Here is a 144,179-nt window from a genome sequence, read left to right on the forward strand (position 1 = left end):
ATTGGAGGCTCATAGTCATCCTGTAATCAACCAATACACCCTGGTCTTTCTCCTCCTCTCTCACTTCCAACTGATACGTCTCCAGCTTATAGCAAAAATTCTTGTTGTTAGTCCCTAAGTGCATGACCTTGCACTACTAAATTTCATCCCATTTCTACTACTTCAGTTTACAAGGTCACCCAGATCTTCTTGTGTGGTTTTCTGGGACTCCTCCGTATTGGTAATACCTCTCAACATTGGGTAATCGATTTTGAGGATTTAAAACATTACTGTCTGTGACAAGTATGCCAAGAGTGGCAAGTCACAGCCACAAAGCTTTATATATCTGCTGCTGGTTTTGACCCCCACCCCACCAAGTTATGTTTTTCATATAGCTAATTTATACTGATCTTATAGAATACTTGAAATACAGGTAGACTTGTGCAGCATGCTCAGCACTCCCTGACTGTACATTACTGTTTCCTAGCCACGTTCCCACATGGCTAAGTCTTCTCCCAGCTGAGGCCTGTTATTTCAGTTAGTTCCGCTGAATTCTTACATTGCAGGCCAGGCAGGAAGGGCCTAAACCCAATGCATTTTTCCATCCTTGCCTGCCATTGCTAACCCTGTGTGGTGTCATTACATCTCCCCATAGTCCATTAGCCAGGGAGAGCGGACACATTTGAGCTTATGATTGAAGGCTTGAAACCTGCTGCTGCTAAAAAGCAGAAGCTCACCAATGATTTACTTCTGTAACCCTCTTCAGAACCTCATGCAATACTCTGAATACAGTTGCACTGAAATGCTCTAGGTGGAGCTTCAGCACTGACTGAGGCATTGAATAAAGTATGTCCAGGAGCAAGCTGCAGCAAAACCTAGCATACTCCTGCATTTCTACCTAATTCTCTCCAGCTATGTGCAACCAAACAAAAGAACCATTTACAGAGAAGTAGGAATTGAACTAGTTTTTCCTTTCTTATGAGCCCCTTTCTTTCACTTTTGATCCAATGAACATATTTCTGTGTAGTTTATTTGTTGGAATTTCCTTTTCATTTTATTTAATAAGACTAACTCTTTATTTGAGGCTACTTACTCATCTCTTAAACTGTTTATTGCCACCAAACAGTAGGGAACACTTTATAAAATAAAATTATAGGTGGAAGTTTTCAAAGCAGTGCAGAGATTTAGCCATTTAATAGAAGAAGTGTGTCTAAATCCCCTAACCCAGTGTTTCCCAAACTTGGGATGCTGCCTGTGTAGGTAAAGCCCCTGGCGGGTCAGGCTGGTTTGTTTACCTGCCCCGTCCACAGGTCTGGCCTATTGCGGCTCTCACTGGCTGTCGTTCGCTGCTCCAGGCCTATGGGAGCTGCTGGAAGTGGTGCAGGCCGAGGGACGTACTGGCCACCTCTTCCCACAGCCCCCATTGGCCTGGAGCAGCGAACCACGGCCAGTGGGAGCTGCGATCGGCCAGACCTGCGGATGCGGCAGATAAATAAACTGCCAAGGGCTTTCTCTACACAAGCAGTGTCCGAAGTTTGGGAAACACTGCCCTAAACTGTTTTGAAAATCTCAACCTTATATTTTAAAAATATGTCCTAATCTGTAGTGAATTCTGTGCCAGTAGGCTGTCTGCACAGAGTTCAGTCCAAGACCAGGGCCTCAAAGTAGACCATAAGTTCTATAGGGCAGGAACTCTGTTTATTCTATGTTTGCAGGGCCTAGCAGAATACATAAGAAAGGCCATACTGTGTCAGACCAAAGGTCCATCTAGCCCAGTATCCTGTCTTCCGACAGTGGCCAATGCCCAGAGGGAATGAACATAACAGGTAATCATCAAATGATCCATCCCCTGTTGCCCATTCCCAGCTTCTGGCAAACAGAGGCTAGGGACACCATCCTTGCCAATCACCATTGATGGACCTATCCGCCATGAATTTGTCTAGTTCTTTTTTCCACCCTGTTATAGACTTGGCCTTCACAACAGCCTATGGCAAGGAGTTCCACAGGCTGACTGTGCATTGTGTGAAAAAATACTTCCTCTTGTTTGTTTTAAACCTGCTGCCTATTAACTGAATGGATGTTTTCAGAAACCATCCACAATGACTCCAAGATCTTTCTTGAGTGATGACAACTATTTTAGATCCCATCCATTTATATGTATAGTTGGGATTATGTTTTCCAATGTGCATTACTTTGCATTTATCAACACTGAATTTTATCTGCCATTTTGTTGCCCAATCACCTAGTTTTGTGAGATCCTTTTGTAGCTCTTTGCAGTGTGCTTGGAACTTAACTATCTTGAGTAGTTTTGTATCATCTGCAAAATTTGCCACCTCACTGTTTACCCCTTTTTCCAGATAATTTATAAATATGTTGAATAGTACTGGTCCCAGTACAGACCCCTGGGGGACACCACTATTTACCTCTCTTCATTCTGAAAACTGACTGTAGACGAGCTGGTGGTCGTTGCTCGTGGTACAAATTCGCTGGAGACCACTTTTTCACACACCAATGCCCTTTTATTTCTCAGTATTTTCCCACCACCACGTATATACAATGCAATACCAGTCAGGTAGCCCCTTAGGGAAACAGCTTGTCCTTACAGCAGCTGGGAGTAACAGGCCCTCACTCCTCACTTTCCTGTTCCTCCTGCCTACTTCCTTCCTGCTAGCTTTATAGGCCTTCCTCTCAGCAGGCTCACAGTTGATTGCTCACAGTTGATTGCTCTCTAATGAGCCACACCCTGCCAGCTGCAGCCAGTTCCCCTTGATGGGAGCTATGCTAGCAGGTTCTGAGCTAACAGGGGCTGGTTCAGTGCCTCTTAAGCCAGCACCCTGGTACACTGACCATTTACACTTACCTATTGTTTCCTATCTTTTAACCAGTTACCAATTCATGAGAGAACCTTCCTCTCATCCCATGACAGCTTACTTTGCTTAAGAGCCTTTGGGGAGGGACCTTGTCAACGGCTTTCTGAAAAGCACTATATCCACTGGATCCCTCTTCTCCACATGCTTGTTGACCCCCTCAAAGAATTCTAGTAGATTGATAAGGCATGATTTCCCTTTACAAAAACAATGTTGACTCTTCCCCAACAAATTATGTTCATCTATGTGTCTGACAGTTTTGTTCTTTACTATACTTTTAACCAGTTTGCACAGTACTGAAATCAGGCTTACTGGCCTGTAATTGCTGGGATCTCCTCTGGAGCCCTTTTTAAAAATTGGAGTGACCAATCATTTGCTACAGAAGCTGATTTAAATGATAGGTTACAAACTACAAGTTCTGCAATTTCACATTTGTGTTTCTTCAGAACTCTTGGGTGAATACCATCTGGTCCCGATGACTTCTAACTGTTTAGTTTATCAATTTGTTCCCATACCTCCTTTAATGACACTTCAATCCGGGACAGTTCCTTATTTGTCACCTAAAAAGAATGGCTCAGGTTTGGGAATATCCCTCACATCCTCAGCCCTGAAGACCAATGCAGAGAATTCATTTAGTTTATCCACAATGGCCTTATCATCCTTGAGTGCTCCTTTAGCATCTCAACCGTCCAGTGGCCCCACTGGTTGTTTAGCAGGCTTCCTGCTTCTGCTATACTTAAAAAAAAATTGCTATTACTTTTTGCTCTTATTTCTTTAAACTCTTTCTCCCTTTTTGTCAGAAAGAAGAACATCCCATTTTTCAAAATATAGGAAATGCTAAGAGTTGGTGTCATCTGTGCGTAACTTGGCCAATCTGAAAGATATGTGTAACAAATATTAATGTAAATGATCATAACAAGTTTCTGTACAACCTAGCAGAATATATTATATAATATACAAATAATTATAGCCAATCAGTAAAATGTTAAAAGGACCTTTAGGTCAAAATTTAGGTTTTTTTATTAAAAAATGTTTTACAAAACCTAATATAAGAAACATTTCCATTTAAAACAAATGGGAATGAAAATATTTTTAATTAAAACATTTCCATGCAGTGTCACTGGTCAGCCTGCATAAAAGCCTGGAACCAGAATTGTCTGTATAGGCATCCATCTAGCTTCACGCTGTCCAATCTGCAAATAATTATTTAATATTTGTAACTAATGCCATAGATGTACAGGAGTAAAATGCAAAAAAACCTAGAAGCACAAAGGGTGAAAACAAAGTAGACTTTACATTTTTCATTATTATTATTACTTTATATTGCAGTAGTGCCTAGGATTCCTACTCATGAGCCCCATTAAAAACAACAAAAGGAAGTATGATAGACACAGACTTGGTGGGAAGGCTGTACCCAACCTTGACACAGCACAAGGGCCAGGCATGCTCCAGAAACATAGCAGGGCCTTGTCCCTCCACATCAGGTGTGGGCAGGCAGGCTCAGCCCAGCAGGATACATGTGTGAAGGGACTTAGTTTGGGGGAGACCCAGGTGTGGGGTGAGAGGGTTCTGTGTGAGGCAGTCTGGGTGTGGGGGGATCTGGATACAGAGGGGTTTCTTGTTGAGAGTTCTGGCTGAGGGCCAATAGAGCTTTTCAGGGGATGTCAAGGTGAAGATGGCTGTGGCTCAGCAGGGGAGGAGGGAAGTCTGAGTGTGGGGGGGATGGGGCATGACAGGGGGATCTGGGTGTGGGAGGCTTAGCAGGGGAGTCTGGATTCCGGGGGAATTGGGCTTGGTGGATTAGGGGTCTGAGTGCAGATGGTTGGGGCTCAGTGTGGTGGGTGTCCAGGTGCAGGGAACTCGTTGGGGTGGTCCAGGTACATAGGGGTGGGATTGTCAGGATGAGGGTTCGAGTACAAAGGGCTCAGCAGGGGGTGGTCTGGGTGCAGGGGTCCAGATGCAGAGGTATGGAATTTGGCAGAGGAAGTCCCATGGGGTAGGGCTCAATGGGATGGGGAGCTCAGTGGGTGGGTCCAGGTTTTGTGGGTGAGAATCGGCAGAGGGTCTGGGTATGGGGAGGTCTGGATGCACATAAGTTGGGCGGATGGGGGAACAGCTCCTCATACAGCGACTCCTCCCCCTGCAGCTGAGGAGTGATGGGGGCAGGAAGCGGAGGGTGGGGGGGATGGAGCTGAAGGAGGTTTCTGGGGATTGGTCTGACCCAGTCCCAGCCCTGGCCACTCCATACAGGGGAAGTGCGCTACTCCCCCATTCCCAGCCCAGCTGGGACTAGCAGCTAAGCCCAGCGCAAGTAAAGGAGCCACCAGCCAAGGTGTCCCCAGCCCTGAGGAGGATGGAGAGGGCCAGATGCAGGGGATGAAGCTTGGCGGAGGGGCATGGGGCTTGGAAGAGTTTGGATACATGGGCAGACCAAGGGGTGTGTGACCTGGCACCAGTTGGGGAGTCCCTAGCCCCATCACCACTGGTTTACCTCTCCACCAGCTGGCCCAAGTGCCTGAAACAATGTGCTTGTGCTGCTGGGGAAGTGTACGTGACCGCTCTTGCAGCTTCCCTTTGCTTCCCCATCAGAAAGTCATTTTTTCTGCGGGGAAGCAAAGAAATCTGCGGAGGCCATGAATTCTGCATGTGTGTAGTGATGCGGAATTCTCCCAGGAGTAATATATTGATTAGCAACTTAGTTGTCCATTATCATGCTAAATATATTTGGTTTTAACCATTAAAGCTCCAAATGATGCACTAAGGCAGATCCTTATACCCACCTCAAGTCCTACTAAAGTCATTGTAGTTCTGCACAGGTATAGGGCCTGTGATAATTAGAGCCTTCCAGAAAAAGAATCAGATTCTGACTTGCCTGATTCATCCTGTTTTTCTAAATCTTTTTTTTCAGCTCCAATTCATCCACTTAGGAAATAAAACATTCAAGTCAATCCATGTCCTAGAAAATAAAAATATCCCTTTGGTGAATCATGTGGAAGTTAGCAGGCTATAATGGAGCAGCCTTAATGCCCTTTTCCATGAGTACTAGTTAAAAGAACATTTTAGAAAGAATTCTTGCCAAGGTATTTTTTACGTTTAAAAAAATATATATTTTACTATGTTTAAAATAGCTTACTGGAAGCTACCAATGAAATCTATTTTCTTTATTAATGTTGCCTCCTGTATTATGGCTAAAATTTATATTACCTGCATAAAGCCTGAATAATTGGATGTGCAGGAATAATATTGACTCCCCAGCCCAGAGCCAGGGTGTAAGGATGGATTGTAACCTCCTCCCTGTGACTCTACCTGCAGATCCTACTCTAATTTTTTAGGGTTAAATAAAGTCTCAGCCCTTCTTTGACACCTCTGTGAGGTATCAAGGCCACTGAATCTGTGTAATCATGGAGCCTGTAAACCCCGACCCCTTCCTAATTTCAGCCTCTGGTGGGCTAGCATGTAGACCTCCTTTACAGACAGGAGTCACACAGCCCATTTGTGTGGGTGCTCTACCTACAACTCCGCATAGGTGCAGATGAACTGGTGCTGGTCAAATTTTACTCTGTGCCTATATATGGGTTTGGTGCTTGGATTCTAGGGAGATGAATGTGGTATCTAGACAGATAGTGATGGGAAAATGGCACTGATATTTTAAAAAATAAAAAAGGTTTTAAACATATTTAGCTTTTTTTCTGGAGATGGATACGGTGGGGAGGGGAGTTGGAGAGGCTCAATATGGATATTAAATAGATATTTAAAAATATTATATTGGCCAAAGAGTGCTAGAGGAGGAGAAAAGGGAAAGAACACAATATTATTGTTGTAATTCTTAACTTTTCTATCCCTTCTGTTTATAAAACAATCACAGCCATCAGATCAGCAACTTCTAATAAAACTGCTCAAGCTTCTAATCCATTAAGATTTAAAAATTTTGTAACATTCTTTTTTTTTTTAAAGGGGATGTTCATTTTCTATTTGAGAAAAGTTAGATCTGCTATGACAGTTGAAGATCATGTGACCCCAAACAAAATGGCTGACAATATACAGTAAACTGAACAGAAGTGTACAATTTCTACAGTGCTTAAGATTAACCTCATTACATAACTGGCTTACATTTCTAATCCAATATATCAGACTCTAAATATACCATTTCAAGCCATTTGCTTTCCACACAAATAATCACTGGAGGTTAAGAATGAGTAAAAATATGCATTAAAATATGTTTAATTAAATTACTGAAGGACTGCCATCTTGCTGGGACACCTTGCATCATTCTTAAATTATATAAATAGAAGCTTCCTGCATCCATGGTGAACTCAAAAAGGAAAAAATAAACTCTGGAAAATAAAATATAGGAATATATATTTACAAATAGAGATTTTCTGAAACCTGTCACTGATCGCCTACCAAAGATCTAACTTCAGAGGCATCACTGTAGGTTTACAGACATCTCATTTTTTTAGCATTATATTTCATTAATTAAGCATAAATGGAGTCACTGAATGATTGGCAGGGTTTCTGAATAATTCCCAACAACTAAAACACACTCTGGTTTGTCTCTCACTTTTGCATTAAAATAAACAAAAGCAGGATAGAGTTTCCAAACATTCAGTACACTATAACCCTCCTTTGGATATAACTAACATTTAAGGAAATGTTGAAAATATAACAGAAAAAATCTCAACAGGGCTGGAAGAAGAGGAATAGTTGAGGAGAGATGGGGTGACGATCTTACAATGCAATGCACATACTTTTCATATTTTCTTTGATAAAGAATTATTTTACCGAAGGTTTAAAAATCATAATATAGGTATGTAAGCGTATCAAATCCTCATTGTATACATTTGAGTATATATTGGTATTCTGAACATAAGAAAAATGCTTATGCATGTGTGCTGAATCTCTGGCATTGCAAACATTTGGGAACAAAGTCAGTAACTCTCATTTCCCTTATTAAATGAAGGATGCTAATTCCAATGTTACAGAGTGTGGCGGGTTATGTACCTCGTGAACCCCTTTGATTCAAGGGGTGGGGGGAGGTTAACCCCACCTCCCTGCCTCTATGTCAATTCTACTGCCTCCCAGGTAGTCAGGGCTGTATGGCCCAATGGACAGAGTCCCTCTAAATCCTCTTCTCCTGGTGGGATAGCGTGGCCTGGAGGATGGAGTCCCTAGAGTGCACTCCTAAAGCAGCATGGCCTAAGTCTTTCTAAATTCTCTTCTCTCTGGGGGATAGCACGGCCTTGTGGCCGGAGTCCATATAGTGCGCTCCTAAAGCCACATGTCCCAATGGCCAGAGTCTGTCTAAACTCTCTTCCCCTCGTAGGATAGTGCGGCCCAGTGGCTGCAGTTCATCTATCTCCTTGAGGTAAAAGAGGGGCTGGTGAACTATGTCGTCATCATGGGGACATGGCAAGGTCAGGGGAGGAGGTGGAGAAGAAGCGGGGAAGGGACTTGAGGGAAGGGGGTGGAATGGGGGTGGGAAGGAGGTGGGGACTTTGGGGAAGGGGTGGAGGCGAGGATGGTGCAGGGGTGGCGCAAGGGGCAGGAGGGCTTGAGCACCAACCGGGAAGAGGGGAAGTCGGCACCTATGAATGGAAGCAGCTGCCTGGAGTCAGTTTGCTTAGGTGCATAAGATGTTTCTTGTGGGAACGAATTAGGCACCCGCTTCTCTCCATACAAAACAGCTAGAAGAGGCAGCAACCACCTTATAACCCAATAGTTAGCACACTTGCCTGGGATGTGGGAGAACCAGGTTCAATTCCTATCCTTTCAGCTTGAGAGGAGACAGGATTTGAATAGTGATTTCCTACCTCTCAGGACCATGCTCTAGCCATTGAGCTGCAGCATATCTTGATATAGGACTCTCTCAGTCTCTGCTGTTGAAGTTGTGCTGCTGTGGACAATTAATGAAAAAGTGATTAGAGCAGTGGGCCTGGACCTGGGATCTCCCAGATGGGTGTCCTAAGCACTGGATTACAGAATGTGCCTCTCTCTCTGGCCCATTGATTGTTCTACTGTGGATAAATCCATAATAGTCATTGGGCCTGAGAAAGAGTGTCTCTGTGTTATTTGCTCTAAGTGTCATGTAAGTAACAACTACTTGGGGAAACATTGGCAACTAGAACCAGTGTAGTGGGTTAACACCCCAGAAGATGGGGCAGGGGAAAGTATTTCTGTTCACATGATGAGTTTGGGGTTTTTTTTGTTTTGTTTTACTTCAGAGAACTTCTTGGGCCTACCCTGAGGCCCACCATGTAAATAAAGGAAAATAAAACTTGAGTGAACAGAAAAACCCTCTGGAGTTGGATTTGTTTACTCCAGGCACCCTACTGCCCAAGGGAGAAATGCTGAGACCGATAAGGCAGTGCCCTGCCACAGTGTGTTCAGACCACAAGTGAGACTGGGGTTCTACTGTATTCATGTAGCAAGTGACAATGCCTGCTTTGCAGAGTACACAGACAGACAAAAAGGGTTAGAGGGGAAAAGGATAGCTTAATGGTTTGAGCATTAGCCTGCTAAATCCAGGGTTGTGAGTTCAGTCCTTGAAGGAGCCATTTAGGGGTCTGGAGCAAAAATCTGTCCAGGGATTGGTCCTGCTTTGAGCAGGGGATGGGACTAGATGATCTCTTGAGGTCCCTTCCAGCCCGGAGATTCTATGAAACAGAGGTGAAATTACTTGTCCAAGATGAGGCTACACAGTAGGTCAGTTGCAAAGCTGGGAATAGAACTCATATGTCTTGAAGCTCAGTCTAGTGCCCTAGCCACTGGATCACAGAGCTTGTTTATGAAGGACAAAAATTCAGAGGTGACCTGTCTACATATCCTCACTATAATTTTACTATCTTACACTTTACTATAGCTGTCTTGAGCCTGATTCTGGAACCCTTAACACTGAATAGCACGTACTTGTGTGACTAGTTCTATTTACTTCACAGGTTGCTACTTGCATGACTAAGCACTATTCAGCATGCATGAGAGCTGCAGACTTGGACTGTAAATAACTGGACTGGAAAGGAAGCAAGGCAACTATTCTGTGAAGGGGAATCTCAATACTTATTGGGTCTTTATTTTTATCTCTAATACTGTTATTCTACTTGTGAATCTCCTGACAAATAGGTTCAGCTTATTTTGGTGATGTAGAAGGGTTCGGCCAGGGTTGTCCTTCTCTGGGGCTGCGGGGAACCAGACCGCCTTGCTACGTCCATTGGATTATTTCGCAAAACTAGCCTGGCCATGGGGTTTCATGCCACGGCAATGGTAGAGACCAAAAAGCAGCTCTATTCCGCTGACCCAGGCACTCATTCAGGGTAGGGCAGTCAAGAGTCTCTGGCTCAGGTCCTTATGCAGGGGCTGAGTAAGCAGTTTCAACACAGGCCCTAGCCCTGGGTCAGGGTGGGGCAGTAGAGTGTCTATGGCTCAGGCCCTTATGCAGGGGATGAGCAAACAAATGGGTTCAGGAGGCTTAGGGCCTGGGGAGAGGGGGAGACTGCCACTCGGACGTTGGGTGGCAGGGGGGACACAGGCTCACCCACTCCACTGCGTCCCAGCCCGGCTTCTCAGGGTACTCGACGAGCGGTAGGCTTGGCAGCTCCTCTGGGTAGCTTGCCACAGGCAGGCTTAACAGCTTCTCTGGGGTTTGGTCGGCATCAGACCTCAGCTGGTCTGGACAGTCCTCAGGTCGATCGCAGACAGCAGAAGTCTCCCCACTGGGAGCTAAGCCACAGGCATCTGGCTTCTCCGGCGGCCAGGCCTCTAGTGAGCTCTGGGGTTGGGCTTTTGTACTTCCTGTCCTGTGCCCTGACTTCTGAGGGGTGGGCGCAAGCTCCACTGACCCCGACCACTTTGGTGTCCGGAGGGGCTCGTCCCTCTCTGGGGCAGCGGAGAACCAGACCACCTCCCTACAGGTGATGATGGGGAACATACAATTACTTGATAGTGTCCCCTTACATTTGATCTTCTTTCATGAAGTTAGCTGGCTATTGCCTTTCCAAAAGACTGTATTTCCTGTCTTCCATCTTGTGCCTCTAACCAAAAGAAAAGTAATTCATTGATCTGGTTCTCACAAAAAAGTTCATTCATGGGCAGTTACTCTAAGCCAAATCATATTGCGCTCCTGGAAAAACAGATGGAGGTTTTTGAGAGTTGGAATTCTGCTTAGAAGTACAACTTCCATATTACAGTTTTTTGGATAGGTCACTTAAGAACCAGTTTAGGAAATAATTTTGTATATCAATGAATGTTACCAATATTATTTAGAACACATACATCTCTCTCTTCCAAAATACCACTAAATGGAATGTACTTTTATATATATTTATCGTTTTTGTAGTATTTATTTCTGTCAGCGGCTCAGGTAAGTTTGCCCTCAAACTCTGCAAGCTTTTAAATCCTTCTCAGCTAGGCCTGATCCAAAGCCCATCAAAGTTAACGGAAGGCATTCCAGGGACTTCAGTGGGCTGTGATTGAAAGACTTACCCAGAATGTAAACTCCTTGCTTAATCAATCAAATTCCACCTTAAATGTATCAGTACAAATATATTAGTATCTGGTGAGGCATTTTGGAAAGGTTCCAGATCCTATAGTTGATAACTGATTGGGTATTTTATCTACATTCTGTGTAAAAATTATTGTTCTCTATTGTTTTGTTGATATAAATGCATCCACTGGGCCAATAAATTTGAGACCAACACAACCAAAACATGTCACCTGCAGTGGTCACCATTAAAAAGTTAATATTTACCCACGGCTATCACAGATTCTTGAGGCACAGGCTGTATTTGTTGTGCAGCCTGGGTTCCCCTCCCCCATTCCAAGTCCTTTGTCTTCCAGACAAGGGAAAGTGTTGAGTTGTGGGAGAGTGAAGACAAATCATGACATCGCTCCCCACTTTATATAGTTTTTCCATATGGCGGGAACCCTTTGTTCCAGGCTAAGTTCCCAGCCCAGTTTGTGGAAAAATATAGGTACCAAAATGAAATTCAGTGTCATGTTGTCTGGTTACATGCCCTTGCATGCCTTCCTGAGTCAGAGCAGCCATTATTCATAGGCTGGCTGAAGTGTTCCCAGGTGAGGACAAACCTTTTCCATCGTCCATTGTCTTTGCTGATGGGCGATTAGCACTGTTTAGCTTCTTCATTGTTGTTCCTGAAAGACTAGTTGTGTGTTACACATCTTGCAGTAACACATACATAGAAAAACTTCATAACTTCACATACAATGATAAAAAATACAATCCAACAAGATATTAATGTTTAGCAGATCAAGACTTTTAAAAAAATACCTCACAAGGGATACTTTGTACAAAACATATCTTAATTATATGACAGGGGTGAATATACAGGTGCCAGAGTGTTGCTTTGGGACACAGAGTGTCACAGAGTATTACAAGTTCTAGTTACATTTTATAGTTTTAGTTGGACACATAGGTTGGGGGTTTTTTTTGGGAGGAGGAGTTGTTTGTTTGTATATCTAATCCAATCTGTCTCTATCTATCACTGTATAAGCCTAACTTTTCAAATTAGGTATGTGATAGTACTGTTTGTGTTTACAAGTTAAAAAATTGCTCTCTAGGAATATTCTCTAATATTAAAAAACACCCCCAAACCGATGCATCACAGTTGTTACTGTGTGCCCAGTTACTTCACTGGAACATTCTGGGAAAACAAACACTGTGAAAGCATGAACATAGCAAAAACATAGTACTTTTTCTTATTGGAATGTATATGCATGTAACCCTTCTGCCCCTCTGAGTTGGCTGCAACAAGGGCCGAGTTCAGTATCCAGGGGTTTCGTTTCAATAACACAATGCATAACCGGCTTGAGCCCCCACCCAGTGACCTGGGACAATTACATACCACCCCCCCGGGCGCCTCTAGGAGGCTATATGTCCCCACTCACAAACACGGAGTCTGAGTGTAGCAAAATCCTTTTAATAAAAGAGGGAAACAATGCGGCATCATGTTGGAGAAACTCCACAAACAGGATTATAACACAAACCATAAGCAAAGACCCACCTCCAAGTATGTTTGGCAATGTCCTTTCCCCCTTAGGGTCTTCAGTCTAATCACTTCAAAGTCCAACAATCCAAAAGTCTCTGGTCAGTACCACCCCAGAGTTCAAAAGATTTATCTGCAGAGTTTTATTCCCCCAGCCTGGGTGGAAATGCGGGGGGGGCACACACACACACAGGGTGTTAAGGGGCACCTTACGTGGGCCAGGGCCAACTGCTCTCCATGGAGTTCTGCTGCAGCCTTCACCATGACCAGCTCCACTATACCCGCTGTGCTGCTCCTCCAGCCGACCCATGAGCCACTCCAGCCGTCCCTGCAAACCGCTCCACTCCGCTCACTGTTCCATGGGATGCTCCAACATGCTGCAAACTGCTTCGCTCTGCCAGCCACTTAGCAATAGATCTTCAGGCTCCCCCACTAATTAACACAGCACTCAGTGATCTCAGCTCAGTAAGCTTAGCTCTTTTAGTGATTTCAGCTTGTAGTAGGGGAGCCCTGGTGCTGGTGCACCATTAGCCCAACGTGAATTCAGCTCAGCAGCCTCTAGATGGACTCCTAGTGGAATGAAAATTAGCTCTACTCTTCAACAGTGGAGAGAGGAGGATGTACAATTGATGTTCCAGGCCCTCAAAAGGGGCCTATATCATCAGGTACACACACCAAACCCCAACATCTCTCATTTCAGTGGGTTTTGGCATCCATGTCCCTTGTCTAGCAAGTGCTATTTAATTGATATTGAGACATCTCTGTGATAAAGCAGTCTCATAGTTCCTCATTCACATAATCAGGGTGACAACACTTTATTCCTCCTACCCCAATAACGAAGAAATTGGGGATCCCAGAGCTGTCAAAATAACCATCCCAGGCTGCCGTGGGCTATGCTAGATGGGGTGGGTATACCAATGCAAATACCTAAAATTCCTTTCCACACTCCCCATAATTCACCACCAGATGTCAGGGTAGAGCGCATCCTGACTCTGCTTACATGCATAAGAAGAGTGACATTTACCTCTGTACAGATGATCCTTAGAGACCTCTGTATCACTTAAGATCCACTTACATCTTTTTTTAACTTAGATGGTGCCTAGACCTTGTGTGAGCCTTCTGCACAGAGGTGAATTTCCTAAAAAAGCATCTATTTTTTTGCATGTTCAGTTCCACGCTGTTGCAGATTTAATGACAAATTCAGATATGGTCATTAAGTGAGTGGAGCTCTATGCATATCTATGGAACTGCACTCACCTACATCAGGTCTAAATTTGGCCCATAAATGTATGTGGTGTTGTTTAATCTCTTTTGTGCATATGATGTGTTTATGAGAATAAACTTGTCCATTCCCCATTGGAGCGTGGAAGCTAGGAGATGTATAGAAAATGGAAAAAATCATTTTACACTTCCTCATATACTGGTGCTGGTCTGCATCCCAAAAAATGTCAGGTACTGGGAATTCAACAGGAAAAAAGCTTTTCAGCTTGGGTCAAAGACTAATTTTCAATTTAGTATTTCATGCTTTTTAAGTTGTCAAGTAACCAACACAGAAAATCACTTCCGCCACGTCTCACATAGTATCTGAAACAAAAACCATACGGCCAGATATTACCCTGGATTGAAGTCAATGAGAGCCACATATCTGTCACCAAGGGTGGAATTTGGCCTTTGGTAACTGAAATGGTTCCTATTTCCACCTCTCCAACTTTTGTCCTTTCAAGTTTCCTTTAGCTCGTTATGCACAAGCCATGATGGGAGAGAGTCCAGAGAAGAGAGACAAAAATTATTAAAGATCTAGAAAACATGACCTATGAGGGAAGTTTGAAAAAATTGGGGTTTGTTTAGTCTGGAAAAGAGAAGACTGAGAGGGGACATAACAGTTTTCAAGTATGTAAAAGGTTGTTACAAGGAGGAGGAAGAAAAATTGTTTTTCTTAACCTCTGAGGATAAGACAAGAAGCAATAGGCTTAAATTGCAAGGGAAGTTTAGGTTGGACATTAGGAAAAACTTGCTAACTGTCAGGTTGGTAAGCACTAGAATACATTGCATAGGGAGGTTGTGGAATCTCCATCATTGGAGATTTTTAAGAGCAGGTTACACAAACACATGCCAGGAATGGTCTAGATAATATGTAGACCTGACACAAATGCAAGGGACTGGACTAGATGACCTCTCAAGGTTCCTTCCAGTTCTATGATTCTATGATTATTGCTATTTTCTAAGACAAAATACTCCATAACATATTTTTTCATGGCTTATCCTTCTCTTGATCAATTAATGACTGAATAAAGTAAGTTATGATTCAGTGGAGCTACATATTAGGTGTATTGCTCTTATAATTTTAATCTGTCTGGCTTTGCATTTATTTCTACTTTCTACACAACCACTCATATCTATATTGAGTAACCATGTGATTTTTTTTTTGCTTAACAAAAGTCCATCTTCACTCATTTCTCCCCCTCAAAAACACACATACCGTCTTGTTGCCCCCATTTGTCACATCATGTGCACATTTGTCTGGCAAACTCTTCTTTGGGAGGGAGATAATTTTCTTCTGTCTGCCCTATATATAAAGCACCTAAGAAACTTCTGAACTCTGTAATAATAATAAATAATGTAGACTTCTCAGATTCCTTGGCATGAGCATTTTACAAAAGTTGCCAATATTTATTCAGCTAAGTTTCTTGTTCTGTATAAGATGACTCACTTGTCCACATTATACATATATTACTGCTGACTCACTTCTTATGTGACTCATGGAAGAAATTAGTCTTCTGTAGTGGCTTGACAGCAGAATTGGGAAGGCATTCCATGTGCAGAGGGAGGCATGGAAAAAAGATGGCTGGGAGAGAAGCAGACAAATGGAGTATCAAAACGTACATCATTTGCAGAGTGGAAAGGAACTGGGGAGATATGATTTAGTGAGAATAGATTTTAGCATGACTTCTAGCTGGATGACTGTGGTATCTTGAAACAAGATGTTAGTTCATAATTTAGAGTTCATTTGGGCCTGTAAATGGGGGGATGATATTGTTGTGACTCTCCGCTGTTAACTTAATTCGTCATTCCCTCTCCAGTGACATTGGTTAGTAAGGGCTTCAGAAGTGAGGAGTTTCCATCAAACAGTCTTTATTATTAAAAGAACTTGATTTTGCAGTTTTGCAGTAATCATCACAAATAACTTCAATGCTAGAGAAGTGTCAGTGCACAGGGAGTAGTGGCACTGCATGAGGGTAGAATCTGAAGACTGAATTGCATGGACTAAACTGGGAGATGGGCATTTTGTATAGTGTGCAGCTGAAAATATAGAACCGGTTGAATATCTTTAAAAAACCACAAAAATAAGAGAGTAGGCTTTGAGGAGCAGGTATCTGTGTAAGTGCTGCAGTGGATTTTTAAACAGAAGAGTGCAAATTGAACTCTTAAGCTTCAGCAGTATGTACATTTAAGGAAGTATGAATAATTAAAAGCACGTAATGTCTGAATAATGCTTTCCTCTCCAGTTTCATTTATTACAAATCAAATGCCGGGGATTTGTCAGACTGTGAACATATTTGGAAAATGTTTTCATTGTTGTCTTTTTTAGTCCTTAGTATAAAGAGTTTACAGATTGGGAAAAGGCAACCATGGCTACCCACTGCTAACCATAGCTTCAGCTAAAGGGCAGCAGCTGGAAAGGGCAAAATTTTTATATTAAGTGGTGGGTCCAGATAGCCCAGTTCTCTTCCAGATTCTTTTAATTTAATTTAATTTAAATTAATTTAGTTTAATTTAAATGCTAAATTTTATAATTACAGGAGGACACTGAGTGGTGGTCATTAATGGCCATAAATAAGATTGTTCACCGCAGTTGGTCTATGGCTTTGTGCACATTAGTAGCCAGTAACGCATATTGTGGGGGTGTTATTACTTAAGTATACTTTTAAAAAATGCATAAGCTCTTGTATTGGTGTAAGTACAACAACATTCTTCTCTAAGCCAATCAGAAAACATTTATTCTGTAATAGCAGAGTAAACAATTACCACTGAATTTCATTGACATCCCTCATGTTAAATGGACACCCATCAGTTGTGTGGCACAATAGAAATAAAATTAATGGAATGAAACATTGTCATGGGATCTGGGACACCTGCTTTAAAAACAAATGCTGAAATTACTTTTGATAAGTGTTTTGGCATTATCGAGAGATGTACTGTACTTATTTAGATTTGAATACAGTAGCTTAAAAGAAGGCCTATCCCAGGCTCCATGTGCTTTTGCCACCAGTTAAAAACATAACACAAATCATAGCAAAACCAAAACAGCAGCACCTTTCTCCCTTTCCCCACATGCTGCCAGTCTCCCTCAAAATTATTCCACCTACAACTGCCTCAGCCCTTCACAAGTGCTTCCTCAAATGTCTTGTCTTTTGCAGTGGGCCCAGGTGATAGACAGGTTCAGGGTATTTCTGACCAAAGCAGGGGAAACTTTATCTTGAGACAATGGACATTATCGCTAACGCTGGACTGTGGGAAAGGTTATGAAGTGTTTGGAACGTAACTGAGCTGCCCTGAAGAAGTCTGAGCTGCCCTGAAGAACAGAATCCTCTCTAAAGCTGAGTTTGCTATTGGAGGATTCCAGTGTATTATATAAAAACTTCAGTGCTTTCTTGCAAATTGTAGGATGATCTTGAATGATGAGTTGTTTGACCTGTTGTGTGTGCAACAATGAAGTTGGGATATTGTGCACAATACATGGCCGCACCATTAAATAAGTGAACCCTGAGTCTCCTGAAGAGATTAAACTTAAATCTTAAAATATACTGTGGCTTCTGGGAAGTGCATTCACCATCAGCTCCAAAATCTGCATCTTATTCACTTCTAATAATGTGCACTCTCTCTTTCTAGCTAATATTATCTAGGTGCTATATTAGATAATTGAATGAATGTAATAATTTACCATACATCATCCCCAACCCTCTTAATATGGTTTAGTGCCTTTAGTTTATCCCTCCATTTTCTTGGATTGAGAGGTGGAGTGTAGTCCTCCATATCCCTGCTGGAGCCATACAGGTCCTTTTTCTTTGTTTCTTATCTATTTCACTCTGTGAGGTCCAGCATTGTAGCCGTAATTCCACCCAAAGAAGACTGGTCAGGATGCTCACAGCCCATTAATGCCTCTCTTAAATGTACAAATACTATTTCTGCGGGTTAATGGAAGCCAGTCCTTTCCAACCAAGGTGGAGCGCACAGCCTCCTTTTTATTGTCATCCATCTTACTCCGCCCTAGGATAGAGGTTTGATTTCTGCAGGTTTTTGGTTTATTATTTCTTCACAAAGATCAGACAAACATAAGATTTGGAAAGAAGAGGTGTGACAATTAGAGGTGTAAAGAAAACAAAATATGAAAGCAATATACAAAAAAAGGTTACATTGTATGGAAACAGATTAGGCCAACAAAACCAGTGGTAAAAAAGGATGTCAATGAATTGAAAACAAATGCCAAAGAGGTGCTGGTATGATAGATGGGGCATTTTGACAAAGTGCTGAATCCTGTCTTTCATCCAGATGCGAGCATTCTAGACATTCTAGATGAACAGGGAAGCTTGCAAGGCAGAATGGATATTAGCACTGAACCACTGTCTGAAGAAGAAATAGAAAGAGCAGGGAAGCGGTAAAAAATTGGGAAAGCTGAAGTATTAGACAATATAACAGCTGAGCTGCTAAAAGCCTCCAGGACAAGTGCTATCAAAGTAACAGGAAAAAATATACAAGAAGGTGTGGCAAGAGGAGGTATCAAATGACTGGCTAAAGGCAATAGTTGTACCAATCTTGAAGAAAGGAAACCATGCTGAACCAAATAATTATAGAGGTATAAGCTTATTGCCAGTATGATGAAAGTAATTTTCAACAGATTAAGGTCAGTTTTGGAGGAAGAGTGCAACTTCTGACCAGGCCAATGTCGCATTTATCAGATATGCACATTCTGACAGTTGATGGGGAAAAAAAGCAAAAATGGGGATTAAAGATGTTTGCTGTTTTCATTGACTTTATGAAGGCATTTGATTCCGTTTGCAGGGAAGCATTATGGAAAGAAGCAAAAATCATATGGCTTTCCAGATAAGATAATTGTAATTACAAAAGTTATGTACAAAGATTCCTGCAACTGCCATAAAATCTGGTGGAAAATAAAGCAACTTTTTCAAGTCAAAGTTTTGTGAAAGACCAGGGGACATAGAATAGCCATCACTTTTAATCATGTTCTGAAACTGGACCTTAAGAATGTTAGACAAGTTGGAAGGTGTGACATTGGATGACCTAGAATTAGGTTTATGCGGATGACATTGTACAGCTAGGACGCACATTGGATTAATGATGATAGTATTCACTAGCTTGGGAAATTGTTGTTGTCTATTTGGATTTCAATAAATGCCAAGAAGATGAAGTAGTTGCATCTTGGAAAAGAGACAATAGGTAAAGTATTGAAATGCAGCAGCAAGGAAGTTGTGGGGGAGGGATAGTTCAGTGGTTTGAGCATAGGCCTATTAAACTCAGGCTTGTGAGTTTAATCCTTTAGGAGGCCATTTAGGGATCAAGGGCAAAAATCTGCCTGGGGATTAATCCTACCTTGAGTAGGGGGTTGAACTAGATGACCTCTTGAGGTCCCTTCCAACCCTGATATTCTGTGATTCTAAGTTGTAAAACAAGCAGACTCTTACATGTACCTAGGAAGTTTCAACAGTTTCTTCAAGAAAAAGGAGATACACCTTAACCACCAGTGCTGTACAGAAACTAATGAAATTATAGACTGATAAAAACATTACATTTGGCACCAAAATGAAAAGTTATCAAAACAGTGTACTAACAGTATTGCTGTATGGTCTGGACGCAGTTGCATTACATGAAATAGACATCAAAATGCTGGAGTCAGTAGAGATGAGAGTTCCTCAAAAATGGCAGGCATAAGGTGGAATGATTTTAAGACAAATGAAGAAGTTAGAAGGAGAGTGGGATGTGATATCAAGATATAGGATTGGCTACAACAAAAAAGATTAAGATGGTGAAGACACTGCAGACAAACAGATAATAGGATGCCAAAGAAAATAATGCAAACACAGCTAAGGTCAATCAGACCTAGCGACTGACCACTGATTAGATGGCAGGACACCATATGCAGGGACATGACCAGGCTGGGTTTAAGGGAAGAACAAGCTATGGACAGGAATGAAAGGTGATGCTGTTCTGCTCCAGGTTTCTGCAAAGATGTTTTGGGATGAAGAGAGAGAGATTTCTTCATTTCCCCTTCTCTACAGCATTGGCCTGTACAAACAATCTTCGATTTCAACTGGAATTGGCTCATCAGCTACACATCTGCACACACATTTCTACCATCCTGTTTCCCAGCTATTTATTTTTGTGCCCTCTATTACATTTGTAGCAGCATAGTTTTGATTAATCTTCCATAAAGTACTGGTGTAACAATGAATTATTTTTACCATGAAACCTTTTTTAAAAAAAATCATAGTTTACATTTTCCACTTGTCTCAGAATGCAAATGTTTCAGCCTCCCCTGTAAACATGAAAAACTGCTCATAAATCATTTGAACAATATTTTCTTTTATGGCAAGTTTCTTACATTCAACCAAATGTTTCTGCCATTTGGTTTCCAAGTATCTAAAGCTGTACAATGGAAATGGAATGAGATTCTGGCTACAGGATATGGACAGGAGTGGCTGCAGAACCTGACTTTAAGGGCTAGTCCTGTAAAAGTTCTGCATTTATATGATTTCTTGGCAGGGCCAGTGCAAGCACTATGCAAACTAGGTGGCCGCCTAGGGTGCTGAGATTTGGGGGGGTGCGAATAGCGGTGCCTAAAAATAGGACCAGACAGCAATCAAGACGCAGGCAGAAGATCGCAGACTATAGGAAGGATGTAGATAAGAAACACACTCCCAATGAATTGCTCTTCTGCCATTTAGACAGCCAGTGATTAGGGAAGGCTTTTGATTAGCTGGCAGACTATAGGGAGGTGATAAGATTCACGCTCCCAATTAATTGCTCTCCGACTCCTGCCATTTAGAAAGCCAGTGAAGTCCTTTGATTGTGAATCGATAATTGTACAGATTGCTGTGTTGATAGGTACATTATTACAGTACTAGCTCCTCTGTCTTGTAGATTGCACAGCAGCAGCCAGAAGGACAGTGAAGCAGCTTGCGGCAGGAAGTGTAAGACTGCTGCTGGGGCTGAGGTGTGCTGTCAGTGTGGTGCAAGGCTCAAGATGTGCCGGCTTGCACATGGCATGCTCCTTGGAGAGCTGGCTGTAGGTTTTCCAGGGCAGAGGCTCTGCTCCCTGGGGAGAGAAGAAAGAGAAGCCAAGGCTGGCAGCTCTGCGGGCTCTGTTGCATGAATGGGGTGGCTAAGCTGCTTTAACCCACCTCCCTGCTCCCCAGCCTTCTACCCTCCCGACCCTGCTTTGGCGTGAGGGCCGCGCACTCTCTGCCTTCACAGTCTGGCCTGCCCCACGCCCCCCTGGTGGAGCGAGAGCCCAGCATTCAACTCCCCAGCCCGGGCGCAGGACGGATTTGTGAAGGCCAGGGCCGGCTCTAGGCTTTTTGCTGCCCCAAGCAAAAAACTTTTTGGCTGCCCTCCGCCCCCCCAGCTTTTTTTTTGGCTTTTACATATGTTTGCACTTTGCAGTTTTGTTTTGACTGTTTAAAATTTAAAAAAAATGAAAACATTTGTAGTTAGTGAAATAAAACAATTTCCAACTAGTGTAATTTTAACATTTAATTTTAACAAAATCCTCCCACCTGGCCCAGCCTTTACCTTGTTGTGGATCTGGCCCAAGGTGGATTCATTTCCCGTCATCACCGCTCCCGAGGCTAGGGGTTGGGGTGCTACTGGATCCCAGCCCCGCTCATCCTTGGTCTTCTCCTTGGCCCTGGCGTGAGCTAGTCTCAGCCCGGGCTGCCGCTCTACTCCCGTTTCCCTTCCCCTGGCAGGAGGTGATGCAGAGGAGAGGAGGAGGCAGTAGAGGCGGGGACAAGCCGAGGAGGAGCGGCCCGCCCGGGCGCCATGTTCCCCCCCATCCTCTACAGCCGGAGCAGGGCTGCGCTACCGGCTCCCGCCTGGGGGGTGGCGGTGGCCGCTGGCTGCGGGAGAGCAGCAGAGACAAGCCGAGGAGGAGCAGCCCGTCCTCTGCAGCAGGGGAAGGGCCGTGCTACCGGCTTCTGCCACTCTTCCACGGTCAGCGCCCCCCCCAGCCCCAGCAGGAGCCAGTAGTGCGGCCCTGCCCCAGCTGCAAAGGACGGGCCACTCCTCGGCTTGCAGCGGCAGGGACAAGCAGAGGAGGAGCGGCCCATCCTCTGCAGCTGGGGCAGGGCCGTGCTACCGGCTCCCGCCTGGGATGGTGGGGGGGTGGCCACTGCCCGCGGGAGAGTGACGGGGACACATTCCTCACTTAGCCGGTTCCCTGCCCTGCTGCACTGGGTGGCAGAACAATGGGCTGGTTACCACCTCCTGGGGTGGTCAGGATCCAGCCCAGGATGCTGCTTCAGGTATGAGCTGAGGCACCAGCACTATGCCTCCTCATATATTTTGCCGACCTAGGCACCTGCTTGTTTAGCTGGTGTCTAGAGCCGCCCCTGGTGAAGGCAAAGCAGGCAACATGCTCCCATTGCCCTGTTGCAAGTGCACTTGGCCCGCTGCTGCTACATGCCAGGGACTGGAGAGGATAGTGCCCATTTCACCTTAAGTCTCTTTGAATCCTACCTCACCCACCTCCCCCCTCCACTCCCAAACCTGGTCTGCTTCCCTTTCCCTCCCCAGCCAAACCCGAACCCTCACTGGCTGAACCCGGTCTGCTTCCCTTCCCCGTGGAAAAATAAATTCTCAATTATAACATGTTGCTCTGTGACAGGGTTTTGTGTATAATGTATGTGATTTATTTTAAGATCCATGCTATGTTGTGCAAAGTGAGTACAATAACAATGTCAGCACTGTCAGGTTATTCATTTATTTTCGTTAAATATGTAGACTAAATAATTAAATTAATAAATTTTCAAGCCGAACATGTATTAATTATAATGAACAATGCCACATTATGTGGTATTCATTTCTGAAAGTTTTTAATAAGTGATGCTGGAGAAGAGGGCGCGCAAGGTGGAAGTTTCGCCTAGGGCGCAAAATATCCTTGCACTGGCCCTGTTTCTTGGTATAAAATTTCACGTTTGCTAGCTTTTTCTCTCTAGAGAGTTCATAGTATCTCTGTATAGTGTACACACAGGCTAAAATGCAGATCTACAAGATTATGTGTCTGTAATTTCTCAGTATAAAATTTCTTATACTTAACCATTGGGAGTTGAATGTTCTTGGTCCCTTGCAGGATTGGATGTTTCATATGCATGGACTTTAACGAGAAATAAAAAGCAATCTGGATTTGCAATAGTTTTCAACCTATGGCTTGTAAAATTTTATACTGAGAAATTACAGACACAAGCCCTGTGAGTGGGCCCAAGCTAATAGAAACTGATTGCAAAAATTGAGAATGTGACAATAGAAACACATTGAAATGAGGCATGCTCTTGATCAGAAGAGAGCAAAACATGGGAGAGATATTCCAGTGTGTATATTACAAAACTTCCAGGGCTAGTGATGCAGATGGATAATAAGAGAGAGAATAAAGGGGGGATGAACTGGCAGGAATCGTTTGATCTCTTGTCAAAAGTATTTGTGGCAGAGCAGACACACGATCACTGTTCCCGTTCATTGCCTGCCTGCAGTCAATTCTGATCACATCCCTCACTTCTTTTCTATAGCTGCTTCCAAGTCCTAAGAACAATGTTATTTTTATCTGAAGTTGTACATGAAACACAGATTTCTTTTTAGCCTTCTCTCATTGCTGTAGGCACACATAAAAGTATTCATTTTAAATGGAAGATAAAGGCAGCATTTGTTTAACATCAGAAGATGGGCCCAGACAAAATCTCCATGTCTATCTCCTGCTCAGATCTTGGGGTTATCCAGACTTACTTGAGCCCAACTCTATTTACAGTAAGACGTTAAAAAAAATCTATGCAATTTAAACCAGCTCACAATACTATACCATGATTTATAATTAATATCCCCCAAAATAGAAAGAAAATGCTGACTATAAAAACCAAAATAATGTCAGCAATAATCCAGATGCACTTTCAGAATATTTTAATACAGCATTTAAAAGGTTTTAAGAGCCTTAAAGTACTCAAGAATATTTTATGTGGAAAGTCCTCTAATTTCTTAGTAATTTTGCCTGAGGCTACCTAAACAAATAGAACAAGCTTTTCTCTTCCCATAGCTTTTCTTCCCATGTGAGTTTATTGCATCTCTGTAATGCAATGAAGCAACATGAACTCTTTGATATATTTTAAAAGACAGACATGAAACTGGAGGAAAAAAATAATGGATATGAGATATGTGGCTTTGGAACTTAGCAAATAATAGAAGAAACCTTAGTATAAAAGAAAACTCTTAAAGTATTTGTGCTGCCAGACTTTAGTAGCATGTTAGCATTTTAAAATTTTCTATTTCCTTACTGCATTCTTTCCAAATTTAATATAATTTAATTGGATTCAATTCCTGGCTCTGTTATACAATCTGACTGAGCACATATTAGGACTGTTTGTGAGAGGCGCTGAGTGACCTCAGCTTCAGTTTACTCAAATCAGCGTTAAGAGCGCTCATCACCCCACAGAATTGGACTCTTAATCTCTTTGTACCTCAGTTTCCCTATCTGTAAAATGAGATTAATAATACTTCTCTCCCTCACAGCAGCATTGAAAGGCTAGAGTCACTAATATTTGTAAAACATTATGAGATCTTCAGATGGAAGATGCTGCACTCAGTAGGCCTGATTTGGCTTGTTGTACTTTACCAATAAATATTTAGTATGGCCAGACTAGGAATATCAGGATAAAATACTGACTAGAGAACATTTAGGTGAGATATTCAGCTAAATAATTTCCCAAAGTGAAATCTATTAGATTGCAGAATCAGGTGAGAAGTCATAGAAGTTCCACCCTTAAAACCAGTCTGGAACACCTCTGGAAGACAGAATGTAGGAAACAATCCTGCATTGAAAGGAGAGTGGACTAAGGTATGTAAAGGAGAATGTCCATCAAATTCTTATGACCACCACCCTGTCATCAAGAAATTTTAACACATTATTCCTGGTTATACAACAACTAACCATAATTAAAGTTTTGGCTCCTTTGGGCCCTCTGCTGGCTCTTCAACAGTAACTGTTGTGTGATGGCTTTCAGAGTAGCAGCCATGTTAGTCTGTATCCGCAAAAAGAACAGGAGCACTTGTGGCACCTTAGAGACTAACAAATTTATTTCAGCATAAGTTTTTGTGGGCTACAGCCCACTTAATCAGATACATAGAATGGAACATATAGTAAGAAGATATATATACATACAAAGAATATGAAAAGGTAGAAGTTGCCATACCAACTCTAAGAGGCTAATTAAGAAGAGCTATTATCAGCAGGAAAAAAAACTTTTGTAGTGATAATCAAGACAGCCCATTCCAGACAGTTGACAAGAAGGTGTGAGGTTACTTAACATGGGGAAATAGATTTAATTTCTGTAATGACCCAGCCACTCCCAGTCTCTATTCAAGCCCAAGTTAATGGTATCAAGTTTGCAAATTAATTCTAGTTCAGCAGTTTCTTGTTGGAGTCTGTTTTTGAAATTTTCTGTTTCAAAATTGCCACCTTTAAGTCTGTTACTGAGTGACCAGGGAGGCTGAAGTGTTCTCCTACTGGTTTTTGAATGTTATGATTCCTGATGTCAGATTTGTGTCCATTTATTCTTTTGTGTAGAGTCTGTCCAGTGTGGCCAATGCACATGGCAGAGGGACATTGCTAGCACATGATGGCATATATTACATTGGTAGATGTGCAGGTAAACGAGCCCCTGACGGTATGGCCGATGTGATTAGGTCCTATGATAATGTCACTTGAATAGATAGGTGGACAGAGTTGGCATCGGGCTTTGCTGCAAGGATAGGTTTCTGGGTTAGTGTTTTTGTTCTGTGGTGTGTGGTTGCTGGTGAGTATTTGCTTCAGGATGCGGGGCTGTCTGTAAGCAAGGACTAGCCTGTCTTCCAAGATCTGTGAGAGTGAGGGATCATCTTTCAGGATAGCTTGTAGATCTTTGATGATGCGCTGGAGAGATTTTAGTTAGGAGCTGAAGGTGATGGCTAGTGGCATTCTGTTATTTTCTTTGTTGGGCCTGTCCTGTTTTAACATGGTATTAGAATGAATGCAATAGTGTTAGGTCCACTCCTGCAAAGTGTTAAAGTCATACCTTAGTTTACCCACATGAGCAGTCCCACTGATTTCAATAAAGTGAGGCATAATTCTTAAATCTTTGCAGAAGATGGGTGTATTATTAGTTTATAAGATTGTGCTTTAATCTGCAGGATATTGATGGTCTGTTCCAGAGCTTATTTTGAAGTCAATGAAAATAGTGTCATGATTTTTTAAGTAATTTTTATTTTAAATCTTGCAGCCAAACAATGTCTCAGGATCTCAGTGTATATAATAAATAATAAAATATGAAAATAGCTTTTAAAATGTGCTTGACGTTCAAAGTCCTTTTGCTGACAGCAAAGGAAAGTCCAAAGGTCACATTCTACTTTTCCTATGCCAGTGCAATGTTACTGAAATCAGTGGCATTACATGACCGTAATGGAGAACAACACTAGCCAGCTCAGCAGCCGGGATAGAACATGTGGTAGGGAGAGGTTAATTAGAAACGTGATTGGCCAGCTGGCAGGGTCTGGGGACCTAAGAGGATGAGGGTAACAATGACAATAACATGTGATTAGCTAGCGGCACAATCTGTAGGTTTCAAGGGTTATTTTTTTTAAAATGTAAAGAACGTTATTGAGGATGGATCAATCCCTATTAGCCACCTACAGTAAACTGACTGGTAAACTGAGACATCTGTTTACCCTAATCAGCTCACAGAGAAAATCTGCCACATACCTACCAGCATTTGAAAGCTATAAATATGTACAGCTGGGTGAAGACTGGGACCCGCTTTAACTCAACTGAAATATCTTGGGTAAGGATGGCTTTCTGAAAGGGCCGGGAGGTCTGATTTTCTTCTGCCTCAGACCTTGTGTTGTCATTTTCATCGGTGTGAAGCAAGTGCAAAAAATGCCATCAGATCACAATAGTGGCCTTTGACATGCACTTTGTGCAGATGGGTACACACTGGGCCAGGCAGTAGAAAATAAAGCTGAGAGTGAGGGGAATAGTCAATACTCTGCTGAAAAATAGAGGTTGTCACTTCTAAATAGCATCATTTGGCATTTAGGCAAAGCTCAATGTGAAAGAAGCCCTTATTACGGAAATACTTTAATAATGCTGCAGATTAAAACAAGCAGTTAGGCACTGTGGCCTGTATCTTCAAAAATGGTCCTTACTTGTCTCTGTTCCACTGTTGATTTGCTAGGGTATCTAGATCCTTGGCCATAAATAACCAAGGTGACCAGCATGCCAAGCACACTGTGGTACTGAGCCCCCCAACTCAGACCCAAGTCAACGGGAGCTGCGGGTGTGCTACATAATCTCTGGGAATCAGGCCTCCTATAAGTGTCCCCGGCTCTGGGGGTCACTGGAATTTGAAGAAAACCAGAATTAGACGCTACTAGTAAGTAGGTTGTTCCCCACTAATCTGCTTGACCTGTCCTGCCCTGCGCATACAGCTGAAAGGTGCAAGTTGCCCCCTGGAAGTGGAAACACATCAACCAGCTGGCAGAGCCGCAGCACTACAATTCCCAGCAATCATTGCGCACTCTCCCTTTCCCCCCTTCTGCTTTCATCCCCTGCCGCCCGCTAAGCTCTGGGTGTCTGAGTTGCGCTGCCGCTGCCCAGGCGAAGCGGGAGTTCCCAGGCGGACGCAGTGCTGCAGCTGCTGGAGCGTCTGGGCTCCAGCGGGGCGAGCAAGGCGGGCTAGGTCCTGCAAGCAGCCCCCCAGCTCGCAGCAGCTGCTTTCAGCTGCAGGAGTGGAAGCGCCCTTAACCCTTGCACGCCTCCCCTTGGCTGGAGAGAAGCGGCGAATGAAGTGAGGATGGTTATCCGGGTGTTCATCGCATCCTCCTCTGGCTCGGTGGCGGTGAGTGATGGAGGGCGTGGGAGGCGCACCTGGAGATGCAGAGGGACAGGCGGTAGCTGCGGCCAGCTGGCTGCTTGGGGTCCCCAGCCACCCACGCTGCTATCGCTAAAGCTGGCTCGGGGATGGCTTTTCCCCGCTGCAAACATTCAGCGCAGGAGAGAAACACACAACTCTGCCGCTCATCAAGTGTTTGGAAATTCCAAGGAATCACTTGGATTTGGATGCTGCTGATTGCTTAGGGTTAGGGTACCTACATTTCAGATAGTAGTTCGTGGTGAACAGAGTGCCTTTGTTGATGAGATTTGGTGGGGTGGAGTAAGAAAAGAGGTCTCAAATTTAAACTATAAATTCCTTGTTTATTTGCGAAACTACAGTATCTGAGGAACTGCCTCATATAAGAATTATTGTTCTTTTTAACCTCTGAGGATAGGACAAGAAGCAGTGGGCTTAAATTGCAACAAAGGGTGATTTAGGTTGGTTATTAGGGAAAACCTTCCTGTCAGGGTGTTTAAGCACTGAAATAAATTGGAATAGAAGACTTCTCGAGGTCCCTTGCAGTCCTACTATTCTATGATTCCCGTAATTTAGTTTAAAAGCAAGCAGAGCAGGGTATCTGCTTGGTGGGTTTTTTTTTAAATAAAGTGCATTTCCCTAAATTTATTATAAGAGTATTGCTGTGATTGTTTCCTCTTTCCTAGCACAAGTTCTTATCATGATAGAGCCCTGCCTGTTGTTGTTCCACCATTTCCATGCCAAATTTGACGTAGACTAGAATGCGTTAGCATTAACTGTAGCATTGCTTCCAACATTATTATACTTGATTGTAGTTAGTCTTCATCTAGCACTGGCATACAAAAACTTTACTGTGAGAGAAAATTTATTTATGCTGTCCCACTTGTTTTTTGTTTTGTTTTTTAAAATCAGCCTGCCTGCTTTAAAATAAAAGGTATTTAAAATGTCCAGGGGGGTCTGGGGCCCTGTGTGTGTGCTTGGAAAAAATTAAAATAACTAAAGAAAGTATAACAAAATTGGTGAGCTGACACTTGAAAAAAAAATCTTAACTCTTCCTTAAGTTACTGATGAGATGTCTTGAGTAAAGTAGCCTAGTCATGTCCTATGGATAGAAAAGGGGAGTCTTGCAACAGCATTGCTTTAGTTTGAAATATGTATTTTTCCTCAGGGCACCGTAACAAACAAAATAAATTCTACTGATCATTACAAATTACTGGAGGCTTTTAAAAAAAAACCCACAGACCAACCTCAGGACAAAGGCATATCTGCAAGGTAACAAGTATTTTGAAGTGGGCACAACTCTTTCCTGGAATTAAATTTTGAAGGGCATTAATTATTATGTCCTTTGATAGTGGCTGAAGTCCTTAGCTTTCTCTTGGTTAATTAATTATGCATATGACCTATAAATATCCATATTCCTATTTAAAGTGACAGCTTATATTTCCATGAAGACAATCTGAATGCAAATGCTCATCTGAATGTGTTCTTTAATGAGAAACATCAGAGGGCTTCAGATATAATTGGTATACTTTATGCTTGAGCTGTGCTATTACTGGCATTCTTATTTTTTTTGTTTGTAGAGAGACAGTGGACTTTGTTCCCGACTGAAGGTTTGTGTATTCTCTTCCTTTGGTTTTTTATTGTGCACTGTTTGTGTTCAGGTCAGTGGCATGGTGACAGGTTTGTCATCTGATACAGTTTGGCATGAAGTGCTTGGAATGCTTAGTAGTTGCATACTTACAGCTAATAAAAACTAATTATCTATTTCAGTGGCGTATTTAGCAAATACAGAATCTCTTGAGAACATTAACAGTATATGTTCACTGAGCGTTCATAATAGAAACACTCCCTCCTGTTAACTGGCAGTCAGTTCATATTGTAGTTTGTCTCATATTTATTTCAAACAATAATGACCTATTTGAGTTTTTTTGGGGGGGGCTAGAGGAGGAGAAGTTTGATCCAGTAATCACCAGCAAGAATAGTTAAGAATAAGAACGGCTAAAGGTCCATCTAGTCCAGTATCCTGTCTTCTGGCATTGGCCACTGTTAGGTGCTTCAGAGGCAATGAACAGAACAGGTAATCATCAAGTGATCCATCCTTTGTCACCTATTCCCAGCTACCTGACTGACAAACAAGTCAACTTTTACACCAAGATCAGCACCAATTAGATATTCCCTACCATTACCCTGCCATCCCAGTTCTGGGGTTGAAGTGTAGTTTAATTTTCATGTCAATTCATCCACTGGCTTTTCTGCTTTGGCTGCCATCAGTAGGGCCAATTGTGATGGTGATGTAGATGACATGGACCATTAGTACTGGACTGAGACTGCCAATTCACTTCATATAGGCTATTGTACAGCCATCTGATAGGAAAGACTTTCATTTGTTACTATCCTTGGCCAGAATAGAACAGGTGACCTAGAGGGGAAAGGCAGTGCAACTCATTACCAATTCCCTGCATTAGTAATGCTCTAAAACAGTGAAGTTTTAAAACCTATTTCTTAATGTTTGAGAAGACCATTGTAGAATCAGGTATCAGAGAAGGGAAAGACCAGCTAGGTCATGTCCATCATCTTCCTAGTGCATGGAAGGCTGAGTCTGCATCTTCTCCTGTGCATTTCAGGACACAGCATTATCTCCCTGTTTGCCAGGGACATTAGAAAATAATGAAACAGCACATCTCCAGAACCGCACACCAACGGATCTGGAAGGAACTGACAGTTTGGTTTCCACTCCTTATGTCAGCTTGGGTGAAGTTGTGGGACATCCATACGTGTAGGACTGTTCTCTCAAGTGCATTTGCTAGTGCTTTGTTCAATCAAGTTTTAAATGTCTTAGGCAATGTTTCTTCCACCATTTTCCCTAGGAAATTATTACTGCCCTTCTGTTCTGCTGTGGGTGTACTACCTTCTCTTTCTGTTCCATTGTTTGTAGATGAACTATTTCTATTTAGTATTAAATCACGCTAGTGTGTCATTCATTGGAATGTTGATATGTCCAAGCCATCTGAGTCTTTTCTTGCTAATCAAGTGAATGCTGGATTACAGCATCCCAAAGCGTGTGCTATACTCTGAAGCTTGAGAAGTATTTAAAAGAGATGCAGACCACTGTGCAGATTTCAGGATGCTTGCAAAGATGATTTAGTATCCTTTGGAATCCTTTGGATGATTGGGAAAGTAGTGAAGAATGTCACTCTGGCGAGCAGCATCAGCTTATATGTAAATAGATGGAGCAAGGCATTGTGAAGCAAACTGGATTGGAGTTTGTGATGACCGGCATCAGAGGAGGAAAGAATCTGCTGCTCGGATTGAGAGCATTGTTAGTGTGTGGGTGTGCCCTATCTGTGGATGGGACTGTCACTCATGCAGCGGACTCAGCAGCCATCAAAGAACTCATTGGCGCATACACCATGCTCTGTAAAGAGCTATGGTGGCATTCATAGAATCATAGAATATCAGGGTTGGAAGGAACCTCAGGAGGTCATCTAGTCCAACCCCCTGCTCAAAGCAGGACCAATTCCCAACTAAATCATCCCAGTCAGGGCTTTGTCAAGCCTGACCTTAAAAACCTCTAAAGAAGGAGATTCCATCACCTCCCTAGGTAACCCATTCCAGTGCTTCACCACCCTCCTAGTGAAAAAGTTTTTCTTAATATCCAACCTAAATCTCCCCCACTGCAACTTGAGACCATTACTCCTTGTTTTGTCATCAGGTACCACTGAGAACAGTCTAAATCAGAGGTCAGCAACCTTTCAGAAGTGATGTGCCGAGTCTTCATTTATTCACTCTAATTTAAGGTTTCGCGTGCCAGTAATACATTTTAATATCTTAGAAGGTCTGTTTCTATAAGTCTATAATATATAACTAAACTATTGTTGTATGTAAAGTAAATAAGGTTTTTAAAATGTTTAAGAAGCTTCATTTACAATTAAATTAAAATGCAGAGCCCCCCCCGGAGTGGTGGCCAGGACTCAGGCAGTGTGAGTGCCACTGAAAATCAGCTCGGGTGCCGCTTTAGGCACACATGCAATAGGTTGCCTATCCCTGGTCTAGATCCATCCTCTTTGGAACCCCCTTTCAGGTAGTTGAAAGCAGCTATCAAATCTCTCTTCATTCTTCTCTTCTGCAGACTAAACAATCCCAGTTCCCTCAGCCTCTCCCCATAGGTCATGTGCTCCAGCCCCCTAATCATTTTTGCTGCCCTCCGCTGGACTCTTTCCAATTTTTCCACATCCTTGTAATACTCCAGATGAGGCCTCACCAATGTCGAATAGAGAGGAATGATCACGTCTCTCGATCTGCTGGCAATGCTCCTACTTATACAGCCCAAAATGCTGTTAGCCTTCTTAGCAACAAGGGCACACTGTTGATTCATATCCAGCTTCTTGTCCACTGTAACCCCTAGGTCCTTTTCTGCAGAACTGCTTCCTAGCCATTCGATCACTAGTTTGTAACAGTGAATGGGATTCTTCCGTCCTAACTGCAGGACTGTGCACTTGTCCTTGTTGAACCTCCAAAATTCCTCTAATTTGTCTAGGTCCCTCTGTATCCTATCCCTACCCTCCAGCGTATCTACCACTCCTCCCAGTTTAGCGTCATCTGCAAACTTGCTGAGAGTGCAATCCATGCCATCCTCCAGATCATTAATGAAGATATTGAACAAAACCAGCCCCAGGACCGATGCTTGGGGCACTCCACTTGAAACCGGCTGCCAGCTGGACATGGAGCCATTGATCACTACCCGTTGAGCCCGACGATCTAGCCAGCTTTCTATCCACCTTTATAGTCCAATCATCCAGCCCATACTTCTTTAACTTGCTGGCAAGAATACTGTGGGAGACCCTATCAAAAGCTTTGCTCAAATCAAGGAATAACACATCCACTGCTTTCCCCTCATCCACAGACCCAGTTATCTCCTCATAGAAGGCAATTAGGTTACTCAGGCATGACTTGCCCTTGGTTAACCCATTCTGACTGTTCCTGATCACTTTCCTCTCCTCTAAGTGCTTCAGAACTGATTCCTTGAGGACCTGCTCCATGATTGTTCCGGGGACAGAGGTGAGGCTGACTGACCTGTAATTCCTCGGATCCTCCTTCCCTTTTTTAAAGATGAGCATTACATTAGCCTTTTTCCAGTCATCCGGGAACTCCCCCGATCACCATGAGTTTTCAAAGATAATGGCCAATGGCTCTGCAATCATTAATTGAGTTCTATTTACAATGTGAGCAAATTAAGATTAGTTTTGTTATATCTGAAATTTTTATAATGCATATCTGAAACAGGAGTGTCAATGAAAGGAAATATGCAAGCATAAGAAGTTACAAAGAAATATTATTAGACATTGAGACTTAAATCAGTGACTGATTTCATTCTAAGGTACTTCTGAGAATGTACTCTTTCTTTCTTGACTGGCACTTAATTTGGAGCAAAGATGCTACATACAAATAAAATGTAATGTGGATGTCTCCATGCCTGTAGTACTGACTAGGGGATGGGTAGTTTTTGAAAATGCAAAACATTATGACTAGCTGGTATTTGCAGATATACAAATAAAATAGTTTTTTCACAGTTATGCAAAATCCAAGGGCTAAGTGTCTGAATTCTGATATACTATCATTTTTAAATGTATGTGATTTGTTTAAGAAATGTATACCTTTACTACCTGTTCCTTAACAGTGCACTGCTTCATACTAGAGGCAAAAATCTGAGCTCTGTAAATTGGGAATGACGCCACTGATGTCAAATAGATTTACAGGCTATCAGAATCTGGCCCATTGTAGCTATATTTATAACATTTAGGTCAATGTTCTGTAACAAGGTGTGTGGTATGACTCTTTTTGTTTTTTATTTCTTAACCTCACTACTGGTATTTTGGTAAAATTACTAGTTTGTTTAAAAAAAAAAAGATTTCAGTGAGCCTCCAATACTGGGCTTGGTTTTTTATCTACCCAGCAATGTGTTGCTAATACTCTAAAAGGGAGATTTAACAAACCTTCTTCCTCTTTAGCATGTGATAAGTCTGGTGTGAATGTGCTTGCATGGAAGGCAGGGTGAAGGACAGGGGAATCAATCAATTTTTTTTCATTTAAACGAACCCCCTGTATGCTAACCATGAGTGGTGACATGCTAGGCAAATATAATGGTCTAAATTTACTCTGGTATAATTCCTTTGAAATCTCCAGAATAATTCAACCTTGGTATAAAGTGCAATGAGCTGGAAATGTCCCTGAAAAATATACTAACCATTGCTAGCACAGTGTTCCCTTTGTTTAGGTGTATCTTCACTGTTTTGTTTTGTTTTTTTTTCTTGTTTTTAAATCCCTGACATTTAATGCAATCTGACCTATGCCAAAGAAAAGAAAGATGGTCTGTCTATAAATATATGTAGGAGTTGGGTAGGGATGGTAAAATGGTATCCAGCAAGAAGTTGAGCAACAGAGAATCCAAAGACTTCTCGAGCACATCACCGTTTCTAGCCCTGCGTATGGTTGATGAACTGTAATAGCTCTGATGGCTTTATTTTATTATAAAACCTGTAGATGCAAATACTTCATGAATTTAAAAATATCTAGTAAAAAATCTTTACTTGGAATGTAAATATTCCTTTCAATGTTTGCACCACACAGTCCAGTATCAGTGCTTGTGAGCATTATAGGAAACCCTAAGGCCTTGTCCAGACTAAAGTAAAAGTTTTAAAAAATACCCTACTGTAGACAGGGCAAGTTGTAGTTTAACACGTTTTAGCTGGTGCAGTTGAAACCCAGTGGGAAACGTCATAAAGACAGCCTAGCAGGTTTTTGCTGGCCCTGACACCTCTTGCTGCTTCACCCTATACTTCTGTCCCTTCAGGGGAAGATGTCCTGAACTTGGTGGGCTAATTTACAGGCCTGAGGCAGCAAGTTTTACCTTTGTGTGTATTTTTATCAATAGAAGAAAAGGTGATGATTGCTATTGTAAAAAAGTGTTTTATTTTTCCCTAGCAGTGGTTTAGTGTCTGTGTGCCAGAAAACACCTGTTCTGACTTTTCACCAAATAATTCCAGGGGACTAGAATTTGATCTTTCTTTTGCTTTACTTTTACGGAAAACCTATATTTTTGTTCGCGTGTTGCTTGTAGTACAATGGAAATTAGTTGAAGATTTGAAGATGTAAACAGTCTAACGTTCTTCACAGCTTTAGTTACCTTGGACTAATCAGGAACCTGGTTCCATGTAACCTCTGTGTCTGGGATGCCCACTGACAACATGCACAGAGGAATTGCAAGATTGGGCCTCAAGCTGGTCGGGTTTCATTAAACAGATTCCAAAATATTGGAGAAAGTTTTAATAATTATTTAAACCAATGTAATTCTCCTCTGTGGTAACAATTTATTGCTATGGAGCCATTTTCTCTCTCTCTACTTCTTTTTAAATTAAGCAGAATGATATTAAAGTGAAATGATTAAAATAATAGAATTCAGAGATTTATTCCACATAGTGTGTAATCCAACATTTAAAAATAACTTCTCACTTTGGAATTTTGTATGCTTTCATGTGTTGTGAAAACCACTGTGTTGAAAATGAATTGTATCTGCTAAATTACAAGCTCCATTCAGCCACATGGTCTATCAACGCTGCAGGGGAAATGGAATGACACCAACATGAGAAAAGAATAGGCTTTGATAACAGTGATTAGAAGCTGGGCTTTGATTTTTTTTTTTTTTTACCAATGTGTAATTAAGATAAATTTTTTTTACCTAGGAAACCTGATAGCACTGTAGTAATTACAGTATTATCATTGTGTTTTTTTTCTTATGCAAAGGCTGGTCTGGAGAGAGTGCTATTTTAGCTGTTAAGTTTCAGCTTGTTGCAGTTTTACATACAAGTTTTAAGTGCAGATTAACTGGAATTTTTTTCCGTTTCCTGAGTTGGATTTTTAACAAAGTGGATATTCTAGTATTTTACAATGAAATTTGACCCAATGTGCTCCAAATGATTTAGACAATATTGTGTATTATGAAGAATCACATCATCTCTCTATATTAAGGCTGAAGTTAGTTTCTCATGATAAACCTGTAAAAGCAGCAAAGAGTCCAGTGGTACCTTATAGACTAACAGATGTATAGGAGCATGAGCTTTCGTGGGTGAATACCCACTTCGTTGGCCACTATACGTCTACGAGTCTATAAGGTGCCACAGGATTCTTTGCTGCTTTTACGGATCCAGACTAACATGGCTACCCCTCTGATACATGATAAACCTGGATTTTCACCTCCTCCCTAATTTCTCCAAAACATTGTACCCACATTTTTTTTAACACAGAATAGTTTTTCTTGAAAAATCATGCAAATAGTCTGAGAGGTTTTACTATTTACTTTCCAGAGATATTAATTCTTTTGTGCATCTTTATATATGCTGGAAACAGAATAGTCAAAATAACACATGATTTATTCTTTAGTGCTTGATAAGATTTCATTGGTTACCCTAATAATTTGGAGACATCTGCAACTTATTACACAAATACAATTGATCCTAAAAAACAATTGTGATATATGTTAAGTGTATAGAGAGACAAGGTGGGTGAGGTAATACCTTTTATTGGACTAATTTCTGTTGATGGGGGAGACAAGCTTCTCACCAACAGAAGTTGGTCCAACAAAAGATATTATCTCACCCATCTAGCAAATAAAAGTTCTGCACTATTAAAATCAGGAAGGAACAATTTACACAAATCACTCTGCTGACTTACGATTAAGCTTCCAGAATATTGGGAGCATTCTGAGCTTATAGTTGAACCAGTAAAGTTCATATACGTTAAACATTTTAATTTAAGGGCATCTTTCTATTAATGTTAGCAGGCTTTGGGTCAGCCAGTAAAGGTATGTCAGCATTGCAGCTGGCCCATGCCTTTGGACTCGGGCTATGGGGCTGTTCCATTGCTGTGTAGCTTCCGGGCTGTAGAACCCAGGCTTCAGCCCGAGCCCGGAAGCCTGTATAGCAATGAAACAGCCCCACAATCTGAATTTACGAGCCAGTCAGTGGGCACAGGCTAGCTCTGACTTTTTCTTTGCTGTGTAGACGTACCCTAAGTTACGTACCCTAAGTTTAACTATTGCCACATTTTGATAATTTAATATTAAATGGTACCTCTCCGATGTTTGTTCAGTTTCAGTATTACTTCCTGTCAGAATCTTTTATTTAAAAAAACAAAAAAGTGGATAGACTCCTGTGGGTAACTAAAGAACACAGCCAAATCTACATGAGAATATATAATCTATGATCTTTGCTTATCCTTGTAAGCGAAGGTCAGTAAAAGTAACAGTAGTAGCTGTAATCATGCTTCCAGGAGGCACTGTTTTGTTCTAATCATGTTCCCAAAAGTCCTTTTGAACATCTGTTTTGCTGTGACTTCTAGTGTGCTAAACTGCTTTATATTCAGATATGACTCCAATCTCTAGCAATTGTACAACAATATGTGCTTTCAAGGTTAGTCCTTTTCTCTGAATTCACTCACTCTGGCATGATTGTGAAATGATAAAGAATAATGTATACATTTTTAAAGATTCTGTTTCTTTAGCCGGTAGAACTAACAGTTCCCTGAGACAATGGCCTAGCCCATGAATAGACCTTTTTTCACTAGTGGTCACCTTGGCCCCTTTATCGGCCAGCAGTGTCATACAAGTCTAGACACTTGCTTCATGCTTTATTGTCACTGCTGGCACTGTTTGTAGAATATCCTTAATCTCTTAAATCACCATGTCTGCTAACTGAATTTGATTTCAATCAGTAACACAAAATAGGATTAAAACAGTTAAGGTTACTGACATATAGCATCCACAGTGCAAATGTGAAAAATTTAAGGAAAAGCAAAATTAAGATATTCAAATCACATTTGTTTTGGAAATTGAAATATAATCCATAACACATTTCATTTGTTAGAAAGCAGCTGCGTAATCCAACTAAAACCCAAAAAGGTAAGAGAACCTGGAGCTATGTTTGTATTCAGCATCAAGTTTACTTACTTTAGTGACAGAAACTTAGGCCTTGATCCTGAAAGACTTTAGTGCTGCTTTGTGTGGGTACAAGAGTCTATCCACATGCAGCTTACTGCAGACTTTGGGTACGTCTACACTACGGGATAATTCCGATTTTACATAAACCGGTTTTATAAAACAGATTGTATAAAGTCGAGTGCACGCGGCCACACTAAGCATATTAATTCGGCAGTGTGCGTCCATGGTCTGAGGCTATCGTCGATTTCCGGAGCGTTGCACTGTGGGTAGCTATTCTGTAGCTATCGCATAGTTCCCGCAGTCTCCCCCGCCCCTTAGAATTCTGGGTTGAGAGCCCAGTGGCTGATGGGGCAAAAATCATTGTCGCGGGAGGTTCTGGGTAAATGTCGTCAGTCATTCCTTCCTCCGGGAAAGCAACGGCAGACGATCATTTTGCGCTGTTTTTCCCTGGATTGCCCTGGCAGACGCCATAGCACGGCAACCATGGAGCCCGTTCAGCTTTTATTTTTACAGTCACCATATGTGTACTGGATGCTGCGGACAGAGGGGATACTCCAGCGCTACACAGCAGCATTCATTTGCTTTTGCATGATAGCAGAGACGGTTACCAGTTGTTCTGTACCATCTGCTGCTAGTGTAATTTGGCAATGAGATGATGGTTATCTGTCCTTGTGTGCTGTCTGCTGCTATCATGAGTGCCCCTGGCTGAGATCGGCCGGGGGCGCAAAAGCAAAACTGGGAATGACTCCCCAAGTCAATCCCTCCTTTATGGTTTCTAAAAATAGGGTCAGTCCTGCCTAGAATATGGGGCAAATGTACTAGAGAAGCAGTGTATCAGAGAGCACAGCTGCTCCATGTCAGATCCCGCAGAAACGATCAGCTACATGCCGTTTACGGGGGGTGCCCCTGCAACAATCCCACCTGTTGCTTCCCTCCTCCCCCAACCTTCCTGGGCTACCGTGGCAGTGTTGCCCCCCATTTGTGTCATGAAGTTATAAAGAAAGCAGGAATAAGAAACAGTGACTTGTTAGTGAGATAAAATGAGGGGGAGGCAGCATCCCCATGCTATGACAGTCCAGGCAGGACATTAAGCAGTGCGGGGGAGAGGAGCCCAGCATTCCGCTGCTATGATAGTTCAGGCAGGACAGAATCTTCTCTTTACACAGGAAAGGCAGGGGGCTGATGGAGCTCAGCCCCCAGTGGCTATGATGAAGACAGTTACCAGCCGTTCTGTCCCATCTACTGGGAATGACCAGGAATCATTCCTATTTTTACCCAAGCGCCCCTGAGGCCAGCCAGGGGTATTCAGCAGTTATCAAGCATGTTGTACCGTCTGCCACTGGGGAGGGAAGAGGAGCGGATACTGCTCTTTACTGCCGCAGCATCGCGTCTACCAGCAGCATTCAGTAGACATAGGGTGACATAAAAAAAAGTCAAGAAACGATTTTTTTCCCTTTTCTTTCACGTGGTGGGGGGGAGGGGGTACGTTGACGAGCTATTCCCTGAACCACGCCGGACAATGTGTTTGAACCTACAGGCATTGGGAGCTCAGCCAAGAATGCAAATACTTTTCGGAGACTGCTGAGGACTGTGGGATAGCTGGAGTCCTCAGTACCCCCTCCCTCCCTCCCTCCATGAGCGTCCATTTGAGTCTCTGGCTTCCCATTACGCTTGTCACACAGCACTGTGTAGTCTGTAGATTTTTTTTTCAAACGCTTTGGCATTTCGTCTTCTGTAACGGAGCTCTGATAGAACGGATTTGTCTCCCCCGTACAGCGATCAGATCCAGTATCTCCCGTACGGTCCATGCTGGAGCTCTTTTTGGATTTGGGACTGCATGGCCACCGTGCTGATCAGAGCTTCACACTGGGCAAACAGGAAATGAAAATCAAAATTTCACGGGGCTTTTCCTGATTACCTGACCACTGCATCCGAGTTGAGATTGCTGTCCAGAGCGGTCACAGTGGTGCACTGTGGGATACTGCCCGGAGGCCAATACCGTCGATTTGCGGCCACACTAACCCTAATCTGATTTGGTAATACCGATTTTAACGCTGCTACCCTCGTTGGGGAGGAGTACAGAAACCGATTTAAAGAGCCCTTTATATTGATATAAAGGGCCTTGTAGTGTGGACAGGTACAGCGTTAAATCGGTTTAACGCTGCTAAAATCGGTTTAAACGCATAGTGTAGACCAGGCCTTTGTTTTTATTCCTATTACCCCTGCAAAGCCAACACAACCAAGAAAGTGAGTTGAATTCCATTCTATTTCATGGATCAATAAGATTGTGTGAAAGTTCTTATCAGCTACACCTAGGCAATCCTGTTTAAAGGCATTTAGTGGCTCAGAGGATCCATTAGCCAAAGTGCCTGTTTGGGTAAAGCATTCTAAACTGCACAAAACGTCAGCATTTTTCCTTTACCTAGTTTCAGTATTTTAATCATTGAAACAAATTATTCTAAAACAAATTGTAGGCATGAATTACATTGAATGCAGAATGCAGATATTTTGTTAAAGGAAAATATCAGGTTAATGTCAGACCTTTTGGGCTGCAATGTTTTACTTTGTTAAGTATCCACATCAGATTTTATCTTGATTTCCTCCTTACTGCAGCAAGGTCTTGACTGTCGTGTTAGCAAAAGATAGTGTAATAGCTGCTAAACCAGATACAGTAAAGCTCCAATCCAAAGATCCTTGATGAATTCAGTGGGCTTTGGAATCAGGCCCCAATTGACTGAATACAATGTTCACAGTATTGCATTGCAGCTTTCTGTGCCTAGTAATTAGACCTTAAGGGTATCTTATTTGTGTGTGTGTGTGTTTGGCAGTGAGGGTGGTGGTGGGGAGTTGAAAACTTGAGTGTTCTTCAAAAAACAAAATATCTTCAGTTTGTATTTTTGGCTAATGTTTTATATTGCTATTCCTAAATGTAAAACTTGTGCCATGTTCTAGGCTCCAGCCTGAAAGCACCCTGTTGATGTAATGTAATGCCTCTGAGGTCAGTAGTGGGGATTGAACCCGACAGAAAAGTTGAACCCTGTCCTGTCTGAGCTAAAACACTCCGCTCTGTTAGGTGAAAAGGATGTAGGAGACTCATAAGCCTTGGTGGTCCAGCAAACCACACCGGGTAAATGTGGGTTACAAAATCGGAGGATCAGGTCCAGCAGAGAGAATCAAATTTACTGCAAGACAATTATTAAGAGGGCAAGTGAAGTCTTAGAATGGAATTAGGAACCAACAACTCAATTTCCAGTTCTGGATTTTTCACTAATTTTTCACATGGCTTTGGGCAAATCAGGTAGCTTTTCTACATCTGTGTTCCCCTTGTAAAATCCTGATAAGTAATGTTACAGGCTATGAACTAGCTTTTTGGTCATTTGAAATTTAAAAGGGATGTGTGTGTGTGTGTGTGTGTGTGTGTGTGTGTGAAAGAGAGAGAGAGAGAGAGAGAATGGCTCATGAAAAGCTGAAAGATGAATGGCTCTGGCTATTTGGAATCTGAGTCATCTAGACAGCATCTCTTTGATTCCCCGTCCATGCACATCAAAAATACCAGAAACATCATTAGTCTTGCAAAATAATGCAAAGGGAATCTGTTGTACTACAGGAGCCATAATAACTAGTTATTACATTGGATTATTATCTCTGTTTCTCATACTGATGATGATTAAACCACATTCCCAGTTGCACCTTGCTGTGAAAATATTAAGCCATAACAGGAGATGTGATGAAGCCCAAGCAGAATCTGATGAACATATCTCTAGTTTAATACAGATTAACTGCAGACCTCTTCACTCTTCTTTATTCAGATTTATAAAATGACAGGAGGTTACAGTTTCGGCATTCCAGGTGGCATTTGCATTCATTCGTCTGCTATTTTATTGCATTGCTATTTTGATATAAGCACAGAAAAGAAACGATTGCAGAGTCCATCGTAAAGCCATGCAAATTCCTGATGCTCTTACTACGTTTGAGCCTGCAGTGACAGAGGCACTCTACCTATTTTTGCTTCTACTGCATTTCTTAGATAAGGAAAGCATGTCTGATTCAAGGCAATGTCTATACCCACACTGGTGCTTTTATGTGACAGAAGTGTAATTTTACCAAAGCCAGTTGCATTGACTCCCAGTCCCCTGTTGTAAGTGCAAGACAACATCACTCACTTATGTGCATTTTAGGAAAAAAGAGATATGAGAAGCTAGAAAACACCCCCCACCCCAGCAGTATTACATAACCATTCACTACCTAGCTAAACCAATGGTTACTTGCCATAGCAACTGCTGCACTATGTATGCCACAGGAGAGATGCACTCTTCTCAAAACAGACATCCAAATAGCTTGAAACACCTTGGACGTTTCAGAGTTTAAGGAAAAATATGGTGGTCCACTTTCCACTATCTAATCTTTAATACAGAGGTATGACCCAAGGAGACCCCCATATGGGGGCAGCAGTCTTTCCAGTTTTATATTAAATAGGCGTTTGACTCCCAGAAAGCTGCTGCGGTGTCACTTAGCCAGGCAGTTTGCTGTAGCATAGTGCGTACAGTTAGCTCTCTTCCTTAGCGATTTCTAGTGGGCTTAGTACTCCAGGATTTAAGATTTTTTCTTTTTCTTTTTTTAACAGCTTAGGTTATTGGAGGAGGGACAGCTCAGTGGTTTGAGCGTTGGCCTGTTAAACCCAAGGTTATGAGTTCAATCCCTGAGGTGGCCATTTAGAGATCTGGGACAAAAATCTGTCTGGGGATTGGTCTTGCTTTGAGCAGGGAGTTGGACTAGATGATCTCCTGAGGTCCCTTCTAGCCCTGATATTCTCTGGGTTTGAATTGCTTTCAATAGAAAGTACAGTAACTCTTCACTTAACATTGTAGTTATGTTTCTGAAAAATGCAACTTTAAGCAAATCCAATTTCCCCATAAGATTTAATGTAAATGAGAGGGTTAGGTTCCAGGGAAATTGTTTTCACCAGGCAAAAGACATATATACTGTGTGTATATATATGTATATATACACACGCAGCAAAAGTTTTAAACAAACAATTTAATATTGGTATGCAGCGATGATGATTGTGGAGCTGGGCTGAGGTGGAGTCAGAAGGTGAGATATTTCCCAGGAACTGCCTTACTGCTAAATGATGAACTAACATTTGGCTGAGCCCTCAAGGGTTAACACATTGTTAATGTAGCCTCACTCTACAAGACAGCAGGCATGGAGGGAGGGGAGAGAGCATCGCAGACAGAGACACACACCGTGTGTGTGAGAGCGAGAGATGCACATTTCTCTATTAAATAGCTGACCCCAGTTTTAAGTACACTGTCTTATGAATCAGATCAGCTTGCTGAGACCACAGCTACTGCCTGGAAGCTCCCTCCATCCTGAATCCTGTCTCTATGGAACCCCTGCTCTATGGAAATGGGGTAAGTGGAGTGCAGGAGCGGGAGAAGGGGGACACCCTGACATTAGCCCCCCATTTCCCTCTTCCTCCTGTACAGCAAGCAGGAGGCTCTCAGGAGCACCTCCAACAGAGGGCAGGAGCAGCACATGAAAGTGGGGGGAGGGACAGCTGAATGCTGGCAATTGCTAGCCTGCTTGGAAGCTGCAGCACAAGGAACTTAAAAGAGTGGGGAGCTGATAGAGGGGCTGCCAGTCCACCGTGGTTCCAAGCCCCCACCAGCCAGCTTCAATGGGCTGCTCTTCCTGCAAGCAGTGGACAAAGCAGGTGGCTGCCAAACGATGTTAGAAGGGAGCATTGTACAGCTTTAAACGAGCATGTTCCCTAATTGGTCAGCAATGAAACAACATTAACCGGGACAACTTTAAGTGAGGAGTACTCTAAGGAAGAGGCATGTGTGATGGTTTGGAGAACTTGTCTATGTACAACTTATGAATTCTGGTTGATTTTATGAAATTGCTGTATCAGTGAGTGCCTCAATGTATGTGGGAATCCGCTGTCTGCTCTCAGACCTGGTATCATGCCTCTCTCAGACAATGGACATTCATTAACCTGCATGCTCCCATTCAGATGAAAGCACTTTAGGACACTGGGATGGCTGAAGGCTAGGAGAACCAATTCTCGCTGCAGATAAGGGCAGAGAGGGAGAGGAAGAGGAGCAGTGGAATTTCCCCAGAAAGGGAGCAAAGAGAATGAGGTGTTGGTTAAAAACAGAGAGGGAGTCAGAGAGAGGAACAGAAGGGTCAGGCTTTAGGAGCCAAGGAGGACCTGCTGACTGAAGACCAGCCAGCACTGAAGGAAAGCTGATTGCGAAGAGAGACTCCATGATTTGGAGGATAAGCCATGAGCTGGAGGAGCATGGTCCTGAAGGGGGGATGCAGGCTCCAAGAGGGAGTTTGGGTGCAGGAGGGGATTCAGGGCTGGGACAGGCTGTTAAGGTGTGCGGGAGGGAGGGGGGATTAGGACTGTGGTTGAGGGTGTGGGCTCTGGGTTGGGGCCAGGGATGAGGGGTGTGGGAGGTGGATCCAGACTAGGGCAGGGAGTTGGGGTGCAGGAGAGCGTGCGGGCTCTGGGCAGCGCTTACCTCTGTGGGCTCCCAGGAAGTGGCGAGATGCCCCTCCTGGCCAATGGGCACTGCAGAGCTGACGCTCAGGGTGAGGGCAGCGCACGGAGCTCCCATGGCCATCCCTACACCTAGGAGAGGAGGAACGTGCTGGCAACTTTCTGGGAGCTGTGCAGAGCTGAGTAGGGAACCTGCCAGTCCCATGCCAACTGGACTTGTAATTGCCTGGTTGTCGTCAGGGCCCCTTTTTGACCAGGGGTTCTGGGAGAAAATTGGACACCTGGCAACCCTAGTTCTGGGAAGGGATGAGCTTGAGCTATTGAGGTGGGGGGGGGGAGATTCAGCACTAGTCCTTGGGACCTAGGTCAGCTGGCTGTGAGGTCCCAATTCCAGAAGGGGTATCAGACAGAGAGGCCATGCCCAGGAAGTGTGCCAGAGATGTCATAGCCATAGTCCTTGCTGGAGCCTGCTCAGATGAAGAAAAGCTTGAAAGCACACAGGTTCAGCGGCTGGGTCCAAACACAGCAGTCTGGTGAGCATCCAGCAGGAGGAGCTTAACTGGAGCTGTAACAGTGCATTTGAAGCCAAATCTGTGCATACAGGTTGCTGAGAAGATAAAAGTATGGAGGCAAGGCTACAGTTTGTTCAAGAAATCAAAGCAGCTGAGAAGACTGAATGCATCTTTGTGCCCAGCACCTGTCATTTGTGTAGCTATGCTAGTATTGGGAAAATGTGCATACTATTTTGCAACTCCAGGGATTAATAAAAGTGTATGTTTCCAAACCCTGATGACAGCTAAATTATTTCCATTATTTCCAGTGTTGGAAACTAATGTTTCATTTATAATCTAGCAGATGGTTAAGTAATTTTCAAGAAAATGGCTGAAAAGCAGATATTATTTTCTTGTATTGGAGACATACAAGATTTCTCAAGCTTGTCAGAGGATAATCTGAATCCTTTATTTAGTACTCTACATTTAACTCCCTCTGATACCACTCTCCTTTGTTAAAATGTCATATTTTTAACAAGCATTTTGCATGTTGACAAAAAAATTTCATCTAGCAAAGTCTACTTTCCCCATCAAAATGTATTTTGTACATGTACTGTACAGCCACAACCCTTAATTCAGTTACTCCTAACTGGCAGGAAGGTTTTTCTCCTAATTAATGTAATTTGTTCTCTAATCTACATGCAGCATAATATTTACGAATGAGTATTATCCTTCTATTTTGTTGTTTTACATTTCAGTGAATACGGTTCTTCTGAAGTAAAGTCTCCATTCAATAAGGTAACTGAATGTTTCGTAAGTTGGGGAACTGAAAACTAAATCCCTGATCCTGCAATGATAGGACCGATCCCTGAATATTCCTGGCAAACTTTACAGGATTAGGTGGGCGCAACCTGTCCGCCTTGTGAGGGCTCGATCCTGCTCTAGTTTAAGTCACTGGGTGTGTTGCCATTACATTAATAGCAGGATTATGCTCAGACTGATAGCTCTGCTAACGTAAGGGCTGCAAGATAAAACCACCGTTACATGATTTAGATGGTATTAAAGAGTAGAATCTTTTACAAGCTTGTGGTTTTTTTGTTTGTTTGTTTCCCCCTTAAATGTGAGGTTATGAAATAAACTAAGCACGATACCATCCTGGTTATTAAGGGACCAATGCTAAAATCCTCACTCAGAGCTCCTACTATTGGTCAGTGGGAGCTTTGCCTTAGTCAAGGTCTTAGCATAGGGCCTGAAGAGCTTTTCACGAAGCAGAAGGAGGGATGCCATTTATTTTTTATCATCTGTTAAAATTCTTTATTGTGTGGGGGTAGTAACTTTAAAAAATGTTTCCTTTTAGTACAGGACAGTCCCTCTTTTTTTATAGCAAAATATTTAACTCTTTCCACTCCTTTACGTTCAAAAAGCTCTCCTAATCTCCCCTTTTTCTTCCCATGCAGCCCCACCTACACCTATTCAGTGTTGGCAGGCATGTTTGAAGCCACCAAAGAATTCTACCCTGAAAAAATAAACTGTGTGAAGACAGTGAGCCTGACTATTACACTGGCATATGTGGTACTGAATACAGATCCAATATGTTTAAATTTGCAATTAGTCTTGACAGTTATGTTTCTGTTTTGTAATTTTCTCAGGATGTGGGCACAAGTATCAGTTACTCAGCATTTGCTAACCTGTAGCTAGTTGAAGCAGATTTGGTAGCAGCTTTTAAAAAGCCAGGAGCTGCTACTTCCTAGTGTCTTCACAACTTTTTAAAAATTAAAACAATTGCTGGTGCTCTCAAAACAAACAGTGAATGTGCTGCAAGCCCTGGAATTTATTCATCAGTTACACTGTAACAACTGCAAGCACAGACCACACTTAACAAAATTCATGGCCAGAGTATGTGTCAGCAAAACATTGCTACAGAATAATTTGACTGATAAAGCACATAGCATTAGCTCAGAATGCTTGCTCTGAATAAAGCACCTCCCCTCACCCCTGAGTATTTACTGCAAATGAGACATGGGAATAGGTTTCTCTGCATGGTTTCTTCCCCCTTCGTGTAATTTAAGGCAGCAAAATCAAGTGGTGTAGGAGCATACTAAGTGCTATCATAGAAGGAAGATATTGATAAGTAACAGTCCCTCTGAAATGTTAAGTAAACATGATGATTTGGTCCTGCCTGTTACATATTTACTCCAACTCAGAATCCAGGTGGTACAACATGGCATAAAACCACCTTTGCCCCACCCCTTCCCGTAGTGCTGCCCCTTCTGTGCTTTGTTTCTCAGGTGGTGCGGCCCAGGATCTAGCCAAATCTCACTGGAGCTCTATACATTTTCAAAGCAATGGCTGGTTGAGGAGAGTACTGGAGCCTGAACGGTGCTCCAGACAGCTTTGTTCCCTAGCAGAGTGGCAGATTTTCAGAGCAGCATTAATACCTGCCTCAAGGCTCTGAGCCCTTCCTCCCATGATCTATAGCCTGATTTATAGTTTCTTTGTGAGGTTACTACTAAATTATCTGTGATTATGAATAACAAGCATTTAATAGCATACTCAGTAGCCAGTATCGTACAGTGCCACACGTTGAAGTCTCAGGGAAACAAAGGGAAACCAATTGCGAGGGTTGTGGTGGATGCTCCATCACTAGAAATTTTTAAATCAAAACTGGCTGTTTTTCTGAAAATGATGCTCTAGCTCTAGCAGGAATAAACTCCGGGCTTTCCTATGGCCAGCATTATGCAGGTCAGACTAAATTATCACAATGGCTTTTTTAATCTATGAATTCATATAATCTACATATAAAAAGGAAGTAAGAAAATTGTCTTCTGTAAAAGTAAACAACCAAAGTCCAAAAGGAATATTTATCAGCATGAGCAATGAGCATATAAACAATAAGCACAGTAGAACAATGGTTCTCAAACTGGGGTCTGGTGAGTGTTTGCTGCTCATACAATGCAGTTTCTCTTTCCTCTCTTCAGATGCTACCTGTAATTTCACTGGAAGACAGCACTGTGTATGTTTGTGCATCATAGATCATTAAAAAACCCACAGAACCAACATGATGGTGGCTCCCATTTGCTCTAACCCCTTTAGTTTATATTGCATCTCCCTCCTCTCTCCCACTCTTCATATGTCTTACCTCTTAGTTTGCTCTATAAAGTCCATGGCAAAATTTGTTGATTTCAGTGGTACAAGACTGGGCCCTTAAGTTGTAAATTCATTGCATTTGTAACAGTTTATTTTGTTTGTGGGGTTTTGTGTGTGTGTGTGTGTGTGTGTGTGCAGGGAGCAGGTAACAGTGCTTGGCACAATGCACTTCCAATTGTAACTGGGTCTTTTGTGCTGGATTAGAGATAGTAATTATTCTTTGCAGTGCTATTGTAGCTGTGTTGGTTCCAGGATATTAGAGAGACAACGTGAGTGAGTTAATATATTTTTATTGGACCCACTTCTGTTGGCGAAGGAGATGAGCTTTCAAGCTACACAAAGAAGAACCGTGGGTAGTTCAAAAGCATGTCTCCTTCACCAACAGAAGTTGGCCCAAAAAGAGAGAGTACCTCACCCACCTTGTCTCACAGATTCAGTGGAACCGTAGAGATACGAACACCTCAGGAATGGAGGTTGTTTGTAACTCTAAAAAGTTCATAACTCTGAACAAAATGGTATGGTTGTTCTTTCAAAAGTTTATAACTGAACGTTGACTTAATACAGTTTTGAAACTTTACTATGCAGAAGAAAAATGCTGCTTTGAACCATCTTAAGTGAAACAAGCACAGAAACAGTTTCCTTACTTTGTCAAATCCTTGTTTTAAAATGTTCGTTTGTTTTAGTAGTTTACATTTAACACAGTGCTGTACTGTATTTGCTTTTTTTATTTTTGGCTCTGCTGCTAGTTGTTTGTGCACTTCCAGTTCCAAATGAGGTGTGTGATTGACTAGTCAGTTTGTAACTCTGGTGTTCATAACTCTGCGGTTCTACTGTAATAATAATCCTTTCCTAACAGTACTTTTTCATGTGACTGATTTATTGTGCTTGGCTAGGAATGCTATTCATTTGTCTATGGGTGGGGAGGCAGTGTTTGCACTTGTTAATGAGGGTGGTGCATGTCTGCAAGGTAATTTATTAATAAGAATTAATTAACTCTGTGGAACAATGACCATAAATAACTGTATTAACTGCATATTTAAATGTATATCCAAAATTTGATTTAAATGCTTGACTTCTACAGACAAATTGTACCACTTTAACTCTACAAGTATAGTTTAAAGCAATACAATTCCTTTGGTGAGAGCTCAGTACTATTGGTATAAATGTGCTTACACTTGTATGGGAAATAACTATTGGGGCTGGCTGGAAAACAATATTTCTGTTTTGATACTTGTTTTCATTCCAAAGTGGAACACTTGACAGAAGAGAATGAGAAGATGAGTGGTTAGGGCACTCACCTGGGAGGGGGGAGACCCAGGTTCAAATCCCTCCTCTGCCTTTTTTAGCAAAGGGAACTGAACCTGGATCTCCCACATCGTAGTTGAGTGCTCTAATCACTGTGTCGTACAGTCTCTCTCCCCCTCTCATTGGAGCTGTTCCATTTTGTGTAATAAAATATTCATTGGACCAGAGAGGGACCAACCCTATAGCCCAGTAGCTAGGACAATTCGTATATGCGATGTGAGAGACTCAGGATCAAGCCCCTGGAGTTAGGGAAAGCAAGGTTCAAATGGCTGCTCTGCCTAATTTAGGGGACTTGATCCTAGATCTCCCGCATCCTAAGTAAGTGCCCTAACTATCAGGCTACTGGCTAATCTGGGGTCTCTCTTGCAAGTGCCTGAAACCCAGTCAAGCCTGCAGTGTGTATACAAACCACTTACCGCAAGGTTGTGTATCTGGGTCCTTGTCTAAGAATGGGAGAACTGGGAGATTCCACCCTGAGACCAGTAAGGCAAAATATCTGAGGAGGGAGGGTTGCACTTAGAGAGACCAGATGGAGAACAGAGGCGCAGCTAGCCCTGTAACCACTTCTCCCTATCAAAGAACAAATGCTATATGAAATGACGTGTCCACACTATCTGTGCTCCTTCAGACACCCCAGTTCAGAAATGGCTAGAGTTCACCAGATCACTTTGATTCCTTTTTAAGTAACAGGCCAAATCCTGCTCATCTTAGTCATGAGTCCCACTGAAGTTAATCTAGTGTCTGTTTTTAGAGATGGAAGTAAACAGTTATTTAAGTTCATGAACTAGTCTGTCTGCCCACCTCATGGGTGTTGATGAAATAATACAGAAATCCTAGGAGAGACAGTTCAGAAAATAATCTAGTTGCTCCAGAGGGACTGAATGGCTCTTGGGTACAATTTACTGCAGGTGGTTATCATTTTAATAGCATTTCGATCAACAGTCACACCTTATAATGCACACTACAAAATCTGTTTTTCCCTTCAAAGGTAAATTGCTCACATTTAAGAGATTTACAAAACATTTACCTATCTTTTGTAAAAACACTGTCTGAACACTAACATGGTAACGGAAGATGCTGATTTAATAATTTTATAGCCACATGTTGCTGACATTTTTACTTTGGAAGAGGGGGGAAAAAAAGCTTATGTAAAGAAGGTGATCAGTTACCTATCCTACCTTCTGGAGACAAACATACAATATCTGTGTCAAGACAGATAAACTTAGTCCATTTGAACACAAAAACGGTAGTCCTCACGTATCCATTATTTCCATGAAGACTTTCATTGTGCATGCAAAATAAAAGGGTGTAGTATTTCATTATGGAGTCTGGTCCCCTGAAGATGGTAGTTCCCTTGGGTCAAGCTGATGAAACAGTTGTTATATCTGCCTGACAAACATTACAGCATAGGTTTCTAGTCATAGTGCCAATTTTTTATGTTTCACTTGCACTCAGATTTCTAAAGACATTGATCCTATGTTTATAGGACAAAAAGATATGTTATCTAGCTAATTTCTTCATAAATCCCACACTCTTCTACATTTCCTTCTGTCGATAATACAAATTGTCTAAAATTGTATGTAAAGATTACATATTACAATATTTCTCTCTTCGATCAATATAAAAGAGGTCCCTAGAATCCTGTGGCACTCTAGGGCTAATTTTTATATTGTCCTTAATTAGAGCCCATAGCATTGCTGCAGCAAGTGCTATGAAATTGGGCAAATTAATTTCTTTGATAAGAGTCTTAGAATCAGAATGAATACACTATACAAGTGATCTATAACATGGTTTAAAACAGGAGTAGGCAACCTATGGCACGGGTGCCGAAGGCGGCACACGAGCTGATTTTCAGTGACACTCACTCTGCCCAGGTCCTGTCCATCAGTCCAGGGAGCTCTGCATTTTAATTTAATTTTAAATGAAGCTTCTTAAACATTGTAAAAGCCTTATTTACTTTACATACAACAATAGTTTAGTTATATATTATAGACTTATAGAAAGAGACCTTCTAAAAACGTTAAAATGTATGATTGGCACATGAAACCTTAAATTAGAGTGAATAAATGAAGATTCGGCACAGCACTTCTGAAAGGTTGCCGACTCCTGGTTTAAAAGGTACTAATAGTAGTATGCAATGGCCATTAATTCTGCTTGACAATGTATGTTGTTCCATCATATGGCCTAGGGAATATCAGATAACTTTTGATGGTACACTTTTTCATTTCAGTAGGTGTATCTTTGTCTGTTTATATCAGAAATGTAAATTAATACATCACATTTGTCAAATTCTAAATATTCTAAGTTTGTTACACATGTTAACTGTATCAATCCTTGCAACATCTCTGCAGAACATGCAAGTATTAATGTTGTCAGGACATCTCAAAAGCAGAATGTCTTGTTTGATGCATCTGCATGGTCTCAATGTTTTCTGTGTTATAAAGAAAACTGGTTTGTTCTTGGAACTTTGGCTGAACAAGTGGACAGTGCAGAGTAGAGTTGAGTATATTTTAAGAAACTTTTAAGTTCAAGAGTGAGTAAATTTTAGTGTCTTGCAGTTCTTCCTGAGGGAAAAATTGCATTAATATTTCTCTCTGAATCTAGTCACCTATATAGCATGGGGATAGTAATTCCGATCTACACAGGGAGGTGTCATGACATTAAATTAACTAACTTTGTGTGCAGCATATTGAGGTCCTTAGATAAAAGATGGTGCAGAAGTGCGAAGCTTTATCATCCTGATGTTGTATGATCACAAGCTAGGCTCATCAAGTCTGACAGTTGTCAATACTACTCTAGCAAGCTGCACTGAGAGATGTCTCAGGATGCACCAGGCTGTTGGGGAAACCTCTACATGTATTCCCTGCTAACCCAGTTAACTCTCCTTTATCCTACAAAATCAGGATAAGGAAAGTCAGTAAGTTTTCTGCCTCCTGGACAAGCCATCCATTCCACTGAAGACAGTAGGAGTCAAGTCACTAGGCCATCTTTCTCCATTCTCACTTCAGTAAACATAGGGGAGGGCAAAGTAGAGGTAGAATAGACTTGTTGGAAATGACAAGTTCCTGTGAGGACGGGGGTGACCTAGCTTGATTCTTGTTGGGTTTTGCTGAATCATTGGGTGAATCTGATCATGTTTTGGGTTAACAAAACTTTCACACGGCTCTAAATAGCTTGTACGTATTCATTTTGTTAGACCCTCTTTGAAGTATCTTTTAGAAATAGTACATGTGATTTAGCAGTGGATGCCTTCTCATTTGCTATAATAAATCAATAAAAAACGTGAACAAGAAATAAGAATCTTGACATTTCAGTTCCCCGTTGCAAAAGCCCCATCTATCAGATGAGCAATTTTACCAACAGATGAGTGACAAACTACATAATTACAACAGTTCTGTGCATATTTACATAACACACTGTTTGTTGCTGCTTTGTAACCCTGATAGGGAGACCAGCTCCAAAGATTAAGTCTAGATCTGGTGTAGATGGGGATTTCTGTTTTTCAGTTTTATTTTTGTGACTTGCAGTGTGGATTAACAATAGAACCAAAGACAAAGTGCATATGTTCTAAATGATCAGCATGTAGATAATGTAGGAGTCAAGCACTGAGCTCTAAAGATTAATACCGTATTAGATTGTGATGACTTTGATTAGGATCATGCTATATAAAAGGTAAAGGAAATCCAAGAATTTTCACTTCATGTGATCAATACAGCAGTTGAGGATCTGATTTAATCTAAGCTGCAATTGTCAGTAGTCTGAGAGTGAGTGTCCAAGACTAGTGGAAATTGTCAGGCAGAATGAACATTGTGGAATGGGAAGGAATTTTATTTTTAAAAATCTTTCATTGCACATGCTGAACTTCTAAGGAAAACTCTCCTGCAATAATCATCCTAGTCTGCACATCTTTACTTGAACAAATATTTAATAAAATGGCCAGTATTAAGAAAATCTCCATCTCCATTTCAGACTGAAGTTATCTCTCATCTTCTATTGTAAGTTACTGAGGATAAGAACTGTTTCTCTCACTTCTACAGTCACAATATGATTCCTTTATTAGTTTAACGTCATAGTACAAGAAGTCATTTTACTTTCAGCATTGGGCTTTGATTAACAGAAAAATCGTGGTAATTATGATAATTGAGCTACTACTGGTAATCCTTGTATTTTCTGCATACAGTTTTAGAAGATAAGTTTGGTATAGAGTGATTGATCTTTCATAATGTGCATTGTATCAAGAATCAGTATGGCATACGTAAAAGAAGGAACCAACCACTGAAAGAAACACAAATTTATTGAATAACTGGTTAAGTTACAAGGAATACACATTTAGGAGCCAATCAGTTTCCTTCTGCAGCAGAGCACATAAATGTTCAGACATTTTAGAACTACATTGTTTTGCAGAAATTGGACCAAACCCTCTTGGAGTTATCCATGGTCTTTGTTTCAAAAAGGACATAATTATTTTGCCACTGGAAGTCATCTGAATATGAATTTTTACTGTAATCTGTAATAAATTTCACAGGAAATTATTTTTGTGATCTGATGTATCAAATGGATCCAATATGAAGAGTGGTGTGACTAATATAGCTAGTACATGCACTTGAAAAACTAATGGTTTTTAAATACTGTCTGGGTCCTATGATACCCAAAGGTAACATCCATCCACCTGTAATTTAAACCAACCGGCAAGTGGATAGATCTTGCTCTACAGTATTTTTATACTGTAAAATTCTTAAATATAAGTTTATCTCTAAACAGTATGGCTGGGAAACATGTTTGAGTAGTCATAGAGAAAACAGTGTGTAGCCCCTTTTGACTGGAATGTGCCTTAGTAGAAGGATCTGGGACGTGCTGGAAATAGTGTGAAACTGGTTGTAATGCAGAACTGATTCTGGCCGAATTAGTAAGCCCGAGGCTTTCCCTCAGTCTCAAAGACTCATGGCTATGTCTTAACTGCAAAAAGGTGTATTTTTATAGTTATCCCTTTTATACAAAATGCCTATGAAGACAGGGCACAGGCAGTTTTTTAACCCCAATGTAACTAGTCAAGGGGAACACTGGGAGCGGGGTACGGTAGTATAGAGTTGACATTGATAGCTACATCAGGGTAAAAACTACCTGTGTGCTGTTTCTGCTAGGAATTTATGTCAAGATAACAATCTCTATTAACCCCCCACTCAAAACAAGCCCCCCACAATGCACCTCCCCCCTTTTTTCAGTGAAGACAAAGCTGGTGTGAGACAAGACCATCCCCATCTCAAAGTATGTGCACATGTTCTGTATGAACCTGAGAAATGAATAAACTGTGTTCAGGAAACCCACAGCCACATTTTAAAAGGCATGTAGACACTTTGGAAAATCTTACTAGGTGCCTATCTGCATCTTCAGGTGCCTAAATACCTTTAAAATGTAGCCAGTAATGCATGGCGAATCTGCAAACCAGCTATCCTTTTATCTTTGACTTATTTGGAGTACCAGCCAGGTGTTCCTCTATCACAGGCATCTTTAAAAAAAATAAAAACAACCCAAAACTACCCCTTCCCCCCAAAAAAACCAAACAAACAGCCAACCACCTGGAAATGAGGCAGAAGTTTGTAGACTTTTGTAACTTGTACATAAAGGAACTGCAGTGTTAAGTCACATAATTTTAATTTAGAAATATTTGACTTTCTTAACGAACTTTTTGATCTTTGAGTAAAAAATAGACAAGCATATTCAGGCTGTGTATTTTCTCTCTCTCTTTCTCTCAGATAAAGAAGAGGCAGCAAGATGTGGTACGATTTCTGGAAGCCAACAGAATAGGTTTTGAAGAGGTGGATATCACAATGTCAGAGGAAAAAAGACAATGGATGTATAAAAATATTCCTGAGGAAAGACAGCCTGCACAGGGCAATCCGCTGCCACCCCAGATATTTAATGATGATCAGTACTGTGGAGTAAGTAGCTTTGAGGTCCAGACTGGTTACATTAAGTTAGTGTTGACCATTGAAATACAAAGACATTAGTATCAAACTAGTGCAAAAAGTGGAGAGTTAGGGCTTGTGTGTGTGTGTGTATGTGTATATATATAATATATATGGCAGCTCTTCATTTCTTGCTTTTTCAGTTCCTTGACCAGTGCATCCTTTGGGTGGTGGGGTGTGCATATTGACTGACTGGGAGATCAGTAGGTTTGACTGTTGGATGACATGTCCCCAGAGACATAACTGGAGGCACACAGGGGTAGTGTTTGTGGGTTGATGCAGCAGGCGGGTGGATGACTGAAACATTTGGGAGTTAGGTTGGAGTGGATACCTGGTTTATAGGGTGCAGTGGGTTAACGCAGGTGGCTATCTGGTGAAGGTGGGTAACAAGCTTGTCTGTACAGTATCTGGGAGATGATTCAACCCTTAATCTAACAGATGGGGTGGTGGAAAGGTTTGTTGCAGTTAATAGATGAGTGATCTTCATTATATGGGGAAGAAGGGTAACAGTAGTTGCTTTTCAGCCATACCACGTGTGGTTCATTGTCTGTTCCTAGTTATTTGCAATGGGGTAGCTCTAATCCCAGCTGTGTGAATTGTGTCCAAGTAGTGCGGTGTGCAGCAGGTCCATTGGAAGGGATAAGCATGTATTTTTCACATGTTCCTAGGACATGAGGGGATACTTGTGGCCCTCTCACTTGTGTACACTAGAACTTCCACAAGTGTACAAAATTTGGTTAATTTGGGGAAGGGATCTGAAATTTTTGGGGATGCCAATTTGTGCATCTTTTTTTGAGTTGCTTTTGTTAGTGCATTTAAGCGTGTTTGGAATTAGCTAGTTATTATAAAACATAAGTTGTGTTTAACTAGATGGAAAGAGTCTCCCATGTATCACGAAAATCATCTTGTTACTATATCTGTGCAGTTGATATCTGTTTTTGTTGAGCAGACCTAATTCTGTTACTGTTGCTAGACTGCACAATTTGTGTGAACAGCTTTAAAGAGTGGCTTTACTTTGAAAAGAGACTTGGACTATGTCTTTGTTGATAAAAAGATGTTTGCACCATAAGATAACTAACACACATTAGCAATGCTGCTGTAAAAACATAATGGAGACAAGCCACTTTAGTTTTATGGGGAGGTAAAGTAGGCAAGATCAAGGGGTGGGAGGGAAGGGAGGTGTATAGTGCTGATCTTGCCTAGCAACCTCCCAGTAAACACTGTAAGGCCATGGCTACACTGGAGAGTTGCAGCGCTGGTGATGGGGTTACAGCGCAGCAACTCATTCTGTGTCCACACTTGCAAAGCACAGCCAGCGCTGCAACTCGCTGGTTTCAGCGCTGGCTGTACACCTGGTCTGCCTCGGGTGTAGCGATTCCAGCGCTGGTGATGCAGCGCTGGTCATCAAGTGTGGACACCAACAGCGCTTTTATTGGCCTCCAGGGTATTAGGAGGTATCCCAGCATACCTTTTCAGCCACTCTGCTCATCGTTTCACACTCCACTGCCCTGGGCTTAGGTGACCCGCCCTTTAAATGCCCCGGGAATTTTAAAAATCTCCTTCCTGTTTGCTCAGCCAGGTGTGGAGTGCAATCAATCAATCAGTGACCATGCCTCCACGCCCCAAACGAGCCCCAGCATGGAACACTTCTGAGCTGCAGGACCTCATCAGTGTTTGGGGTGAGGAAGCTGTGCAATCACAGCTGTGCTCCAGCCGTAGAAATTATACCTATGGGTAGATATCAAAGTCCTTGCTGCTAAGGGGCCATGAACGGGATGCGTTGCAGTGTAGGGTAAAAGTAAAGGAGCTACGCAGTGCCTATTGCAAAGCCCGTGAGGGAAACCACCGCTCAGGAGCTGCCCCCACGACCTGCCGTTTTTACAAGGAGCTGGATGCCATACTTGGGTGTGACCCCACTGCCAATCCGAGGAGCACGATGGAGAGTTCAGAGCAGGGAGAAGTGGGGGAGGGTGTAGAGGAAGCGGAGAGTGAGGCTACTGGGGTGGAGGGAGACACCCCGGAGTCCCAGGAGGCATGCAGCCAGGAGCTCTTCTCAAGCCAGGAGGAGGCTAGCCAGTTGCAGCAACTGGAAGTTGTTGGTGAAGAGGAAGCAGAGGAGCGTGTTCCCGGTAAGCAGATTTTATTTTTAGGATGGCAATGTTTTGTGAGAGGAGGGTGGGGGTTATGGCTGCATGCATGCATGCCTAGATGTGGAATAGCCCATTGATTTGCTCTATCACATCTCTGTAATCGGCCTTGGTAATCTCTTCAAAAGTTGCAGCCAGAGCATGGGCAATGTGCTTGCACAAGTTTATAGGGAGAGCCGCCGTGGTCCTTGTCCCGGTCAAGCTAACTCATCCGCGCCACTGTGCCGCAAGGGGTGGGGGAACCATTGCTGCACACAGGCAAGCCGCATAGGGTCCAGGGCGGAATCCAGATTGCTGTAGAAGACCCTCCCTCTCTTGCCAGGTAACACGCAGCAGTGATATATCTGGCAGTAGAAAATCCTGTTGAAAATGTAGTGATGATTGTTCAGTGCAGGTCCCCAACTATCTGCAATCTGCTTTTCCCACTGCTGCTCCACAACTGCCTGCCCTCTGCTCTGCTTTCCCCACTGCTGCTCCCCAACTGCCTGCCCTCTGCTTTCCCCAATGCACAGAAACCCCAGCTCTCTGGCAGTTCCCCTTCCCAGGTGAAGTCGCGGCAGAAACACTCACCCCATTGCTAGACATGCCTATGCCTTCGCTGCCGTGGCCTCTCTGTGCTATGCTAGGTATGTGGGAATGATGCTACAAAAAGTCTACAAACTCCTTCACTGTGATAATAAACAACGTAGCCTCTGTATTAAATGTTTCTATTTATGTTTTTTTTAAGTGACCTTGAATAATCCAGCACTATCACCGCCTGCCCGACGGTTACAGAACTTGAGGAAAAATCCTAGAAAATCAAAAGAAGATTTGATCAAAGCAGTTATGAATCAGTATGCCAGAGACAGTAAAAGGCTGCAGGCCTGGAGAGAGAAAATGCACGAGTGGAGACAAACACAGAGCAGGAGAAAGAAATTGGCTACCAAGAAAAGCACAAAGCAGCTGATAAGCCTCCTGGCTCGCCAAACTGACTGTATGCAGTCTCTCGTAGCCATGCAGGCAGATCAGTACCGTGGTAACCCCCACCCCTCCCAAAGCTCTCTCTCTTGTTCCCCAGTATTTGCACAAAACACCTTTCTCCAGCAGCCTGGTTCTTACCACCCCCAGCTTCCCCCAACAGCTGTGCGATCACCTACCAGCCCTGATAACTACAACCCTTACCGTATGCACTCAACCCCCATCACGATGCAGCATATTAATGCTGAAGTGCAGCAGGCATTGAACAGCAATCCAAAAAGGACATATCCAAACCTCTGAATGTACAGTCCACCTCCCTACCCCCCTGCCCTTTTATGTACTGTATTTTGAATAAATGATTTCATGGCTTTTAAAACATTTTTTATTATTGAAGAAAGTGTTAAATACTGTACCCCAACCAGCCCTGATAACTGCAACCCTTACCTTATGCACTCAGCCCCCATCACGATGCAGCATAGTAATCCTAAAGTGCAGCAGGCATTGAACAGCAATCCAAGCAGGACATATTCATACCTCTGAATGTACAGTTTACCACCCTACCCCCTTGCCCTTTTATGTACTGTATTTTGAATAAAGGATTTCTTGGCTTATAAAACATTTTTTATTATTGAAGAAAGTGATAAATACTGTACCCCAAGGGAAAAACGGGCACAGCAAAGGCACCAAACATTACTGTTGGCGTTCAGCCTCAAATTGCTCCCTTAAGGCATCCCTAATCCTTGAAGCCCTTTGCTGGGCCTCTCTAGTAGCCCTGCTGTCTGGCTGTGCAAATTCAGCCTCTAGGCGTCGAACCTCGGAGGCCCATTCCTCACTGAAACTTTCACCCTTCCCTTCACAAATATTATGGAGGGTACAGCACGCGGATATAACAGCAGAGATGCTGCTTTCCCCCAAATCTAGCTTCCCGTAGAGACACCTCCAGCGCGCCTTTAAATGGCCAAAAGCACACTCCACAGTCATTCTGCACCGGCTCAGCCTGTAGTTGAACCGGTCCTTGCTCCTGTTAAGCTTCCCTGTATAAGGTTTCATGAGCCATGGCATTAAGGGGTAAGCGGGGTCTCCAAGGATCACATCCCCTACTGTGATCTTGCAGTCTGGGAAAAAAGTTCCTGCCTGCAGCTTCCTGAACAGGGCACTGTTTCGAAAGATGCGTGCATCATGCACCTTTCCAGGCCATCCTGAGTAAATGTCAGTGAAACGCCCACAGTGATCCACAAGCGCTTGGAGAACCACAGAGAAATACCCCTTGCGATTAATGTATTCTGATGCCAGGTGGGGTGGTGCCAGAATAGGAATATGCGTCCCATCTATTGCCCCTCCACAGTTAGGGAAACCCATTTGTGCAAAGCCATCCACAATGTCCTGCACGTTCCCCAGAGTCACAGTTCTTCTTAGCAGGGTGCAATTAATGGCCATGCAAACTTGCATCAACACTATTCCAACAGTGGACATTCCCACTCCAAACTGGTTCGCCACCGATCGGTAGCTGTCTGGAGTTGCCAGCTTCCTGATTGCAATAGCCACCCGCTTCTCCACTGACAGGGCAGCTCTCAATCTCGTGTCCCTGCGCCGCAGGGTAGGGGCGAGCTCAGCACACAGTCCCATGAAAGTGGCTTTTCTCATCCAAAAGTTCTGCAGCCACTGCTCGTCATCCCAGGCTTGCAGGACGATGTGATCCCACCACTCAGTGCTCATTTCCCGAGCCCAAAGGCGGCATTCCACGGTGCTGAGCACGTCCATTACTGCCACAAGCAATTTAGTGTCTTGAGTGTCAGGCGAATCAATATCATCGTCTGACTCCTCACTGTCACTTTGGAGCTGAAGGAATAGCTCCACTGCCATGCGTGATGTGCTGGCCACATTCATCAGCAAGGTCCTCAGCAGCTCAGGCTCCATTTGTAACAGAAATCGCGCTGCAGACCAATGCCGCCAAACTGCTTGGAATGTGTAGCAAAGCACCATGGGGCGTTGGAACAGGAAGCGGAAAGACCAGCACCCTTCCGTCCCCTTCCCACAAGCCACAGTACCAAAATGGGACGAGGTGCTCTGTGGGATAGCTGCCCACAATACACCACTCCCAACAGCTCTGCAAATGCTGCAAATGTGGCCACACTGCAGCGCTGGTAGCTGTCAGTGTGGCCACACTGCAGCGCTGGCCCTACACAGCTGTACGAACACAGCTGTAACTCCCAGCGCTGCACAAATGTAAGTGTAGCCATACCCTAAGTGTCTTGTCTCCACTTGGGATTTTATAGTGAGCTAGCTGTTGTGTGTTTAGTTTTCTTGCTGTCAAAACGCACATACTTTAATGTAAGTGAAGACAAAACCTTAGTGAAAAGGGCAGTATAGGGTTCAATGTTTTTTTGTGTCACAGTGATTTCTAAATCCAGTGTGCTCAACTTACAAAGGTTTGCTTGTTTTTCCAACTGCCAGGTCTGCACACTCAACATGGCATCAAGAAGCTAACCTGGGTATTTTTTCCTCTAGCTTAGGTATTATCACCAGCAATAAAAACTATATAGGCCAGATCTGCTTGTGGCTAGCTGTGCAACCCTCTTATCTGATTCCTTAGATTGTCTTTTCTTTATGCATTTGGGTGAGACTGAAAAAGCTAACCAGATGCAGGTTTTTTAGATTGATTCACTAGGGTTGCACATGTGGGCACGGTCCTACAATTGGACCCAGCTGATCATGTATAAGCCACTATAGACACAAGGTCACTTGCACAGAAGTGTAGGTTCTATAGTGATAATTGGTAAAAAGTAATGCGGGCTTTCCCCCCCGCCCCTTGGTAAAAATCAGCAGATACGACTATGAATACACACTGGAACTAGACCTGCTAAGTAGGAAGGTGGCTTTTGAAGTAGTCACTTTTCAGAGTATAATTGCTCTGTAAAGGAAATATTTATTCAGTGTTTACATTAGATAGCTTGGAGATTAAAGTGGCTGAAGCAAACCAATGAATGATCTCTTCTGGTATGCATCCAACGAAGTGGGTATTCACCCATGAAAGCTCATGCTCCAATACGTTTGTTAGTCTATAAGGTGCCACAGAATTCTTTGCCACTCTACTGGTATGCTGTTTCTAACCATACCTAATGCTGAGTGGTTCACAAAATGCAAAACAAATGTAACACACCTAATTGCACAGTATAATACCGTACCACCACCTGCTGATTAGCTCCTGCCCTCAAGCATGAAGACTCCAAGCCCTTGTAATTGTGTCTGAGTTAGTTTAACTGCAGATGTCCTCATAGATCTGCCTAGTGCTATTTCAGTCTTTCTGCAATCTCTGCCTCACAACTGCTCAGTAGTGAGCTCCATTAGTGGGATGTTGCAATAACAGTGCCTATAGTCTGAAAGTAAAATTCTCAGACTGACGGCAGCCATAAACCCACATCAACATGAATCATTTAATTAACAGTCCAGTTTTGGTGCCAGTGTTTCTTAATACTTTATCAGAGGGGTAGCCGTGTTAGTCTGGATCTGTAAAAGCAGCAAAGAATCCTGTGGCACCTTATAGACTAACAGACGTTTTGGAGCATGAGCTTTCGTGGGTGAATACCCACTTCGTCAGACGCATCTGATGAAGTGGGTATTCACCCACGAAAGCTCATGCTCCAAAACGTCTGTTAGTCTATAAGGTGCCACAGGATTCTTTGCTGCTTAATACTTTAGTCATTTGTATGCCATTGGAATGTGTTGCCTCATTCCAGGGACATTATTATAGCATCATAAATGTGTGTGGCACTTGAGTCAAAAAAGAGACACGAGGACCAGCTCCTTTCATTTACACTGGTTTAAATGTGTAACTACTTCAGTGTAGTTACTCTACTTTACACCATGTAAATGAGAGAAGTTGGCACATGGTCCCTGCCCAAAGGAGTTTACAATCTGTTTGATATTGCATAAAGAAAGGTAAAAACAGAGACATTTGAGAGAAGAAAAAGGTGAGTAGAGCACCACAGTTGCAATAATATACAGCTGTTTTCCCCAGATGGGGTGCTTGGTATCAATGGGAGAACTTCAGAGCTAGAAGGATCATCTTTAATTTCAGCTCAGTGCTTAGGTAGGTGAGTGAACAGGATTCAGTTGACTGGAAATGACCTACCCAGTCTGAAGCCTTTTGTGTTCGGGATTACACATTTGTCCGATGCAGCACTAGCGCTCATGCTTTAAATGAATCTTTCATTGATCTGATTAGGTGTTTTGATTAAAAAAACAAAACAAAAACATTTTAAAATAGGGAATTCCACTGTGTTTGGTTACCTAAAGGAGAGCAGACTTTGAACTCTTTTCGCTCTGCCTGTCTCCCCCTCCCAACCATTCTAGGGGGAAAGTTTAAGTAAGTAAAAACACTTTTTTAAAGCAATTCTAAAAACTTTTTTGCATTTAACAAAAATCAGTTGCAGAGACAAGTCTCTCAATTGGTCAATATAGAAGTTTTAGAACAAGGATTATAATACTTAAAATTTCATGGTGCTTCATATTTTAATCCCTGATTAAAACAGACCACCGTTGCTTTTATTTGAGCAATAAAATGCTCCTGCTAAGTAGGCCAGGCCTTAGTTGCCAGTGTTTTGGCTCCTGAAATCCTGATCTGTATAATTACATTATTCTTACCATTGGCTGTCAGCATGCTACTTGGCTGTTCTTGATTTATCAGCACTCACCTGTGCAACAGATGTCACAATTTTTTCTGGGCTGTCTGTTTCTGCCTGCTCAAGGGACACATGTTCTGATGAGCCAAGTAAAGGCAAGAGGATTCTGTAAATCACATTTTAAGGTTATGCCTGTAATGTTTCCAAACATTGCTGAGCTCCAGTGGAGTAAGAAGACAGTGCAGGAAGATAATAAATCTCCTGAAGAAAATGTTGTTTTAAAAGCAAGATAAAAATTCAGAAAGTTGAATTTAGTGTTCATGAGCACCAAAACAAAATTAATTGATTACAGAAAACTTTCATGATTCTATCATTTCTAGTGCGTATCACTGTCATGCACACACGGAATGCTGTGGTGTGGTACTATAAAAGTGAAACCACTTTGTAGTTATGATTGCTGGTAAGCCTTTATTGTATACCACACTATCAGGTATTCTGGTATGGTAGAAATTTAAATAATAACTGTTCAGGGCTGGTAGCCATAAAAACCTCCAGAAATGACCTAAAATTACTCTTCTATATCTAAAAATGTCCTGGCTTTAAAATCAGACACCAGGCCCTCTTAGGGTTAGAATTTTGGATTGTACTGGGAAGCTGGACATCTTCCCTTTCCCAGTGAAATAAAACTCCATTTTCTAACTGCAGGGCTGCAGATCAAAACTCTGAAGTAATGACATTTTAACGTACAGTGCAGAAAACCTGTTACTGGTGCAGGAATGAATTTTGCTTGTCTTATGTCTCAAGTGGAAGCACCTTTTCCTTTTTCCTGGTGGGTCTGGGAGCTGAGGAGGAAACGTTTCTATGGCAGGTTTTTCCTTTTAAAAAAACAAACAAACAAAACCCAGAGTTGTTTCTTGGAAGCTGCTGAGGAAGGTTAGTATGGAGTAAGTCCTGAGGAAATGATTGCCAGGCAGGGAGCGATGGAGGCACTCATAAGTGCATGATAAAGATTTATAGAAATGTAGGGCTGGATGGGACCTTGATAGGTCATCAGATCCAGCCTCCTGTCCTGAGGCCAAGCAAACCAAGGTCATTCCCGACTGGTGTGTGTTCAACTTGTTCTTAAAAACTGCCAATAATGCAGATTCCACTGTCTCCCTTGGAAGCCTATTCCAGAGCTTAACTACCCTTAGGGCTTGGCTACACTGGAGAGTTGCAGCGCTGGTGAGGGGGTTACAGCGCTGCAACTCAGGATGTGGCCACACTTGCAAAGCACAGCCAGCGCTGCAACCAGGGAGTTGCAGCGCTGACTGTACACCTGGTCTGCCTCGGGTGTAGCGATTCCAGCGCTGGTGATGCAGCGCTGGTCATCAAGTGTGGACCCCACCAACGCTTTTATTGGCCTCCGGGGTATAAGGAGGTATCCCAGCATACCTTTTCAGCCACTCTGGTAATCGTTTCACACTCCACTGCCCTGGGCTCAGCGGACCCCCCCTTTAAATGCCCTGGGAATTTTAAAAATCCCCTTCCTGTTTGCTCAGCCAGGTGTGGAGTGCAATCAATCAATCAATCAATCAGTGACCATGCCTCCACGCCCCAAACGAGCCCCAGCATGGAACACTTCTGAGCTGCAGGACCTCATCAGTGTTTGGGGTGAGGAAGCTGTGCCATCACAGCTGCGCTCCAGCCGTAGAAATTATGATACCTATGGGCAGATATCAAAGTCCTTGCTGCTAAGGGTCCATGAACGGGACGCGTTGCAGTGCAGGGTAAAAATAAAGGAGCTGCGCAGTGCCTATTGCAAAGCCCGTGAGGGAAATCGCCTCTCAGGAGCTGCTCTCACAACCTGCCGTTTTTACAAGGAGCTGGATGCCATACTTGGGTGTGACCCCACTGCCAATCCGAGGAGCACGATGGAGAGTTCAGAGCAGGGAGAAGTGGGGGAGGGTGTAGAGGAAGCGGAGAGTGAAGCTACTGGGGTGGAGGGAGACACCCCGGAGTCCCAGGAGGCATGCAGCCAGGAGCTCTTCTCAAGCCAGGAGGAGGCTAGCCAGTTGCAGCAGCTGGAAGTTGTTGGTGAAGAAGAAGCAGAGGAGCGTGTTCCGGGTAAGCAGATTTTATGTTTTGTGAGAGGAGGGTTGGGGTTATGGCTGCCTGCATGCATACCTAAATGTGGACTAGCCCATTGATTTGCTCTATCAAGTCTCTGTAATCGGCCTCGGTAATCTCTTGAAAACTTGCAGCCAGAGCGTGGGCAATGTGCTTGCGCAAGTTTATAGGGAGAGCCACCGTGGTCCTTGTCCCGGTCAGGCTAACTCGTCCGAGCCACTGTGCCGCAAGGGGTGGGGGGACCATTGCTGCACACAGACAAGCTGCATAGGGACCAGGGCGGAATCCACATTGCTGTAGAAGACCCTCCCTCTCTTCCCAGGTAACACGCAGCAGTGATATATCTGGCAACAGGAAACCCTGTTGAGAATGTAGGGATACTGCTCAGTGCAGGGCGCCAGGTTCGCGGTCCCCCCCCCATGCAGGTTGGCAGCTTCGCGGTCCCCCCCCTTGCAGGTCGGCAGCTTCCCGCCCCCCCCCTTGCAGGTCAGCAGCTTCGCGGTCCACCCCCCCAGGTCAGCAGCTTCCCGCCCCCCCCCCCCCCCCGCAGGTCGGCAGCTTCCCGGTCCGCCTCCCCCTTGCAGGTCGGCAGCTTCCTGGCCTCCCCCCTTGCAGGTCGGCAGCTTCCCAGCCCCCTCCCTTGCAGGTCGGCAGCTTGCGGTCCGCCCCCCCCCCGCAGGTCGGCAGCTTCCCGGTCCGCCCCCCCCTTGCAGGTCGCCAGCTTCGCGGTCCCTCCCCTTGCAGGTCGCCAGCTTCCTATTCCCTCCTGTCCCCTGTGCAGGCCCCCAGCTCCCTCCTCTACCCAGTGCAGAGAAACCCCAGTGAGCCATCAGGCAGTTCCCCTTCCTAGGTGAAGTCGGGGCAGAAACACTCACCCCATTGCTCACCATGCCTTTGCTTCCGTGGCCTCTCTGTGCTATGTTAGGTATGTGGGAATGATGCTACAAAAAGTCTACAAACTCCTTCACTGTGTGATAATAAACAATGTAGCCTCTGTATATTACATGTTTCTATCTATGTTTTTTTAAGTGACCTTGAATAATGCAGCCGGATCACCGCCTGCCCGTCGCTTGCAGAACTTGAGGAAAAATCCACAAAAATAAAAAGAAGAATTGATCAAAGCAGTTATGAATCAGTACGCCAGAGAAAGTAGGAAGACGCAGGAATGGAGAGAGAAAATGCATGAGTGGAGGCAAACAGAAAGCAGGAGAAAGGAATTGGCTACCAGAAAAACCTCGAAGCAGTTGATAAGCCTCCTGGCTCACCAAACTGACTCTTTCCAGTCTCTCGTAGCCATGCAGGCAGATCTGTACCGTGGTAACTCACACCCCTTCCAAAGCTCTCTTTCTTGTTCCCCAGTATTTGCACAAAACACCCTTCTCCAGCAGCCTGGTTCTTACTACCCCCAGCTGCCTCCAACACCTGTACGATCACCTACCAGCCCTGATAACTACAATCCTTATCCTGTGCACTCCACCCCCATGACGCTGCAGCATATTAATCCTGAAGTGCAGCAGACATTGAACAGCAATCCAAACAGGACATATTCAAACCTCTGAATGTACAGTCCACCACCCTACCCACCTGCCCTTTTATGTACTGTATTTTGAATAAAGGATTTCATGGCTTTTACAATAGTTTTTATTATTGCAGAAAGTGGTAAATACTGTACCCCAAGGGAAAAATGAGCACAGCAAAGGCACTAAACATTACTGTTGGCTCTCAGCATCAAATTGCTCCCTTAAGGCATCCCTAATCCTTGAAGCCCTTTGCTGGGCCTCTCTAGTAGCCCTGCTGTCTGGCTGTGCAAATTCAGCCTCTAGGCGTCGAACCTCAGAGGTCCATTCCTCACGAATCTTTCACCCTTCCCTTCACAAATATTATGGAGGGTACAGCACGCGGATATAACAGTGGAGATGCTGCTTTCCCCCAAATCTAGCTTCCCATAAAGACAACGCCAGCGGGCTTTCAAACGGCCAAAAGCACACTCCACAGTCATTCTGCACCGGCTCAGCCTGTAGTTGAACCAGTCCTTGCTCCTGTCAAGCTTCCCTGTATATGGATTCATGAGCCATGGCATTAAGGGGTAAGCGGGGTCTCCAAGGATCACAGTGGGCATTTCGACGTCCCCTACTGTGATCTTGCGGTCTGGGAAAAAAGTCCCTGCCTGCAGCTTCCTGAACAGGGCACTGTTCCGAAAGATGCGTGCATCATGCACCTTTCCAGGCCTTCCTGAGTAAATGTCAGTGAAACGCCCATGGTGATCCACAAGCGCTTGGAGAACCACGGAGAAATACCCCTTGCGATTAATGTACTCTGATGCCAGGTGGGGTGGTGCCAGAATAGGAATATGCGTCCCATCTATTGCCCCTCCACAGTTAGGGAAACCCATTTGTGCAAAGCCATCCACAATGTCCTGCACGTTCCCCAGAGTCACAGTTCTTCTTAGCAGGGTGCGATTAAGGGCTGTGCAAACTTGCATCAACACTATTCCAACAGTGGACTTTCCCACTCCAAACTGGTTCGCCACCAATCGGTAGCTGTCTGGAGTTGCCAGCTTCCAGATTGCAATAGCCACCCGCTTCTCCACTGGCAGGGCAGCTCTCAATCTCGTGTCCCTGCCCCGCAGGGTAGGGGCGAGCTCAGCACACAGTCCCATGAAAGTGGCTTTTCTCATCCAAAAGTTCTGTAGCCACTGCTCGTCATCCCAGGCTTGCAGGACGATGTGATCCCACCACTCAGTGCTCGTTTCCCGAGCCCAAAGGCGCCATTCCATGGTGCTGAGCACGTCTGTTACTGCCACAAGCAATTTACTGTCTTGAGCGTAAGGCGAATCAATATCATCGTCTGACTCCTCACTGTCACTTTGCAGCTGAAGGAATAGCTCCACTGCCATGCATGATGTGCTGGCAACATTCATCAGCAAGGTCCTCAGCAGCTCGGGCTCCATTTGTAACAGAAATCACACTGCAGACTCACAATGCTGCCAAACTGCTCGGAATGTGTAGCAAAGCACCACGGGGCGTTGGAACAGGAAGTGGAAAGACCAGCACCCTTCCGTCCCCTTCCCACAAGCCACAGCGCCAAAATGGGACGAGGTGCTCTGTGGGATAGCTGCCCACAATGCACCACTTCCAACAGTGCTGCAAGTGCTGCAAATGTGGCCACACTGCAGCGCTGGTAGCTGGTAGCTGTCAGCGCTGGTAGCTGTCAGTGTGGCCACACTGCAGCGCTGGCCCTACACAGCTGTACGAACACAGCTGTAACTACCAGCGCTGCAGAACTGTAAGTGTAGCCATGGCCTCAGAGTTAGAAAGTTTTTGCCTAATATCTAACCTAAATCTTCCTTGCTGCAAATCAAGCCCATTATTTCTTGTCCTATTATCAATGGATGTATTTTTTTTATCACCTGGCTCTTCAGTTTGTCACATAAGTTTCAGCTAGACCTGGCCAGAAATTTTTCATCAAAATGTTTTTTTTTCAACAAAATGCCACTTTTGTTGAAATTAGAAACATTTTGAAAAGTGTCAATTTTGACTAACATCTGCTGAAATTTCATCTTGGAAAGACTTCATTTTGTGGATTTCCAATATTTTGTTTTGAAATTTAAAAAAATATTTTTATGCTACTGCTGAAACTGACATTGTAGTTGAAATATTCAGTTTTTATTTTAAATATCATTAGGACCAAAAACAAATTTCAAAATGTCATAATTTTACCGCAAACCAGAAATACAGAGTTTTAATCAGCTCTAGAATCAGCTTCATCAGGCTGCGTACATTTATACTAAAGAGAGAAATAAAATAGCGTATTTGCCAAAGGAGAAACCAGTCAGGACACAGACAGTCACTGTGGCACTAATCTTCCTAGCTCATTATTAACTTGAAAATCTCATGTTGGTATGTTTGAAAGGTTCATACGTTTAAGACAGATTTATAGATAAATTCTATCTGTCAGAATTGTGTTTTTCTTCCTTATTTAGAAGTATTTCAATAACCAAATCAATAAACCTGCATTAGTGTTACATGTCAGAGGTGGAAAGAGGACTTGGGAAAACTTCAAGGATCCCCCTCAGAGTTTTTGCCCTTTTCTCTCCATAGGGACTGAGATTAGTGGATTTGCATAGGAGACAGGATATGAGATCGTCAAACCCTACAGAGCTAGAAGATCTGCAAGGGAAGCAAGCTCCATCCCTTTAGAGTTTGAGGCATCCAAGGAGAAGGATTGTCTTTGCATATACATCCGTGCACCACCTCCTCACTTCCGCTGAGCCACTCTGCCTCAGGAGCTGGTATGGGAGGATGTTCTAGTAGTGGTTAGCACACTAGCCTGGGACTTGGGAGTTCCAGGTTACCCACTCCACCACAGACTTCCTATGTGACTTTGGGCTAAATTCACAAAGGAACTTAGGTGTGGTGATGCTGAGTGTCGCCACGCCTAATTTTTAGACACCTAGAAAAATCGCTGGGTTTCACAAAGCCTCTGCATCATCTTGGGATTGATGTCAGGCTGACAAGTCTATAATTATCTAGCTCATCCCATTTATTTCTTTCAGTATCGGCACAACATTTGCTTTCTGTGTGGGATCAAAACCTGCAATGCTTTTCCTATTGTTGGCTAAGGCTTTTTTTTTTTTAATAAAGTACTTAATTTGTAAATGTCTCATTGAACAATCTCTCTTATGCAAGCTGTGCCAGCAGCAGGCTGCCCCGTTCAGGCCAGACAAGGAGAGTTTGTAACTATCCCTGCAGTCTTTACAATGTTATAGAGAAGGAAAGGTTTCACTGGATAGTGCTAAAGCTATGGCAGATGCCCACTGACCATCCTAGAAAATGGCTTATTTTAATAGCTTTATACAGTTATTTCAGGTTTTAATCTTTCATGCTTAACTAACTCATTTTGTCTGAGAGGCTAACCAGCTGCATTCGCTGAAGTTCTTTTGTTCTGCCACTTTTGAATTAAGGGCTGAAATGGTCTCCCATAATTCAAAAATAAATTTAGCAATTAGCTTTCAGTAAAACAGACATAAACTGCTGGCATGAGACTAAGCATGGGACTCTTCAGATTAAAAGGATAAAAAACAGGTAATTATAATGGAGATCTGAATGTTTAACTAGTTTTTTCTAGCGTGAGAGGCACAGAGTACCCAATATCCTTGGACTGCAATCTAAATTTGCATTATTATAAAAATTAGAAAATCTCCATCTTGTCTGTTAATGTGGGGAATCATAATGTCCAAGTAGCAGTCCTTTCTTAAGATTGCAAAATATCCATAAAGCACCACAGCCACCCCTGTTCTCAGCCCTTACGGCTACAATAAATTTCATCTAATACAGTAACTGTAAGTCTAGGGGGAAGAATAACTGGGAATGTCTAGGCAAGAATATAACTTTTCTGTTACCACACCACACCTATTAATTCCCACGTTGGCTCTAATGAGAGATGGGTTAACGCTTCATTATTAGATTAAAACTATTTAAATGGAAAGGTATTTCAAAGACAAAGCTCAGTAATATCTCTGCATTACTGATTATTTTTAATTCAGGACTAGATTCTTTCTACCCACCTCCACTGCAGTCAGTTGCACTACTCATGCAATAAGACACTAGTCAGCACAAGTAAGAGCAGCAGAATCTGGCCCTGAATAAATCCCTTATAATAGCTAACAGACTGCAGTGGAGTATCAAAAATCAAGGTTTTGACTCGCATGCTCTCAATGGAGAATTGATAAGTTAAATGGTGTCCACCTTTCAGACCAAATGCTTTTTTGACTAAATGCTGCTTATAGGAAAGGCCAAACTGATACCATCCTTATTTTGCAGAGAAATTTAACTTGTAAAGCCAAAAAGAATTAGGCCACCCCACACACCTTTGAATAACTTCTGTCAAAAAGTATATACGCAACACAAAGCCAGTACTGCTGCCACTGAAGACTTCGTTGTCAAGGTTGCTTTTCTATTCCTCCGTACCCCTGCATCCCTGAACTCCACTGAGAGATGAACTTGACATCCTCCATGCTCTAGATAGGCTTTTGGTAGTGATAAAACAAATCTAATTATGAAATCACCAGGATCACGTGAGTCTGAGATTTTGAAATCACTTACTACCATCTATATTGAATGTCTTTTCTAAATGAACAATTAAGACTCAAAGAAAAATTATTACAACAATCTGCAACCCTCCTCATTTTTTTTGTCCTATACCTGGAGAGAAGATAATGGGCCCCTTCACCTTGAATGGTCTCTGAGAATATGGGAGAGACAAGGTGAATGAGGTAATGTCTCTCTCACCAACAGAAGTTGGTCCAATAACAGATAAGCTTTAAAATTAATGCTGAATATCAGAATATTCCAGAGCCCGGTGGTTAAGGCACTCACCTGAGAGGTGGCTGTTACCTGTTAAGAGGCAGCTGCTCCTCCTGCCTAGTATGTTGTGTAAGCTCACCTATAGGGGCCTGACCCGGTAGGTGAGCTCTGAGCTCACCCTGCTAGATTGGGCCCTGCAGATGAGTTAGGTATGGGAATGCCTATCTTTTCCCTATTTGTGAATCACTTTGGGGCTTAGGCATCTAGACGTCTGACATGGGGCTGCATTAACAAACATGAGTGACTAGAGAACTTTTTACTGCAAAAACTGCCGAGCAAGTTTAGGATCCTACAGTGTTGAGCAGCAGCTGAAGCGGGCGTTTTCTGATTCCTAGTGGGGACTGATTCTGGGATTTAGGCACCCAAATTGGCAGTTAGGTGCTTAAATCCTTTTGTGAATCTAGCCCATAGTCCCTCTGTGTCTCAGTTCCCTGTAAAATGAGGATATTAGCACTTTCCTAACTCACAGGGGTGATGTGAGGATAAATGCATCCAAGACTGTGAGGTGCTCAGATACTATGGTAATAAGGGCCATGTAAATATCTTAGAACCTGGCCCTGGCTTATCAGACAGTGTAAGGAAAAGATGGCAGAACAGTAATACCACTAGCATTTGAAAGGACTACATGTTTGCTGCACAAAGCAGCTGCTCCCCAGCTCTGCTTCTTCTCCATGCTGGCAGGATACCATTCACCCCAAAGCTCCTGGAGCTCCAAAAATGAGGGGGAGTGCAGAGAGAGCAGCTGTGGGCTCCACCGAGCTGTCACATTCCTTCCCTCTGCTATTCTCTCAGCCCGTGGGTTGCTTTCAGAGACCTTCAGCCCCATGTTTCCCCTTTCTGTCTCCTGGAAAGGAGCACAGTGAACTATTTGATAACCAACATATCTGTTCTTAAAGTGGAGAGACTCTTTCAACAAATCAGTTAAACAGAAAAATGCTACAAAAATAATCTGAGGACTTTTTCTTCCTCAGAGCACTTATTATTGAGATCAGTATTGTGTTAATGTGGCTGTTTATACAGGAAATACATTCCAATTTAATGCCATTATTTGTGGGGGGAGGGAGGAGGGAAGGGTTGTTTTATAAACTGTAGTGAATCGTGTGGTTTGAAGATGAAAATGGCATGTGCTTTACTCTATAGACTCTGCTATATTTTTTTGCAATCTAGCTCAGTTTGCTGCTGCTCAGTTCCATCATTTCCCCTCCTTCAGCAGAAGCACAAAATCAAGGAATGAGTTTGTTCCTGCTGCTCCTTAGCTTTTTATACCTGGTAAACCAGCTTCTTCTGGCGAAAGAATTGAGTCCCTACAGAAGTAACTTTACATTCTGTTGAATTAAAAAAACAGAAGCAGGAGAAACTCTTGTATACTGCACTTATATTTAGATGAGAGCACTGTGCTATGTGAAATAATTTAGGATCTTTTTTTAAAAATATAGTTACAAATGATCATTTGAAGTAATACATTTGAAAATACATTTTGCATAATTTGTTAGATTGTTAATCTAGATTTTGTCTTGTTCAGATTATTTTTGATGTTTAACACAAGTACATCATCTCAAGCACAAAAGTCCAGAACTGTAAATAGATATTCAGTACCCAATTACAAGCAATTTATTGCACTTTCCAGGTGGGAGCCCAAATTCTCATTTCTTAAATGGAAAATAAATACTAGTCAGTATGCCTAGGGCAAAGGTTACCAAAGTGTGGTATGTGTAGGTTTGATGTGAAGTGCATTGATGGAACAACAGTTTTTAAGAAGGTGGCACATAAATCAATAGAGTTTGGGAATCGCTGCCCTAGAGGATGCTTAAAAAAGACCATACATCTTAAAAACAAACAAACAAAAAAAAACCTTGAAGGGTTATGACTACTTCGGTGACATAGTATTCTGTTAGGGGAGTACAGTACAGTGCTAGAATGGATGAGCCCGTTGACTATATGACAGTTGAGGGCACTCAGTATTGTACAAGATTTGGATATAATAGAGTACTAGTATAATACCTAGAGGAAACCATGGCAGTCATTGATCAGTTTCCCGAAAACACTGTCAGAGTGATGGAATTCTTAGAAGATGATACACTGTATGCCGTACATATGTCAGTACATCGTAATTCCATTTCTGTTTACTTTAATGTAAAGACAAGAAGGGGAAAAAGTATTTTCTAAGGGTTATCCTAAACCAAAGAGATTTGCTCTATTTAAAAATTATGAAGGAGTTAATACAGTTTCGGGTACTTTTCCTGCCCTTCATTTCTTAGCCAGTTTTTGTGGTTTTATAATCACATTTTTCTATTCTTTAAATATTCCCTGTGTCTGTGTGAAAGACCCACACAAACAGAGAAGAGATTATCCAGGGGAATCATCAGTCATAAAGTAAACAAACTGGAAAAAAATTCCCTTTTCCTTTTTATAGTGCTCTGAAGTAACTTACACCAGTATTGGGTAAAATGTTCTAAGAAAAAGTCTGGATTTTGTTGGTGGTGATGGTTTTTTGTATTGTTTTTAATTCATCTCTTCTAAAGTTACAGCTAGTATATTCAAATTATATATTTTTAGGGAAATTGTCATCATTTCAAATGTGTGCAGACACGCTAGTACTATGGGTAACATATCTTTAACAGCAGTCTTGGGTAAGAGGACGGTTACCATAGTTCGTCATTCATCACCTATCTTTAAAACAAGACAACCACCACCTTCCCAAAAGACACAGGCTTTGCATTTGTAATTTTAATTCAGTAATGATCTTATCAAAACAAATTCTCCCTACAGTGACAGCAGGATGCATTGGAGAGCACAGAGATCTGGGAGTCAAGAGACCCATGGTACTCCTGGCACTTCCACTGATGCAGGCCCTGATCCCGCAATACATTCTGCATCAGTGGCCTCCAAAGCAGCCACATTGAAGTCACGGGGGGCACTGTGCTGAATCCATTGCAAGATTGGGGCCTTATTGTTTGATCTTGCACAGCCTCTTTGTGCTTCAGAGCCTTATATTATAGATGGGGAATAATGATACTACTTCACTGGTCATTAAGTGCTGTGATATTTGAAGGCTGCTAGATAATGTTTTGTTGTTGCTGAATATATTATTGGTGAACATCAGTAAGACCTGGTCTACACTACAGCTTACTTATCAGATGGGGTAGCTATGTTAGTCTGGATCTGCAAAAAGCAACAGAGTCTCCTTTGGCACCTTACAGACTAAAAGATGTATTGGAGGATAAAGCTTTCGTGGGTGAATACCCACTTCGTCAGACACATGCATCAATACATCTGTTAATCTATAAAGTGCCACAGACTACAGCTTACGTTGACCTAACTCTGTAAGTGTCTACACTAAAATGTCACTCCCACCAATGAATTTACCCACTACACCAATTTAATAAATCCACCTCCACGAGAGGCGTAGTGTCAATGCCGCTGTAGTTATGTCAATGCAGTGTCAGTGTAGACGTGTTGCTTATGTTGACTGTTGCTGCCATTCAGAAGCTGCCCCACACTGACAGTTAAATTGTTGCAAGTGCTCCTGGTGAGGACGTGCACCCCAACACAAGCACAGCATGGATGTGCAAAAGCCATTTAATTACTGCGGTGGCCGTATGTTGCTATAACTTATGTCGACATAATTTTGTAGTGTGGACATACCCTAAGTTAGAGTGTGTTATCTATTGTCCATGTAGCAGAGTTATTTTTAACATCTATCCCCAAGCATTTAATAAAGGCTTTGTTTTTGGAAGCTTACCAACTAAGGAGATTCGTGAAAAATGTCTAACCTTTGTGTGAGTAGTAGATTGCTTATGTTATCTCTTAAGAATCGTAGCCTAGAGATCTTATTGGAAGGTTGGCTAATTGGAGACTTGTTTTTAGACTGCTCTGTGTTGTACAGACAGAATCTTTTCTTTTCTTTTTTATATCAACTCAGTCTCCTGAGAGAGCTGGGTGCTGAATAAGAGCTTTCCATTGTAACCCTAATCAGATCAATGTGTATGTGTCATCTGTCCCACCGAACTGAATTGCTCTTTCAGTCAGGATGCTGATGTCTCATTCTCAGTGACATACAGTATTAACTCAGTGAGAAGCAAACTGCTGATTTGGTTTATTTCAGTTAAGAATCTCCCCCACCTTGCCTTTTACTATTTGTGTAAGATCAGTTGCCTTGTACCTTTCATTAGAGTTCTGATAGGACAATCATATTTAATGCAAATAAATGGTTGCCCAAGTGAGACTGTTTACAAAATAAGGCATTGGAATAGGTTTCCCTTTTAAGTCCTCCTATAATTATGCTTACGCTGTTTTTTTTAAGTCTCTCTATTATAATACACGGGGAAGCTAGATTTTTTTGTTTTTGTTTTTTTGTTTAACTTTTCCTGGTAAGTAAAGCTAAACACCTGATAACTGCTGCAGATTTGTTCATCAAATGGTAAGTGGGCTGCTTTTTTTCACTACAAAAGAAAAATCAAAATCCTTTTTGTTTTAAAAGAAATGTATTGGGGAAAAATTATTTACAACTACAATTTACAGCCTCTACATTGCCCCTTATAACACATGTGTTGTTAATAAGCAGACATATATTTATTTGGTATTCATAAGTGGAACCTACTGAAAATGTTTGCTTTGATTTGGTGCCCATAAAATGTGTGAATGGTCTTCTGTAACTTGTCTTTTGTTGCATAGCATCTATTTTTAACAACACTGAACTGCTTTTTCCTTAGCTTACTTTCATCTCATTCAGGGCCGCCCAGAGGATTCACGGGGCCTGGGGCAGGGCTGGGTCTTCGCGGCAATTCAGTAGCGGGTCCCTCTCGGAGGGAAGGATCCGCCGCCGAATTGCTGCCAAAGAATGAAGCGGTTTCGGTAGAGCTGCCGCCGATCACGGCTTTTTCCTTTTTTTTTTTCCCCCCGTGCTTGTACTCACCGGGCGGTGCTCGAAGGCTTCAGCAGCACATCAGCGGTGGGTCCTTCACTTTCTCCGAGTCTTCCGCTGCACTGAAGGACCCGCCGCTGAAGACCCGGAGTGAGAGAAGGGCCCGCCACCGAAGTGCCGCCAAATACCCAGAGCAGCTTGTGGGGTCCCTGTGGCGCCTGGGGCAAATTGCCCCACTTGCCCACCCTGCCCCTCGGCTGCCCTGATCTCATTATTCTTTTATCCCCTTTAAACCATCCTAAACAATCACTCTTTCCTCTAACCTGCCATCTTCAGTTACTTGTAGACCGTTTTCCTAGCCTCCTTAGATGTTACATGTATTTTGTTTAAGTCTTTCTTCGTAAGTGAGTCTGCCTAGTTCATTGATCATCCTTGTTGGTCTTCTCTGTTCACTGAGTTTTATTGACATTTGCCTGCCACTGAAGTCTCCAGAATTTTCTGCATTAATAGGACATAATTAGTAACTTTGTAAAATACTAATGAACAAAAATACATTGAAAGGGATATTATCAATGCTATATTTATACATGCAATGCATACAGTGTGGTCCCCTCAGTGTTATCTAGACCACTGGTCTCCAAACTTTTTTAATCATGCGCCCCATCAGTAAAAAATTTTGGAGCATGCACCTCCTGCTCCTGGCCAAACTGTCGAAGCAAAAAAAAAAAAAACAAGCCGAACTGCCAAAGGGGGCGGGGAAATGGCGGTGCTCCTCCTGCCATGCACCCCAAAGGGTCCTCTTGTGTAGTTTTAAAAAAACAGAAAAATCTTAAGAATTTATGGTGGCTTTTTGTAATTTCTTAAATTTATCTAATTAATTTTAATCAAAGTTGAATAAAAAACTAACCTGCTGATGTTTATTGAGGATTAGATATGATCCCCTTACTCAGCTCTTCTGTTTTGTAGCATCACTGATTTCAATGGAACTATTCTTAGAGTAAAGTGATAAGCAACATGAGTGAAGGTGTCAAAATTAGGACATAGTAGCTTTTGTTTTAACCATACCATTAACAAAAGGACAACATAACACATTTATGATGAATAGTTTACTTCCGAAATTCACCATTTTGTACTATCAAGTAGAATTGTATTTTTAGAAGCTGTGTTCCTTTCTCAGGTATTTCCTTTATGGAGTTTGAATCTCAATATACTGCATGATGTGGCAATGAATTGTCAACACTGCAGAAATGTAGTCCAAATGTAGCCGAACTGCCGGGGGGCGGGGAATGCTACTCAGACTCCTGGCCGAACTGCTGAAGGGAGGGGGAGAAGGGGCACTGCTCCGGTGGCATTCCTCCTGCCGCGCACCCAGAAGGATCCTCTTTGGAGACCACTAATCTCACTGATCTACACGGGATTATCTCTTCCCTGGTCTGTTATGTGATACCTTTATGTAAGCAGCCCAAAACTGCATTGGTATTCTCATATTTGTAATGTTAATATTGTAGAGGCACTTATAACATACCTTGTATTATTTTTGTACGTGTGCTTTTATATATATAAAATATATAAAAACAGACACAAAATAATGATTATGGGGTTATATTTATTTAGGCAGGCCAAATTTTGTCAACCTTGATAATAATGCTTTTAAATGTATTTATGGTCAGCAGTAGTTTACAAAGTTACCACTTGCATACAATTTAACAGAACTGGTCAAAACTCAAAATCTGACACTTAAAAATTTCTTTCATCCTGAATTAGAATGAAAAATCAGATTTAAAACTTTCCTGCATTTTCCAACAAAACTCGTCTTTCCGAATTTTTTTGACCAGCTCTATTATTAAGCAATGATGATTTCTTCAACTCAGTATAAATGTGTCATAGCATCTTTATAGCTTTTCACATAGTTATATAGTGAGAAGCATGTTGTTGGCTAATTATTTTTCATGCCTCAAAGTGTTCTGCCCTGTGTTAGATGAATAACTAGTTAACTATGTAAGCTGATTTTAGTCTCTTTCAAACATCTGCTAGTTTGGTCTTGCCCATTGTTTTTAACTTGTAAAATACTTTTCAGAACCAAAATGGGTAATTCCAAATTCCTCTGCAGGGCAAGGGGTGGCAGCATATTAAATCAGCCCTGGGTCATTTTTATAATAATTAGCACTTAAAGAATGCTTTTTGATATGAAGGTATCAAAGCACTTTACAAAAGTTAAGTGACTTCCCAAGGTTACACAGCAAGTTAGTCAGAGGTGGGAGTAAACCTCTGTTGTTCTGAATTCCATTCACAGACTCTGTCTCCTGGATCACGCAACACTTTCCTGCTGAAGGAGGAGGAAAGCAAGACAAGTAATATAATACAATAGTGGTCTCAAAGCCAGTCCTGGAAATGTTTTCTACTGAAGTAATAGGGATGTGGATATTGATAGTAAGCCACCTTTTAAAAAAAAAAAGAATACCTATAGCTTATCCGTTTAATATAGCCAAGCTGAACCTATAGCCGATCTGTTTATGTAGATTCTCCAGTCAAGCTCTCAGAACTCAATGGCTTAAATCTATATGTGAAACAATTTATTTTCACTTTGGATGTTTAAGTCTAAACACATCCCTTGGCCCGCTCCGTTTCCTGCAGCCCCCATTGGCCTGAAACAGTGAACTGCAGCCAGTCGGAGCTGTGATTGGCCAAACCTGCGGACGCTGCAGGTAAATAAACTGTCTCAGCCCACCAGCAGATTCCCTGATGGGCCGCCTGCTAAAGGTTGCCTATCCCTGATCTACAGTACTCCTTTGCTATCTTTTAGTACTTTAACTCCTTCCGAGGGTGAAAGCAAACAACTGTCCTAGATAATTTCACATTAGCCAAACGTAAATGAAATTGTACATCACAAATAAAGAAAAACATTGAATTGAGAGATGGGTAGAAATAAAGAAGCATGCTTACATGGATCCTGAATAAAGAGAAAGTGTCATTAGACATAAAGTTTAGTTATAGAATATTGAATTACCTCGGCCTACAGCATTGCAGAAAACATTCTTTACCCCAGTCCAAAGCTTTCTGCCTACACCAGTCATGTGTTCTAGTCTCTTTATCAAGAGAGCATCTTGATAAAATTCTGCACTTTCACACAGCTGTACAATGACCATTAACTTCAGTGGTGTTATGTTCTCTCTATATAAACAGTAGTTATATATGTTCAGTCGGAATACATTTTTATTTTAGATGAAGGGAAAGAACAAACAAGAAATGACAGAAGTAAAGTCTTCATGAAATAACACATTACATTTCCTCTAAAATGTTTCCCCAGATCTATCTCACAAAATGGCAGCTGTCCTTTGAAGACAGCAGGCTCCTAGACGCCTACAGATTTGGTAGGGAAAAAAATTAGAAACAAGTTATACAGTGGCCTTAGCTGATCTATAATTCAAGATGAAGCTAGCTAATTGTTATGGACCTGATTTAACCCCCCCCCCATTTAAATTTCTTGAAAAATAATTGAATTTTGCATGCCCTCCTCCCAGGGAATCTGTATAGGAAGTTTTGTACAAAACAGAAATGGAATTTTAAAGTTAGCGTGTCTTGAAAATTGACATGAAGTTCTCTTTTGGGAGAAATGTGACACATAGTTTGGCTCATAATGGTTGCAATCCAGCAAAGCATTCAAGCACATGCTTAACTCTAAGCACCCAAGAAGGCCTTTTGAAATAAATTGGACTACAAATGTGTTTAAATTTAAGCACGTTCCTGAGTGTTTTGCTGCATCAGGGACAATATCTCCAGATGATGACCTAAAAACTCCAGATTTGTTTTGTTGGCCTTGCTGTGAAAATACTTAAGTTTTTTGTTTGACCTTTGCTTTATTTTTTGGGAGGTATTGGGGGAAACTGGGGAAGATACATTAACAGCTACTATGGTGAAGCAAGGAAGGGGTTAACTGGATGCTCTTAAATACAGAATTATAAAAAGTGAGTGGAATGTTGTCAGAAGGGTTCTGAAGGAGTCTTCTTCAGCAATTAGCCAAATGGTTGGCTGTAGTGATCATTTGCCATTTGGTCCATTTCTGTGCAGCCTCAAGGGCTTGACGGGCCAATGTCGGAACAGACTTGATTGATGCACCCATGTAATAGGGGGTCTGCCTCTAGGCCACATCTACTCCTTGATTGGTGGAAGAGAAGTGATGAATATGGTGCTCAAGTGAGAGAACTGAGGATGAGTGTGTTGCGTGGCTGAGATGTGGGTATATGGAAACATGGATGCTGTTAGCATTTGGTGTTAGAGGTGGGCTAATAGATTTTTTTTTTACCTGGGCTGAGAAGTTTGTGGAGAGTCCTTCAAAGCTGAACTAAGTAAATAATGCAGTGTGTATTTGTGATCATTCAGTATCATAAAGGGATTCATCCCAAACCCTACTGTGTTTATACTTTTGATTTTTGGAGTAACTGGTATCTAAGAAATATGAGAATTAATAGTAAATTCTACTTAGCACATGCATTGTGCTTTATTTTTGAAAAATGATGTATAGACATTAGGTATTCTAACAGCCTTGTGTCCAACTCATAAGTAGTTAGATAAACGTTGGTATTCCCATTTTCTAGATTTAGGTGGGAGGGAAGGAAGCTGTACAAGATATTAAGTTGATTGCCCTTGGTCACACTTCAGCTCCTTAACAGAGCCACAGAACTTCCTGACTCCCAGTCTTGTACCAGATCTGTTAGCTCTTGCCCTCACCTTAAAATCTGTGGGTGGTCTAGCTATGTGGTGGATAGACAAGAATGGAGAGCTGTACATTCATCAGGAGCTCAAGAAGTGCTCAGCCTTTGACCTACTAAAAAGTTAATTTAACTTAATAGGTTAAAGAGTTATACACCACATGTTGATTTGTCACACATCCATCACTTCAATTTTCATAAATCTGCAGAATCATTTTAGATCAGCACAGTTTTCTCTGTAAATCTGCTTTAAATCCCCTGTCTCTTTACTTATTACTAGGGTTGCCAACTTTGTATTTAAAAAATAAGAGACTGTTTCCTTAGCAACACCGCTCCACTCCTGCTCCTGATGTTATCATTATTATTATTAATAATAATTAGTACTCACCCACATTTGCCAGGGGTATTTCTTGCTGCTTTTTGCAGCACTCAGCAACTCCAGATCTTGTACAGAAATGAAAAAATAAGGGACATCCCTTGTAATAAGGGACTGTTGGCAGCCCTACTTATTGTTCTTCAGATCTGTCTTTGTTCTATTGCATAAGCAAGATATTTAACCTAAACAAGATCAAAGGCACCACAAGACAGTTCATGAATGGTTCTCCTGTAGTATCAACTTGTACATAGTCAGGGAAAACCATAATGACCTAAGGAATAGATCTGTGCTATAGTAGAAACTTGTTCACTGGCCAAGTCTGAAAATATGTTATCACTTATTTTTCTAAAAGGATACAGTAATTTCATACTGTCTAAATTACTGGCTAATGGTTGCTGGTTTCAAAGAGTAGAGTGTTTAAGTATCTGTTCCATGAGAATAGGATTGTTCAAGGAGTTGAACTGATAAATATGAAACTCAGCAAGGGCCAATTTTTAAAAGGTATTTAGGTGCCTCAAGATGCAGATTGAAAATCCCACTAGGAACCTATCTGCATCTTTAGGTGCTTATATATCTTTAAAAGATCTGGCCCCAAGAACCTTTCAGACATTTCTTGTATATGCAAATAGTGATTTAAAAAAACAAACAAATATAAGGAAGTACTTCTCCACACAACACAGAGTCAGCAGGTGGACCTCATTGCCAGGAGATGTTTGAAGTACAAAAGCATAAGTTATAAATGGGTTCAAAAAAGAATTAGATCCTTTCATGGAGGATAAGTTCATCCAATGGCTATTAGCCAAGATAGGGATGCAACCCGATGTTCCAGGTGTCCCTAAACCTCCAAATGCCAGAAATTGGGACTGAACTACAGGAATGGATCACTCAAAATTGCCCTTTACTGTTCATTCCCTCTGAAACATCTGATACTGTCCACTGTTAGAGGCAGGATACTGCACTAGATGGATCATTCATTTGGCCATACAGATGCTGGAGGCTTTACTTGATATCTGAAGGAAATGGAAAACTACAGAGAACCTAAATGAGAAATTGAACTCTTCCACTAGTTCTGGAATTCTAATTACATTTAGAATAACTGTCAGGGTTATACAGCAGAACATGAGCAAGTATTTGACTGTTTCCCCCAGCATAGCTACATATCAACCAGAACTTTGATAGCATAGAATATAAAAATATAATGTGGAAAAACACCTTTTGAAATGTTAATCTTTTCTCCTCTCTTTTCTCTAGGATTATGATTGCTTTTTTGAAGCAAAGGAAAGCAACACAGTCTTCTCCTTTCTAGGGCTGAAACCTAGCTTGGCATCAAAGGTGAATATTGCAATTACAGACCTTTATGACTCCTCTTGCGATCTTCAGCTTGAATTTACTTTGAGAGAAGCTGAGAGGTCAACATGTTCATGCTGATGCTCCTCTCTCCTCTCTCTCTCTCTCTTTCCTTGCCAATATTACATTAATGAACTATGTGAAATTGGAACAATAAACAGAAAAGCATTTTAGACCAAACAAAATCTTACCTGTTTTAATTTCTGATATATAATAGAAGCTATAGTTATCTTCTGCCAATTACACATTAAGGGCAAAATGCTGCTGTGTTACACCAGTGTAAATCCAAAGTGACTCCATTGATTTCAGAGGGGCTGTTCAGGATTTACACTGGTGTATCAGCAGAACTTGCCCCTTAGTGACATAAGTGCAGCTAAGGATGCAAAAACATCTTTGTTTTGCTGTGGAAATAGTAGTCTGGGAAAACAGCTAACATTGATCAATATTTGGTCAGTAGGTGTTTAAAAAAATCAGTTAACTGATTCAGGATGTTGGTGAAGCCACTTGATTGTAGCAACTCCTTATGGGACAGTTAAAACTTGGAGGAAGTATGTATGTAGCAGGAAGTGCATAGGATGCATGGCACCAGTCACTTGCAGTTAGCATCTCTATTGAGTAGACAATATAATTCCTGATACAGTACTGCTTTACCTGTTGCGATCCTGGACTGTCTCATTGTCTCACTGTATGAGGATCCTTTGTGAAATGGGCCAAACAGCTGGCCAAGTTTTTTTCCCCCTCGGATCCTTTGCATTTGTTCTCCTCTTGCCACAAGTGCTATGTCAGGGCCAAATCCTGGCCCATGGTTTTCTATGAATAAATAGATCTCCATAAAGAAGGATTCCCTTATTCTAGAGACTTGTTATTCCTGAATACTGTGCAGGGGATGAGGAAGTGCGGAAGGAGATTCCTCTGGCAGCCACTTCTTTGGTTTTCCTTACTCACTACCTTCAAGCCAGAGTCCCAGGAAAAACATTCCCTTCTGGCCCCCAAATCAGAAACAGCAGCTGCTCATTGCTGTGTTATTGGAAAGCACCATGTTGCAGGCCTGGAGAAGAGTGTGCATGTGAATTCCCCCAGAACAGTATGTGAATGATCTAGTTTTAAAACCTGAGGCAAGAAGTGCAGCTGGCCATCAACTAAACTTTGAAACTGACCAGACAGGCTGGCAGGCATACAAAGTAACCGAACATTAATGTTACGGTGTTGCTAGGTTCTTACAGTTATACAGTGATCTTGGGGGTTACTTGTAATAAAAGTGGGTAACGATTCCAGATAGAAGTGTGATCTTCCAGTTGTTGGTGTCCCTTAGATATTGCATGGGAATGTTCAGGTACTGTATTTGATGTGGAAAATTTCAGTTGTAATTGCAAATTCGCAGTCCTCTAACTTTATTGGAAGGTATATTTGTTCATCCAGTTATACTTGTATGAACAAATATGAGTTCAAGCTGTAATAAGTATCCCCAGATCCAAAAAAGAATAAAGAACTACACAGTTAGTTGATTTTGTCCCCCATCTTTTATACAGGAGTCAGAACCCTAGAAAAATTCTCTGAAGATTCAACAAGCACATCTGGATGAAAAACCTTGTTCAGCACATGACTGCTTTCCTAATGGATCACTGTGATTAAAAAGCTGATGTGAATCGTCAATATTTTGCTTGCCATGGAAGAAGTGCTTTCCAAAGATGTGAAATTAATGTGTACACAAAATGGGATAAAGGGTGAGATGATACTCCTTTTTTTTAAAAAAATGCCAACTCTTGATGTTTCACATTTGTCTATGGATTACATTTTCACTGGCTTTGGTATTCTAGCAAATAATCTATTTAACTCTGAAGATGGGTGGATGTTGAGGAATGGAAGTGTAAAATCTGCATGGTCATGGAAGGGGATCTGGCAAGTATGTGAATCCTTTAAATCTTCAGCTACTGCAGTCTGGATAAAATTAGGTTATCATGACAGTTATAGTTTTGATGGTTAATAGAAAGTGGTGCTAGTTACGATACAGAAGATGGAAAAACAGCATGAAGAACTTGGTCTATGCCAAAAACTGCAGATTTCTGCTCAGTATATTTACTGTGCTGTCTATGCTAGAACATGTTTATGGCAATATATATGGGCTACTAAGCTCTTTCATAAAACGTTCACATTACAATTGGCAGTTAAAAAAAAACAATGGTTAATGGAGAGGGGAGAGAACTGAAAACTGATGCCTTCTTGACATCCGTAGGTGGTCTCTCCCACATACTGCAATAAAATTGTTCTGTTGATGTGTTTGAAAACAATTCTTTTGTTGGCAAGTACATTTTAACATGCGAGGTGTGTGTCAAACTTGTGCGTATCGCAGTTGAAAAGACATCATACAAAGCCATTACGTAATATCTGTTATTTGGGTATGACTTTCCACCTCAAATTTTAGAGCTCATCATTTGGCTGTTTAAAAGATTTCCAAAGTTATGGGTCTAATTCTGCTTCCCTTAATCACTTTGAATAGAATTCAACTCCACCATTAGCCCCACTGATGTTGGTAGAACTACTTCTAAAGGTAGGGCTCGATCTTGCAGATAACTTAAACACAGCAGTGTCCCCATGACTTGAAGGTGAAATCTGTTAAAGACAATGGGATTGCTCACATGTTTAAAGTAAAGCCGGTGTATAAGTGCTTTGCTGGATAAGGCCACGGTATCTGACCCCTTGCAGGATCAAAGAAGCATCAGTTACATTCATTGTGAATAAGGGAAGCAGGAACTGCCCCTGGGGATTATCCTGATGTAGCAGAGCCCAGTGTGCTATGATTTAACCATTTTTTAAAAATTGAAATTGAGAGTAGACCGCTTAGCAAATGGATTGTCTGTAATCTAGTCTAATTGCATTTAGCAATGGGAATCCCTTTGCCATGTTAAAATAACAGTTATTGAACTTCATAAATGTAGCTTCTGCTTAACCCTTGGAGCTTTCTTCCAGAACAATTTGATGGTCATTTGACTGTGCTATTCCAGTAAGTATTCTGGCTTCGCTGGGCAAATGGCACATGGCTGCTAAGTGTGAGGGACAGCTTTCCTGCAGTCACCGGAATGCCTGGGCTATATTTGGTGGTGGCTAAGACGCCTGTCAGATACCCTTGTGCTGGAAGGCTGTTTTTGCTTGTAAGCATGGAAGTGAGCACAAAGGTGACCCACTCTCCATATAGTGACTGTCCTATGTGTAACAATTCTCATATGCTACTATAACAAGTACAGTAGTTTGTGAAATTGGAAGACTGCTGGCTCAGGACAGGTGTGAATAAAGAGGCACAGGGATAGTCCTGCAGAATTATCCCTGTGCCTCTTTATTCACACCTGTCCTGAGCCAGCAGTCTTCCAATTTCACAAACTACTGTACTTGTTATAGTAGCATATGAGAATTGTTACACATAAGACAGTCACTATATGGAGAGTGGGTCACCTTTGTGCTCACTTTGAGCTGTGTCAACTGTTACTGCTTTTTTGAAGAGAGGTGATTTCCCTTCACTTAATTAGCATTGTCTCAATTTACACGTACTCCACTCAGAACTCTGCGGCAGTGTTTGTATTGAAAAGCAAATGCTAAAAAATGGAATTTTGTGAACCAAATTCTGCTTTTGATCTTCTCATGCTGCTCCTATTGAAGTAAAAGGAGCCACATGCATACACTGAGTGGAATTTGGTTCCGTCGTTATATTTTCATCAGCCCCTGCTGTGGATTCCTCTCCTGGGAGTGCTGTAGCCAAGGTTTTCAAATATAAATATATTTTTTAAAATAGTAATATGTTGCCTATGATAAAAGTTGTGTTCATAGTTTTATAATCACATATTTTATGGGGTCTTAACTTCACTGTAGAAATGGATTTGGCAAATCGGATCTGAGCCAGAGATCCATTTTGTAAAAGTTAACAAATTCTGGACAACTATTCTTAATCTGAGTGCAAGAAAGTTTCATCCCCTTGCAATGTTAAGTAAATGAAATTTACATAGTTACATAGTAAACTAGAGAGAAGCCATCCTGGATTAAGCACATACTTGATTCGTTGTACATTCAGAGAATTACCTATGGTCCCAATTCTGAGGAAGTTTATGCATATGGATTAACATCATTGGTGAAATCCCAGCCCCATTAAAGTCAATGGCAAAACTTCTATTGATTTCACTGAGGTCACAATTTCACTCATTGAGTTTAACAGAACTCCTCCTGTGTTTAAATGTCCACAGATTTTAGGTCTAAAATTAAAATTGAAAGAAAACTGGTACCATTACTGTTAGGTAAAAGGGCTTCTTTAAAAAGATTAGTTGTGGACACTATTTATCTGGAAGGCAAGAATAACTCCAAAAATTTCCATTTTGCTTGGACAGACTGGCATTATAAACCCGTTTAGAGAAGAAATTTTCTTTTGATCTTTTTTAAAACTGTAAGTTGCTTGAATTTGAATTTTTTCATTGAGGTACAGCCTTATTTTTTAATTATTAGGTAGCCTTTTAGTTTGTTACAAAAATTGACCTGGATTTCTTTTTAACTAGTTTTATAGTTATGAAATTTGTTAAAAACTAATTAGTTTTAACTGAAAAGCTTTGTTGAAGGTAGATGCAGTAGCTGAAACAAATGCCAAGTTATTAATTTTTTAAAATAGCATAAAAAGTTACATCAAAGAAATAATGAGCTAGAATCTGACCCGATGCCAGTAGTTACCCCAGTTTGAACACAGGCAGAAAATCAAAATCAGGTCTAATGCAAATTAAACCTCAAAACTGTGTATACAGCTAAAGCTGCCATTAAAGAAATCGGAATTTGGTTGTGCAGGGAATATAAGATCAGGCTGTAAAGTCAAATTCTATCCTCCGATGTGTGTGAATGATTCCTGTACACTTCAGTGAGAGACCTTGTGTATGCACCAAGGCAAGAAACTGCTCCTTACAATGAACCGTTAGAGATCCCTTTTGCTTTGGCTACCTTGTAAAAACTCAATGCCATCCACTTCACTAGCTATCACTTACTACAAGAACTGTAATCAAGAGAAAATGTTTGAATTGGGAGGGTGTGCACACAGTCACTGTACCAGTGGTTTTAGTAGGTATGTTTGTTGTATTGTAACAAATGAGAGGTGCCAGCAAGCACTAGAGAGTGCCTTGGCTGAAGTAGTACAGTTACTACTGAAGCTTTTTTATATATGTAAAATATAATATGAGAGAATTTTGGTTCCAAGAATAAGAACACACAATTTTAATAGTGTTGAATCAGTCGAATAAACTTTTCAATGTCTTGTACTTTCTTTTAATTTAAAGAGTAAAACATTTTAAAATAACCTTGCTTTTGATGATTCGGGTCAAAGGCCAAGACTTTGAAAAACAGGAGCCTAAGTTAAGCTCCTGAATCTACTTTTAATGTAAAATAAATGACCTGATTTGCAAAAGTGCTGACCTCATCCAGCAGCTCACGTTAGAGTCACTGGCAGCTGCTAGCAGATCATAGAATCAGATCATTTTGTTTAGGAGTCTCATTTTTTGACATGATTTTCGAAAATAGGGGCTAAGATTTATTAGTGCCGCTGGCCACAGAACTGCTTTAACTATTGTTTTCAGCTGGTAGTGACAGAGGTGGTTTGCTTTAACAATAAAGAAAGACTCTTAAAGATGGTTGTTAGATGTTACATTTTTAGGGGGGTTAGTTTTTCTTAATTTATCCTTGATTTACTTAGCCAGGAAGTGCCAGATCCTGCTAGTCTTATTTGCTTGACTAGTTCCACGGATTTCATTAGAACTATTTACATGAACAATAGAAGGAGGATTTGGCCTGTGATTATTTTCATGTGTCTAGAATAAAAATTGTAGAAATTGGAAAGAGAGAAGAAGCCTAATAGATCAGCTGGAGCAGTAGGTCTCAAACATTTGTAGTGGTGATCCCTTTCACATAGCAAGCCTCTGAGTGCGACCCCCCCCCTTATAAATTAAAAACACTTTTCAATACATTTAACACCATTATAAATGCTGGAGGCAAAGTGTGGTTTGGGTTGGAGGTTGACAGCTCATGACGCCCCATGTAATAACCTCGCAATCCCCTGAGGGGTCCCAACCCTCAGTTTGAGAACCCCTGAGCTAGAGCATTCCCTGGCCTTGGGGATTCTACCACTGCACAAAGTCTGTAGTTCAAACTGTTCCTGTAACATTCCTTGATATCACAAATGTAGAGCTGATGCTCCCTTTGATAACATAAATGTTCTACATGGGTTTGGGGATGGAGGGGAAGTACAATTTGAGCACATTCTAGACAGTCTAAAAATTATTTTTTTAAATTACCTTAATTAAATTATATACACTACACCAATTCATAAATAATAGCTGAATTCAAGAAAATCATCAAGACCCTGCAGTAAAATATGCCGAAGAAATCAGTGAAATAACAGAGTTAATTCACATACCGTTCCCTTTGGCTGCAGCCTACTAGTCTGCCTGAATCAGCCCATGAGGGATAGGAGTATCGCAATACTGTCATAGCTTCCAGCAGAAGGATGAGGCCTGTCCTGCAAGATTCTGAGCACCCTCTATTCCTGTTGCCTTACGAGGTAATCACTATGTCCCAAATACCTTCAGGAACAAACCCTAGCCCCAAAGTGTTAAAGAGGAGCATTAGCTTGTGGTGTTCATTTTAAGTACTGGATTCATTAGTATGAGGCCAAGAGAGTTGGGGCAGATCCTCAGTTGGTGTCAATGATCATAGCTCCATTGAAGTCTGTGGAACTATGACAATTGATACCATCTGAAGATCTGCACCCAAGTTCTAAATTTTCATGAGTGTTGGTTTTTTTTTTTACATATTTAATGTATAAAACTAGGTTTCCTTAGGCTTATCTGAAATAAATATAACCTACTGTTTTGACTACGGCACTTTTTGGTGTTCCCTATAAGATATTAAGCTAAATAAGTCTAAATTGGTGTAATTTACTCTGTAAGGGGCTGACAGAAGGTGCAAGTTACATCATTTGCAGCTCCCTTAGAGCCATTCTCTACCATGCAATTTACACCCCCTTACTCTCCTCCAAAATTGCCTCATTATCTTTGGCTTAAACATTGCCATGAACACTGTACCAATTTGTAGATTCCTCTATCCAATGTAGAGAAGTATTATCCTTGGATAAGGGAAATAAGATGTCTCAGGCACACAGGGAAATCAAGTGTGCAAAGGAAATGCTACCCATACAGTAAAATGGGCCAGTTCCTCAACTGGTGTAAGCCAGGATAACTCCTCTGAAGTAAAAGGAGCTTTATCAATTTACACTAGATGAGAATTTGGACTGGAACAAGTATGTCTAAATAGCAAGACTGGAAGGAGGTTATGATTCAGTGTATCAGATTTGCTGTATATATCATTGGGCAGAAACCACCAGATTTTGCTGAAGGAATGGAAATTAATCTAGCAGAGTAGCTTGACCAGATGGCCCCTCTTATTTCCACATATAGTATCTTTTCTTCCACATAACATATGCATGCTTTCAAATCATAAACCTATTAAAATATAATTCTGTACACAGAGGTGCCATGCATTGAATTCATTTAGCTTAATCACTGCATATGATTCCTCTCCGATTGCTTTCATACCCTTAACATCCTGAACATTGTGTGTGCTCTCCATGGCATGTGCACAAAGGGTGTCTAATATCATTACATTATGCCTGTAGAAAGCTTTTTCTGCAGGACAGGGCTGACAGTTACCCTCAGTGTCCTCCAGATGTTGACGACTCATTTAGTCTGTTTCACTCATCAAAGATTGTCATTGAATAAAAAATAATTTTCTTCCATCAGCTGCAATATTTACACAATCTTTTAAATAAAAGTATCAGGTAGCAAAATACTCAATTCATCTCAAAGTTTGTATTCACTTTTAACTGGCTTCCCCAGTTCCTATAAAGGTGGTGAGGGGTGTTTCCTGGACTGCAACTTTAGAAAATAAGCTAAGATAAGACAATAGAAGGACTCTTGATGTTAACTTCATGAGCATTTGATTAGACCCATAGTGTTATTTAGTGTTATGGCTCTTAGCTTTATTATAAGCCAGTTACTTTCATAAATTGCTACCAGAGTATATAGTTCAAGTCCACAGTGAATTAACGCTACACAATTTAATAGAGCTAAAATCAACAGGGTTCTATAAACCTTACTCTAAAGATTGTCATGCATTGTCATGAAATGCCATGTATTTGTGTATTTATTTCATAAACATCTACATACTAGCCAGAGCACTAAACCACTTAGCTTTTCACATGAAAGAGAGGCAGAAGTGAAGGTCAGGAGCAAAACCCTGGTGAAATGCCTTCCACCCTCAGCTGCTGGATTGTCCCAGAAGCTAGCATGGGGGCTCCACTCTTCCTATTAGCCTCTGACTACTTGGTGCCTGATAAGCATGAAGTCCCCAACTCCCAGAACTATATCAGTTTCCATTTGAAATATTCTTTCTACAATGATAAGTGATAAAACCTTAAATTGATGTTGTCTTTTTGAAAAGAAAGCTCAAATTCTGCAGTAATGGCCCTCACGATTGCTATGGAAGATTTCCTTCTCTCTGCTGGCTCTGCTGCTGTGTGTACAAGTGTATTTTTCATGCCCTGCTCCAAGCTCATAAATAATAGGCAGTGAAATATACAGCATAGGCCTTCCCCAAAGCTTCTGCAATTCCAGTTCTGGCTATTTTAAATATTTATCATAAGCAGTAGATGCCATCATTACATAGCATTATACATTTCTTAGATGTTCTGGTTACGTTCTCCAGAAATGAGGAAGAGCTCTCTGAAGCTTGAAAGCTTGTCCCATCCACCAACAGAAGTTGGTCCAATAAAAGATATTATCTCACCTACTTTGTCTCTATCATCAGACATTAATATACTGGGCTTGTCTCCGTACAGGTCTCTGGGGGGACCCCCACCCCCTGTTTTCCTCTCTCCATTTGTGAAAACTGACCATTTGTTCCTACTCTGTATTTCCTTGCAGAACCCTTATACATATAGAAATGACATGGCTCCAGCAACTCTGCAGACATTAGAGAGGCACTCTTTCTGGATCAGATCCTCTGTTGGTATAAGTCTGCATAGCTTTTCTGATGTGAATTTACATCTGTTTATACCAACCTAGAATCTAGTAGTCTGTCTTTCACTGCTAGGTTTTGCAGACTCATTTCTATACTATAAAATGCCAGTGTTATGGATTACTAGGGCAGCCAATTCCAATCATGTGTACAACTGCCCAATAAATAGCAATGCGCACTTCATGCTCTCTGCTTAACAAGAATAATGAGCTGCTTCCAACTGGATCCAAGGGCAAGTGAGTCATTTTCCCAGCAAGCAATTGTTGAAGGATTAAGAAACACAATAAGCAATATTAGAAATATAAAGAACAGTTATGTTGTCTGCATCCATCTGATCACAATGTCACATTGATAAGTGAAACTGCAATAAATGATATTTGCTGAAGATAAGTTTGCTCTATTGCCAGATAGATATTTCTTTTCAGTTTGTTAATGCATTGACTGTTAGCCACTTTCTTAGCTAGTGGAATATTGATATCTCACACCTGTTTTGTAGGAAGTGAGTATTTAGCGGGTTTGATGACCAACATGAACGCTCCCCAGAAAATGGCAAGGGTAGCCATTTCCTTTTCTAGTGACAGTGCCCACTGTCCTCAAAAGGGGCAGTTGCAAGACTCCCAGAAATGTAATCTTTCCGGTAACTCTAGTTGTGGTAGATGCAAGCACAGTCCCAGCACATTGGACCCATGTCTTACAGCACATACAACCCACCCCGTCTCATTCAGTGTTTTTAAAATCTGTTCTGTGAAGTGAACAGCCATGTGTGAACCGTGACATTTACAGCTCTTCCCACTGATAGTGCAGTGCTGTCATAACACCACCCATGGCTGTGAAAGTCCATTAGTTTACTCACTGTGCTAGGAATGGAGAAGTCCTTTTCATTTTGGCTAGTGTTAACTTTACGTGTGTATTTTTTTTTAAATAGCCTGTATTCCTTCTGTATAAAGGGATTGTGTACCATAACTTTCTGTACATAGTACTCTCATCTGAAATGCTGCAATATATATATGCAACTGATAATTACACTTAAATGTGATGCCAACAGTGTACTGATGTGTTCAAATATAAGTTTTATAATTAAAATTGTCTCATTAAAGCTATGTCTGCAGTTCTCTTGTGTCAGATTTCTTTGCCAACTTACGCTTACTGTTCTCTTATTGCTATTGACACCTGACAATCTCTGCTAAATGCAACTTTGCAGCGAATTCTAGTGGAGTAAATCTCCCTATTTATTGTGATGGCACTAACTCCCATCTGTCATCTCAGGTCCTGAAAATGGCTTGTGAATTCGTTTGTTTTCAGCTCTGTTGCTGCTATTAATATATCGTCTTCTGCAAGGTAGATGCTTTTGAACTGACAAGTTTTTTTTTCCTTTTTTTAAAAAAAACAAACCAAAACACCCCTCTCAACATTAAAAAAATAAATTGGCAGAAACTGACTTGAACAGCTTTCACAAAGCAATTTAAAATGAGTTGTTAAGATGAAGTGATCTTCAGAAGTATTTTCAGTATCCAGCTCATATGTCAAAGCTGCTCTGCAAAGTAAATATAGCCATGTGTGAGGAGTGTTGTTTATTTAGTAGCTGTTCTGATGACAGGCCTTTCATTGTCTAATATTATATAACCCATCATTCCCATCCCTTTGCTTCAAAGGCTTTTGAGATTGCAGTTGTCTGCTGCCATGAGGTCCTCTCCTCTGATTCTTCAAGCCTTGAGCTCCATGTATGCAGACCCCTGTGCCTATTCAGATAGATACAGAAAGCTGCCTGTGAAGAACTTGTCGTGGGGCCAGGGCCTTAGAGGTCCTGGAATCGGGTCTCCACCCTATCCCAGAACTCAAACTGCTCTTCGCAAGGACACTGTCAGTCTCCAGGTGGAAATTTCTGAAAGCAGTGGCATATCAGCAAAGCAAACTTCACAAAGCACTTCCATCAACAGGGACCTAGGAGAGCAGAACAAGAAGTAGCAGTTGTGCTTTTAGAACAGGAGGAGTATTTTCAAATGTAATTAATCTATGATGAAGTCATCTACACCCTCCTTTAACAACATGGATAGCTTCTCCCCTTCCAAACAATTCTTTTCATTACACATTTTAAAATGTTGCAGATTTATTTCTAGTTAGACCTCCACTCCTCTGGTTTCTTATTCTTTGGATCCAATTCTGACCTCATGCTTGGTGCTACAAGATGCTGAGCACTCTGGCCCTAATCCAGTAAATCTCTTAAGCATGTGCTTAATATAAAGCATGATGTTAATCCCATAGAAGTTAAGCATGTGAGCTGTCCTATTAAATTTAAACCTGAGTTTTAGTGCCTTGATTGATTTGGCAAAAGTGCTCAGCAACATGTCGAATCCAGCTGTGTGGGTGAATTCTTGGGCCCTCTGTAGTCAATGGCAAAACTCCCATTGACCTCAATGGGATCAGGCTTTTATACCAGTATATCTGAGATCAAGATCAGCGTCTTTGGCAATTAGACTAACAAAATTACTGCATAATAATTTAGAGCTACAGTAACTCCTAACTTAATATTGTAGCTCCTTAAAAATGCAACTTTAAGCAAAACGATGTTAAGTGAATCCAATTTCCCCATAAGAATTAATGTAAATGAGGAGGTTAGGTTCCAGGGAATTTTTTTTCACACACACACAGTTTTAAACAATTTAATACTGGTACACAGTGCTGATTGTGAAGCTTGGTTGAGGTGGAGGAGTCGCAGGGTGGGATATTTCCCTTACAGCTAAATGATAAACTAGCAATTGGCTGAGCCCTCAAGGGTTAACTCTCTCACTCTACAAGGCAGCAGGAATGAAGGGAAATTTGTGCATTTCCCCTTTAAGTACACTGCCTTGTTAATTAGATCAGCTTGCTGAGACCGCAGCTGCTGCAAGCTCCCTCCATCATGAGCCCTGGTCTGTCCCCCCTGCTCTATGGAAGATGGGGTAAGTGGGGTGCATGAGCAGGGGGGAGGGGGGACACCCTGACATTAGCTCCTCGTCCTTCCCTTCCCCCCACTTTGTGAGCTAATGCTACAGTTCAACATAGTTCCTGGGCATGTTAAAGGGGTGGAGGAAATGCATGAATTAAACATTTTCTTGACTCTTTTTAACTTTAGTTTAATTCCAAAGTGTCAGAAATGGGGAGCCAGGACGTGCTCTTTGAAATCCTACTGGCCTTGAGAGTGTAAAAAACAAAACTTAAAATTATCGTTAAGTAGCTAGAACTATATTTAAAATATATATGCATGAGTAAAAGTAGGGGCCTCATTTTCCTCTCACTTATGTAAGTGTAAATCCCGAATAAATCCACTGAAACCAATAGTTACCCCAGCTTGAAACAGTATAAGTGTAACCCTTGTGCCAGGTGGTGGTGGTGGCAATAACAAGGATTGGGTTCAATATCTAAGGGGGTCCTCTTAAAATTAATAAAAATTTAGCTTAAGCCCTTGCCCAGAAATCTGAGAAAACTAAACTTAATGCTAAACAAAGCTGAAAACAGGGATGAGTTAAATCAGCTGGGAGGAAGAATTTTTATCAGAAAAATATGATTGATCATTGGGAATTTTACTGGATGCCCAAAAAGCCATAATCCCACAACTGAAAAAGAAAGCTACAGTCACTAAAAATCTTACCCTCAAAATCAGGTAAGTGAAGGAACCTATAAAATATGTCTATCTACAGATAGAGTATAAAATGGAAGATGATAGTAGTGAATACATATCAGAAGCTAGGAATTGTAGAAAATTGATAAGAGAAACAAAGGGATACAAGAAGAAATGTATGGCCAGCAGAGTTAATAACAATAAGGAGTTTTTAAGTATATTAAGAATAAAAAAAATCCTGACAATCGTATTGGTTTATTACTAGATGGAAATGGTAGAATTATCAATAATGCAGAAAAGGCAGAAGTGTTCAATAAATGTTCTATATTTGGGAGAAGCAGATGATGTAGTTATATAACACTCTTTCCATTCCATTATTTTGTCAGGCGGATGTTAAACAGCATTTCCTAAAGTCAAACATTTTAACAATCAGCAGATCCAGATAACTTGCATCCATGAGTTTGAAAAGAACTGGTTGAGGTGCTTTCTACACCTGTTGATTTTCAATAATTCTTGGAACACTGGGGAAGTTCCAGAAAACCGGAGGAAAGTTAAAAGTGCCAATATTTTAAAAGGATGAACAAGATGACCCAGATACGTACAGGTCTTTCGGTGTGATATCAATCCCATGCATGATAATGGAGTGGCTGATACAAGACTCCATTCATTAAGAATTAAAGGATGGTAATATAATTAATGTCAATCAACATGGGTATATGGAAAATAGATCCTGTGAAACTATCTATCTATCTTCTTTTGATGAGATTACACATTTGGTTGATAAAGGCAATATTGTATGGAATATACTTTGCATTGGTACTGCATGACATTCTGACTGAAAAACTAGAATGAGACAAAATTAACATGACCCACATCAAGTAGATGGAAAGCTGGCTAACTGAAAGGTCTCAAACTGTAACTGTAAACAGGGAATCATCATTGGTGGTTATTTCCAGTGGTGTCCCTCAGGCATCAGTTCTTGGTCCTACACTAAATTAACATTTTTATCAGTGTGCTGGGAGAAGACATAAATCCACCACCGACAAAGTTTGCAGATGACACACAAATTGGGGACGTGGTAAATAACAGAGGGCAGGTCACTGATACAGTGCAAGCAAAAATGTCACTGTTCGCTACTCTCTCAAATAATATAGGTTATACTTACAGAATGGGGAACTCTATTTTGGGAAACAGTGATTCTGCCAAAGATTTGCGAGTGGTGGCCAGTAATAAGTGGACCATGAGTTCCCAGTGTGATGCTGTGGCCAAAAGGGCTAATGTGACCCTTGGGTGCATAAACAGGGAAGTCTCAAGTAGGAGCAGAAAGGTTATTTTACGCGTGTATTTGGCACTGGTGCAACAGTTCTGGTGCCTATAGTTCAAAAAGGATGTTGCTAAATTGGAGAGGGTTCAGAGAAGAGCCACAAGAATGATTAAAGGATTAGAAAATATGCCTTACAGTGATAGACTGAGCTCCTGAAGTCTATTTATTTTAACAAAGAGATGATTAAGAGGATTAGTACATGTATGGTGAACAAATACTTAATAATAGGCTCTTCAATCCAGCAGAGGAACATGATGCAATTGCTGGAAATTGAAATTAGACAAATTCAGACAGGAAATAAGGTATCAATTTTTAATCCTGAGATTAATTAATCATTGGAACAACATACCAAGGGTTCTGGTGGATTCTCCATCACTGAACATTTTAAAACAAGAGTGAATGTTTTTCTAAAAGCTCTGCTCTAAGAATTATTTTGGTGAAGTTCTGTATTATACAGGGGGTCAGACTAAATGACCACAATGGTCCTTCTGGTCTCAGAATCTATTAATAAACCTTCTCTCCCCCTGCCACCCCAGCACATTAGCAGGCAATACTCCCCCACTCACAAGCATGGAATCCATGTGTAACAAGAAGAAAACGTTTATTAAGAGGAGAGGGCACATCACAGTAATGACTCAAAAGAATGCAAATTATAATTAAAGCAACTTCCTCACTGTTTCCCATCTTCCAGGATGAAAGTCAGTGGATGAATGTCCCTTTAACACACCATTCCCTCTTTCCGTCCTCTGTACCCCACTTACAGTTTGTTGTCCAAGGTCAGCGAAGGTTCAGAGTCCAAGGGTACATTCAGGTGGGTCCACCTCCAGCCTCTATGGGTGTGAGGGGTGGGCAAGTGATGCCTTTGCTGCTGCAGCTATGTTGCTGCCACCTCTGTCACTGTTCACTTCTCTCTCAGCTGCTCTGGGATGTCCTTGGTTTGATCCTACAGCGCCACAACCACCTCACCCAATTAATAGTAATCACAGTGGCAGGATTTACTGCCTAGGGGCACCTTTGAGGCTGCCATTAGCTGCAAGGCCATGTTCTCAAGTTCCATCTCCTAGCCCAGTTCTTAGTGATTTCACTGGATAGTGGGGAATCTTCTTGCCACTGTTTTCTCCACACTGTCTCTATACCACATCTAAGGCTTAACCCTAGATCAGCATATCAGTGATTTCAGTTCTCATGAAGAGAGAAGGCCTGTCATTTAAGTCTATTTAGGTTTATCTTACAACACTGGAGACGAAGGCCCAAATAGCATCTCAGGACTTTTAAACAGAATCCTCACCACCAGATAGGAACATCTATCATCGCCCTCCCCCCCCCCCATCAGATCGTCACTTGAAGTTACTTTAACTACCCCACATAGAGCAAATGAGGTTAGCATTATAGTGACTCCCTCAATTAGGGCATATTAAAGTATTTTCAGAATGCTGATCAAGGGTTATGTGAATGCTGGTGTAGATATGTGGGCAGAGTTGGCATCGAGGTTTGTTGCATGGATTGGTTCCTGAGCTAGAGTTACTACGGTGTGGTGTGCAGTTACTGGTGAGAATATGTTTCAGGTTGGCAGGTTGTCTGTGGGTGAGGACTGGCCTACCACCCAAGGCCAGCGACACCATCACAGGACCTAACCAGATCAGCCACACCATCACCAGTTCTTTCACCTGCACGTCCACCAATGTAATATATGCCATCATATGCCAGCAATGCCCCTCTGCTATGTACATCGGCCAAACTGGACAGTCTCTACAGAAAAGGATAAATGGACACAAATCAGATATTAGGAATGGCAATATACAAAAACCTGTAGGAGAACACTTCAACCTCCCTGGCCACACTATAGCAGACCTTAAGGTGGCCATCCTGCAGCAAAAAAACTTCAGGACCAGACTTCAAAGAGAAACTGCTGAGCTTCAGTTCATCTGCAAATTTGACACCATCAGCTCAGGATTAAACAAAGACTGTCAATGGCTTGCCAACTACAAAACCAGTTTCTCCTCCCTTGGTTTTCACATCTCAACTTCTAGAACAGGGCCTCATCCTCCCTGATTGAACTAACCTCATTATCTTTAGCTTGTTTGCATATATATACCTGTCCCTGGAAATTTCCACTACATGCATCTGACGAAGTGGGTATTCACCCATGAAAGCTCATGCTCCAAAACGTCTGTTAGGCTATAAGGTGCCACAGGATTCTTTTCTGCTTTTACAGATCCAGACTAACACGGCTACCCCTCTGATACTTCTTGTTTCCAGCAGCCTCAGTTGAGTCACAATTGCTTTCAGAATTTTCTACAGCTGGGAACTGTTGGGCTTCAGAAACCAAACTCAAACTTGTTGAGGAAACATTTCGTTTCTTTCCAAACAAATGAAAAAAAAACAACAGTTTCTCTGTTTCTGGCCTTTGCAGTCCTTGCTACTGGCTCAAATCAGCTCTCAGGCAGAGAGGTAGGGGAGTCCAGCCCACATCTGTAAACTGTGAGCTGAGGCCCAGGGTTGGAGGGGGCGGCAATGGGATCTGCCCCCAGAATGACGGAGACTCATGCTGCCTCAGAGCCCACACATGAGGGTGGAAGGGGAGTGAGAGCTACACCCATCCCTTTTAGCCAGTGCCCCCACAGCCAAGGAGGAAGGGAGCAGTGCTGCTGACTGCCCCACTGGGCAGTGCTTCAACCCCCTGCAGCAGATCACAAGGCTCCAGCAGTTAAACTCTATTCCCTAAGTAGGAAAGTGCGACTACATCACTGTTCTGGAGAATCCTCTTCCACCTCACCCAGACACTCCGTCTCAGTGATGATCCAAAGAAATAAATGGATGTCTGCTCCAGAGACTGCACCAGGTATACCCTGCATCACCCCAGCAGGACAGGAATGCAGTTGGCAAATAAAGAAAAAAAATCCATTCATCAGTCACGAACCTCCAGAATATGAAGCAAAATCGTAACTTCCTGTGACAGAGTACAGGAAGCTAACAGGTGAGCCAGCACGCAGCTAACAGGCACCAAACCAGTTCCTGTAGAGCAGGCGGATAGGGGGTATGCTGCTCATTAGTTGATCAATCTGGAAGGGCTGATGACCCAACTAGCCATTGGCTGAGGGGTATAAGATGACACAGGAAGGAAATGAGAGGAGGGGGGAAAGATCTGGCTTAGATGAGCTGAATGTGGGCTGAGATCTCAACAAATGGGAGACCTGTTCTTGGCTGGCCCTATGGGAAAAGGCTAAAGAAACACTGTAAATAAATTGCTGTGTGAGACTGAGGGGTTGTTGGCATTTTAAATAAATTCACATGAAGTTGCCACCTACTAGTCTGAGAGGTTTCTGGGGTGTCAGAGGCTGTGGACAGAGCATGTCCCATTATGCTCCCTCATAATATAGTTGATGTCTATTTGATATGAAAAAACCCCAGGAAACCATATGAGCAGAGAAGCCAACACACGAACACTTGTGCTGCTCTCTTACAGCTCTAACATTCCAGGCTATGCTCATGTAAATCTGTCTTAGGATACTCTTCCCCCCTGCCACCAGCACCCCCAAATGTGACTCCTGATCCTGGGTGGTGTCCTCTCAAACAAACTGCCACTGTCACTAGCAGCATAAAGGGACCTGGGAGTAGGGCAACTCATAGTCACACCGATTTTAAGGCCCTTTTGCAATGCCATGGTGGTATAAAGGGGACTTAGTTTCATTTACACTAAGTCTTTAAGTTACTAGGGCTTAAAGTTTTGCTAATTAGAACTATAATAATTAGATATGGTTAAAAATATTTCCCACCTCTCCCCCCATGTGGAGGGAAAGAATGAAAATGGGGGCAAAAATCATTTTTTGGAAAAACCTGAGCATTTTTCAGTTTGAGGAAAAACAGAATTTCAGCAAAAACTTTCATTTAGTCAAAAATGAATTTTACATTGAAAAAAGTTTTGATAGAAATTTTTTTGACCAACTCTAGTATTAACAAGATGCTGAGCAGCCCCAACACAGGGAAAGGAAAGGAACCCGCTCCCCACCACCACCACACCCTGCTCTCCCACTTCCAATTTTAGAACTTCATCTTACATAATGAGAGTGGGTGTTCGATCTAGTAACTTTGATAGCCCCCCTCCCATCACTAGAATTAGTATCCATGTGCTTCACACCCTTATGCATAAAAGCATAGAATGTTGTAAAATGGGCAGGAAAACCTGCAAACCATCCTCAATGTAGTAGTGGGCCCCACGCCATCAATACAGTTCCTCCGATTTAGGGGGATGGCCTCCTCCTAATCCCCCTTGCCACAATTTTGATCAGGCAGGAGGAAGGCCCAATGAGTTACCTTTTTTTTTTAAACACCTTTTTAGTGATCCATTTTGGAGCAGTCAGTCAGGACACCACCAGGCTGCACTGCTCCTTCAAACATTGCCTTGCCTGACAGACAGTAAGCTATAGAAGAACCTGCTCCTGTTGCCTAGATGGCAATCTGGTGAGGATGAAGCCATAGCTGTGGGGTAAGGGAGGGGTTTGGAGGTGTGGGACTAGGTGTCACACTATGCTTTGGCAAGATTACCTCTGAGGAAGATGCACCCTCAGAAAAAAGGACCCTTATTTATACATTCATGGATCAGAGCCTATCAGCTATATATAAACATGCACACCAGAAAAGTGTACTTAAAAATAAATAACTTTAATTGATTTTTGTTTAAGACCCCACCCCGTTACATATTGTTAGAGGACCAATTTTATCCCTGATGGAATGTAGTCTAATGGAGTTACACCAGCAATGACATTGACTCATTAGGTTTCACATGTGTGTATTAAAAGCACTGACTAGATGATCTGTGTGGTGCTGACATCTAGAGGGCTGAACAGATGACACACATTATAGCATGATCACATCTTGGCCACTATAGTCTTTGTAATAAATGCTGTGACAAGTAGAAAGGTGTAGAGGGCCCCCATCAATGTAAATGGTGTATGTTCCAAGGTATAGTCCTGCTGTTAAACAGTTACAGTTAGTTCTGCCCAGCAACTGGATGCTTGAAAACAAGTAAATCTGTGGTCCCCAAAGAGCAAATGTGGACAGTGTAAGAATGTGAGTCAGAGGTATCATGGGAAATCCTTGCTATACTTTTGAAAAGCTGTGGGCAGAGCTGTTCCTAGAGCTGCCATCTCAGAACTTGCTGGTGTGGAGCCCAGAGATGCCTCCCCATGGTCACTAGCACTGCAGGCAACCTTAGGCAGTACTCTCCTCCTTGCATTCTTCAGCATACATAGCCAGAGTACAGTGCTTTCAGCTGAGGTAGGTGCCCAAAATAGAATGGGGATGTGCCCAGTATATTCATCTACATGCGCTTGTTCACGGGCATGGTAACACTTGCAAATAAAATCCAATTGCTTTCCAAAATACGTGGGCTGTGGGTTTAAAGCACGTAATTCAGCTCAGCACTTCCTTGTTCCCCTGAAGATAGGGCAACAGAGCTGGGGACTGTTTAAAATTTAGAAAAACAAAATACCCCTCTTTCTAGTCACATTATTTTGTAAAACCCTTTTTAAAAAACTAAATCATGAGCCAAACACCACAGACTTGTTCGCACCCTCTCAAAGAGGAGCTTCTGCTGTGTGCCAGTAATTGTGTGACATAGTGGCAAAAACTGGAACTTGTTGGATGAAATTAACTGCAGTGCAGAGGGCCCTCAGAACCCCCTGGGCATCACTTAAGCTACATGATGCTTATTTAAACCCTTAACATTGAAGCCTGAGTGAAAGACCCTGAATGGGCCCCAGTGGCCAGAGGTGAATTTCACCCACAGACACCCCCACAGAAATAAGGAAAATGGGCATTATGCAATAATCACTCTTTAAGACAAGGGCTGGCAGCACTTGGCTTTTAGCTTCATGTTCCACTGTGCAGTCAAGGCCTCAGTGTCCCTCAACCACCACATCACTCTTTACGTTACTACTTAACCTGGAGATTGCATTTTTTCACTAATATAGTAAAAAAAGCAAAAAGTGAAGCTCCCATCAATTGGAACAGCATATGCACAAATGCAAAATAGGATTCTGCTGCTTTCAGAGATCTGCATCCCAATCTGTTACTTTGTCTAGTGTTTGCTTACTTCATTTTAGGAACTTGTCCCATTACCTTTGATCTTTGTTATGGAATCAGAAGATGGCTTCTTTGAAATGCTGGACATCAACAGCAAATGCCACTCCTGCCTCAGCTATAGTACAGTTGTGACTGCTGATTGGTTGCTGACAGAATCAGTAGCTGATAACATGTTTAAGATGTAATCATCAAAGGTTGGGTTAGATGCAGGAGACTGTGTCTGTCATTAAAAGTAAAGTGGAGTCTTTCAGAGACTGACTTCAGGCTGTAGAGTTCCATGTTTACAATTTAGAAAATTCCGCCTCTGGAATTAACCCCAGGTTTCCCAGAGTTATTAAAAAAATAAAATAAAGGCTAATTGTATCAGCGCAATGCAGAGGGTTTGGTGCATAATGGAAGGGTAAGCCAGTTGTTTAATGCAAGGCAAGACAAACTTTTTAAACTGACAGGACAATTAACTTTTCCCATGCTTTTGGTCTGTCTCACGGATTTATTACAGTGAGGTTAACAAATGCAGCTAACGAGTTCTAACCTGTGTAGTTGTTTCTTTGAAGCTACATGCTTTGGCTAAGTAATATATACAATATTTCTTTGTAACATCAGAAGAAACTAAGGCTATGTGCACACAGCGTTGTGTTGGCGGGAGAGTGTCTCCTGTTGACACAGCTTCTGCCATTAGTGGAAATGTTTTTATTATACCAATGGGAGAGTTCTTTCCCATCTGCATAGAGTGTCTTTAACTGATGTGCTGCAGCAGTGCTGCTGCAGCACTGTACATGTAGACATGCCCTAAATTAATCTGAAAGAGCGCCACCATGTTATTATCAGACTCAGGTAGTAGCACACCATAGTACCTGAGATCTGAAACTTTTATCACATGACCATTCTAACCTTCATCTGATGTTATCTTAAAGGGAGGGGTGATAATGTATATATGAAAAAAATAACAGGACATCATTCATCATGGGTGAAAATCCCACATTTTGAGTGCTTCAGTGATGAATAGTCATTGTACTGGCCCTTGAACAGGAATGAATTTCATCTTGATGGAAAAACTGTTGTTGCCTACAAGCTGTTGAGATAAATATTGTATTCCTGGTATTTAGGAGCAGGCAAAAGAAGAAGAACATCCTTGCAATGTTCATGGGAAGAGGGCAGTAGAGTTATATAGAATTTGTGGACATGAAACTCCTTCAAGCAGTTCCATGTCAATAAACATTACCCAGCATATTTTAATTTGATCTCCAGCATGTGTATTTGTTGCGTATGTTAAATAAAAACTATGAGTAAACTTTAGAATATACAAGCATGCTATAGAGACTGAAACAATTTGGTTGACATAGCCTTAAAGCAGATCTCTGACAGCCTTCAGCTATTCTAGTCTATTTATAATTAAACTACATCAAAGAAAATAGACTCTAACACTGTATAAGGTTTGAGATTAAAATAATTAAAAACAAAGCCATGGCTTCCTTTTAAAATGATTTTTAATTAATCCCTTTGCTTTATCTGTAACTATAAATAGTGGCATTTTCCATTTCTTGTAGCTGCAGTAAATTACTAAACTAGAAATGACACAGAATGACCCTCATTTTAATGAGATTACTGCAGCTGGAATTGCCTTTTCCTAGTTCATCTGCAGTAGCATCACAGCAGAGCAGAAAGAATGCCCTGCTTACAAGAAATGAAACCATGGCACCAGGGATAATCTCTTGTGAAAATATTATTCTATATAGAACCAGAAACCAGGCAAGAGCCAAACCAGATCTTTATTGATCATAAAATCTTGCTAAAGGCCAAGCTTGCTAGAGCTTCTATATACCATTGTCATTTTTTCCAGTGTAACCACATTAAAGTACTTTAAAAAAGAGGTGGAACAACTCAAGCAAGTCTGATAGAGATCAGCTACTCTCCCTCCCTGCTGATCAAAATGCAGAGAAAAAACCAAACACTTTAAAGTGTTTTGTGATACTCTTTATGAAAGATGCTGTTTAAAAATAAATTTTTATCTAGAAGTAAAGAAAAATATTAACGCAAAACATTACTTATCTCGGCTCAGGAACTGGAGGAACTCAGGAACAGCCATCAGAATAAATAACACTCTGCCCTTTTTAGCCAAGCATAGGATTATAGTATTTAATTTCCACCTTTCCGTCATCATTTTACTGCAACACTGAACAAAATAGGCTGAATTCAAACATAAGTCCAATAACTTCAAGACTTGTGTGAAGCTACAGCAGGAATACATTTGGCCTTGGTTACTTAGTAAAGCCATCCTTGTCAGTGTAATATGTGGGAATGTTAGGAAGTTGCCCAGGGCAGCAGACATCCTAGAGCTTCTCATGGGCATTGAGCGAAACTGATCTAGATATCTCACCAGGAGTGTCTCTCCTCTGCACTCTTTGAGAGTGGTTCCCAAACTTTACCAGCCTGTGAACCCCTTTCACTAGCATGTCAAGTCCTGCAAACCCCCTCTTAAAAACGAATATTTCTAGGGATTTCTCCTTTACTTGAGTATAAATTATGAAAGCAGTGATCTTGGAAATATAAAATTTGTTTTATGACATGCTTATTACACACTATTTATTATTTATCATTACAGTATTTTTATAACATTATGAAAATGGCAACACTCTCCCAAGATCTCACTTTCATAGCTTGTATCACTTTGAATAAGCCTGTTATAAGACAAGGCTCCTGTGTTTCATCAAGGAGTATCAGATGTGAAACAGCATGAAAGTATTTAAGAAGCCAACTCAAAGAGTTCCTCCTAAACAAGCATTCAGGTCTTGAGCAGTCCAGGCAAACAGCACACATTACAACAAAGCTTAAACCTGTTCATCATAATTTTAAAAACAATACTAGCTGTCTATTTAATTTTTAAAACAGCAAAAAATATTCACCTCCCTTTCTGTTTCTTATAAGGAGTCTTGAAGTTTAAATCTCCTCATTGTGATAGATATGCTTGCTTTGATCTGCTTAACTCTTGGAAGTCCAGGGGCTGCAGGCTGCTGGCCCCATGCTGCCCGGGGTCCCTAGGGACAGCTCTGTCCGCCATTAGGGAGTTCCCGCCCCATCCCCAAGAACACCCTGTAACATTTTGCAGACCTCCAGGGGTTCATGAACCTGTTTGGAAACCACTGCAGATAGAGCATTCCTACTGAGAAGAACAATCTTGGTGAGTGACAGAGGGGGGCTTGTAGCTGAGTTGCTTAGGCAATGCCCCCTTGTGGTGTGTCAGGGCACAATTCCCCAGCTGCAGGTCTCCACTGATATGTTTGTCTCTGGGAGGCTGGAGGCAGTGGTGTTTTGGCCCGCCAGCCAGCTCATATACTTCAGTCCGACCCCTTCCAAGATGTTACGGTTCAAAGGAAATCAGGAACAAAAAACCACAACTCAAAACAGGGTCAACCCATGAACCTTCAATAGGATCTGACCCTTCGATTCAGGGCATGTCTCCAAATAGTCCATGATCCTGCTGATCCCCCAGGATCTGGCTGTCCCTTTTAGCAAGGGTTTATCCAGCTGGCAAACCAGTTCAGTTTTTGAGCAGCAACCAGATTTCTTTCACACCAGGACAAATTGAGCTCTACTCTACTGCCTGGTCAGCTAGTTCTCCTCCTTGTAACTCTCTTCTCCAAGCCTGCAGGTGTCATGGGACAGGGTCAACTGGCTCCACAGGTTCTCCTTAACCCTCTCATTGCCAGTGGAGAGCCTGTCAGTCTCTTTAACTCCCTCATTGCCAGTGTCAACATGTGTACAATCCAGACCTAACATTCATGTCTAAAGACCAAAATGGTAACACTCTCATTGTATCACGTGAAGTACTATTGGCATTTCCAAACAGCCAACACATGCCTATAATGATCTACGTAGGCATCAAAATTCCTGTGTTTTTTCCTGAAACAAATACCATGATGGAATTTTGCTAACCTTGATTGGGATGCCTACAAAGAGACTGTTGAGAAAACTGTTGCAAGGATTTCGGCGAGACTGAAATTTTAACAGCAGTTCTCAGGGCTCCTGAAAGTAGCAGGAAAGAAGAATATTCCCCAAAGCTTCCAGAAAAAGCACACTCCCTGGTGAACAAGAGAGACACAGGAGTTGCTCCAGCAATACAACCAGACTAGGAGCTCTCACACCATTAAAGCCCCGCTACACTCCCTTGACATAGCAAGATGCCAGCGCTGGCTTGACTGCGTGCAAAACCTTGATTTTACCCGTTCAAGCCTGGACCCTGCAACACATAGGGGCCGCTAATCCTTCCAAAAATCCGGCCAAACTCAATAGCTTCCATAATATATATAAATATATATATGGAACATATATTTAATATGTGTTTGTAGTGGTTCTTTGCTCTCAGGTGGGGAGGGACACCATTCCGCCTCCCTGCGTCAGGCAGCAGTACTTGGGCTTGGGCCCCACTGGCAGGGCCAAGCACCAAGCAGTCCATAGCTCATAGCCACCTAGCAGAGGCAAACAACTGTTAACAGTCTGGAGCTCTAGCCCTCTCAGGCAGGGCAGAGCAGTACAGTCATTAGCCCAGAATCTCCTGGCTAGGGCTGACACCAGTCAAGAGTCTAGGGTCATGGCTACACTTGCAGAAGTGAGCTCTTTGAGTTAAATCAGCCTTTGTAGAGCGCAGTAGGGAAAGCACTGCAATCTGTCCACACTGACCGATGACAGCTGACAGCTCACTGGCATGGCCACATTAGCAGCTCTTACAACGGCCACAGAAAGCAGTGCATTGTGGTAGCTATCCCAGCATGCAAGTGGTTGCAATGTGCATTTCAAATGGGTGGGGTGTGGTGGAGTGTGACAGGAAGTGTGTTGTGTGTATGTGGGGGGAGAGAGAGTGAGTTTTTGGGGGGCTGATAGCATGTCAGCATGCTGTCTTGTAAGTTCAGACAGCAGTAGACCTTCCCCTCCCCCCTGCTCTCTCTCACGCACAGCATTCCACAGTAATGGTTGCTTTGTCTCGGAGCAGATAACCATGCCAGCTGTCAAATGAAGCTTTCAAAGGGCATATCCAAAACAATGACAAGAGTGGCCATTTGTCTTAAGGGGATTATGGGACGTTTCCAGAGACTGACCAGAGCTCAGTAATGCAACACCATGTTCACAATGATGCTGGGGCGCTCTAGTGGTGGTGCATCAATCATTATTCTACTCCCCGAGGTGGAGTACCAGGAGTGCTCTAGCTGTGGAGTCAGAGCGCTCTATGTGCCTTGCCAGTGTGGACGGTGTGACAGACCCAGACTAGTGGGGTACTGGAATCTGGTAGAGGGCAAATATACTGGCCACTGGATGAGTAGTTTTCTGTTCCCTGAGCGACCAGAGCAGGAGTTGCACTAGAGTAATCAGGAACCTGCTAGAACCAATTAAGACAGACAGGCTGATTAGAACACCTGCAGCCAATCAAGGCAGGCTAATCAGGGCACCTGGGTTTAAAAAGGAGCTCACTTCAGTTTGTGGTATGCATGTGAGGAGTTGGGAGCAAGAGGTGCAAGGAGTTGAGAGGGTGTGCTGAGGACTAAGGTGTGCAAGCAATATCAGACACCAGTAGGAAGGTCCTGTGGTGAGGATAAAGAAGGTGTTTGGAGAAGGCCACGGGGAAGTAGCCCAGGGTGTTGTAGCTGTCATGCCGCTGTTACAGGAGGCAGTATAGACAGCTGCAATCCACAGGACCCTGGGCTGGAACCCGGAGTAGAGGGCAGGCCTGAGTTCTCCTCCCAACTCCTGATCAGACACAGGAGGAGTTGACCCAGACTGTGGGTTCTACCAGAGGGGAAGATCACAGAGGTGAACAAATCTGCCAATAAGCACAGGACTCACCAAGGTAGAGGAGGAACTTTGTCATAATGGGTAGTGAGCTAGTGCACCTGGGGCTCCTTTAATGTGCTGTAACTTGCAAGTGTAGCCAAGCCCCAGGGCTTTGGCCCTCTAAGCAGGGCTGAGCAAAAGCTGTCATTAGCCCACAGCCTCCTGGCTGGGGCAATTAACAGTCTATCAGGGAAGCTCTGACCTTCTGGGTGGGGCAGAGCAGGGAGCAGGCTTTAGCCTAAGCCTTCTGGCAAAGCAGCCAGCAAACACACAGTCTGGGCCTACAGTCTCTTGAGTGGGGCAAGCCATACAGCAAGCACAGGCCTTCTGGCGTACGGGTGAATAGGCCACCACCCCCAGGGTGGTGTTGGTAGCAGGGTTAGGGGGACCTAGGCCCACCCTACTCCATCAGGTCCCAGCACGGGGGGCTAATAGCGGTAGATGGTTCCACCACCGAGTCAGCAGGGATTCCCACCAAAACATGCTGTCTCATACTTCAGCAACAAAATTGGACTAAAGTCTAGTTTCCCCTGGGCTACTTCCTACCATAGTCCAGGTGCAGGGCTCCATAATCCAAGGGTCTTCCATTTCCTCAAAGTACAGGACTGATGACAATCCTAGCAACTCCACTCCAGGGTCAGTTTCTCCCAGGTCAGGGCACTGCATAGCATGGTTTCAGCCCCAGAGTTCTGTTGTAGATGTCTACCTCCTTCCATTGCTCCCACTCAGCTGAGCTTCAGGATCTTCCCTTCATACTTCCTGCCCTGCCCCAGTACTTCCAGAGAGGGGGTGGGGTGGGTTTGGCTTGGATCATGAGGGGGAATGTAGTGGTCCCTCACTCTCAAGTCCAGAGCACAGCCACTCCACCACACAATAGTGTTCCACATATTAAAATGAGAAAGTGTGGCAAGGGCTTCCTGTAAAGGGGGGAGGGATAATTCAGTGGTTTGAGCTTTAGCCTGTGAAACCCAGGGTTATGAGTTCAATTCTTCAGGGAGCCATTTAGGGATCTGGGACAAAATCTGTCTGGGGATTGGTCCTGCTTTGAGCTGGGGTTGGACTAGATGACCTTCTGAGGTCCCTTCCAACCCTGATATTCTATGAAATATTTCAATTTCAGCCCACACACTCCCCAAATCCAAAGAGAGAGAGAAACCTGGGCTTTGCAGCATGCCTAAAAATTATAATTTTGGGTTCTTGTGGACCAAAGAAGGAAGGGAATTTCAAAAGGAACACCACTCAGAGAATGCTCTGCTAACAGCTCCCCTTTCATTTACACTGTGGGGGCTCCAACTCTGTCCCTTCAGACCCTTTTTGTGGTGCCATGCAATCCTATAGAGCTAATTAAGAATCAGTCCGTGCACTCTAAATTCATGGAATGTAATTCTGTCAGGCTGTAATTAGGGGCAGGGATTCATAATCAGATGAGACGATTCCTATCCCTCCTACAGATGAGAATGATGCAGAACCTAGTCCTAAATTAACTGGTACACACTGATATTGAGAATGTTTTGAGGGCTCAATCCAGCTCCAATGAAAGTCAATAGGGGAGCATGTGCAAAACTGGCTAAATCCTGATGCCGTGGAGCTTCCCAGCATCCTAACCTCTGTGGAATTCTCAAACTAGGCATTCCCCCATCTATCTTGCCTGTGAAGCCCACTCTGGTTTGTGTGCTCCAAGCAGAGAGCAACCAGATCAAGCATTTTCCAAGTAGGGCTGGCATGTGTGCATATGACAGAATAGCCCAGTGGTTAGGGCACTCACTTGGGAAGTGAGCTTTCAACTCCCCACTCTGCCTGATTTGAAGCAGGGACTTGAATTATGTTCTTCCACCTCCCAGGTGAGTGACCTAACCACACACCCTCCAGGTGAGGGAGTCTATTGGATATTCTGGGATAGGTCTCTCGCCATCTCTCCTGTTCAAGCTGTTCATCTTTGTCTAAATAATTAAATACTTATTGGGCCAGGGATAGATTGAGAGAGAAAGAAAGCGCTTGTGTGGTGGTTAAGGAGATGGATCAGGGGAAATGTGAAGTGGAGAGAGATTTGTGGAAGGCACAGGGGACTTATTTTTAAATGGTGGAACTATATCAGGCACAATTGAATTGGCAGAAGGGGAAGACAACAGGAATAAAAGTGATTTGGGGGAAGCAAGAAATACAAGAACAGGAGGATGTATCATAGAGATAGTTAGGGAAGTAGCGTGTCTCAGGGCTGGTCTTCACTATGGGGAGATATACGCTGCTGCAATTGATGCAGCAAGGGTTGATTTAGCGGGTCTAGTGAAGACCTGCTAAATTGATGTCAGAGCGCTCTCCAGTCCACCTCGGTACTCCCGCTCCCCGAGAAGAGTGAGGGAAGTTGACTGGAGAACATTTTGATGCAGTGCAGTGAAGACACTGGGATAAGTTGACCTAAGCTACGTGAACTCCAGCTACATTATTCATGTAGCTGGAGTAGTGTAACTTAGGTTGACTTACCCCTGGAGTGAAGACAAGCCCTAACAGATGAAGTGTTCCTTTAATATGTCTGTTTCTTTATCTGTTATTCTTTCCAAGGAGCTTTGCTGTAAGAAGTTTCCCTTTAATTAAGTGCATCTTGGTGTAATGGATTTTACATAAGTTATAATCAGATACAGTACAATCAAGTCTAGCTGCTAAAGATTCCTAAGGCCTTATTCTCATCTCACTTACCAAAGTATAATTACTGGAAATATATAGACTAGGATGAAATAGTCTCTGTCAACTCACTTATATCCTTACATGGGAATAACCTACTCCTAGGGTGATATCCTGAAGTCAGAGGGAGTTGTGCTATTTATTTCAATGGGGCTAGATTTCACTCCTGGATTCCATCTTTCCCAACTTCTTAGGCCTGGTCTACACTAGGAATTTACATCAGTATAGCTATGTCTCTCAGGGGTGTGAAAAATCCACACCTCAGAGAATTGTAGCTATCCTGAATCAACCCCTGGTGTAGATAGTGTTAGGTCAATGGAAGAATTGACCGCCTCACAGAGAGGTGGATGATCTATGCCGATGGGAGAATCCCTCCTTTTGCCGTAGGTAGGTTCTACACTGAAGTACTACAGAGCTGTGCCGCTGCAGCGTTAGAAATGTAGACATATCCTTAAACTCTGGCTCACTGAAATAAATTGCAAAACTCCTATTGACTTAATAGGGTCATGATTTCCCTGTATGACAGTATTTTGAAGGTGCTACTGATTCACTCACGTTCTTGTATCTTTTCTCATGTACTCATATCAGTGATTCATTTGTATTGAATCAGGCTCTATCCTTGAATATGGTGAAATTAATGAATGAGGTCGGAACCACATTGCACTGGTCAGTACTGATTGGATTCAGGAATAACACATTACACGTCTGATGAGAGTCCCTTGGAGATTCCTCCACACACAGAATTTACACTTAATCCCTTTGTTTTACTTGTCATTATAATGAACATACCCAAGAAACTCATTCAAGCACTTCCATTCATCTCTCTCCTGCCAAGTCCAAAGACTGATTTTATTATTTCAGGCTGTGCAGCAAAACAGGCCTCACTTCATTTTGGGTTTTTTTTTTAACATTATATTTTCTTAAAGCCGGATCCAAAGCTCATTGAAATCAATGGGAGTCTTTCCATTAACTTCAATGGTTTTAGGATCAGGATATTACACAATTTGCAGATTATATAAATCACTACTACTACTTTAGGCAGGATGATAGCACAAATGACTTTCCTGGTAACAAACTAATGTATAAAGACAAATTGATACATGCAGTAAATCTACTTCCTTCATCATTTCCTCTTGGTGTAAGTACAATTATTACCCTGCATCTTTAAACACAGCTACCATATGCACAATTTAATGCTCAGCATCACAGCTGCTACAGATATTTAACTTGATTCTCTGTAGCATTTGAAGTGCTTTACCATTGTTTCAGTGCTATGACTAAGGAGAATACCCCAGTTAACCTAATCAAATATGCTTCAGTGCTATCAGACAAATATAGAGAAGTTCCCACTCCTACTCTACAAATGGAGATCTGGGGCATAAACAAAGGTATGAAACTGCACTGTGGTGAGTTTAGTTATTTAGGTCCAATTCTACCCTCTGTTATATGGTTCACCCATGAAATGGAGAGAAGACTTTGGCCCTACAGCCTTCTTTTGCATTTCAAATGGTCTCAGATTGTAAGTTCAATAATCAAAGTAATAAAAGAAAATCCTACAGTGAAAATAAATTTGTTGCACTGTTAATCTAATGTGGAATCAAAATCTGGCCTACCAAAATCAACCCTCCACTGGCTACTCATACCTAGGGGCAGGAAACACAAGATGTTATCAATTCATGCATTATACGTCCAGAAGGGACAAATGTGATCATCAAGTCAGGATTTCTCTGAATTAACTCCTGTTTGACTTTTTTTCTAAAGATATGTTCAAATATCCACTCTTGGTTTAAAAATTGCCAGTGATGGACAATCCGCTATGACCTTTGGTAAATTGTTACAATGGTTAAGTACTCTCACTATTAAACAATTGCATTCATTTACCTCAAGCAATAACAGGTAGGTGGGAGAGAGAATGGGGAGTTCAACTGGGGACATGGGAGAAGATACATAACATTTGACCTCACATGCATCGAGATTCATATCTAAGATTAGTGTTGTTGAATCTTGGATATTATTACACCTTAAATCACACAGGTTAAATGATTTCTTAAAGCTGAAAGTGTGTTTTGACACACATTTCATGTCCTAGAATTAGCCAGTATTGGAATAAACTAATAGAAAGGGTGTGATTTTTAACAGCACGCAGACTCCAGTTGATAATTTTCTATGATGAGTTTCTTGTGGTGAAAACAAGATAGATTATGGCTAGCCCAGAGAATATGCACAAGAGAGAGAGGGCCAGGGTATATAGTGTTTTACCTCCCCTCCTCCATTGAATCCTGATGCTGGGATGACTGGAGAGAAGAGGCGCTGTGTAAAATTAGCATCTCTTGCAAAGTGCAAAGCTGAAGGCAAGGTTATTTCACACATGGTGGCCAGCACAGATGACCACACTTGAGGAGATGGGAGAAATGCATAATATTTCCTGCTGTAACCCCCAAGGAGATTACCTAGATTCCTGGGACTCTGTCTGCTGGCAGCTCAGGGGGAGCCAAGGCAAACTCTGAGTTTGCTCAGCAACCAATAGGGAGTAAGATGCCCCTCCAAGGGAGTTCAGGAAAGTGGAGAAGCCATTTTTGAATCAGTCTGGAGCCAGCTAGGGCAAGGCAGGACTGGCTGTGTGGGGAGCTGGTGAGTCCCAGGCCTACATGCAGGGTTGCCCCTGAAAACTGGCCTCTAGGGACCTAAAAGCAAGATCCTTCAGCTGGGCATTTCCTTCTCTACTCATGATTCCCAGTTTGTAGAGTTTTGTTGGCAAACTTCCCCAGCCAGGCTGCGTTCACCCTCCAGCTCCCTAGGTGAGACCAGTTACCACATGATCAGCTCTGCTCTGTCCGCTAGTCCAAGGCTGCTGCCTGCTGTGTGTGTGTCTGGACTAGGAGACGACAGTTTGGATTTTGGTACAGTTATGTAACCTGCACCTTGAGCCCTGCACCCCTTTGTGGAGAGGGGAAATCCTGGGACAGAAGCAGCCTGATTCCTGCTTGAAGAGGATCCCTGCCAGCAGAGATCAGCCCCTCTGCAGTGACTGAGGAGTCCAGAGTCATCTTTGAACCTGGGGATTATTCATTGAGTTTGTGAGTGCACCATCTTTTGGTTAGTCAGGGAATTTGTTTGGGGACTCCCTACTCCCTGAACTGTGTCCTCAAGCCAGGGAGTAAGGGTTTGGGGATTTTATAACCTGCTACATATTAAACCTGTGGAGGGATTTACCACCTTCTCCCACTTGTGAGTCCTTTGGGCTGTACTGAGCCCAGTCAGCCACACTGCTAAACCACTGCAGAGAAGAATTTTGTGGCCATAGGTCATCAAGAGCCCAAACAAAGTATGCTACCCACAGGGCACTAATTTTACATTTGCTACCTCAAGTCATATGACTGGGGAAAGTAACAGGTATTCATAGAATATCAGGGTTGGAAGGGACCTCAGGAGGTCATCTAGTCCAACCCACTGCTCAAAGGAGGACCAATCCCCAGACAGATTTTTTTGCCCAAGATCCCTAAATGAGTCCCTTAAGGATTGGATTCACAACCCTGGGTTTAGCAGGCCAATGCTCAAACCACTGAGCTATCCCTCAGTGTGGACACTGCTGACTCTAAAAATAGAGTTTTACCCTGTTATGTATATTTATTGTGTTGAATATATTGTATGTGTTTGTGTTATTTCTTGGAAGTCTTCAAAATCTGCAAGTAAGAGGGGATTACCCTAGGTTAGAGTTTTCCTCCCAAGCTGTCAGGAAGGAGTGAGGGAGGTGGAGGCACCGCCAAATAAATTCGTAGGGAAAAATAAAGAAGATACACCCGGCTGAATGGGTGGTGGGATCCAGAAGAACTCAGGCCTGTCCATCAACCCCTGTAAGCAGATTGGCATTAAAGAAGGTAACCAGGTGGAGAGGGGGGCATTACACTGCAAAAGGACATGGTGTGCTCCTCTGGAATACCTGAAGCAACTCTGCCTGAATAACCCAGAATTCAATTGGGAGTCCTGAGGCAACATGATGCTGTACTTTAAGTTAAAAATGTGAGTAGGTACAGTTAACATAAAACAGAAGGGAAAAGAGGGCAGAAGTGAACACAGTCCACTGGATTTCCAAAATCTGTGGAAACTGCGCAGAGCCTAGAAAATGGTATTTGGTTCCCTCCTGTCCTCTTTTTAATCCCATTTTATGTTAACTGCACCTTCTGGTGCTTTTATTCAAGTACAAGAACTTTTTGAAAAACTAATAGTGAAAAATACTGATAGTTCTTTATGTTGTGTAAAATAAAGAACTGTATGTGTGTAACCCACACATCTCCTGGGTGTGGTGTTCTGTCCTGTCTAGAGGCACTGAAATTATTTAGAGAGTGAGATAAGTAAGTCTGCTCTACAGCCTTAGCTAACAGGCACTTGGCTTTTCGCTCACGCGGTAGAGGCTCATGCAGTAAGCTCCAGAAGTCCCTAGTTCAATCCTGCCCACAATGACTGGTGCCTGTCGGTGTTCCATGCGCAGATGGGGAGATATCTCAGATAATTGACTATTTTAGCTGCACACATGAAGAAACACATGAACAATTGCATGCAATGGTGGTGGTGGTTTTTGTTTATAATGGAAAATTATTTTGGTAAAGGCAGAATTACTGTGTGATTTTTGTGTGTGTGTGTGTGTGTTTTGTTTTTCCCAGTGATATATGGATATCATTATCACAATCTGCAAGCAAATGGACTTCTATCGTGCAACTGTATTCATGGACTATAATTAACTACAGCACACTACATCTCTTCGAAATATTGAATCAAATGATAAAAGCTTCATTCACATTTCTTTACAGGCTTCCATGCCTTTGGATAAAGCTGAAAAGTAAATGAGTGTTCTATAATTATTTACCCAACAACAACATAGGCCTCTGGTTTTGTTATAACCACAGAAAAGAATGATATTATTTAAGCTTAACCATAAATACCCTCTCAAAAGGGTATTTAGTATTTTATTACCTTTGTTTGCAATATCTTCCCTAAAAACACTGAAAAATTTAATATTATGCTAAGTTGATTCCTCAGTGTTTCTCTGACCAAAATGATATTGGGTTTTGTTCCACGGGCACAATAAAACAGACATGAAGATAAATAAGCTGGTTAACTTTAGTTCAGTCATAATGATCAATATGCTCCAAAGAAAACCTAGATGTATTATGTTGTCAGCATTTATCTGAAATATCTCATTCTGTTAGCATGTTTTGACCCTGCTCAGAAAGAGTTAAATGGGCTCTCCTCGTAACTCGCTGCTATGATTTTCTATTACTATAATGACTTAAGCCTAGTCAGAAAAAAAGGATAATGCTGTAGAATGGTTCTGCTTGAGAGGGCATGGTCACTTCAGTCTAAGGTAGCTACAAGAAAGGAAAACTTATTCCAGACAGAAGTGCTAACTTACTTCAGTTTTTCACCAGAACCCAGCCTCTTACAATAAGGAAATTATTTGAAGTTCTGGAACAGCCTTCCCATGAGAGCAGTGGGGACAAAAAACCTAACTGGCTTCAAAACTGAGCTTACTAAGTTTATGGAGGGGATGGCATGATTGGCTACATGCCATTGTAGGCAGTCCCATCTGCCACTACTAGTAGTAAATGTCCCACTGGCCAGAAATATGGTGGGCTCTGAATTACTAGAGAGAATTATTTCCTGGTATCTGTCTGTTGGGTCTTGCAGAAATCCTCAGGGTCTAACTAATTGACATATTTGGGGGTTGGGAAGGAATTTTCCCCAGGTCAGACTCGCACAGGTGCTGTGGGTTCTCTTCAGCATGAGGCCTGGGTCATCTGCAGGTTTAAAACTAGAGTAAGTGGTGGATGCTCTGTAACTTGAAGTCTTTAAATCATGATTTGAAAACTTCAGTAACTCAGCTAGAGGTTATGGGTCTATTACAAGAGTGGGTGGGTGAGGTTCTATGGCCTGCAATGTGTGTAGGAGGTCAAACTAGATGATCATGATGGCCCCTGCTGGCCTTAAAGTGTATGAGTCTATTCATTTTTTGTGTAGTTATATCATAATAATATTATACATGAATCCTCAGCAGAGATAAATATGCTCCTTCCTGCCTTCTCTGGCTACCTTCCAGGCCTTGGATCTAATTTTCAAATTATAGAGGAGTTGTTTTTAGCACTAATACATGTAGGAGAGTAATTGTTAATCTATATAGTGCATTAACAAACTGACACATGCAGAACGTATTAAAGAAATATTATACTAGTGAGGGGGAAAACCCCACACAGATATCATAATGGAGACAAGAAAAAAGGTGTCTCTTAGAACAGGACTAATATGAAGAAACTGACTCCCGTTTTTAGATTCAGTGCCTGTATTCACAGAGCTTAGGGATAACACTGAAGGAATTTTTCCAGGTCATTCTTGATGTCCTGACTGAAGGGAGGCAGTTGTTTGACTGAAGTGCTGAGGGATGTTGGTTGGATATGGTAACATTATTCGGGGATGGGAAGCTGTGGGGGCCTCCTTTTTTTTTTTTAACTAAGAATTATGGGTGAGATTTCTAGACGATATTTAAGCATCTAAAGATGCAGGTAGGTACCTAATAGACTTTTCAAAAGCACCAAGGCATCTACCTCTCATTGATTTCAGTCATGCAAATACTGTAATATGCCCCTAGATTGAAAGACAGGTACAGTTAATAAACTGAGACAACAAAACTCATTATTTTCTTAGATAAGATTATCGGACAAAGCATACAACAATAGCATGTAACAGTACTATACAGTAGACCCAACATTTTCCCACTATAGCAGTGAACATGACATTGATTCACTTAATCAGGGTTCTTGGCTTGAAGCTGTAACAAATCAAGATAACGGAGATTTTACTGTGTAGCAGTGCAATACAGACTTCAAGCATAATGACTTGAAAACAATTGGAGCTGCATAGCATGCTGCAGAATCTGTCCCTTAATGCATAAATCTTTGAATGCAACTTCCTCATGGACATTAACTGGACTTGGGGTGCTCAGCACCTTTGAAAATCATGCTATTAATAATTGAGTTTTGTCAGCACCTTGTATACGTGATTTTCATGTACTCTGGTATGTGAAGAGTGTTACATAAAATATTATGCCTCTATCTAATGTTTTTAGAAAAATAATTGCATATTGTATTATTTTATAATATAATCTATAAGAAAAGATGTGATTATACAACTACCAAAGACTGTTTCATAATGCATACGCAGAAGTGCAACAAAGCAATCCTCCCTTTGGCATTTCCAAACCTTTGAGTACCTAAGTAGGTTACATTAATGTTAGCACATTTTAAAAATTGTTCTATACACATACATACTCCATGGGTATAATTTTCAAAATGCCCAAGAGACTTCAGACTTATGTTTAGGCACTTTTGAAAATTCCACCCAATATCAACATGTGTGTTTAAAGGAACATGGGGAGAGATCTCACTGCCTCTAGTGCAGTTTATCCTATCTGTGTATATTGCTAAACTGGCTCTGTAAAAGATGACTTATACTGGGATCATAAAGATAATACTAAAGAACATTACTTGTTTTTTGGCCTTTGAAATACATTAGACTGTGCCACATGCAGATATCTACAAAAATTATGAGGGGGAGGGAGATACGCAGTAGCTCTATTCAATTCTCCAACAACAACTCATTTCAGCAAAATACTTCATATTTTCTGGAATACCTAAAAGGTTCTGCCCAGGCTGCTTGAACATACTCCCACACCTTGGGAAAAGAACCCCCCTCTGGAGAACAAAGGGGGTGGGAAGAGTGAGGTTTGGCTAATTAAGGTTCTACTCCATACATTCCCCACACCTCTGAACAGCAATCAACAGACATTGACTCTTTTAAAGCTGTCTAATATCCATTAATTAAACAGACATTTGACCCACAGTAGATCTTACAACATTTCTGTGGCCTGGTCTACACTACGTGTTTAAACTGATTTTAGCAGTGTTAAACCGATTTAACGCTGTACCCGTCCACACTACGAAGCCCTTTATATCGATATAATGGGCTCTTTAAATCGGTTTCTGTACTCCTCCCCGACGAGAGGAGTAGCGCTAAAATTGGTATTACCATATCAGATTAGGGTGAGTGTGGCTGCAAATCGACAGTATTGGCCTCCAGGCAGTATCCCACAGTGCACCACTGTGACCGCTCTGCACAGCAATCTCAGCTCGGATGCAGTGGCCAGGTAAACAGGAAAAGCCCCGCGAAATTTTGATTTTCATTTCCTGTTTGCCCAGCGTGGAGCTCTGATCAGCACGGGTGGCAATGCAGTCCCAAATCCAAAAAGAGCTCCAGCATGGACCGTATGGGAGATACTGAATCTGATTGCTGTATGGGGAGACAAATCTGTTCTATCGGAGCTCCATTACAGAAGACGAAATGCCAAAGCGTTTGAAAAAAAAATCTACAGGCTACACAGTGCTGCGTGACAAGCGTAACGGGAAGTCAGAGACTCAAATGGACGCTCATGGAGGGAGGGAGGGGGTACTGAGGACTCCAGCTATCCCACAGTCCCCAGCAGTCTCCGAAAAGTATTTGCATTCTTGGCTGAGCTCCCAGTGCCTGTAGGTTCAAACACATTGTCCGGCGTGGTTCAGGGAATAGATCGTCAATTTACTCCCCCCCCCCGCATGAAGGAAAAGGGAAAGAAAGCGTTTCTTGACATCTTTCAACGTCACCCTATGTCTACTGAATGCTGCTGGTAGAGGCGATGCTGCAGCAGTGAAGAGCAGTATCCGCTCCTCTCCCCTCCCCGGTGGCAGACGGTGCAGTAGGACTGGTAACCATCCTTCTTATCAACCCGTGAGTGCTCCTGGCTGGTTTCAGGTGAGGCTGCTCGGGGCGCCTGGGTGAAAATAGGAATGACTCCCGGTCATTCCCAATAGATGGTACAGAACAGCTGGTAACTGTCTTCATCATAGCCACTGGGGGCTGAGCTTCATTCAGCCCCCTCCCTTTCATGTGAAAAGAAAAGATTCTATACTGCCTGGACTATCATAGCAGTGGGATGCTGGGCTCCTCTCCCCCACACTGCTTAATGTCCTGCCTGGACTATCATAGCACCGGGAGGCTGCCTCCCCCTCATTTTATGTCACTAAAAACTCAGTGTTTCTTATTCCTGCATTCTTTATTACTTCATGGTACAAATGGGGGGGACACTGCCACGGTAGCCCAGGAAGGTTGGGGGAGGAGGTAAGCAACGGGTGGGGTTGTTGCAGGGGCATCCCCCGTGAATGGCATGTAGCTCATCATTTCTGCGGGATCTGACACAGAGCAGCTGTACTCTCTGATACACTGCTTCTTTAGTACATTTGCCCCATATTCTAGGCAGGACTGACTCTATTTTTAGAAACCATAAAGGAGGGATTGACTCGGGGAGTCATTCCCAGTTTTGCTTTTGCGCCCCTGGCCGATCTCACCAGGGGCACCCATGATAGCAGCAGACAGCACACAAGGACAGATAACCATCATCTCATTGCCAAATTACACTGGCAGTAGCCGGTACAGAACGACTGGTAACCATCTCTGCTATCATGCAAAAGCAAATGAATGCTGCTGTGTAGCGCTGGAGTATCGCCTCTGCCCGTGGCATCCAGTACACATACGGTGACTGTAAAAAAAAAAAGGTGAACGGGCTCCATGGTTGCCGTGCTATGGCGTCTGCCAGGGCAATCCAGGGAAAAAGGGCGCGAAATGATTGTCTGCCATTGCTTTCCCCGGAGGAAGGAATGACTGACAACATTTACCCAGAACCACCCCTGACAATGATTTTTGCCCCGCCAACCACTGGGATCTCAACCCAGAATTCTAAGGGGCGGGGGAGACTATCCACAGTGCAACGCTCCGGAAATTGATGCTAGCCTCGGACCATGGACGCACACCGCTGAATTAATGTGCTTAGTGTGGCCACGTGCACTCGATTTTATACAATCTGTTTTATAAAACTGGTTTATGTAAAATCAGAATACTCCTGTAGTGTAGACGTACCCTGTTGTAACTGGCCTTCTTTCAGCAGCTCAGTCAGAGCTGGTTTAAGGGAGTACCTCTCCGCATGTGGGCAGTTATAATAAATGTCTTCAGCAAGCACGTTTTTGTTATAATTGAATATAATGTTTATTGACTGGGCATCTAACCCAATCTGGCATTCTGCTTATAAAAAGTCTACAGCAACACACAAAAGGGTCAGTTCATGAAGGTGCATTTTGAAGAAGATGGATATCTTTCCTAATCCTCTATCAATGTGCCATCTAAGAAGCTAGTTGACATTCCATGAGGGCATTGTCTGTCTGAGAACAATTAAAAGACATGACTATTCAACTTTTGGTTGATGCTGGGAGAAGCAAAGTAGTACTGTGAGCCATTTAAAACTTGGTAGGTCCAATTCTGTCTTTAGATAGATGGCTGCAACTACTGCTTGTTACTACTTGTATTGTTGGAGGCTAGGACTGGGATCTATTGGTCAATTCAATGCCAGTGTAAATAGGCACAACTCCACTGACTTCAGTGAAGTATTAGGCTCAATATATTTTTTGTTCAATATTCAATGCTCAGTTAAGATGGCTGGCATGGAAGTGGTGGGTTTTTAGATGAAGTTTCTTTTGTCTTTCAATATTTTAATTAGGAAACAATATAGGACCTGAAATAAGGTCAGTCATGGTTTGTTTACTCACTCATACTTACAGCTTAACAGACATAGGCCTGGTCCACACTAGGAAATTAGGTTGGTATAACTACATCGCTCAGGGATGTGAAAAATCCACACCCTTGAGCAACGCAGGTTAACCAACCTAACCACTGGTGTAGATAGTGCTAAGTCGATGGGAGAATTCTCTCGTCAACCTAGCTACCCCTCTTGAGGAGGTAGATTACCTACACTGGTGGGCAAACCCCTCCCATCAGTATGGGTAACATCTTCACTGAAGCGCTACAGCTGCACAGCTGCAGCTGTGCTTCTGCAGCATTTTAAGTGTGAACAGGCCCACAGTTTACCAGAGTTCTGCTGAATCTCAAGTTGGCAACTGTCTTCATGATGAAGATGACAGAATTGAAAACCATGGCAACTATTATTATGAAATAATGTCTTATATCGTAATGTTAAAAGGGGCTAGGGAAAGAGACTGCTTCACTGTTCGCTATCCCTGAGTATCCAAACAGTAGTGAAGTACTGTCCTAGTTCAGGGTGAATTGCCCCTCTGTGACCCAGCAAGGGCACCCATTTCCAGCTCCCCAGCCATTGCCTCTCTTGGGTGGAGACCTGCATCTCACTCTCTTCTGACTAGGCTATTTCCAGGTTGCATAGTCCCCTGACTTTCCTGTGATATCCCCAGCAAGAGACCGGCTGCCTAGAGGAGGCTTCTTTTGCCTTCTCTTCAGAGACCTTGTTCAGTGTAATTGCCATAGGTGTATGTTACCGCACAACTCTTTTTAAGCTGGCACAGTTTTAAGGTAAAACCATTACAGACAAAATATATTAATAACAGAACCCACACGCGTGCTATTTAGCTTACCAGAGATCACTCTTTCACTCCAGCAAAAGTTCTGGTTGGTGATTAGTCTTTCAAAGCCCACATAGGGGTTTTCCTGTGGTACCAGTTCATCACAGCTTCAGCTGAGAACAAGCACATTCATGACTCTGGGAATCACTCATTTATCCCTTTTGGGCCTTGGAAGAGACTCTGAGGAGCTAACTAGCCAGAGAGCAGTTATCTGCTCAAGGTGAAGCTTCAAAGGGAGGAGTGTCATTTGCATTCTCTTCACCTCAAGATTTTCCTAGGAAATCCACTTCGCACATGTTATAACAAAAAGTCCTTTGAAGTTCCCAATGCTTCTCAGAGATTTCATTAGTCACATCTCCTAGAGAAATTACATACAATTCCACAATAACCAATACATAATACCCCAAAAGTATTTACAGTAATTCCATAAGGGTTGTCTGGGATATTGCCATATCTATCACAAATACCATCTTCTGGGACTTGTTTCTTTCTCATGAAGCTTGGCATGCAAGAAAAGAGACCCCTTATTGCCACTGAAGATTGCTATCAATTATTTTCATTCCCATTCGTTGCAATTATTTATCAGAGCAGAAAAGAAGAGGCTATATTTCCTTGCCTGGTCTTGTGTTCCCTTTACTAAAATTCCCACTTAGTCATTTTCTGCATAATTCCTGGTTAGGTTAAAATGGTTTAACCAGAACGAGTGTTTGTCCAAAGTGTAGTAAGTAGAGGCCTTGAGACAGAAACTTTGGTATCAAAGGCCCGGTATGAGGCCTGAGGCCTGAACTAAAGTAATGGTCAAGACTTTGCTAACATAAAGCAAAGTTAAGCTGTGAGCCAGAGGCAGGCCCTGCTCACAGAAGCTGGCAAGGAAAGGGCTGATGCTGCAAGAAGATACATGCCTAAAAGGTAATGAACACTAAATAACAGAACATTCACATACTTGCACATTCCACACAGATAACAAGGAACAGGCTGACCCATCCCAATGACAGGGCCAAAAGGGTAATATGATGGATAGAGTTGTTTGTTCAAACCAACATGTACAAGGTAAAAGGCGGCACCTTGCTATGTAGAGGGGTTGTACCTTGCTGCGTAGAGGGGTTGCACCTCAATACGTCAAGAGTGATGTGTAACTTGTTTGTACCTGTATATAAGAATGCATCCCTGGGGCGGTGTCTTTGTCCAGCCGAGGGGGCAGTGGAAAGTCCCACCACTGACTGAGCTGAGTCCATTGCCAAGAGGCACTTTCTTGTAGTATGCCCTGAATAGGACTAAGAAATCCACAGGGAACTGCAATTGTGTCCATATGGCAATAAACCTGGCTGATGTGCCTTCGTACCTTACTAGACTCTGTGGTCATTGGGGGTTCTCTTCCGGTCTGCTGTGTCAGCTATCTTCGAAGAGCTGGGACAGCACACAGAGGGAACACACGCATGCAGCCGAGTGATATCAACATTGAACAGAGCAGAGCACCACACCGGTAGCATCTGACAACACAAAGTAAGCGTGGAACCTTTTAAGGTTTTTTATGGCTTCCCTTACTAGGAGGCACAGCTGTTAGCTCAAGCTCCCAAGCAGTCTAACAGACCACATCTGTCAGCTCCTTTTGGGGCACTGCATAGGGGCTAAGGTCCAGGCACAGAGAAGGAGTTTAACACTCGCTGGGTTTAGCCAGAAAGGTGCTTCAGACACATTTTTTGTTATTCACTAATAGAAAATCAAATCTTGTTTACGCTGCTTTGTTTGTTTGTTCATTTGTTTTTGACAGACTCAGTGAGTTACTGGAGAACTAGCAGATTTACGAAAGACAAACCAAGCAAGTGAAGCCTGATTCGTTGAAAGGGAAACTAATTTGTATTCTGATTATTTAAAGCTGTCTTTTATTTATGCCTATTTAACTCAAATGCCTTAGAAACCCTTGGCAGAAGATATGTTTCTGTTACATATTCAGTACCATATTCCTTCAAATTAGGGCCAAGGAAGCTCACAAGCCACTCTCATGCCCACCAAGGACTTCCCCAACACCACCTTGGAAGATCAAACCCAACATTTCCAATATTTCTTAGGTTAAAAAAAAAGAGTGGAGATGCACCTCACCTTAAAAATACGTTTCTTAAACTTTCCTCTCTCCACCCCTTTTATTAAAGTATCTGTTGTGTAACAAATAAAGCCAAACATTCATGATTAAAGTGGAACCAATGCTTCAGGGTTGATTTCACTGGTGGCTTCTTCTACACAGTTGTCCAGCTTGATTTCCATATTATGGACCATAATAAGGTTTTAGAAAATTCAAAATAGAGCCACTAATTTTAATAGATTCCATTCCTTGATATGTAGTGGCTCAAAGAAGCCTAAAAATCAGATGTAATCATGTTTCTTCTGTATTTTTCTAAAGGTTCTAATCACTGCAAGAACAACTATATATTATTCATTAGCTTAACTTTCAGCACTTCATTATTCAGCCCAGAATATTTGTGTTTTAGATAAAATGTGTTTTTATACAAAAGGAAAATACTTGACATTTTCTGACTAGTATTAATCATCTCTATGTAAAGAAGCCTTTCATTTGTGGTTACTAAGAATATATTATGTGATTAGTCTTTTTTAAAGCATGATGAATGGAAATTTTACCTCTGTTCTGCCAATGAGGCAATTTTTAAATTCAAATTATATTTACATTATAAATAGTACAGGCTGACTTCATTACTACTAATAATATCATTTGTTATTGCTTTCTTGGCATCTGCAGAGTGCACTCCCCACACAAGTTGATTTTATTAGCTTTATAGCTAGCTGTGGTGTTTACCTGACAAAACATTTGTATGCTATTAGTGCAGATTTTTCCTTATGCCTCTCTCTTTGAGCACTGCTATTCAGGTACCAAGGACTAGCCATATTTCTGTGTGCTTGTGTCACATTGAAACAAATTAGTGTTCTTTGCTGGTTTAAATTAGGGTATATCCTCCCCCCCCTTCTGATCTATAATATGTTTACTACATTAATCTTTCTGATAAACCCCTGGAGGTACGTACATTTCACTTCCTAAGACACTTACCCATCCAAGTTTACATTAATAGTAAATTAGGACAGCTGCCTCTCTGCAGTGAAGGCACATCTTTTCCCCCACTTATTCATACCAGTTATTTTTTGTCAGAGCAATGTTTCAACTCTAATAATACTTGATATCTAGATAAATGATGGTTGATAGTAGACTCATTAAATATACTGCAGTACCATTTGCTTACCATAAATTCTGTTTATCATAGAAAGCCTATTTCTACAATGCATACAGCCATAGAAAGAAAAATGTAAACAAAAAAAATTATTAGATTGCATATTTTACGTCTTTGGTTCTTTCATTCTAATAAGAGACTTGCATTACTGGGGCATATAGAACAATTAAAGAATAAAAGGTCAAATAATCTTCCGTTATATTGGTCCAGCTCCTCTGACATTGCACTGATGCAGGCACAGCTAGAAAGGTAAATTCTCTGCCCCCTCCATGGACCAGTGACATCCCTCCCATATGCTTGTCTTCAAACCCAAGATTTGACAGAAATTCTGAGTTTTAACTTCCTGAAATCTTCATTTGACTTTCCCCTACCACATGGCATTCTTGAGGATGGTCTGTTATAGCTCACTGTAATTATATCACACATAGACACACACACACACAAACTAAATTAAAAGAACATTATTAAGGTTGTAAACCCAAACACTCAAAAGTTAGGAAATGTCAGATTTAAGGTTTCCTGTGGAACCTGAATTCGGTCGCCTTGTGCATATGCATTCTGATACAGTCTTTAATTACATGCACACATACTATTTTTTCCATAGGATCCTTGCCTCATTCAGTGAACAGGATGGTTGGTGCTCACTGAGTGAGCAGCTGTTCAATATTTTGGTTACTCCTCACCGTTCATTATACATCCCTACATCTTATTTACACTATTCAGTCCCTGCTCTGACAAGAGAATTATTTATTTCATTATGGACTTTTCTATGGTGCTCACCATTATAATATTTCAGTGCTTCACAAACCTTAGTTTATTTTCACAACCTCCCTGTAATATGAAGGGACATCAATATACTCATTATATCAATGGGGGACTGAGGCTTGGAGAGATTAGTGTCAAAAATATTCTGTAATTATGGGTGCCAATTTGACACACAAGCACTAATTTTCCAGAGAATTTCCAGCACTGTCCGGGGACAAAAGGGGCAGTTTGCCTTGGACCCCAGTTTGAGAGGGCCCTCAAGCCCGTATGATTTGAATGAGTAGCACTGTGACCTGGCACATGGGACTGCACCACCACTCAAGTTTGGCCTGGCTGCCTCTGTCGATGGACAGCTTCAGTTTCAGGATGGGGAGTTTGAGAGGGGCCTCAGTTTCAGATTTTGCTCTATGCAGCCCTGAACACAGCTCCCATTGACCTTCACTGCAGTTGTGGGTGCCCAGAACTTCTGCAAATCAGACCTCAGGTACGAAGTTGGGCACCCAGAAAATGAGGTATCAAGTTGCCAATAGTTATCTATAATTACTGGTTCATTTAAGTTTAAATTGTAAGCTTTTAAAGATTGACAGGTAGCATTCAATATCAGCAATATTGCACTTCTCCCCTATACTAAGAATAGGAAATAACTGAAATTCTCTGATACCACTGTGTAATAACTACAGTAAGTGTGCTTTTTTTCATGGAAACCACTGTATTTTTGTGAGGGGTTGCACGTAGTACAAGATAATTGTATTTAGCTTTTAAATGAGAGCAAGATAAGATTTAGCATTAGAATTTAATCCTGTCCTGGGGCCTTTTACCAACAATTCTTTTTCAATTTCATTTCTTAACTGTAATTTTCAATAGTGTTACTCTTGTAGAATCAGAAAATAAATGGGGTTTGTTACTATAAGGTTGCCAATTTGGCTGGGTGTATTCCTGGAAATTTCATCACATTACAGAATCTTTAATTAAAGATTAATCTTTAATTCCTGGAGACTCCAGGCAACCCTGAATGTTCACTTCCCTTGTATTCCAGTTCCTCATACACGGTTTCGTACTGGAATCCAAGTGGTGACACTCGTCAAGACCCATGCTCCCTCCTCTGGTGACTGCTGAAGTCCCTTCCTGATCCCTTCCTGCCTTTTGCCGCCTGCCGCCTTGAGCCTTGGGTATAACTAGGACTGATAGGATGAAATCAAGATAACTTTAAGATGGAAAGATTGCCTAAGAGTGCAATCCCTTAGACTGCCAAAAAGTATTCAAGGAATGTCAGAGTCATTTAAAAGTAAACTGTAGAAACCATTAAATGCTGTATTGCAGAGAAATATCCTGCCCTGGCCAGAGGATGAACAAGGTGACCCAGCTGGTCCTTACTAGCTACTGTTTATAACAATGCTTCTCAAACTGTGAGCCAGTTTGGACTATGGGGCTATGAATTGGAGCACCCACCAAAGTGCTGCTCTGTAACTGTTCCATGTGGATGCTGCTGGTACGGACTAAAAGATACCTAGTTCACGTTAACATAATCCTGTTTGAAGAGGACTACATTAATGTGAACTAGGCACCTTTTAGTTCATGCTAGCCGTGGACACACGGAACAGTTACAAACCATCACTTTAGTGTGCATTGCAATTCACATCTCCATCAACCATATTGTGGTCCAGTGTAGACATAGTTTTAGTCTAGTGTATATTTTGCTATGTGTTTTTTGAGGTTTGATTGTGTTGCAAATTTGGGATAATAACCCAGAGAACTAAGATGGTATCCTACTGGTGTGGATGGACAAGTCAAATTCTATCTTTCTACTTTTACGTATTTCAAAAATCAGGTGTTTTTTAAAAATACAAAGAAAAAACTGTACCTTAAATAACGAGCCACCACAGTTTTTAGGCACAATGTTACAAGATACAAAGCAATTTTCACTGACTAATTTTCTATTTTACTAAATAAATCTCTGTGTTTTTGTAAACTGACTATGCTCCAGTTATCACTGGAAACACACTGAAAGTAGAATATGAAATCCTGAAATCAGCAAAAGTAAAATGTTCCATTTACGCCTTTTTAGAATTGTATTTACCAGAAAGGACTTGACATTCCCATTGGGAGCTAATTTTCAGTTGAGACCGCTGCCACTGCAGTTCTTTTAATATTTTGTTTTATGTGCCTGCATATTAAATTACAGCATTAGGCAGCATTATATAGTTTTTCCCAGGAGATCCCATGCAAAACTGAAAAGTAGTTTTATAGAGTAATTGGTATTTTTTTGTTCATTCTTAGGTTACAGAAATAGTAATTATTTTGTATCATCTTCCTTCTGTTTTATTTTGAGAAATTTTGGCTTGCTTTTCGTGGATCAGCTGTGTAGTCACATGGATTACTTTGTTAGGGTTAGAAGAATACAAATTCACTAGCACATCATGTCTCATTTTGCTTTTTCCATCTTCTTTTAGGAAATTCACTACATTTACTAGCTGCAGGTAGAAACAATTGTAGCTTCTGTCCCTCTTCAACCATCATATTTAAAAGTTTCTACTTTATTGAAGGTTAGATTGGGTACATATATATATGGACAATATGAATTTCATTGATCAAAACCTTGACTTAAGCTTTGACAACACTTTAATTATTTTAACTGAATAAAGCTATTCATACTTACTATCGTTTGTGGTTCTATCACTAACAGGATTAATACATACTGTAAACTAAATTTAGAGGATAGTGTTTTGTATCTTATGTCTTCTTATGTTTTGTTACCTCTAATGGGACAACATTGTTTAAACTCTAAATGTCATTTAAAATTCTCTCTCTGTTCTCTGTATTGCAATATTTTGTTGAGCTAAAGAATAATGATAGTTGTCATTACTCAGTAGCAGCTCAACACATTACACTGATTGAGGGTGGGAGGAAGAAAAGGAGTGTTTTCTTATGTTTTCTAATGTGTAGGCAGCTGGTATTACTGCTTATTATACTGATCTAAATTGTCTCATTATTACCTTTTGCTCTGCTTGTCTGTCTGTTGTATTCTTTCCCCATTGTCTATAGTGTTAGTCAGGAAGCTCTTTGGAGCAGAAACGTTCTCTGCAACATTTGTACAGTGCTGAGGACCTCTAGGCATTACCATAATACAAATAATTAACCCTAGGTATGCAAGTATGCTGGCAGACAAAACCAGAGTTATTTAGGAAACAGCTAGAAGAGACTGCATGCGTATCTTTTGTAGGAATATTAATATTGTGCTTAGCTGAGATGTGTGTTATGCCAAGATTCAAACTGCATTTCACAGGAATGCTGGCTTTAGCTCTTCTATTTAAATGTTTCAGCTCCAGATTCAGATTCAGATTCAACTTTACCACCTCCTAGCAAGCACAACAGATTTTAAAAGTTTCCCATTAAAATCACTTCACAAGATGATGTGATTAAATTAGACGGGTAGTGTTATGCATTGAGACTTAGTCAGCTTCTTTTCAAGTGGGTGTCATCGCTAGTCTCCTGTCCCTGGAAGAGTTAGTTACTATAGCTATGTATTTGGGCTTCTACACTGAAACAAGTTAATACTTTAGGTGCATGGGAGTCAAAATTAAAGTATGTCAAAAGGAACATTTATCTTTTTTTCAAGCGTTCTTCAAGATGTGTTGCTCATGTTCATTTCATATTAGGTGTGTGTGCTTGTCACATGCACCGGTCAGTGCTGGAAGTTTCCTCCTCAGCAGTATCCCCTCAGTAGGGGACTGGCTCTGGCGCCCTCTGGAATGGCACGCACATGTCGTAGTATGAGCTTGTCTTTGTTGAATTTCATCTTGTTGATTTTAGACCACTTTCCCAATTTGTCACGGTCATTTGGAATTTGAAATGAAGTCATGTAGTTTAGTTTGCATGGTTCTGTTATTAATTATAGTAGTGCCATTGGCAATGACCAGGGTAAGGGGATTACAACATGACTTTTTAATAAACACTCATTCTCTTTTATTTTGACTACTAGGGCTAATTTTGGCCCTCAGTTATGTCCACAGTATGCCTACTAGCAGACTACAAATGAAGGCCATAATTAGCCCAAGTAGTCCAGATGATATTTGATAAAGATTGGAAACATAACTGAGGGCTAAGCTAAATATATCAATGGGGCTGTAGTATGTTAAATTGAAACCCCACGTTCAGGACCATGGAGAGCAGCCCTTGTTAATCTAATTTTAACAATGACGAAAGGGCTCTGGATGAATGGAAGCATAGGGTTGGTGTATATAAAACTTTAGTTAGCAAACTTGCTGTCAGACAAAACTTCCCCCTGTATTCAATGGTGAAACACCCAGTCCAAACTCTGGTTCTTGCTGAAACAAATAAAGGCATAGGTACTGATGGTCTGTCCCTAGCATGCCAGATCCTGGAGTCATGTGATTGTTAGAATCACAAGAAACTTATTTGAATTAAAATTTCTGAGTGAACTGCCCCATTCACCTCCATAGGGTGTTCTCTCCAAATCCCAGTGCTCAGCAGGAAGAAGCAGGGCAACACAGCCCCATACGGACCATGTATGGCAGGCGGAGAAGAATGCAATTGGCAGATACACCCCAGATGCCAGGGTAAGTAATGGAGGTCCTTCCTCTGCCTGGTGAGTCAGGAATGCAGCAAGAAGGAGGGGGCCCTGATGCTGCTTTGGTGATAGGGGAAAGGGAAGGGTTCTCCTGCTGTCACTTCTGCTGTGTCACCCAAAAGTAGGTGGGGCTTACTGCTGCCATCACCAAGGGGAAATGGAGATCTTCTGGTGCCACCCTTGCTTCTCTGTGGTGGGAGGATCCTCCTACTGCTGTATGGCCCCAGATTGCCATAACCCAACCCAGGGTGCTTGGAATGGTTTTCTGGTGGACCAAGAATTATTATGCTGCTAGTTTAGAAATAAGTCAAGACTGGAAGACACTTTTCAATATACTAAAGGGGAAAAAAGAGTTCAGCAACAGTCAACAGATAAGTTGTTGCTATTTCTAAAGGAATCTTCTGTTTCCCTACACATCTGATGGGCCCCTTTACCAGTCACAAAGCGACACACACAGGATACTAGACTAGATTTGTCAGGCTCCCAGTGTGGAAACCAAAATGATGTGCTTTGCTTATTAAATAAGACTCTACTAATGATACAAACCTAATAGAATAGGTTGAAAGCACATCCAGTGTAATAGCTTACCAGGTGCCATCTTACCAGCCGGAGAAATCAGGTTTGTAGGGGTAAGAGAACAACCAGAATAGTATCACATGTTGTCCATAAGTCCCCAATACAGCAAAGTACTTATCCGCTAACTACTCCCATCCCTCTTCAGCAGGGCGTTTAAGTACATGCTCAAGTCTCTGCCAACAGCAGTGCCATGACTTCAGTGATTCCTAAGCATGTACTTCAGAGCTTTGTTGAAGAGGGGTGGGATTACCAATATGCTTAACCTTAAACACACAATGAATTACTTTGCTACTTTGGGGCTCAGCTGCTGATGCTCAGACTTTTATTCCAAATGAAAGCAGATAGAATCCATTTCCAGAAACTAGATGTTCCTTATTATTTCAACAGGAACTGCATTACTTTTTGAATAGGTGCCTTTTTCAATTGGTCTACATTTTATTCCATTAACTGCAATTGAGTGATTAAAAAGTTAGCAATGGTTGCATCATAAAGTATCAGTTCATGCTGATGAAGGCAGCTTTGCATTGATTCAGTTCAAAAAGCAAAATTTAAAGCTAAGATGGGTCTTGAGAAATACAAACATGTTAAAGTGTGGAAATGAATGGACTGAAGCCAGGGTTTTCTCACAAAGTGAGCGCTGTAGGTCAGCTCTCTTCCACAGTCTCTTCCCAGCTGAGCTGGGCTCTCCCCTTTTAATCCCTAACTCCAGGCCTGACATCGATTGCAGGTTTAGTGGAGTGGGGCTGACTGAGCTCACAGTAGCTCATTAACCCTTTCCTAGCCATCGTGTATGGGGGGGTTGCACATCCCATCACATGAAGACAAAGCTTTTATGATTCTCGGCACAAGAGATCATCCTGTTCTGAACATGTGTGTATAGAGCAGCTCTGTGTTATTTAACAGAATTAGATTTTATGATAGGATCATGAAGCTGAGTTCTCATACCAAAAAAATGTCCAAAATGAAATTACTTACTACATGGAAACTGAAATGATACAATTCAGGGCCAAATCCTACAGTCCTTATTTCAGTCAGAGTTTTATCTGAGTAAAGGATCACACACATTAAGTTTTGGCAAGTGTATGTGTATGTGATGGGGAGAGTTGAATTATTTTTTCAGCGTCAACTTTAATTCATCCAAAATGGAGCAGGTTTCAGAATCTTGAGACTCAGTGTATTCATTGTTAAAGATACTTTAAATTAACATAAATGAATAAAACATTAAGGTTTTTATCTTTCCACTAATTTCCCCTTCCTGATGTTTATGTTGGTCCGAGGGTAGCTAACAAGATGGATTTCATGTGCATTTTACGTAGTTAACTTGTTTGAACTTTCATTAACCAGGAACATTGCTCCCTCAGACCTGTCCATCTATCGTGATTCATAATTCAGCAAAGAATAGGTTTTTCTGGCTTCGCATAAATGCTTTAATTCCTTATTTGTCAGTCTTTGCAGATCACATGGATTTTTAGTGCCACAGTGACAGGCAACTGCTGCTTAAAATAACCCGTATCCTGCAGTTTGTCTCTCAAGAGTTTATACATGAATATCTCTGTGAAGATTCATGAGACCGGGCTCTCCCCCCGCAATTCATCTGACTGAAATATTTAAAAGAATACTAGACAAACTATGAGTAAGCCCTCTTCTCTCAATAATTGGGCTGTGAAATCTCAGCATAGTCAGAAGTCTGCCAGTGCCTAAATAAGGAATGCTTTTCTCTATTAAAAGAAAAACTTCTGTGTACAACACAAAAGTCTCAGGATCTTCACTTGAAGAAAATATTTCTAACAAATGTATAAAACGGGCAGCAAAGTTATTCCTTGGGGCAATTTAAGGCAGCATCTAGTACAATCATTTTATTTTTCCATAATTTTCATAAATGCATCTGCCAAAGTACTTATACTTGAATATTACCATTCTTCCTTCATTGGGAAAAGTCAAGTAATGTTCTCTTCATCTGCCAGCATACTTTCCACCCCTGTCACTCCCCCCGCCCCTCAGCAAACAGAGAATCAATCAATTTAATCCTAAAAAGTAGCATAAAATCCATATTTGCAAGTAGTGCACTGGATCCAAAATCATCACCTCCAGGGCTAATATTTAATAGAGAAAAATGTGATAATTTAAGAACCTTTATTTTCCCATCTATGGTTTTGTTTAATGATAGTAATTGTAGATGCCATGACTCAATGGGAATACTTGAGCACTAAAGTACTACTTGGCATGAATATGAGGTGGGTTTAGAGAATTGGCAGCAGAATCAGCTTCTGTATGTCCAAGTTACAAATATAGACTATAATCATTTTAAGTAATAGCAGTAGCATTGCTGTAGTAGGCCCTGCTCCTGCAAACACATATGCATGTGCTTTCTTTAAGCATGTGCATGGTCTGTCTAGAGTATGTGTTTATCCTCACAGCATCCCTGCAAGGTATGGAAGTGCTGTTATCTCCATTTTACCAGATGAACAATTGAGGCGCAGCGAGGCTAAGTGACTTGTGAAGGTCAAAAAGGAAGTCTGTGACAGAGCATGGAACTGAACCCAGAGCACCATTCACTGCAGGTGTGGGGGAGGCCCCAGGAAGTTTCCCCTTCAGAGACCAACATTCATAAGGTAGAGAGGGTCCCTGGAATCCCCAGCTAGGCCACCATCCTTCCTCCCCTTCCTCTTTCTGTCTCGCCAGGAGGTGGTGTACACAGTGCTCTGCAGCTGGGGCCCACGGCACATACCTCACAGAGTTAGCAGCTCACTCTCCCTCCTAATGTGTGACCAAGTATAGCAATGACTCCCTCCTTCTTCCCCCCCTTCTTCCCTCTCGCAGTGGGTCAGATCCCAAGTCAGGGCCCCTTGTGGGTACAAGGTGCGCAGCCTGCCAGAACTGGACCTGCTCTTAGCCTTAGAGATTGTCCCTTCATAACAGGGTTGAGATGTACTGGTGAAGCATTCTGGGTAACCTGACTCTGCTGCTAGCTATAGTGCTAGTCAGACAGGGCTCTTAATCAGGCAACTTTCAGATACACTACATTCACTTAAAGGGACACGGTCAGGAGACACTTAGCCCTAAGTTTAGTTTATATTAAAAAAAGGGTAACATGTTTTAGCTTGATGTGAACATTATTTTAATTTTTAATGACACAGTTTTATAAACAGTCCCCTGAAGTGTTTGCAAACCAAACATTACAGCACTGTACCAGTGCATGAAAATTTGACAATTGAGTGGGCAGTCTTAGATTAGTTTTGGGTCAATTTTCATTGACCAAGTTAAAAGAAATACAGTGTGTAAAACAAGCATTACAAATAATGCGAAATAAACTATAGTTAAAAAAAATAGTAATAGGTATTGTTTGTAAATGGGGTAAGAGCATTTCCGGGGATTTTAAAAAGAAGATGTTTAACCTGACAGTCACCCTTTTAATTATTTTGAAAGAAAGAAAGAAAGAAAGAAACCTGACAAGGGTGAGGTGTTTCAGACCAGTGGTTTGGCTGGCATCCAGAAGTATGATACAGTTACTCAATCACAACACAATTACTTAATCTCTATCAAGAGAACAGCTATGATAACACAGTATTGATTTTGGAGGGGAAATGTTAAAGCATTATTGGTATAACCTGAATAAAAATGAGGCAAACGACATTCCCCTTGAGGAAGAGATCCCAGTAGCCTGCCCTTTGTGAAGGGGCAACACACACAGTCCTGCACTTTATATGCTCATTTCTAATTCAGTTTAGAGAATGTCCTGTCATCCTACAGGGATTTCCTCACCAGAGAGGGGGCCATAGATTTTTAAAGAATCTGTAGGGCTGGAGGGGGTGATTAGTGTTCTCACTCCTCCAGTCAAGTTCCTATCCCCTCCTTCAGGAGGATCCTAATCCAACTGAGGGCTCTCTGGGCTTTCTAAGAAGGGTGGGGGTGCTTCAGTGTGCTATGAAGTTCCCACTGCAACTAGACCTTGCAGGCACCGTCTCTCCAGTTTAATTCAATGGGATTATTCAGGTGACTAAAGCTACTCATGTGTGAGTGCTTTTAGGGTTGAACTCTCAGATCGTAAACAATTCTGGGCAGGGGTTGAGCATAGTCAGTGCTTTCCAAATAATAGATAGAGCTGGTAAAAGCTAGGTTAGGATTTGGGGCAGTATATGGCACTTTGAGACAAGCTGAAAAAGGTATTATATAAAAAGCTTCTTACATAGAAGGAAATATTTTAACACAGCAAAATGACAGTTCTGGCTCCATCGAGGAAGGGAAAGCTAAAGTTAGATGGTGCCTTGCTGTGCTGTAGACCACTTTTCAAAAACATGATGAGAATAGTCAGTGCTACAGATTGCACCTTTGCAACTTACTTGGGTGCAATCATAGTCAATTTGCAACAGTGCAATGGGTCCAGATTATTCATCCTGTCTCAGGTGCACACAACATGCTGTTTCCACACAGCACACGCCAGAACCACTGCTCGGCGTGCAGACTGTGACACCGCTTCTACCAGTACAGTACAGAAAAGAGAGTAGGTGTGGGTTTGGGATGAGAGGATAAAAGGGAAGTGGAGCTGGAAGGGAGAGAAAGGAAACATTGGAAGAGAAGACTTGAGGTGGAAATAGAAGGCAAGGATAAATGGCCAGGCATGGTTGGGTGAGAACAAGGAATGGATGGCAAGAACAGGGAATCAGCTAATTGAGAGAAAGTGGATGGAACAATCAGTTAAACTAAATAAGCACGAGCAATCAGTTTGTACTTGTGAAATATACCCTACATGGTGTTCCAACTCATCATTATTAATTGGCTTTCTAGGCTGAGAAAAGACAGTTCTGACTAATGTCTCTACCAGCACGAGGTATGTGCAAAAGAAATTTCTCCTTCATTTGTTAGTAAGACAAATAATTTCTGACAGCAAATAATAGTAAACTCTTTGATTTTTACAGAAAAATACCACTCATTAATCAAAGAAACGATATTCTCAGCAGGTCCAGCAGTATGAGGGACCAAAATGCTGTTCACAGGCAAAGCAGAAATTGATTGCTGGGGTTCTTTGTTCTCGCTACATCTCTCTCAGCATTTCACAACAGATATACAGTAATACCTAGCTTTATTATTCTTTGACCATTTAAATTAGTATTGAAATGCAATTACAATAACATTTGATAGGGCCATACATTTTAATTAATGATTCACATTTCTGAGATGCAATCATGCTTTAGTTACTCCCATCTTAGAAAATAATACCCTAGATCTCACTTGCCTCTTCAGCTATCATTCCATCTCCCTTCTCTCTTTCCTCTCTAAACTCCCTGTCTGTAGTTCTTCTCTTCCAATGCCTTCATAAACCCTCTCCAATCCAATTTCTGTTCCTTCTATTCCACTGAACGTATTCTGGCCAAAATCTCTAATGACCTCTTCTTAGCTAAAACTCAGAACCAGTACTCCATCCTCATCCTCCTTGACTTGCCAGCTGCCTTTGACAGCACCACCCATGCTGTTCTTCTTGAAGTCTTGTCTTCCCTTGGCTTTTGTGACATTGTCCACTTCTGGTTCTCCTTCTACTTCTCTGCTCGCTTCTCTATCATGTCCTTCAGAGGATCCTCCTTATCCACCCTCCAACTTTCTGTGGGGATTCCACAGGACTCTGTCCTTGGTCCCTTCCTCTTCTCTTTCTTCACTTTATTTTTGGGTAATCCCATCTGCAGGCACAAATTCAGCTTCAGTCTCTATGCTAATGACTCGCAGATCTGTCTCCTTCTGTGTCCAAATGAAAATCTCTGCCTGTCTCTCTGACATCTCAGCTCAAGGTCAACATGGCTAAAACAGAGCTCATAATCCCCCTCCTCTGCCAAGCCCTTCCTGCTACATCCTCCAGGTCCTCATGTCCAGGCTAGGTCTAAATCTCATAGATGCTTTCTGTATAACAGCTCTAAGATATGGCCTTTCTTAATCATCCAGACAGCTAAATCTGTCATCCAAGCTCTCATAAACTTGCTTTTTGGTTATGGCAACATCCTTCTTTCTGGCCTTGACAAATGCATCACTCACATCCATTCAGAATGCTGCTACAAAGATCATTTTCCTAGCCCGTCACTTCGATCATGTCACCTGTTTTCTTACATCCCTCCACTAGCACCCTCTTGGCTATCACAAGCAACTTGTCTTCACTTTCAAGGCCCTTAGTGGCCTATTCATCTCTCATTCACCATTGAGATGTTGACTCCCTCCTTCAAGCATCCTATGGTGCCAGTCTCCATCGCCTATACAAATTTCCAAACAAGCACCTCCATGTTCTCTCTGATGCTGCCCTTCGTGACTGCAAGGAGCTCCCCATAAACATCCACAGAACTAATTCATTATCTACCTTCAAAACCCATGATCCCATGTTTTTACTTGACAACAGTTAACCTGCTGGTGTTCAGCAATAACTTCTTACTATGCGGACCAATTTTGTATCATTGTTTCCTTGTACTTCTCCATTTGTAGTTAGCTTGCAAGCTTTTGGTCTGTGTTTGTACAGTGCCTAGCTCAATGGACTCCAGTCCATGGCTGGGGCTCCTAGATACTATTGCAGTACAAATAATAACTTAATAATAAATGCCAGCTGCAGAATCTTTATTACTGGTGATGCCTGAATCCTGTACTTGCTTTGTGGTTCTACTGCAGTGGTTTTCAACCTTTTTTTCATTTGTAGACCCCTAAAAAATTTCAAATGGAAGTGCAGACCCCCTTTGGAAATCTTAGATATAGTCTGCGGACCCCTAGGTTGAAAACCACTGTTCTACTGTATTCAGACTGAGGCTTCTTGTCATTTACAGCACCTCCCATCTCTATCAGGATGTCTAGCATGGCCCCCAAACCAAAAATCCATTATCCACTCAGCTCTACAGCTAACTATATCCAGAGGATCAAAAAGATAGGGCCAGATTATGACAAATTGCGGAGCAAGGCCCAGTCCTGCAAATTTATCTCTTGTATGTGTTTAACTTTAAGCCCAGAAGTAGATCTGTCAATGGGACTATTCAATCCTTAAAGGTAAGCACATGCATAAGTGCACAGAGTCTAGCCCTTGAAAAGAAAACTCTCACAAACACAGCCTGTCTATTAGATAAGAATATGTACATTTTAACTTTCCCAGACTTCTTTCCTCTCCTCCCTAATCTCCCAATTCCTTCCTCCCTGCTTGCTAGTCTCTTGAGTATATAACACGACTGGTTATTAATGAACATTAACCAGCACCTCCTAATGGAGAAGGAAGGGAAGAAAAGCAACTTGGCTCAGAAGAGGAGTAGGCTACAGGTGACTTTGGGAGACAGCCATAGGCTCTTGGGGATGTGGTAAATAGGAGGCCCTGCTCTACTTTGGATGGTGTATGATTTTTACCATCTAGTGAGAGCAGCCTCAGCTGATGTCTTGGACAAAAGCAAATGCTTCAATGTTTGCAACAGAATCAGAACAGCCATTTGTAAAATGCAGTGCATAGCTCTTTGTACCAAACTGAGGTCTGTAATTGTCAGAGGATGACAACTAGACTTATGGAATGTTTACAAGAACCCATCAGATAGCTTCCTTTTGATAACATTTACTAAAGTATACAGTCAAAATGGGAATGCAGGATAGCTTTATGGAATGTCATGCAGCTTTTTCCAATGCATCATCAGGAACTCTGCTTTATTATCACCAGAGAAGCTAATATTTCAGGTAGTTGTCAATATCATAGTTCCATTGTTCATGGGACCAAAGGTAGCATTGCTGCTTCACAATAAGCCATTTACATTAGGGTTTGCCAAGGTAGCCATTACTGAATAAGGATTGACCTGCAGACACCAAGGGGCATAATCTAATGTGGTGACTCATCCTGTACATCTGATTAATACAAGAAAAAGACGGCAAGACGGTTTGGCCAAATTTGCATATAACTTGGTATGAGGTGTTGCAGAGCCACTCAGGTTTGGCCTGGCCACCTAATGGAAGGACCACCAGGCCATACCTAAGTGGCAGTGCAACCCCATGGGCCAGGTTTCAACTCCCAGACAGAGGGGCTGGACAGGAGGGGAAAGGGGAATCTGCAGGCTGGACAGGAGCCACTGCTGTGGGGTGAGTGAGGAGCAGGCTTGTTCTCTTGCACCCCTTCTATGCCCAGGGGCTTCTCCTCAATGGCAAGGTTTTTGGAAGGGTGGTGGGGTCTAAGTTTTAGACTTTGCCCAGGCCATCAAGAACCTCTGGGTCGCCCTGTTGAATCCCTGCAGAGACCTCGTGCATAAACAAAGATTTCTGATATATTGCAGTAATGATTTGCATTATGAAAATATCTGTTGAAAACACTGAATTATGACTAGACTTTAATTAGCAAAAATGAAACAAGATGGTGAGCACTGGCCTGTGTAACAGGCTACCTGTGGTGACTTGCCAGATGTGAATCGTAACCAATATTTCCTCAGCTTAGATCAGTGCTGCAGCTAGAGCTCCTGACAGTCATTGTTCTTATTTTCACTAAGGCCTTGCCACCGACACTGCCTTATAAATCCAGCACAATAGAGAGTACAGTGCGCTCTCATTGCAATAAAGAGAGTAGCACCAATGTTTAATTACTAGGGATAACTGTTTGGACCTTTCTCTTTCGTTCTCATCATACAAAGCATATCAGAATCTCTGCTCCTAGCAACTAAGTATATGCAGGGAAATATTTACTCCTACTTCTTTAGAAGCATTCTGATAACTTGTTTTTATGGCTTTACCTTTCCCCTGAAGAAAAGATACCCATTATTTGTCACATAGGGAGGCCTTTAATATCCAGTTTCCCCAGTTCACTGTGCAGAGAGGAACACTGGACTGAGTCTTCTTCCTCATCCTTGTTGGATGGCTTTCCCTTCATCCCCTTCCCTGGTTCTTGTCATGCAGATGGAAAGCAGAAAACCAGAAGTCCAAAGTGCAGCAATGCGATGTTTATTGGGGTTTAGTTCCAAGAAAACATATTCTGAAGCCCTTCACACCAGTCAGGCTTATCTCTATTCTCCGATAGAGTTAACCATGTTCCAAAGCCCTTCACACCAGTCGGGCTTATGTTTATACGCCGATAGTTTTCCCCTTCCCCTCCCACAACTACAGATCCATGCACCAATAGAACCCCTTCTTCTTCTAACCCCTAGCTCCGCACACCAATGGACCTCCCTCTTCCCATTGTTCTGTTTCCAGCTCTGATGCCGCAGAGCATTTACCCTGTGTCCCCCTTCCCAGCTCTAACACTGCAGAGCTTTGCCTGTGTCCCTGTTTCTCATTCCCCTATTCCCATTCTCCCATTCCCCCATCACCATTATCATTCTCCTTCCCACTCCCATTCCACAGTCCCACTCCTTCTTAGCAGGCCCAAATATACTTGCAATGCACATCCCTAATCACACCCCATATAACTTATGGCCATGTTCTGTTCTGGAGGTTCATGAGTCAGGGTCTTCATCCCACCCCTTTTGTAGCCCATGGGAGGGTAAGGAGTGAGGTTGTGCTCCGGGCAGGGGTAGGCATTTCTCTGGTCTTTTAGTGTTTTACCAATAATGAAAACTCTTTTCATCTTTATCTTGTAATTGAAACAAAAATCATTTCCCATTCAACTGCACTTATTAACATTTTGCTCACAGATGAGCTACAAATGTTTAGAAAATGTGAGCCCTTTAAACATGGGCTTGGCTCGGACCTTGGAAAATGTTGCTGTCCAAAATCTGTGTGTATGGCAGGGGAGGAGTCTTGGATTCCATTATTATTATTTTGATACTCTGACACAAAATACCATCTTTCTCAAGAATGGTACTTCTTCTGATGATATACATACCACAGTTGAAAGTGCATAATTTGTCAAAGCTATGAAGAACTTCCTAAAATTACCATCTTTAAGAGTCAATGTTTGTATTAGTGATCTCACAACTTACTGTCTTCCATACTGCATGTCAGGGGTACACATAGGTATTGAATATTGGTGGAAATTTTGATTGTAGCCTTCTGTACTTTCCTTTAATTCTCTCTCTACTCACTAAAAGATGCTTTGAGGTTTATGCCTAATAAAAATGGTTATGGTATTGTATTACAATGTTAGCAGAAGATCCTATTCTTTATTGCTTTGCTACAATGTTACACTGAGGCATCTGTCCGCTTGGCCCTTGCATGGCCATTAGGCGCCTTTGAACTGTATTCCCTTCAACAGATGTTCAAACAGTCATTCTCTCTCGGTTCATTTACTTTTGTCCTTTGTGGCTGGGTTTCTCGTTTACTGTTCTCAGAATCTATTTTTATCTAACACAGCCTTTTGATCAATTCCCTTTTTCACCAATTAGCTTTCCTTTCAGGTTTTTCCCTTGATACCGTCTCTCCAATATGTCGGTAGATTTTATTTTCCTCTTTTTCCCTTCTCTACCAGTGTCTGCTCACATACCTTGTTCTATTGTTCTGCTCCTCCTGACTTGCCACCTTCTTTTCTCGTGCCGGTCCCCTACTTTATTCTCCTGTTCTTTTATTTTATCACTTCACCTCCAACCCCTCCGGTTCATCTGCTACCTCAGCATCTAGGTTCTTTTCCTTTCCTCCTCTAACAGCTTTTTTAACTGCTTCCCCTTCTGCATCATCCCAGCCTCTCCCCTGCCTCGCATTGGATGTTCCCTTCCCAGGACAGCATTCCATGCTGCCACATCATTGCTGCAGGACCTGCTAGCACCTCAGTGACTGAAAACTGCTTCCAGTGTGAGTGCTGGGGCCAGGATTAATACATATGGATAAAAGTATTTTATATAATTGTGCTTTAAATTCATTTCACATATATGGAAAATGTTTTCATCGATTCATAAACTCCAAGGCCAGAAAGGACCATTGTGATCATCTAGTCTGACTTCCTGTATAGTACAGGTCATAGAACTTCCCTAAACAATATGCTCTTGGAATTACTTTAAGAAAACATCCAGTCTGGATTTAAAAATGATCAGTGATGGAGAATCCACACAACCCTTGGTAAATTGTTTAAATGGTTAATTACCTTCACTATCAAAAATGTATGCCTTATTTCCAAATTAAGTTATGACTGCCTGAAAGACAAACGTCCTCACTCAATCATGCTAACTGAATGGTATATTAAAACATTTCCTCAGGATCTGTGTGACATACATAACAGAAGCTTCCAGGAATTATATTTACCTTGTCCCACATACACCAACAAGAGTATGAACCAAGGCTGCTCTTGGCACAGGGGAGATTTTCACAGCATTTTTTAGCTAAATATACAATCTCTTATTAAAAGTAGCTCCTGTACCCAAGAATTTAATGGTAACCTTTGTCAATGAATAGATATAGTGATCCTAAGAATTACAGACCAGAATGGTAACATAATTTTCAGATGACAAATTTTTGTAGGTAAAGCAAGCCCAGGAACTCTAAAAGGAACTGACAGAAGTAGGCAGTTGAGAAACAAGATGGCAGCTGAAATTCACTGTTGACACTACAAGATAATACACTTTAGAAGACACAATTTGAACTACTCTGCCACCTTATTTGGTTCTAAATTAAATGTAACCACTTAAGAAAAAGACGTGGCCAGCAATTGTTGGCAGCATCTAGTGGCTCAGTAGAAACCTCTACTTCATGTGCAGTGATCAAAATACAAAAAGAACTGGAGAGAATAGCATTCTGAACGTATTAAAATGCCACTAAAAAATCAATGATACATCCTAATCCTAAATATTATGTTCAGTTCTGGTTACCTTATCATAACAGCATAGCAGAAAAATATGGGCTCCAGAAATGGGTCAGGAAAATAAGTAAACGTGGAAAAAAACTTCTGTGAGAAGAGATCAAAAGCACCATTTTCACTGTCATTTTAGAGAGGAAATCGTAGAAGTGTATAAATAATGAATGCAGTAGGGAAGGTAAAATGGATGCTCTTCTTTACCACAGCACATCCAGAAGAAACAATCAGTTTTAATCTTGTTACCTTTCAAAGGAAAATTTTGAAACACAGATGATTAACCTGTGGAACTTATTACCAGAAAATATTAG

The 144,179-nt window shown here is 42.0% G+C and overlaps 1 protein-coding gene across 1 annotated transcript; it reads left to right on the forward strand.

Annotated features, from left to right (window-relative positions):
* The first annotated feature begins 27,716 nt into the window (after positions 1-27,716).
* Positions 27,717-86,187, forward strand: SH3BGRL2 (SH3 domain binding glutamate rich protein like 2). Its single transcript, XM_030555801.1, has 4 exons — positions 27,717-27,990; positions 55,201-55,386; positions 82,814-82,894; positions 84,439-86,187. The coding sequence occupies exons 1-4, from the start codon at positions 27,946-27,948 to the stop codon at positions 84,451-84,453; spliced, it is 327 nt and encodes a 108-aa protein (XP_030411661.1). The 5' UTR covers positions 27,717-27,945; the 3' UTR covers positions 84,454-86,187.
* The last annotated feature ends 57,992 nt before the right edge of the window (positions 86,188-144,179 follow it).

The sequence above is a fragment of the Gopherus evgoodei genome, chromosome 3 (assembly GCF_007399415.2).
Source record: "Gopherus evgoodei ecotype Sinaloan lineage chromosome 3, rGopEvg1_v1.p, whole genome shotgun sequence".
Taxonomy (NCBI): Eukaryota; Metazoa; Chordata; order Testudines; family Testudinidae; genus Gopherus; species Gopherus evgoodei.

Excerpts from the sequence above, each read along its gene's own strand:
- SH3BGRL2 (XM_030555801.1), top strand. The coding sequence starts at position 27,946 with ATGGTTATCCGGGTGTTCATCGCATCCTCCTCTGGCTCGGTGGCG. Across the intron at positions 27,991-55,200 it reads CCTCCTCTGGCTCGGTGGCG|ATAAAGAAGAGGCAGCAAGA; the intron begins GTGAGTGATGGA and ends TCTTTCTCTCAG. Across the intron at positions 55,387-82,813 it reads ATGATGATCAGTACTGTGGA|GATTATGATTGCTTTTTTGA; the intron begins GTAAGTAGCTTT and ends TCTTTTCTCTAG.